The sequence below is a fragment of the Chiloscyllium punctatum genome, chromosome 29 (assembly GCF_047496795.1).
Source record: "Chiloscyllium punctatum isolate Juve2018m chromosome 29, sChiPun1.3, whole genome shotgun sequence".
Classification (NCBI taxonomy): Eukaryota; Metazoa; Chordata; class Chondrichthyes; order Orectolobiformes; family Hemiscylliidae; genus Chiloscyllium; species Chiloscyllium punctatum.
The window spans coordinates 68,356,948-68,478,843 of record NC_092767.1 but is presented as its reverse complement, the minus strand read 5'-3'; the positions used below and the strand labels follow the sequence as shown (position 1 = coordinate 68,478,843).

Here is a 121,896-nt window from a genome sequence, read left to right as displayed (position 1 = left end):
GGTTCCCTTTGGCTGCTCCAATTTCCTCCCACAGATTAGTTGGATTGACCATGGTGTCCAGAGTTTCACAAGTTAAGTGGATTAGCCATGGAAAATGCGGGGTTACAGGGAGAGAATAGAGGGGTGGGTGTGGATGGAATGCTCTTTGAAAGGTTGGGGTGGACTCGATGGGGTGAATGGATTGCTTCCACGATAGAGAAATTCTGTTCCAACTATGCTTCCATTGGTATAACTTTTGTCTCCAAGTCAGAATATTCCAGTGCTGTGGAAGCAGAAGTTTTTATTTGGTTTGAAAATGTTAAACCGAAGCACCCCACATGATATAAAAGGACAGGAGAGCTCTCCCTAATGTTCTGTCACTATCCCTCAATGAATTTCACAAAAACAGATAACCTGGTCATGTATTAATCACATTGCTGTTTGTGGGAGTTTGCTGCTCTCAAATTGGCTGTAGCATCTTGTATAATACCATACTTTTTTAAAAAAATGCATAATTGATTTTAAATCATTTAGAGTAGATTACCTACAGTGTGGAAACAGGCCCTTCAGCCCAAAACATTCACACTGACCCTCCAAAGAGCAACCCACCCAGACCCATTCTCCTCTGACTAATGCACCTAGCACTACAGGCAATTTAGCATGGCCAGTTCACCTAACCTACACATCTTTGGACTGTGGGAGGAAACCCACACAGACACAGGGAGAATGTGCAAACTCCACACAGACAGTTGCCTAAGGCAAGAATTGAACCCAGGTACCTGGTGCTGTGAGGTAGCAGTGCTAACCACTGAGCCACTGTGCTGCCCCTTTCAAGGTGCCATGAAGGTGCTACATAAATGCAAGCCCTAATATCTTAAAGCACAACTCGCTGAGCACAAGTCACTCAATGCAACTTGTCCAATGCAAATCATTTTATTCAAGGAATCCATCATAACTCATTCAACAGGGTCAGGCGGGTATAACTGAGCAAATATAAATTATCCAATATGATGCAACCAGTATAATCAATTCAATTAAACTTACTACAAACTGTCAAATAAAACTCACTCTATGAATTCATCCAAACTCATCATAAACATCTCACCAAAAACAACTCAAGTACAACTGACTCAACATAATATATTAAACTGCATTGACAATAACCTGAGGGTCATATTTTACTGGAGACTCAAGTGGAACAGCTATGTAGCTTTTCAGAGGCTGGAATTCTGCATCCAGACTCTCAAAGGCCTTTGCATCATCTACAAGGCACAGCTCAGGGATGTGATGGAAAGCTTGTCTGGATGGATACAGCTGCAATAATTCAAGAATGCTTGTGCCATGCAGGAGTAGCCCACTTGATTGGCAGCGCACAAACAACTTAAGTATTCATCTGGACAAGTTGCCCAGAGTATTAATGGGATGTGAGTGTTGCTGGCTGGACCAGCATTTATTGCCTAACCATAGTTGCCCTTGAGAAGGTGGTAGTGAGCTACCTTCTTGAACCATTGCATTCCATTTTCTGTAGGTAATCCCACAGCGCTGTTAGGGAGGGAGCTTTTTGATTGTTGTTAGAGCTGCACACCTCCAGACAAGTTTTCCATTGAGTTGTGTTTTGTAGATGGTACACAGGCTTTGGGGTGTTAGGAGGTGAGTTACTCACTGCAGGATTCCCAGTCTCTGACCTGCTATGTAAATGCATATTCATTCTTTTCCTTTTACTGTACGGCGTGTCTGCCTACCTATGCTGGCTCCTAGATAAGTGACACTTTGATTTTAAAATCGGGCTTTTGCCCTAAACGTCAACTCTCCTGCTACTCAGATGCTGCCTGATCTGTGCTTTTCCAGCGCCACACTTTTCGATTTTGAATTTAAAATGTCTGCTCTTGTATTCAAAGCTTTCGATGCCTTTGTAGTTCTTTAGCTATTGTGTACTGAAGAAGTATTGTGTACTGGCAGGCTAATGCAAAAACTACGGAGGTATGGCATTGAGGGTGCATTAGAGGTTTGGATTAGGAATTGGCTGGCTGGAAGGAGACAGAGGGTAGTAGTTGATGGTATAGGTTCATCTTGGAGCGCAGTTACTAGCGGTGTTCCACAAGGATCTGTTTTGGGACCATTGCTGTTTGTATGATGACCTGGAGGAGGGGCTTGAAGGCTGGGTGAGCAAGTTTGCGAATGACACGAAAGTCGGTGGAGTTGTGGACAGCGAAGAAGGATGTGGCAGGTTACAGCGCGATATAGATAAGTTGCAGAGCTGGGCAGTAAGGTGGCAAATGGAATTCAATGTAGCTAAGTGTGAAGTCATTCACTTTGGTAGGAGTAACAAGAAGATGGATTACTGGGCTAATGGTAGACTACTTGGTAGTGTGGATGAGCAGAGGGATCTTGGTGTCCATGTACACAGATCTTTGAAAGTTGCCACCCAGGTAAATAGTGCTGTGAAGAAGGCATATGGTGTACTGGGCTTTATTGGTAGAGGAATTGAGTTCCGGAGTCCTGAGGTCATGTTGCAGTTGTATAAGACTCTGGTGTGGCCTCATCTGGAGTATTGTGTGCAGTTTTGGTCGCCATACTATAGAAAGGATGTGGAGACATTGGAACGAGTGCAGAGGAGGTTTACCAGGATGTTGCCTGGCATGGTAGGAAGATCGTATGAGGAAAGGCTGAGGCACTTGGGACTTTTCTCATTGGAGAAAAGAAGGTTTAGGGGAGATTTGATAGATGTGTACAAGATGATTAGGGGTTTAGATAGGGTTGACAGTGAGAACCTTTTTCCGCGTATGGAGTCAGCTGTAACTAGGGGACACAGCTTTAAATTAAGGGGTGGTAGGTATAGGACAGATGTTAGGGGTAGATTTTTTACTCAGCGGGTTGTGAGTTCATGGAATGCCCTGCCAGTAGCAGTGGTGGACTCTCCCTCTTTATGGTCATTTAAGCGGGCATTGGACAAGCATATGGAGGTTATTGGGCTAGTGTAGGTTAGGTAGGCTTCGGTCGGCGCAACATCGAGGGCCAAAGGGCCTGTACTGCGCTGTATTTTTCTATGTTCTATGTTCTATGTAAGATGGGGAAGGATCTAATTCTTGTAGTCCATTTGCGGTCAACAATGTAGAAAAAAGTAGCCAAAAGGTTTTGCTTCTAGAGTTTCTAGCAGCAACTAGGAGTTATATTAAAGTATACAGGATTTCAAGATGATTCAGTGTTGGGATTATTGTCTGAGTCATATGTAAATTGATACTGGGGTAAATTTAAAAGGTATGAACACATGCTTGAAGACATGATGCAGTAAAGATGTCTTCCACTTGATGGTACACTGGTCCCGGAAATGGGACAAGAAGAAACTGTATTGTTTGATGGGCTCCTCCTGAACCAGGAACCAAGAACACGGCATGGTTGCCAAGTCATGGAATGTTAATCAAGCTATGGAATGCTTACTATGCTGTTGGGATGGTTGCTAGGGTATGGAAAGTTTACCAGGTTATGACATGTTTACCAGGTTATGGGATGGTAACTCAATAATAGGATATTTACCAAGCAATGGGATAGCAGCCAAGCTATAGAATGATTGCCAAGCCATAGGATAGTTGCTTGCCTATGGGGTGGTTATGAGGCCATGTGATAATTGCTAGGATATTGATTGCTAGGCTATGAGATGGTTACCAAGCTACATAGCTACACAAATAGGAAAGGTTTAGAGGGAAATGGGCCAAACACAAGCAAATGGGACTAGTTTAGTTTGGGAAACCCGGTCATCATGGTCGTTGTATCGAAGACTCTGTTTCTGTGCTGTATGACTCTATGGTATAGTTGCCAGGCTATGGTATGGATGGTTACCAGACTATGGGATGGCTGCTCTGCTATGGGATGGTTGCCGGGCTGTAGGATGATTGCTTGGGTCATATTGGTTCCACAGGTCAGCGCAACATCGAGGGCCGAAAGGCCTTTACTGCACTGTAATGTTCTATGTTCGGGATGGTTACCAAGCTATGGGTTAGTTGCCAGAACGTGGTATGGTTGCCAGGTTATCAGATGATTGCCAGGAAATGGTACCATTACCAAACTATGGTATGGTTACCAAGCTATGGGAATGGTTGTTTGGGTCAGGGATGGTTGCTAAGGTAAGGGATGGTTACCAAGCTATGGGAATGGTTGCTTGGGTCAGGGATGGTTGCTAAGGTATGAGATGTTTACTAGGATATGGGATGGTTACCAAGCTATGGGAATGGTTGCTTGGGTCAGGGATGGTTGCTAAGCTATGGGATGGTTACCAAGCTATGGGAATGGTTGCTAAGGTATGAGATGGTTATTAGGATAAGGGATGGTTACCAAGCTATGGGAATGGTTGCTTGGGTCAGGGATGGTTGCTTGGGTCAGGGATGGTTACCAAGCTATGGGAATGGTTGCTTGGGTCAGGGATGGTTGCTAAGGTATGAGATGGTTACTAGGATATGGGATGGTTACCAAGCTATGGGAATGGTTGCTTGGGTCAGGGATGATTGCTAAGGTATGAGATGGTTATTAGGATATGGGATGGTTACCAAGCTATGGGAATGGTTGCTTGGGTCAGCGATGATTGCTAAGGTATGAGATGGTTATTAGGATATGGGATGGTTACCAAGCTATGGGAATGGTTGCTTGGGTCAGGGATGGTTGCTTGGGTCAGGGATGGTTACCAAGCTATGGGAATGGTTGCTTGGGTCAGGGATGGTTGCTAAGGTATGAGATGGTTACTAGGATATGGGATGGTTACCAAGCTATGGGAATGGTTGCTTGGGTCAGGGATGATTGCTAAGGTATGAGATGGTTATTAGGATATGGGATGGTTACCAAGCTATGGGAATGGTTGCTTGGGTCAGGGATGGTTGCTAAACTATGGGATGGTTACTAGGATATAGGATGGTTACCAAGGTATGGGAATGGTTGCTTGGGTCAGGGATGGTTGCTAAGGTATGGGATGGTTATTAGGATATAGGATGGTTACCAAGCTATGGGAATGGTTGCTTGGGTCAGGAATGGTTGCTAAGGTATGGGATGGTTATTAGGATATAGGATGGTTACCAAGCTATGGGAATGGTTGCTTGGGTCAGGGATGGTTGCTAAGGTATGAGATAGTTATTAGGATATGGGATGGTTACCAACCTATGGGCATGGTTGCTTGGGTCAGGGATGGTTGCTAAGGTATGGGATGGTTACCAAGCTATGGGAATGGTTGCTTGGGTCAGGGATGGTTGCTAAGGTATGAGATGGTTATTAGGATATGGGATGGTTACCAAGCTATGGGAATGGTTGCTTGGGTCAGGGATGGTTGCTAAGGTATGGGATGGTTACCAAGCTATGGGAATGGTTGCTTGGGTCAGGGATGGTTGCTAAGGTATGAGATGGTTATTAGGATATGGGATGGTTACCAAGCTATGGGAATGGTTGCTTGGGTCAGGGATGGTTGCTAAGGTATGGGATGGTTACCAAGCTATGGGAATGGTTGCTTGGGTCAAGGATGGTTGCTAAGGTATGGGATGGTTATTAGGATATGGGATGGTTACCAAGCTATGGGAATGGTTGCTTGGGTCAGGGATGGTTGCTAAGGTATGGGATGGTTACCAAGCTATGGGAATGGTTGCTTGGGTCAGGGATGGTTACTAGGACATGGGATGGTTACCAAGCTATGGGAATGGTTGCTTGGGTCAGGGATGGTTGCTAAGGTATGGGATGGTTACCAAGCTATGGGAATGGTTGCTTGGGTCAGGGATGGTTACTAGGATATGGGATGGTTACCAAGCTATGGGAATGGTTGCTTGGGTCAGGGATGGTTGCTAAGGTATGGGATGGTTACTAGGATATGGGATGGTTACCAAGCTATGGGAATGGTTGTTAAGGTCCAGGAATATTACTGTGGTCCGCCACCTCACCTCAGCCTTACTCCTGATTGGCCTGTGTTTCCCGCTTGACGATTGGCTGCCGCCGCCACCCCGGAGCTGTGCGGGTCCTGATTGGCGGGAGCGGTTTTGGTACCCGTCATGCCCCGCGGCCCCACTACTTCCGGTAGCCTCCCGAGTCATGTCCGGGAGCCGGGCCTTCCCGCGGAGTCTGAGAGAGAGGAGCCTGGGAGGCAGAGACTGAGAGGCCGGAGCCCGGGGGCCCCGAGCCCAACGTACACACTGCCCCACAACCAGCCGCCAGGTACCGGGGGAGAGGGGTGGGCGACAGAGACCGTCTGCGAAGGCGGGGACCCCGCGCCTGGGGTAAGGGAGCGCGGCCTCCGGGGGAGGGGATCTGCCCCTTTTTCCTTTGGATCGGGATCTGCCCCTTTTTCCTTTGGATCGGGAGGATCTGCCCAATCCCCTTTGGACTAAAGGGGGTGGGGGGAGATCTGCCTGATCCCTTTGGACTGGTGGAGGAGATATTGGGGGGTGTGGGGAATCTGGTGGCTCAGTGGTCAACACTGCTCCTTCATAGCGACAGGGTCCCGGGTTCGATTCCAGCTTCAGGTGACTCTCTCTCTGTGTGTGGAGTTTGCACATCCTCCCTGTCTCTGCGAGGGTTTCCCTCCGGGTTGCTCCGGTTTCCTCCCGCGGTCCAAAGATGTGCAGGTCAGGGTGGATCGGCCATGGCAAATCGCCTATAGTGTTCAGGGATGTGTAGGTGCATTAGTCAGGGGGTAAATTTGGAATAATGGGGCCTGGGTGGGTTACTGTTTGGAGGGTCGGTGTGGACTTGTTGGGCCAAATGACCTGTTTTCACACTCTGGGGATTCTGTGATCTGTCTGATCCCTTTGGATGGGGAGATGGGTGAAGGATCTGCCTAATCCCATTGGATTTGGGGGTGTGTGGTCTGTCTATCGTATTGTATTTGGAGGGGGTTAGTCTGCTCAGTCCTATTGAACTGGAGGAGAAATTTGCTCCTCTTTTTGGATTGGAGGGAAGTATCTGTCCCCTCCCTTTGGACCAGTGAACATACTTTTCCTTTTCAATGAGAGGATCTGTCTCTTCACCTCAACTCCCTCCACTCATTTTAGACATGACAGATCTGAGACACTCCTCAACTCCCTTGATTAGATTAGATGGACAGTCTCAGCCCATATCTGATAAAAGTAATTTATTGGTGCATGCTGCTTTTAGGTTCACTTCTTTTACAATAAGATCTGTATTGTTGGTATTTGATTCCCAACCTGTCTACTTAAAGGCTAATAACTAGTCTTGATGGAGCTGGGGTTATAGCCTGTTGCTGAATGGCTACTAGTCATGTGCAGGTGGAGATGCTTGGGAAGGGGGCTCAACAAGCTGTGGGGTCTTGACTGAAGCATAAACCTGGCTGTGCTCTCACACTGATGCTTTGCAGACTCTGGTGTCTTTGCAACCTGTTCGCAGACAGGCTGGCTTGTTGACAGCAGAGCCTGTGTAAATTCACGCTAACGAGCACTTTTCCTGGGACCGGTTCCAGTTCACAATGAGTTATATTCCAAAAGGAGGAGGTAGTGATAGCAGGTTTGATGATGGTAGCGTTAAAGGAGATGACTACTGCAATATGCTGATAGAGTGGAGTCTGAGCATTAATCTCCAGATTTGATGTGGATTAGCTTCCAAGTATGCTCAACGCCTTGACTTTAAACAGTGAGCATTGAAACTTGAGTTGTCATTAGCTTTATGTTGTTGTCTGAGGAAGATCTCTCACTCAATGACACTTGCAGGTCTTCAGCTGGATTACTCCCACCACTGTTGTTCAGAAGCAACTGATGCTTTTGGAGTTAAGTTATCCCTTGTACTCCAATGTGACGGATAGGGAAGTGGCAAAATATGCTTGCTGCTGTCCATACTAGGAGGTTGCAAGTGATTGCTGTTTGCAGATCTGCTGTTGGCTCATTTGGAGAGGTGGCTAGTGTTAAACAAATAAGGTAGCTCTGCTCTGTGTTGCTTCAACACACAGCCTCCTTAGGGAGGGGTAAAATGAGGTGATGTTCCAAATAATATTGTTTTGTTTCTTATTAGTTGTTAAGGGCCAGATAAGTCAAATGTGAGTGGGGCCTCACCAAGATATCTCTGCACTTCCTGCTTCATATCAAAAAAGCCCAGGTGAAGGACCACTACCATACAGTGTAGGCTCCCATAGAGACCAGCACATGCATAGGTGGCAGCGTGAACCCAGGCCTGAGGGAAAAAACTGAACTTTTGGGTATTTAATAATCTGAACAGCAACAGGAATAGAGCAAAGAGCTCCAACACTGAGAATGTGGGATGGCTGGAGGTAGCTAAGGGAGGGGGTGAAACATGCAGAAGTGAGCTGATAGTGAAGGTTTGGGAGATTTTCTGGCTTGTTCCTTTTTGGGGAATGGGAAGAGGTGGAGAAGGAAGACTGAGAAGGTTGAAAAAGTCCTCCTTTTGATTGCCTATTGCACAGAGCCTGCAGTATCTTGTAGTTAACTGTTCAGGTATTTGAACAGTTTCAGTTATGGGAAGAAATGTTTTCACCCTTGGAACCAGGGATAAGAGATTGGCCATTTAGGACTGAGATGAGTTGGAGTATTTTAAGTGGTGATGAGTCTTTGGAATTCTCTGTTCTGGAAGCCTCCAGAGGCTTGGTTGTTGAGTATGTTCAAGACAGATTTATACATAATAAAGAGGTCAAGGGATACCTGAGTAGTTCAGGAAAATGGTGTTGAAGTCGATGATCAGCCACAATCTCATTGAATAGTGAGTGGTTTGGAAGTGCCAAATAGTCTTCTCCTGTTCCTACTTTATTAGATGTTTGTTGAGAAAGAGAGCAGGTTCCCTAGGTTGAAGAATGCAGTAGGGGTGAGGAGAGTTTTTTTCTCAGGAAATCAATTCTGGAGCTCATGCCTTAGCTGGGATAAAAGCAGAGAATGTTCCGATCCAATTCTGCTGTACTGAGACCTGTGTGAGGACTGTCAATTGTCCCCACTGGTGATGAGGCAGGTTCATAAATCCTTTGAAGGATTTTGAAAGGTGGGGGGACCTAAATGTGGAAGGACCATGCTTCCAGAAAGAACAGTACACATTGTGAGATGATCTTTTTGTGAACCTGCATCAGGTTCCACCCTTTCTCTACATTCTTTGCTCATCTAAGGTGACTGTTGGTGGCAGGTTCTGGGCTGCTTCCCATTTTGGACTTCCCGTTGTTGGCTCAGTTGGAACTAGATGTGGAGGAAGGCTTTCTGTGGCTTGCTTTGATCACTTGAGCATGCTTCCTCCATCTGCACTTGTGTCAGAGGCCTGTTTGAGATTCTCTCGGTCAACAGGGATGCTTGGCCTGAAACTGAAGCCTGGAGCCGGGGTGATGCTTTGGAGGTTCACTAGTATTTGTTTGCCTATTGGGCATCATGGATAGGAACTGCTTTGCATTTTTTGTTATCGTCAGGTATGATGTTGCCAAACATCATAGTGCTTTGCATTTTGGCAAGTGTTGTTCTGTGCTTCTCTGCACCACCTAAAGGTTCCAAGTTTGATGCTTTGGGCTGTTTCTAAAAAGAAAGCTTTTAGACTTAATTTGAACTTGAATTTTTAATGTAACTAATTGAACTTATCAAAATATGGAATTTAAATGAAACAGGGTTGGTGAGAAGGTCAGGGGAATAAGTGGATCAAAGTTGTCTCATTGGTTTGGACCCTGTGCGTTACCATTTATACAGAGGAGCCTCAATTATCCGAATATCAATTATTTGCATATTGGATTATCCGAAGGGGATCTGAAGGTCCTGATAGAAACATTACATCAAAGAGCAGTTTCAACCCTGATCGCGTCTTTTGTTTACAGGTATAATGATCAAAACCGAACTCTGCTCACTGAAACATAGCCGAGAACAATCCTGGATTGTCCAGGCACCGTCTCCAAATGACTGACCTCCTGCCCTCTTTCTCTCTAGCCACACTTTCCCTGGAGTTCTACACAGGGGTGAACCCTAAACCCCCCCATCCCCAGAAAATATTAACAATCTAGAGGAGTTACTGCAGAATGAGTGCAGCTCATTACTTCCTGATCTATGGAGCAGTAAACTCAACTTGAAGCAGTTTAACTTTCTCCTTTTTAATAATTGGCTGAATGAGTTTTATCTTGTATCCTCTGCAAAATACACCTTTTTTTTCTTTTGCTACTGATTCCATTCTAGCAACTCTGAGGCTGAACCAAACTGTTCACAACAGTGTTCTAAATAACCCCAAGATAAGCTTCCAACTGCATAGCTGCACCACTGCTGAGGCTGCTTATTTTCACTTCTTGAAAGGCACTCAAATCTGCCTCAGCTGATCAGCAGAAACACCTGTCCATACTTCTGTTAGTCTGGTCCCCTGATGCACTGCTGACTGATTTCTCCTGTTCTGCCTTTTATACTTGAAAGGGTTCAGAAAAGATTTGCAAGGATGTTGCCATGGCTGGACAGTTTGAGGTATACGGAGAGGCTGAATAGGTGGGGGCTGCTTTCCCGAGAGTGTCGGAGGCTGAAGGGTGACTTTATAGAAGTTTATTAAAATCTTGAGGGACATGGGTAGGGTAAATAGACAAGGTCTTTTCCGTGGGGTGGGGGAATCCAGATTAGAGGGCATAGGTTTAGGGTGAGAGGGGAAAGATTTAAAAGGGACCTAAGTGGCAACATTTTCTGTGCACAGGTGGTACGTGTATGGGATGAGCTGCCAGAGGAAGTGGTGGAGGCTGGTGCAATTACATTATTTAAAAGGCATCTGGGTGGGTATATGAATAGGAAGGGTGTAGAGGATATGGGGCAAGTGCTGGCAAATGGAACTAGATTAATTTAGGATATCTGGTTGGCATAGACAGTTTGACCAAAGGGTATGTTTCCGTGCTCTGCATGTCTATGACTCTGTGTTGTCCAAATCTGCTGCCTGTGCCAGAACATTCCATTAAAACATCGCCCCTATGGTTCTGGGTAGGCAGGGGAATTAGGATTATTGGAGATAGATGGGAAGGTTGAACTTGAACCACTACTAGATCTGAACATGATCTTGTTGAATGACGGAGCATGCTCGAGGGGCCAAATGAATGAGTTCTGCTCCTGTTTCTTGTGTTCGTATGACCTACATTGGGCCTTTGGTAAGCGATGCAACGTCTTTATATTTTCTGTCCTTGTTTGCAAATCCCATCCCCCATTCCTCCCTACCTGTAATCTCATCTAGCACCCATCTTTCCAAGACATCTTGCATCTTTGATTTCGGCCTTTTTAGATGACCGATTTTGTTTAATAGCTCTGTCTTTGGATCCCAAGGCCCTAAATTCAGAAGTTCTTCCTTTCTCTAAATTAACCAACATCTGTACATCTATTTATTCCTTTAAGACATGTCTGTGAAACCCATTTCTTTGACAGACATTGGGTCATTGTCTATGAGCATCTTGTTATATGGTTTGATGTCCGATCGTGAGAAATGCATAGAAATACATTTAAGAATATCAGAAGTAGGAGCAGAAAGAGGCCATTCAACCCATGCAGCCATTGTGAGGTCATGGCTGATTTTATTTTTCTTTCCTTCAGCACCCTCCCCGTATCTCTTTGCTAGATTTCTCGATATTAGAAACCATCTCTGTTGTGACCATACTGAATGACTGATCCTCCACAGCCATCTGAAGTAGAGAATTCCAATGGTTTGCCTTCCACTAAGTGATTAAAAATTCCTTCTCATTGCACCTACCTCTTATTCTGAGACTGTTTCCCAATCCCAGCTGGGGGATGGAGGGGGTGGTAACGTCCTTTCTGCACTGAAAACTGTCTTGATGCTAGATCAGTGTAGTTTGTTCGTCTTTCCCAGGATTGATTTGGTCATTAATGTTTTTATCTTCTGAGCTGGGATGGTTGAAGTTTCAATTGTCACCACTGGACTCGAGTGAGTAATTGAGGGTTTTATTTGGAGTATTGGGGGAATACTACTGTCACTAAGAAGCATGCACAAGGGAAGCAATGTAAATCCATCCACTTGGTTCTGCAGATCGGATGGATGTTGACGTAGATCAATGAGTTCTCCTGGTCTCTGGCCAACAACATTAGGACCTTAGTCGTCGCTTGTCCCATTGCTGTTCGTGAAATCCTGCTGAGCGCTCAATGACTGCCTCTGAAGTCTGACTAACCAGGAATGGGCCTTAATATTTGGTATTGTTCCCAGAGACAGTGGGCTGGACAAAGGTGGCTTTAGACTCTGCCTGCCACATCAAGACATTCCCAGCACTTGTCCCAGGGCCACAAACCAGTTAATTGCTTTGCTTTTCATGAGGATTTCAGTTGAAGGTGATTACCATAAGTGGTGGGTGGGACAGGTGTGAACGTTTTGTACACACACTTGAACTGTGAAAATAAAAACGCCCCCGCAGTGTAATTATAGATTGGGTCCCTCTAACACAACATTGCAGAGAGTGAGAGAGCATATGGAGTTCTGTAAGGTGAGGACTGGTGTTAGTTAGAGGATGTTGCTGATGGGACAGACTTGAAAAATCATAATCTTATCAGGCAAGGAATATATCCCTCAACGTTGAAGACAGTATGATTTTCCTCCGTGGTACTCATGTATTAGTCAGATAGTGACAACAACAATTTGCATTTATGTAGCTTCTTTAACCAGAATGAACCTGCTCCATAGGCGTGTTATAAAGCAAAATATGCTACCAAGGCTTTCAAATGTCTCATTAAAAGCATGTACCTGAAACAACAGCTTCAGAGTTCCCGATATTTAATTGGAGGAAATTCCTGCTCCTCCAGCACTGGATCGTGGATAAACAGCTTGACAATTTAACAACAGCAGAGGAATTGAGCCAGGTAGTGATTGGGTAGAGCTGGGTGCCACCACAGTAAATTAATGGAGTTAAAACACTTAATATTTTGGGCCTCCAGCACAGATTGGCAGCAGCCACTTTAATGGAAAGCTTATTATATGATAAATAGTTTGAGGGCCCTCTGAGATGCTATGTGGGAAGGTGAGATTCCTCTCACCTTTTGGTAAGACCTCTTGTGAGTGAGCCTGGAGGACCAAAATACAGTGAGCAGCAGGCTTGCTACAGTCATATGAGCCTCTGGTTAGATCACACTTGGAGTCACTGTGAGCAGTTTTAGATATCACACCTTGCAAGGGATATTGTATATGGCCTTGATGGCAGCACAGTGTAGGTTGACCTGGATTCCCAAGTGTTAAATTATAAACAGAAACTTATCAAACTACAGTTGTATTCCCTGAGATTTAGAATGCTAAGGGCAGATTTGATTCAAGTTTTCACTTGGTAACTGGGGATGCAAGAGGGATGCTGACCTTTGTTTTCCAGGTAATGGGATGTGAAAGTAAGGATGTTTTACAAAAACTGTGTAAGGCACTTGTCAGACTAAAGCTGGAATCCTGTGAACAATTTTGGGCCCCTTATTTATGGAAAGATATATATCAAAATAAGGCCAGGCACTTGTGGATGTTATACTTGTTTCCTGTTGTGTTGATGTGCCAGCAGTGCTCAGTCAGTGGTGTAGACAAAACATCTGGGATTTGGTGCTGGGTGTGCAGGTAGTTTGATTTGCTCCCAGCGTGAGTAACTGATCCTGACCATTTCTTTCCTCAAAAGGAATTTCTCTTTAACCTATCTGTCCCCTCTAGCTTGTGTGTATATATATCTGCAATCTTTTTATGCTTTCTCCGGTCTGTGAACATACCAACAGCTCGGAGTTTGCAGATTTCCTGTTGAAATCTTGTTTTTGAATCCATGCAGTCGAGCTTCTGTCCATCGCCTAGCATCAGCACCACCCAGGCTAAGATCCCTAACATGCTGTGTAATTGTTGACTGTGGAGTACTTTATCCCTAGTTGTGCCCAGGCTTTGTGGTCTGTGATGTTGTCCTCTTGTCCATACCTTTAAGTTGGCACTTGGTGATTCAGTTGCTACCAACTAAGTGTTCAAATGCAGGCATTTCCAGCAATTTCTTCTCTTCCCTTGGCAAGTCAGCTGCTGTGATATCTTAGTGCCCAATGGTGGTGACACTTGCAAAATATTTTATTAGTCACAGAATGAGCTTTGGGATGTCAAGAGGCAATGAATGGTGTTCAACAAATGGATATTTTGCGATGTTTAATTGCCATTCCAAACCTCTTACAAGTCAGGCATCTGTCATTAAGCCTTTGAGGTCCAGCTTCCTCTGGCTCAATGTCTGGTGACATTGGAGGAGCTAAGATGGTTCGATCTTGGATCGTAAGGGGGTGGCTTGGAAGCTAGGTTTTGGGGGAGGTAGGCTGTTATAAGACCACTGGGCGAGTTACTTCGAACATAGGTTGGAATCCCATCATAACAACTGTAAACATCTGAAGTGAATTAACAAATCTGGGATTGAAAGCTTATCTTTAGTTTCATGGTCAGCATCACTATCATTGATCGTGAATGTCTGATTTGGTTCATTGATGCCCTTTAGGACTCAAGACCCACAGCAATGGGTTGACTAGTAATTGCCCTCTGAAAAGGCTGTAGTTACTCAGTTCAAACCCAGTTAGGGAAGGTAGTACGTGTTATCCCTGTCATTGACGTCCACATACCATGAAAGGATAAAGAAAAGAATAGGGGGGTAATTTTTGATCTAATCTACTTTGTAAATCTCCTCTGCACCTCAAAGAGAAACCAGAACGAGATGCAGTCCTCCGTTTGGGGACTCAGTGTTGTCATTCCGTTTCCCTGTCCCCGCGTCAGTCGAAGCAAACACTCAGACACAGTATAGCTTTACCTCCTTCATCTTTATTCTGCGCCTTGGAGGACGAGTGGACGATCGCCTGTGTGCACAGAGACATGAGTTCTCAGTCTTTCGAACAGCAGATTCTTAAGAAATTATATAGTCACTTACAGGGAGCAGCATCCAAATAACACACCGATATTGATTGGGTGACCGTTTCAATCAATGAGCATCCACAGTAAAGATCAATTCATCTGATATTTCTCACCTCGTTAACTGGCATTACACAATGGATGTTCCTCGTCTTGTTAAACCACTACCTCATTGTTTACTGCAAGTTCTTATCTGGTCAAAGTCATGCTAGCTGACCCTTTGTCTCACAACCCAAAACCCAACATTGTTTTTTCCCTACCTGCTCATTCCTTATACACGTTCTCAGTTTGAGCTTTATAAGGACACAGAATAATGTCCTTGCTTCTCGGCTGGAAGGATGCATCTCGTGCTCAATCTCTCTGTTTATGAAGTACAATATCTGATATGTTTTGCTCACCGCTCCCTCGATATGCACGGCTGCCTTCAATAATAGATGCATATGCTCCCCAGCTTCCCCTGTTCCTAGATAAAGACTTTGTGACCACTACTTGCGGCACTGGTGCTGCCTTTGTGTGATCACTGTGTGGTAATTGGAGTTCTGTTCATGAAAGCTACAGTCTGGGTTTTCTGAATGCTGTAAATAGATGTAGGAAACACTACAGCTCATGTATGCAGAGTGAATGATTTTTGTTGAAGAATGGGTATAACGCAGGCCCAGTGGTGAAATTCCCCGGCTCTTCTCTGGGAATCTTTCATGCCTATCTGGGTGGCAAGTGGCTTTGTGTCCCTTTTTGAAAGGGACCATTGACACTACAGCTGTCCTGTAGTATTAAACAGAAGTGTCAGCTGAAAGTGTGTTTGAGTAACTAGACTGGGACATGTGCATGATTTTGATCTTGCAGACGTGTGATGTGGGCAGACTACTGGGTGCACACAGATGTATGGCCGCCTTTCATACCACTTTTCTCATACGTTTTGTGACATGGATTTTTTTTTTCTCAAGATATTACCCAGCAATGCAACCATGGCGATAGCTGTTTACATCTGCCGATTGTATCTTCGTGGGGTGAGCTGTTTTGATTACTGGTAGTCACCTGTAAACCACTGCAAACAAAATGAAGCAAAGAAGCAGCTCTGGACCAAATGAAACTTTGCTGCTTTTCAGTATTTTAGTCTTGTATGTAATTTAAATATTAGTACAGAAGGATGCTACGTGATCACTCTGCACATTTCAGGTAAGGTGGGGTTTGAGAGCTGGGGTTTATTGCACCAAGGCACGCAGAGCAATTTGGTTGCTATTTTTTTTAAAACTTTGCATCTTGTTGCTTTTGTAGTGGGAAGTGTCTATGTAAACTCGTCACATCATACATAAATCCACTCACCAGCAGTGAAGCTGCAGTACACAGAGCTCTCCTGTGATGTTTTCTGGGTGTGAACCTGCTTTCCCTACAAGGATATAGGAGGGACTGTGGTTTTGCCCAAAGGTCCCCATGCAGTCTGCACACAGGTTAAGCCTTTACATTTATGTGTGAAAAGGCCGCAAGGAACTGGGTTCTTAACCCGCTGATATAGTGAGGAATAGATACTGCAGGAAAGCCAGAGGAGCACCCTTGAGACCCTGTGCTTGAGCTGATGTCACAGCAGGAGACCTGACACAAGAGTGCCGGGTGATCCTGTGGATCAGCGTTGATCAGGGTTTGGTTCCAGCTCAGCTGGAATCTCCCTGTATGATCCTGTAAATTTCTGTCTTTGTTATGATAGGGCTATAGAATCCTTGCTGTTTTGAGCTTCAGGACACATGTGCACATCTTCCAACCAATACCTCACTGAGAAGACAAACGTACGCAGGGTCAGCTCAGAACTCAATAACATAGTGGCACTCAACTAGCAAGCTTGCTGAGGGAAAGGCCCCAGGTCCAGGTGTGAGAATTGTGGGTCTTGGGGTTCGACAGCATTGTTTACACAGTGTAGAGGAAGCTTTAGTCTGTATCTAACCTCCGTGTTGTACCTATCCAGGGAGTGTTTAATGGGGACCATGTCAATGAAGCTTTGTATCTAACTTGTGCTGACAATGTAGAGCTTTGTTTCAGTGTAACAGAGTAGAGAAAGCTTTACCCTGTATTTAATCCCATGCAGTACCTGTTCTTGGGGACAGTGTCTAGACAGCTTTATCTGTCTCCAACCTTGTGCAGCACCAGTTCTGCAAATGTTTGATGTTAAGTGTCAAGACAGATTTACTCTGTATTTAACCCCGTGCTGACCCTGTCCTGGGAGTGTTTGATGGGCCAGCACGGAGGGCCTTTTACTCTCTGTTTTAAGAGTAGAGGGAGCTTCACTCGATATCTGACCCCAAGCTGTACTTGACCAGAGAGTGTTTAATGGGGACAGTATGCAGAGTGCTTTACATTCAGTTCAAAAGGGGAGAGAGAACTTTACTTTTAAGAGTAGAGGGGCATTACTGTGGGCTGTCCCTATTCTGGGGGTATTTGATAAGGACAGGGAAGTGGGGGTTTTACTTTGTACCTAATCCCAAGCTGTGTGTGTTTAGGGACAGTGTGGTAGGAACTTTACTTTCAGTTTAAGAGTAGAGGGAGCTTTAGTTGAACTGCACTTAACTTGTGTTCTACCTCACTCGGGGACACTTTGGCCAGAATTGCAATTGGTTTGGTTTTCGCAAACCCCTCTCATTGAGGTTGTAAAAAAAAACTAGTCTGATGAAAAGAGAAGTGGAGTGCAACTATGAACATTCAGAGCAGTGACAGATGCTGTTTTTATGCAGAAGTTAATCTTGCAAATAAGAGCACTGAAGGGAAGTATACCCTTAATAGTAAAGTTCTTCCGAATGGTGGAACAGTGAGATCTGGGGCTGTGACTGTAATCTTTAATTCTGATAGTGCTCATAAAGTAAGTTTCTGGGCTGTACCCCTCCTCATAGCATTAGGAATGAAACCACGGAAGCAAAGCTGAATTAGTGCAAGACGTTGGTTAGACCACATTTGAGGTATTGCACGCAGGTCTGGGCATCTCAAAATAGGAAGGAGAAGGGTGAAGAAAAGGGACCAAAAACAGGTGAATACAAAGGAAACCTTTTGAGGAATTGGAGATTTCCTCAATGGAGTGGAAGTGGGAAAGAAGTGAACCTAAGGATCTGGGATGCAGCAATGGTGGATATGTGAGGTCACGAGGATATCTCCGATGTACTGAGCCAGCTTCCTTGCCTATAATAACTTTAAAAATCACAACACCAGGTTATAGTCCAATAGGTTTAATTGGAAGCACACTAGCTTTCGGAGTGCTGCTCCTTCACCAGGTGGTCCACAACCGAAAGCTAGTCTGCTTCCAATTAAACCTATTGGACTATAATCTGGTGTTGTGTGATTTTTAACTTTGTACACCCCAGTCCAACACTGGCATCTCTAAATTATAATGATTTTATAATCGTCTAATCACAGGAACCAGAGGCCATTCACCCTCTTGGCTGTCTTCTGCAATTTGATCAGATCATGGTTGATCTTTAATTGCATCCAAGGTTTCGTATTGTTTATACCCTTGTGTCTCAATTAAAATTATTAATCAAGACTTAATGGGGGGAGGGGGGGGGAGGGAAGCATGGTAATTGGTGAAAAATTGTTTCTCCTGGTAAATTGATAACAATGAGATCGGAGTTTAGTATTGGAAGAATTGTTTGGAATGTTGATTGCTTTGCTTTGTCATGTTTTGTTATGGAGGACAGAGACTATGAACGTTTTAAATAAGTGTCATTTACGGCAGCATGTAAACAGACGTAGGAGACTGATTTGAAGCAAACAGCTCCAGCGTGGAGAACAGTTACCAACACAGCCGAAAGAGGCAGAAGCACCTCCTAGACTAATATTCCATTAGGCCTCTGAGTTATATCAGGAATTCTCATCAATGAGACCATTTCGTAATTTTTGCAGGTACAATTTCTCAAAATTGGAGTTGTCTAGAAACTGGAGGTTTTTGGAATGTGCCTTGCGTACTACTTTAAGATTTTATTCAACGTATCCAGCGCCTTCCGGTAGGTGCTGGATGTATCCCCTTTGTCACTTCCACGTTGCTCTGTTCCCATGCTCTGAGCACCATTGACTCCCATCCATGAGCTTCCAATGGGCCTGACCTGATATTCAGCATGATTTCACTTCCTGAGGGTGCTGGTTTTGTGTTTTTTAATTTGTTTGCTGGATGTAGGTGACATTGTTAGCCCAGCATTAATTGTTCAGATGGTAATCAAGAGTCAACCACATGGGATGGCACAATGGCTCAGTGGTTAGCACTGCTGCCTCACAGTGCCAGGGACCCGGGTTCAATTCCAGCCTTTGGCGACAGTCTACATTCTCCCCCTGTGTCTGAGTGGGTTTCCACTGGTGCTCCAGTTTCCTCCCGCAGTCCAATGTTGTGCAGGTTAGGTTGAATTGGCCATGCTAAATTGCCCGTAGTGTTCAGGGATGTGTAGGTTAGGTGTATTAGTCAGGGGTAAATATTGGGTAGGGGGAATGGGTCTGGGTGGGTTATTCTTCAGAGAGTTGGTGTGGACTAGTTGGGCTGAATGGCCTTTTTCCACACTGTAGAGCTTCTATGATGATCATCGCTATGCGTCTGGAGTCACAGGTAGGGATTGTAGATTTTGCTGCCTAAGGGGCATCAGTAACAACATTTAAAAGACATTTGGACTGGTACATATTGAAAAAAGGTAGGTAATGGGACTAGTTCAGTTTAGGAAACCTGGTCGGCATGGATGAGTTAGACCAAAGGGCCTGTTTCCATGCTGTATGACTCTATTACTGAGTTTTTACAATAATCAGTAGTAATTTCATAGTTTCCATTAACTTTGTTTTTAATTGCAAGTTTTAAAAGAATGCAAATTTCACCATCTGCCATGGAAGGATAAACCCATTTTCTTAAAATATTTGTCTGGGAGTACTGGATTACTAGTCCAGTAACATTACCACTTCACTGCAGCTTCCCCTTGTAACTGTATCTGTAAATGCATGTTGCACTCAATATGTGCATGTAGCAAAGTGAATGTCTGCTTCAGACCAATCACAGTGAAGGACTGTAATACTCTCCTGTATGTCCAAGTTGATCCAAAGTCTGTACTGAATGCCAGCGGCTGTATCAACTATTTACTTAGCTGGCAGTATTCATATCATTTTGTGCTGTAAAGGGGTTCCACAGAGTTACATATGGGGTGCGTGTGACTTGGTGGGGTGCTGTGTGTGTGTGTGTAGCAGGGGGATGTGTGCTAGTATATATGTAGACATTACATCAGATTTTGGCAGGTTGAAACTAGCCTCAGCAGTTACCATATACATGTGCGTGCTGTGAAGTGTAGATGGTATCTGCTGTTTATACAGTGTTTCCTCTGCACTTTTTATTATTGGAAAGCAACAGCACTGAATGCTGTTTGTCAGACTTCTAGTCACAAAAGTAGTCATAGAGTCCAAAAATCTGTTCTGCACTCTGACCCGGTGGGGAATCTCTGTTAGTTTTAATTTCCCAGGGCTACACCAACAGGAATGTTTGTCATTTTTGTTTCACAACTGGTGGAAGACCAGCAGGTGAATTTAAGGGGAGAGCGACTTGCATTTCTGTTGAGTTTTTCACATTGTCAGGATTATCTGGGGGACATCAGTTATACGTGCACAGCAACAGTAGCTTACATTCATGTAGCACCTTTTTAAAGCAATAAACTGTAAACCGGGTCTTTACGGTGGCGCAAACTCTGACATAGAACCAGATCAGATGACCAAAAGCTTTAATGATCTGGTCGTGATAAAGGAGAAAAGTGGGGTGAAGATGCACAGAGAACAACGTACAGGGACTGAAGGTGTGGTCACCAGTGGTGATGCAATTAAAGTTGTGGGCATGCAAGACAGAGGGATGTATGTGGCTGCAGATTTTACGTTGGTTAAGCGATAATAGTTGGGTAAGATAGCAGGAGAATCTTTCACCTTGGAGTCAGGCTGTGAAGCTGCTTCTGCTCGCTGAAGATGCAGATGAGGTCTTTGTTCAACATCTCATCAAAAGGAAGATGCCTCTTAGCGAGTGCAGCACTCCCTTGTTGCTGTCAAGTCAGCCTAATTAATGTGCTTAAGGACTGCCGTGGGACTTGAACCGACAGCTGTCTGACTTAGAAGGCAGAATCTCGAGCTGATGAGAGCTGACAATAAATTTGTGTGTCTTACTTGCAAATGCTGATCTGTTTAATGGAACCTGAGTTTAGTCAGTTATCCAGTGCTGGCATTGGCTTGTATGAGCTGAGAGGGAAGGGATGGCAAGCCAATTTGTTGCCACGTGAGAGGGGCTGTGAAGAGATTTCTCTGGACCACTTCATTAAGTATGTGTATAATTTCATGCTAAGACTAAGTAATTGTCCTTCTTAGTTACGCACTTATTTCTAAGTTGGAGCGGCATGGTGACTTGGTGGTTAGCACTGCTGCCTTAGCTACAGGGTCCCAGGATCGATTCCAGTTTCTGGCAACTGACTGTGTGGAGTTTGCACATTCTCCCTGTGTCTTCATGGGTTTCCCCCAGGTGCTCTGGTTTCCTCCCACAGTCCAAAGATGTGCAGGTCAGGTGAATTGGCCATGCTAAATTGCCCATAGTGTTAGGTGCATTAGTCAGAGGGAAATGGGTCTGGGTGGGTTAGTGTTCGGATGGTCAGTGTGGGCTGGTTGGGCTGAAGGGCCTGTTTCCACACTGGAGGGAATCTAATCTAATCTAAGTTCTGTTTAGAGTCTAATGATGACTGTGAAACTGTTATCTATTATTGGAATAGCCCATCTAATTTCTTTTAAGGAAGAGTTCTGCTGTCTTTACCTGGTCTGGCCTACATTTGACTCCAGGCCCACCACAATGTGGTTTATTCTTAACTACCCTCTGGGCACTTAGAGTAGTATCTACATCCTGTGACTCAATAAAAGGGAAAAACACCTCTATCGAGGTGGGAGTTACAGAAATGCACTCAGAAAATTGCCTTTTTTTTTACAGTCAACAAAGTTTGTTTCATTAGCAAACTGTGTGCATAGTCTGTACCCACAACAGCAAACAAAACACAACGAGCTATAGCAACATCTCCTGATAGGAGAAGTTCTCCAGCAAAATGAAGAGAGTTAGATAATGCAAATGGTGTACCAAGTCAACTCCAGTCATTTATTGCAGTGCTTGGACATTACCAACCAGGGTTCTTCAAACTGAGCAGGAATATTCATGTCATTTCATGTAGACTCATTTGCTTGCAAAATTAATAGGGCAGTCAGAATAAAAGGAGAGAGAGAGAGAGAGAGAATCTAGCCATGTCACCCACTGTATCTGTACTATCTACAACTATCCCATTCTCAAGTCCCGTAATTTTTTATAGTTGACTTTGAGCTAACAAACCGTGAAATTCACAACTGATCTTGGGGGAACCTGTTTGGGAGAGGTCATAGCACAGAAACAGAAGTGCACAATTATTCTACAAAACTGAGTAGAATGGCTTCTTCCTTGATTCAATGTTTCATTGAGATCTGTCTCTTGTTTAAATTATTAAAATATAAGCCATAAGTATTAGGTTAGCCTGGAGCAGTGTTTTTTTTTAAGAGCAATAAGAAAGTGTGATTTTCTGGGTCTGGAGATTGTGAAGGAGCAAAAATGGCCTTGAGTAGAGTGATATGCTCTTCCTATCAGATGTGGGAGTTTAGGAGAGTTTACAAGTTACTGAGGATTACATCTGCAATAAATGCCGTTGGTTGTGAAACCAATCAGATCGAATGGGTCGGTTGGAGCGACAGTTAGAGGCAATGAGGAATTTACAAAAGCAAGGGGTGGGATAGAAGGCAGTTATAGGAAGGGAGAAAAGCAGCAGATATAGTCAGGTGGAAGGGTTGACTCCAGGAAAGGTAGGAGAGGGAGGCAGGTAGTACAGGAGTGTTCTGTGGCTATCCCCATTTCAAACAAGTATGCTGTTTTGGAAAATGTAGGGGGTAATGGACTCTCGGGAATGTAGTGAGTTTCTGGTATTGAGACAGGCTGTAATGTAATGAGGGGTACATCTGATACTAAGCGCTCGATTATGTTAGGGGACTCTCTAGTCAGAGGCACGGACAGATATTTCTGCATCCAGCAGCGAAAAATCAGAATAGCGTGTTACCTCCTTGGTGCCTGCATCAAGGATGTTTTAGAGAGGGTATACAGTATTCTCAAAACGGAGAGCGACCAGCAGGAAGTCATTGTACACATTGGAACCAATGACAGAGGAAGGGAAAAGGTTGAGATTCTGAAGGGCGAATATAGAAAGTTAGGCAGAAATTTAAAAAGGTGGTCCTCAAGGGTAGTAATATCTGGATTACTCTTGGTGCTACGAGGTAGTGAGGGTAGGAATAGGAGAATAGAGCAGATGAACCTGTGTGGCTGAATACTGACAGGGAGATTTGCTAGGGCTGCTCGGGAAGGTTAGTAAGCTGGGGGTTGGGACCCAGGGAGATAGTGAGGAAAGAGATCAATCTGAGACTGGTACAGTTGAGAAAAACAAGTCAAACAGTCAGGGCAGGCAGGGACAAAGCAGAGAACAAGGTAGGACTGATTAAATTAAACTGCATTCATTTCAATGCAAGAGAAGTAACAGGGAAGGCAGATGAACTCCGGGTATGGTTAGGAACATGGGACTGGGGATATCATAACGATTACAGAGATGTGGCTCAGGGATGGACAGGACTGGCAGCTTAATGTCCCAGGACACACACGCTCTAGGAAGGATAGAAAGGGAGGCAAGAGAGGAGGGGGAGTAACGTTTTTGATCAGGGATAGCGGTACAGCTGTACTGAGGGAGGATATTCCTAGCACTGAGAAGTAGGAAAGGGATGATCACCACCTTTATTGAGATTGTATTAGAGTCAGCAGGAAATAGAGAAACAAATTTGTAAGGAGGTTTCAGTTATGATTAGATTAGATTCCCTACAGTGTGGAAACAGGCCTTTCACCCCAACCAGTCCACACTGACCCTCAGAGTAACCCACCCTCCCTCTGGCTAATGCACCTAACACTATGGGTAATTTAGCATGGCCAATTCACCTGACCTGCACATCTTTGGACTGTGGGAGGAAACCAGAGCACCCAAAGGAAACCCACGCAGACACTGGGAGAATGTTCAAACTCCACACAGACAGTCACCCGAGGCTGGAATCGAACCTGGGACCCTGGTGCTGAGGCAGCAGTGCTGACCACTGAGTCACCTTGCTGCCCTTAAGAAATGCGGATTTAGATGGAGAGGTATTTATTAAGTGTGTACAAGAAAATTTTCTGATTCAGTATGTTGATGTACCTATTAGAGAAGGTGCAAAGCGTGGAAGGTATAGAATGTAGGGAAATAGATGGTGACATCTTGAAAAATGTCTGTATTACAGAGGAGGAGATGCTGAGTGTCTTGAAATGCATAAACGTGGATAAATCCCCAGGACCTGATCAGGCGTACCCTCAAACTCTGAGGGGGAACTCAGGAAGCGTTGCTGGGCCCCTTGCATTTTTATTATATCCTCCCTCAGTACAGCTGTAACGCTATCCCTGATCAAAAACGCTACTCCCCCTCCTCTCTCGCCTCCCTTTCTATCCTTCCTAGAGCGTGTGTCTCCAAGAACATTAAGCAGCCAGTCCTGTCCATCCCTGAGCCACATTTGTGTTTTTATTTATGATATTTGTATCATTGATAGTCAGAGGTGAGGTGCTGGAAGACTGGAGGTTGGCAAATGTGGTACCCACTGTTTAAGAAGGGTGGTAAGGACAAGCCAGGGAACTATAGACCGTTGAGCCTGTCATTGGTGATGGGCAAATAGTTGGAGGGAATCGTGAGGGTCGGGGTTTTTACGTATTTGGAAAGGCGAGGGATAGTCAACATGGCTTTGTGCGTGGGAAATCATGTCTCGCAAACTTAATTGAGTTTTTTGAAGAAGTAACAAAGAGGATTGATGAGGGCAGAGCGGTGGGCATGGTCTATAGGGGGCAGTTGAGAGTTGACACGTGCCATCTTCCTCCCTGAGATCAGATGTAACTGCTTCAAATCATTTTGCCGTCATCTGAATTTTTGTCAATTTCATATTTAATTAAAGATTGCAAAATGTTTCCGACCACAGATGTTGAGGAGAAAAATGTTGGTCTGTAATTACCTAGGTTAGTACTGTCTGCATCTGAAATTATTCTGCAGCTTGGGAAGTCTAGAATTTGTAAAACTTTTCTCCTAGAAGGTCTGTCTCTAATTTTTTTTCCAAGAACAAAATGATGTGTCCTCTTATTGTTTTGGATTTATGGGTCCACATGTACCATTAACCTTTGGAACATGCTGACCACTGTGCGCAGAACCTCCGAACGGCTGCCCAGAGTTGATGCTGGGTCAATTATTAATTTAATTCGGATATTTTTCTGTCACCCAAAGGTATTAAGATATATGGGGTAAAAGTGGACACATGGGTTCATGATTGACTGTGTGGCAGAACAGGCTTGAGGATTAAAATTTCATCCTCCAGTTCCTATAGATACCACATTTGCAATGCCGTGGTTCCCTCCATTGACACTAACATCCTGGGAGATCATTTTTGTGACCCCCTGCTATTTCGTAGTCTCGTAGAAAAGTTACACAGGAAGACCAATTCAATCTATCCTGTTCATGCTGGCTCTATGCAAGAACACTGCCATTAGTTCAAATCCCCTACCTTTTTTCCCCCGTAGTGCTGCAATTTTTTTTCTCTCTCTTGGATAATTGTCTGATTCTCTTTTGAAATCCCCGTTTGAACCTGCCTCCACTGCACTCTCAGGCAGTGCATTCCAGATCCTAACCACTTGCACATAATGTTTTCCTTCTGTTGTCTTTGTTTCTTTTGCCAATCGCCTTGAATTGGCTTCCTTTGGTTCTTTTCCCTTTTGACAAATGTAAGCGGTCTCGCCTATCTTCTCTCTAAATCCATCGCCTAAAGCTTTCAACCTTCTCCAATCTATTCACATAGGGGTCCCTCATCCTAGTAACGCTTTCATAAATGTTTTTTGTATATTCTCTGCCTTCACATCACTCCTAAAGTACAGTGCCCTGAATTAGACACTACATTCACTAGAAGCCAGATCTGTGCTTTGTAACAATTCAGCATGATAGCTTTCTTGCTTCTGTGCCCACACTACTGTTTATAACGTCCAGGATCCCATATGCCTTGTTTTCTCAACCTGTCTGGCTACCTTCAGTAATTTGTACAAGTACACCCAAATCCCTCTGCTCCTCCATGCGCTTTAGAATCGTATCTGTTATTTCTATTGTTTTCCTTGTTTCTTGGCTGCTTCCTGCATTGTTTTATCATTGGCACCTTGTCTTCCATTAACTTCTGAGGTTGTCCTTCCATATGAGCTAATTCTAGACAGAGTTCCATGCCAGACTGTGACTTATGTTTTATATTCTTGATCCACCAGAGGACCTTCCATTGATTAATTCGGTCCGATGAATATGGGCCTTCTGCCATTGATGAAGATGGAAAGATTGGGTGGGGCTGTGTACTTTCCCTGAAGGCATCATCTGTAAGTGTTGCAATGGGATGGCAAACACCCAGCCTGTGCTGTTAGGGAAGTGCAGAGATGCCACAGCAGGTTGGCTTCACCCAAATTCGAGATAAACTATATAGGACAGACCGAACCCTATTGCTTTTGATGATTCCCTGGAACCCACTGACAATGATGAAACATCACTGCTGTAATGGTTTTTGAGCTTGTGGTGAATTCTGCTTTTTTTTAAAAAGAGTATTCTTTGATGATATCTATCATAAGGTGACTTAGGATGTGTAGAACCTGACCAACAACAGCCATCTCTCTCCTGATTTCATCTAACCCAAACCAACGTAACTTTCGATTAGGAAAGAACGGCAGATGTTGTAAATCAGAGACACAAACCAAAGTTGCTGGAAAAGCTCAGCAGGGCGGAAGACTGGTCACATGACCCGAAACAGTAACTCTACTTTCTCTTCACAGTTGCTGCCAGACCTGCTGAGCTTTTCCAGCAGCTTATGATTTTTGTCTGTAATTTTCAATTCCTTTCTCCACTGTGTCTGTCCAACTTCCCATCAAGTTCATCTCTGCTCCTCACACCAACCACTCCCTTGGCAGCAAGTTTAACCACTCTATGGATACAGAAACATCTCCTGTGTTCCCTGTTACATTTGCTCGTGGATGTTCTAGAGGATCATAGGCTGCTCTCTCATTTAGAGTTTACCCTGAGGGCCACCAGGCCTTGGGCGAGGAGCGAGGTTGAGAACATGGAGTCTTGGTAGTTTAGATTAGATTACTTGCATTAGATTAGATTACTTAGTGTGGAAACAGGCCCTTCGGCCCAACAAGTCCACACCGCCCCGCCGAAGCGTAACCCTCCCATACCCCTACATCTACATCTACCCCTTACCTAACACTACGGGCAATTTAGCATGGCCAATTCACCTGACCTGCACATCTTTGGATTGTGGGAGGAAACCGGAGCACACGGGGAGAACGTGCAAACTCCACACAGTCAGTCGCCTGAGGCGGGAATTGAACCTGGGTCTCTGGCGCTGTGAGGCAGCAGTGCTAACCACTGTGCCTCCGTGCCGCCCACGGTGGTAGTGATCTCAGCTGGCATGTGGATTGAACCCACATCCCTCTGCAATGCATACCAACCATGCAGTCAATTGAGCTAAGCAACCCCTAATTATGTTTCTTTGCTATAGTCTCTGCATGGAAAAATGCTCCCAGAGTGACCTCTGCAAGTTGTGCAGCCACATAGTAATCTGGAAGGGCCCTTATAGGTTGAGCACGTGTGTGTGTATGTAAAAAAAAAAAAATTAAATGCTCATGCACATCAAGGAAGGAAAATAAGAAATATTGGTGGTGATGTCTCCCTGTGTAAAATAGGGAGCAGCACAACCCAATGGAGGATGTTGAGTGTGTCAGGAAACCCTTACGACTTAAGCCAAATGCGCTTTCTGGCAAAGTTCCTTTCAGTCAGACGTAGATTTCTGAGTGGCACTGTCAATAGGACAGGATTGGCCCCAAACAATGCAATCGGACATGGCTTATTGCCCAGTTAACTGGAGTCACGTGTCGCCAGGCTGGGTAAGGACAGCAGATTCAAACCAGAAATTGCTGGAAAAGCTCAGCAAGTCCAACAGCATCCATAGAGAGAAATCAGTGTTAGTGTTTCGGGTCAAGCGGCCCTTCCTCAGAACTGGCCAGCAGATTTCCTTCCTTAAAGGGTTTTGGTGAATCAGATGGGTTTTTTCACAATAATCAACAGTGGTTGCATGTTTACTATAAAGCTAACTTTTTTTTTCTTTTGCTAATCAGCCTGTTATTACACACTTCTGGAACAAGTGGGGGTGCTACCACTACATCACACGGGTGCCTAGGCTAGCTTCCTTTTCTCCCCCAGTTTTCTGTTGAATTCAAATTTCGCCATCTGTCCTGGTAGGATTTGAATCTATACCCCTAGTACTATAAGTTGGGTTATTGAAATTCTCAGTGCCATCTACCCGAGTAGCACCATCGCCTCTGGTGTCACAAGGTCGTGGGGTTCAAGCTCCACTCTGCGCAGCAAATCCATGCTGCTACCATGGTGAGATACTGAGGGAGTTAACAGCTTATCCTCCTTCAGGTGAGGTATTGTACTCTGACCACCTTCTATCTTCGGTAGATATGAAAACTCCCTTAGTGCATTTTTCCCCCGTGTCCTGGGCAATATTTATCACTCCACCCAAAGTCCTTGAAATCCATTTCCCATTGTCACATGGCTCTGTGGGGACCTCGTTGTGAATGTTGGTTGATTTGATTTTTGTGAAGCAGCAGTGATGCCATTTTGGCAAGTGCCTCAACAAATTCTGAGGGACTTCAGCTGCTTTGGATTTTGATGCTGAAAACCCTTGTTTGAAATCCTCGTTTTTGAAAGAAAAAACGTTATTGGGGCATTTTGGCTCGAAATTCATCAATGTGTTTCCTTTGTTTTTTCTGAGCTTTAACTACTTCAGAATTCAAAATTCTGCGGGGTTTTGATGAGGTATTTGGGGGCATTCTAGTCACCAATCCAATGAATATAGAACGTCCAATTGAAGCCATTGCTTGACATGGCAAAGGAGAAGTGGAAAGAACATTTTTTATATGCAAGAGGTTATTGGGAAAGGCTGTGTCTGATCACCAATAGTGGGAGGAAGATGGGATACATTTTAAACAGAAAAGATGTCTGTATTTGACCCGGATTTGTTGTAAAAGCTCCCGAGTGTGATCTAAGACATGGGGTTAGGCCGAGATTTCCTTCATGGAATTAGCAGGGGCCTGGTAGGTTGAGTGACCTCCCCAATGATTCAAAACCTCAACGCAAATCTCAGTTTCGCCAGTTGGATGGCGGGATTGTTCTGTGAAGGTAGAATTTGTAAACTGGGACTGTGTGTTTTCTAGAATTTCAAATGGCAAGAGGTGATCTCACTGAAACTTGCAAAATACTTAAAGGGGTAGACAGGGTAGATGCTGGCAGGATCTTTCCCCTGGTTGGGGAAGTTAGAACCAGAGATGCGATGTAAAAATTAGGGTGACACCTAGGGAAGGCAGTGGCCTGCTGATATTATTGCCAAGGGTACTAATCCAGAGACCAAAAGAAACCAGATTCAGACCCCACGATGGCAAATGTTGGAATTTTGAATTTGGTAAAATCAACTCTGGAATTAAGAAACTAATGGTGACCATAAAACCGTTGTCGTTTGTCACAAAAATCCCAACTGGTTCATTTAATGCCCTTTAGGGAAGGGAACTGCTATCCTTAGCTGGTCTGAGCTACATGTGATGAAGACCCACAGCAATATGCCAACTGCACAGTTTGGGGTAGGCAGTAAAGGTTGGCTTCAGGACTGATTTTTCCACATCCTATGAATGAATAAAAACAAAAATTACATTTGAGATGAGGAGACATTACGCAGAGGGTTGTGATCTTTTCTCTGAGCTGTGGAAGCTCAATCTTTGGTATGTTTTTAAGGCAGAGATTGAGCTTTAGGTAGGGGAAAAGGCATTAAAATGTCCAATTGGCCATGATTGCATTGGATAGAAGGGCATGCTTACTGGACTGAATGGACTAACTCTGTTCTAACCCATTGGCAGTAGAGTTGTGTCATTGGACTTGCTAAGTGCCAAGACTTGGAAGCTGCTCTTTACTCGAAGCCTTGACCTAGACTCAGTTAAAAGTTGACCTGTGAGTCAGCAGTTTGTGTCTGTTACATGGATGAGGCTGTTTGACCATTCCCAAATTTAAATATTTGCTCTGCTTTATCCCGTGTAGGTGAAGATTTAGCTTTTATTTTCCAGTCGAAGTGCACAGACGTTTGAGCAGTTGTCATAGTTTCTTGTGTGTTCAGTACAGTGATTAGCTTCGATTTGTACAGTCTGTCTCAGATAATTTGCAGATGCTTCTGAGACAGCTAATAAATGTGCATCTGGTTTACTTAAGTGACTGAAATGGGCTCCAATTGCCTTAGTTGGCCTGTAGTATGGTTTGAATGCAGCCTGAAACAGCCCATTCTAAGGTAAAAGATTCAGTGAAGCTGTGTTAGAATTGCATGCCTGTTGGAGAACAGCAAGCCAACTGGCACACAGCGATGTTTAAAGTCCATATCAGCCTTTTCCTGCCCTAATTTAATCTCGTCCAGATGCTAACAACAGGTTTAACATCGGGATTCTTCCCTTTTGTGAGAAATTTCGGTGAAAGTCCGAGGGATCGGTGAATCTAGGAGGTGTATAACAAGCGGATTCGGTTAGGTTTTAGAGTGAGTTGGGATTTATAAATTAATAGGTACTGGATGACAATCTGGGGTTTCCAAATTAGTGACTAGATGAGAGGAACTGTAAGCTTATAAATTATAATATGGTACACAGTACTTCAAGGCTTGATGTCATTGTAACTTGTCTACTTTTCAATTTGATTCCTCTAAAAGCACACCCTAGTTTTCGGTTTGCTATTTTATGACCAGACTGACTTGCATGATAAAAGCAAATTACTGCGGATGCTGGAATCTGAAACCAAAAAAGAGAAAATGCTAGAAAATCTCAGCAAGTCTGGCAGCATCTGTAAGGAGAGAAAAGAGCTGACGGTTCAAGTCTAACTGACCCTTTTTTAAAGCTTTGGCAAAGGGTCAGTTCGACTTGAAATGTCAGCTCTTTTCTCTCCTTACAGATGCTGCCAGACTTGCTGAGATTTTCCAGCATTTTCTCTGACTTGCATGATAAATTTGACTGATTTCGTGTATTTTTATTTCCCTTGTTCCTCAACGCATTTATATTCTTGTCTTCAAAGTAACATGCTGCCTTATTTTTCAAAACAAAATGTAAGAATTCATTGTTGGAATTATCAAGGTTGAAATTTATTTGCTAGTGCTATGCCCATTCTGCAATGTTTATCACTGATCTAGAATCATTCGTTTGTGGTCCTCCTGTGTGGTGCCAACCATATCTGTTCAATGTGTGGGTTCTTTAGGGGACTTACATTTGTGAGCGTAAGTACCTTCTTAGCTGACAAGAAAAGTCTTGTCGCGTAAACAGGATGTGTTTACTGCATCTCTGCAACTATATCCAGGTTACAAGACCAAGGCCTACATAGCTACAAAGACTTGCTTAGAATCTTGTGGGAGATAGTGACTTGACTCCCTGCACCCCTTCAAATCCTCGTGACCTCATCGCATTGGATGGTGCTTATGAGTTTCGAATAAATATTAACCTTTTCAGATTCTTCCAAGCCCAGAGACAGCACCCCTCAGTATTGCTAAAGCCAGTTTCGCAAGTTTGGTGTGGCCTTTATTTTTAGAAATAGGTTTTGTTTGTAAAGTTGAGTGACAGTGGCCAGGCACAGACTCTTATGAGAGCCCACTTCAGTTTTTCTGCCACTGAATCCCTCGCCTATTTTACCCACCAGAGATCTTTGCAGTTCTGTGGTGTTTTGGTAGTACACTTTCAAAGATATCTTGCACACGGGGGAAAGAGTGAAACTCTGGTCCATCAATCTCAGATAGTCACTAAGAAATCAAGTAAACAATTCAGGATTCCCACTCTAGGGCCTGAGCACAAAGTCAAAGCTGATGTTTCACTGTAGTACCGTGGGAGTGCTGCATTGTTGGAACTGTCATCTTTTGAATGAAACGTTAAATCTTGTTGGCCTGCGTGCATTGTTCTAAAGGATTGTATGGCATTCGAGACGTACAGCACGGAACCAGGTCCTTCAGTCCAACTCGTTCATGCTGACCTGATATCCTGGATTAATCAAGTCCCTTTGCCAGCATTTGGCCCTCATCCCTCGCAACCCTTCATATTCATGTATCCTTCCAGATACCTTTTAAATGTTGTAGTTGTATCAGCCTCCACCATTTCCTCTGGCAGTTCATTCCATACATGCACCATCCTCTGTGTGAAAAGGTTGCCCCATTGCTCCCTTTTTAAATCTACCCCTCTCACCTTAAAACTGTGCCCTCTAGTTTTGGACTTCCCTACGCTGGGGAAAAGACCTTGTCTGTTTATGCTATCCGTGCCCCTCGTGATTTTATAAACCTCTAGAAGGTTACCTGTCTGCCTCAAAGAAAAGCAGTTCTCCCTTGTGTCCCAATGAATATTCATCCTCCGATCAATATCTCAAAAATCTGACTGTTCTAGCATGGACTAGAGTGCTGCTGGAAAAGCACAGCAGGTCAGGCAGCATCTGATGCGCAGGAAAATCGGCGGTTCAGGCAAAAGCCCTTCATCAGGAATGCTTCTTACCTAGACTCTGCTCTCCAGCATCTGCAATTCTCTCTGTTGCCTGACTGACTATTGTAGCATGCTCTGTGCAATTAGCCACCATGCTCTCTACATTTCATCCACTTTAAAACGCCAGCACTTCATTGGCTATAAAATGTTTTGAGGTGTGAAAAGCAGAATCTTGTTTCTTAATGTAATGGCTTGTGTACTGTTTGTAAAATCCAAGCAGCCCATTGATTTTGTTCTTAAAACCACGTTCTCCGCTTGCGTTCCTACCTTCCTGCAGTCCTTCTGAAATCTACACCTTTTGCAATACTGTCCTCTGCTGAGTGTGACTGTGCCACGGGCTAGGACATGATGGCAAATCTTTTATCCCTTGTAGTTGAATCCCTGCTCCAGGCTGCTGCTGCTGCAGAAGCTGCTTGTGTTTATCCTGGAGGTGCCAAGAGATTCTAGGTGTGTCTTTGATGCCTGTTGTCTCTTTGGTACATATCTCTAAGAGAAAAACAAATCAAACACACTTCTGTTTGGAAACAAAACCTATCTTTTCTGTCATTGTTTAACTATAAATATTGTCAGGAGAACCTTTGTAGAGGTGCTGGCTAGGGAGGGTTCAGTCAACCTGACATTGCAGTAAATTAAATGTACATACATTTTGAAAAAAATAGTAGTTTGACAGCTTCCTCTTCCAGATAATTCCTTTTCCTGTCGCGTTCTCTATTCACCACAACACTGTGGACTCCTCAAAGCTGTTGATGTGTCCCCAGTAGAAGCGGAATTTGCACGCACGACGAGGAAGTTGTGTGCTGGCTGGGACTGTGTAAGACGGGCATAACCCGACTCTCGGGCCAACCTGCAAGAGCCCACCTCTCTCATAATGAACTCCAAACCCGTGGCTGTCTGGTGTGGTGCTGTTTCTGCTCAGTCCCGTTGTTCCAGTTGGAGCTGAACTCTCCTAACTGGTGCTGTGGGAGTTAGCAGGGTGTCAGGGTCATCACGTTACTCCTGCAGGTACTGTGAGCTATTTCCTAGTTCTTAAAAATGCTTTTTTTTTAAAAGCTCCTCCTGTTTACAGTAGCCAAAATGCTCATTTGTTAGAATCAGCGAATCCCTACACTGGAAAGAGGGTATTTGGCCTAATGAATCCACACTGACCCTCCAAAGAGTATCCTATTTAGACCCACCTCCCTACCCTATTCCTGTAAACCCTCCATATCACATCTAGCCTGGACATTAGGGGGCAATTTAGCATGGCCAATCCACCTAACCTGCACATCATTGGATTGTGAGAGGAGACCCACGCAGACATGGGGAGAATGTGCAAACCTCACATGGCATGGTGACTCAGTGGTTAGTGCTGCTGCCTCACGATGCCACGGTTGTGGGTTCAATTCCAGCCTTAGGCGACTCTGTCTGTCTGTGTGGAATTTGCACGTTCTCGCCATGTCTGCATGGAATTTCCTCCGGGTGCTCCGGTTTCCTCCCACAGTGCAAAGATGCGCAGGTTAGGGTGGATTGGCCATGGGAAATTGCCCCATAGTTTCTAGGGATGTGCAGACTAGGTGCATTAGCCTAGGGAAATGCAGGGTTACTGGGATGGCATGGCGGATGAGTCTGGGCAGGATGCTTTTCAGAGAATCAGTGTGGACTACATGAACTAAATGGCCTGCTTGCATGCTGTAGGGATTCTCAGATCTGAGACAGTTGCTCGAGGTCCGAATTGAACAGTGAGGCAGCCGTGCTAACTACTGAGTCACTGTACCGTCCTGTTTTTGTCCACTTGGGATTTAGACATGAAATTTGGAAGATGGTAAAGGGAAAAAAGTAAAAATGTACTTATAAAGGACCTTCCACATTCGCATTATGATGTCATTACTGCTGACAATTGTGTGCACAGCAAACCACCAAGAAGCGGGACCAAATACAGGTTTTATTGATGTTGGAGGGCTGCTTTTTAAGTATGACATAAGGAGGCGTTCCCCAGCACCCCTCCAAGTGGTGTCATGGCATTCCTTCCAGTTGAGATGGGTTGCTGGCCCTTGGTTTAATGTCTTCCTCCAAATGGGATGTGATTGACAGTGCTGCAGGACTGAGCAAGATCTTTGTGTTCAGCTCTGTGCACCGGGATTGGAACCTGGATGTAGGTTTGCTCGCTGAGCTGGAAGGTTCATTTCCAGACGTTTCATCACCCTACGAGGTAACCTCTTCAGTGGACCTCAGGTGAAGCAATGCTGAAAATTCCTGCTTTCTATTTATCATACACACACACACACACACACACACACACACAATAAATTTTCAGCAGTGCTTCACCTAAGGCCCACTGAAAGTGTTACCTCGTAGGGTGATGAAACATCTGGAAATGAACCTTCCAGTTCAGTGAGCAAACCGACATCCAAAACCTCAACCTGGGCTACAAATCTTCTCAAAACCCGCTAAGATGGGAACCTGCATGCCTGTGTCTCCAAGGCAAGAATGTATAGTGCTAGCGTGTCAATCTACTGTTAGATCAGCTGTTCATATCTGCTCTCTTGAAAACCCTCACTTTTTGTGCCTTTCTCATGCTCTGCTGGGTCCAAAAGTTTGCAAGGAGTCAGTCAGGTTGCATGTGGACTATAGGGCAGGCATTATTCCGGATGCAGGCCTGACAATTTGGATTTGGATGCCCAAACAGTATCTTATTCTGCCGACTGAAGCAACGAGCGGTTGGGATTGTTGTGCATTGCCTGGAAGCATGGTGGAGGCAGATTCAGTTGAGGCATTCAGGAGTTTCTATTGAAATAATCACCCAATGTGCAAGAGTTACAGGGAGAAGGCAGGGGATTGGAGCGAAGTCACTATGCTCATTTGGAGAGCAGCTGCAGACAAGACTGTAATACATCTGTGATTCTGTGCAGATATACTACCTTGGTTTAATACTGTTTACAATGAAACAGCAAGAGTTTTGGTTAGGATAGAGGCAATTCTTTGCATCCAGGCAGTAGGACTGGGAGGTGTGAAACTAAGGAAGACACCAGACCACCACTGCTATCACACTTCCTGCTAGGCTGCCTCTTCGTAACACCTTCTGTAGATACAAAGCCGGCTCCACTTCTCGATCACCTGCCTCCCTCCTCCCTACTGCCTTGTCTGACTCTGAATGGTAAATGAGCTGCAGTTTCCTCTGTGTAGGCAAGACTGGGTCCCATTGACAATTTTACCAGTTCCAAGGTCAGGTCCTCAGCAAATTGAACACACACTGAGTGAGCGAGCCTCTTTTAGATTTGGGGGGGGGGGGGGGGGGGGGGGGTGTGGGGAGGAGGGGGAGAGAGAGTAGGGAGGGAGGTGGGAGACAAGGTGTTTGGTGAACAGGTTTTCATCATGGGCCCAGGTATGTCGGCTGTACGTTTAGACAAGTGAGGGGCAGGTAGCCAGAAAAGTTCCCAATTTTCTATCTGGCTGGTTAGGAATCAGATGCCAATGTGTTTCTGTTTGAGTGTGTGATATTTTTGGATGTGAAGTGGTGACTGTTTAGTCATATACAAATGTGATTTACCTGTAATGCATGTCTACACATTAAATACACTCATCTGGCTGACATGAGTCAGGGTTTGTACCCAAAGGGACTGCAAATACTGCAGTGATGAGGAGTCTGTTGTTTCGGGGAGTTGGGGTGGGAGTTTGTGCCCGTTGGTGTTGAAGACGCAGTGCTGGTGTGTGGGTCATCATCTTGTCACATGTCACCCCTTGTCTCTATTGGACTTTACTATCTAGAGCGCAAGGGTTTCAGCAGAAGAGATACTGAACTAAAGGTGGAGGTGGACAATTTTCTGGAGGTGCAAATGAGTGCCCTGGTGACGGGCAGGATGTGGGACCAAGCATTTTGCACTATGGTTTACCCTGAGAGTGTGGCCAGGGTGGATTTTAGCAGTTTCCAGCCAGAGACCCTCAACATTTCTCCCCAGTGCATTTTGAATGGAGCCTTTGCCACTGTAAAGCCAGCGGACCCCTTCCAAGGGCAGGGGTGATTGGCGTAAAGTGAAACCTGCCATGGAAGAGAGTGCTGTCGGGTTTGCCCTTTGTCTGTAGGCGGTGGGGTTTACCTTGTGGGAGACAGTAGGTGTTGCAAACAGGAAATGGTTGTGTTGAAGACAGAAATGAGCAATCTGAGAAAGAAAGATTTGCATTTACATAGCACTTTTTACGATCCTGGGTGATTTTATAGTACCTTTCTTTTTAAAAATGTGGGCACTGTTGTAATGCACAAAACGCGGCAGCCACCGGGCACACAGCAAACTCTCTCAAGCAGCAACACAACGATAACGTTTTGGTTTCACGATGTCGATTGTGGATAATTATTGACCAGGGCACTGGGGATGACTCCACTACTCCTCTCTGAGATAGTGGCGTGAGCATTTTTCACATTGCATTTGAGAAGGACCTTCGTTTAATGGCCCATTTGGAAGCCAGTGCAGCACTCCCTCTGTCCTGCGCTGTGCTGTTTGCCTTTGTACCCCAAAGGGCAGCACGAGTCGGAAAGGAAGCCTGATGCTAAGATGAAGGTTGTCACAAATGTAAGGTTACAGTATCTGAGGAGAACCACTTATCAGTCAGGAACTCCTTCAATTTTAGGTGCTGTCTGATGGTTATTTGTGAATTTGACATTTTGGTCGCAGAGAAAAGTTTCAGGTTCCCACACCATTCAGGATTTTTAATTCAAAGTTTTTATCCACATTTTACACCACTGCCTACATTTCCCAGCTTCCTTGTATGGGTATGGTTGAAGCCAATTGCAAACAGTTTTAAGGTGGACAATTATTGACCAAGGCGCTGGTCCTCAGCACCACCACCTGACCACGTGTAACTGTAAGTAGGAACTGCCTATTCGACTGTGTGAGGCATAGATTCCCGGCAGAGTGGAAGCAGGCCATTCAACCACTGAGTCCACACCGAACCTCTGAAGAGCATCCCACCCAGACCCACACCCCTACCCTATCCCAATAACCTGGGATATTTCAAATGGCTAATCCACCTTGCCTGCGCATCCCTGGACGCTATGGGCAATCTAACGAGGCCAAACCACCCTAACCTGCACATCTTTGGACTGTGGGATGGAACCAAAGCACCTGGAGGATACCCACGCAGACATGGGGAGAATGTGTACACTCCACACACACGATTGTCAAGGTGGGATGGAATCCTGGCACTGAGGCAACAGTGCTAACCACTGAGCCACCGTACCATCTCCTTGGTGAGCGGAGTTATCTCTTAACCGCAGATTCAGTTTTTGGCGGGAGTGGGAGTGGAATTTGTTGTGCGAGTGCATTTCCCTACTGAAATGGCAAGTACAGCAGGGGGATTCTGCCAGAGAGGATGAGAGGGTTTGCAGGCTATACAGTGGGGAGAGGTAAGGAAGCTGTCTCATTCCTCTCCCTTCTCCTCTTGTCACTCAGCAATACAACCGCTGCTGTTTCCTCTCTCACTCAGCTTATTTTGAGTAACTGTTCTGTGTAAACAGTTCAGGCTGACACGTGACTCTGTGCGGTGTACCTTTCTGTTTCTCTTGTGGCTTATTTACCGGACTTGGTGTCAAGCTGTTAGCTCTTTTAGATGAAACCTGCACAAACATCTAACCAACCGCTTGCTATTCTATTCTTTCTCGGAATTGCGTGTCTGCCTGTGTGTTGTTTTTTCCCCCCCCCCCTTTTTTCGCTTGTTCTGGCTGTTCCACAAGCCACCAGCACTCTGCTGGCACCTCGCCCTGCCTGGCTGCTGCTCATCCTGTCAGTCCAGACAGTTGGTGCGTTGGCAGGCTCCATACCCATGGGATGCAGAGTGACTGACCCAAATTGAACCCTCACCTGATATCAGCACACAGTGCGCCCTTTACTGTTGGAGCTGAACCCTAGTGCAGCACCTGACTGCTGTCTTTGGCTGTGATCAGAACACATCAGGATTGGGGCTTGGGACTGCCTGACTTACTGGATAAGCTCATTCTCCCATCTGGAGAGTGTGAACTCTCTCTCTCTTTCGATTTTATTATTGCACTGATGTGGACGCTACTGGCAAGACCGGTCCTTAATTGCCCTTGAGAAAGTGGTGACTAGCCCCCCCTCTTCTGGAACTGCTGCAGTTCATGTTGTGTAGGGACCCCCACAGTGCTGTCAAGGAGGCAGTTCCTGGGCAGTGACAGTGAAGGGACAGCAGTACAATGTTCAGGATGGCGTGTGGCTCAGAGGGAAGTTTTATATGGGCACGCTGCCACCTGTATCTGCTGCCCTTGTCCTTCCAGATGGTAGAGGTCGCAGGTTTTGGAAGGTACTGTTGACCGAGCGTTGGTGAGTTACATATGGTACATGTTGCTTTGGAGATGGAGAGAGTGAATGTCAAAGGCGGTGGATGGAGTTCTGATCAAGTGGCCTACTTTGTCCGAATGGTGTTGAGCTTCTTGAGTGTTGTTGGATGGTTGCTGTGGGGAGCTAAACCCCTTCCTGCTAAGAGTGTATTCAGTGCAATGAGGTACAGCCCCCTCGCTGTCTGTCGACCTTGAACAGGCCGACTGTAACTATAAAGACAGGCTTGAATTTCAGTGACGCTTTTTGTATCCCACGTTATCCATTAAGACATTAGGGTGGCTTCTGTCATAAAAGGGGAAACAGCATGTAAGCAGAGCATTCCCACAAAGAATAATGCATGTTCATGGACTGTCGGGTTTTTTCTGTGATGTTGGGCGGTTTAAATATTGACCAGGAGACTGGGAGGAATCTCCTCGTACATTCTTAGAGGGGCAGGTGTGCACACATTTTTTGGGTGAAGCATCTTCCGTTATGGTGCCAAGCAAACTAGACCATCCACATGTAGTCTCTGCCAAGGTCAGTTTAGCTAATCACAACTGTTCCGTTGCCTGCTGCTTCCCTCACCCCCGCTACTCCCACCTCCATCCCACCGGAATCTTCAGTAAGAAAACAATTGGGTTTGCAGACTCGAATAGCCATTTGGCATTCACTGATCATAGTCATGCGTGGGTGTGTCGTCACTAGAGCTGCTCAAACAACCAGAGTCAATGCCCAAAGTTGGAGAGTGGCATATTAGTCCCAGGTTTGTAAACAAAGTTTCTTCTTTGCTCTCTAGGTTTGGCTGCATCAACCAGGTCTCCCTAACAGAAAGGGTGGACGAATGCTCCTAAGCTTGGCCCCGTGGAGGTAGGTGAGCAGCTCTTCTCCTCTCTCGTTTTTTTTTCAGCCAAGAGTTGGCACCCATTGCCTGTGCTGGACCTGGGATATGCCTCCATGTCCTGCAGGATGTACCTGCTTAGTTTTCAAGAGGTAACAGGAGCTTTCTTGCTTCACTTTGCACCAGGAAATGGCTGGACCATAGAAAATACTACTTTCTCCACAAAGCTGGGGGGGAGTTTGACAGATAATTGAGAAGGTGTGCAGGTTTGGTGAATTGGCCATGCTAAATTGCCCATAGTGTGAGGTGAAGGGGTAAATATAGGGGAATGGATCTGGATGGGTTGCTCTTCGGAGGGTCGGTGTGGACTTGTTGGGCTGAAGGGCCTGTTTCCATACTGTAAGTAATCTAATCTAATCTAATCTTAAAGATTGAAGGAGTTATGGAAAACATACAAAAGCTCTGAACCCAGAATTTGAGCGGTGTTATAGTTTCAGAACCTCAGTAGGGGAACTAATGGGAGGTTTGAACAGTTGTGTAGAAGGACTTTTGCCCGAAACATTGATTTTCCTGCTCCGCGGATGCTGCCTGTCCTGCTGAGCTTTTCCAGCACCACTCTAATCTTGACTCTGATCTCCAGCATCTGCAGTCCTCAATTTCACCTGGTTGTGTAGAAGACCTACCCCTGACCTTTTTCCTGGTGAGACCCTCGTTTAAACATCTGCAACATCGTGGGAAGCCAGAGTGAGAATTTGGGATGGTCTGAAAGTTCTGTTGAGGACTGGGGGGAGTGATGAAAAGGCAGGGTTTCTTTGAAGTAAAATGAACATCGACTGATTTGTGGGATTTGTTTTATAGCAGTAATCGGACCTCAGAAAGCTGTGCATTCCCATTCAAAAAAAAAGAGAAATGCACCCACTTCTAGGGCCCTCCGATCTCCGAAATCAATCTGAGCTTCTTGGTAACTGTGTTTAGAAGGTGTGGGTAACCCTTTTTTCCTGAAATATGTCAGTGCCTTTTATGTGAGCCTTTAGAATCTCTCAGGAGAGGAGTCTACAGCCAGCCTGTTGGCACATTAGCAACAAAGGATAGTTCTTTGCTTTGTGAACCTTGCATTTAGAGGCGAGGCAATGGACCAGACAAAAGGCACTTGCCTTTTTAAGTTTGCATCATCTCCGAGAAGGTGAGAAGCCAGGAGAGAAAACCACCATGTTTAATTTCAGGTGACCACTCCAGCTAGAAGCTGGAAAGTTACGAACAGAGATGAAAGATTTGTATTTATACAGGTCCTTTCTCAACCTCAGGACATCTCAAATGCAGCACAGCCATTGTTGTAAAATCAGAAAATCTAGTCCGCGACTTTCCACGCTGCGTGGTGATAGTTGAGGAATGTGTCAGCCCTGCTCTTCCTTCAAAGGTCGAGTGGAAAAGTTCACCCACAAGAGCACGTGGGGTCTTCTTTCAATGCCTCATTAGCGTCTCTGACTGTTCAGCACTTCCTCAGTACTGCACTTGGTGTATGGGCTTAGATTCTGTACTTGGCATCTCTGTAGTGGAATGTGAACTCATGACCTTCTAACTAAGGCGAGGTGGAATCCACGTGTCCATAGCCAAAACCACTGTAGGCCCCACTTGGGTTGGAAGAAGCCAAAATACCATAAAGGAAATCTTCTGAGCTGTTCCACATAGAAGTTCGCAGATGCGTGAGAACACCATCTACAAGTGTCCTGCAAGCCATATGCCATCCTGACTTGGAACTTTATTGGCAGTTCTTTCACTGTTGCTGGGTCAGATTCCTGGAGTTCCCTCTCTAACAGCGCCGCAGATGTAACACCACACGGACTGCAGCAGTTCAACACTGCTATCTTCTCGAAGACTGTTAGAGATGGACATAAATGCTATTGAGCTCTCCAGTGATGCCCTATGAAGGAATTTAAGAAAAAAAGAGAGGACAAGGGAAGGACATAATTATTTAGGTTGAGATCCTTTGAATCTTTGAGCTGGTAATCTGGTTTACTGTTGGACACTGTCTATGAAATCAAGTTCAGCTGTTCTCACTGTTTGCCCAGCAATGCTAGTGCACATCTGATTTTGAGCATATTTAATTTCAAAGTCACTTAGCACCAGGGTCCCAGGTTCGATTCCAGCCTCGGGCGACTGTCTGTGTGGAGTTTGCACGTTCTCCCCGTGTCTACGTGGGTTTCCTCCAGGTGCTTTGGTTTCCTCCCACAGTCCAAAGATGTGCAGGTCAGGTGAATTGGCCATGCTAAATTACCCATAGTCTTAGGTGCCTTAGTCAGAGAGAAATATGTCTCTGTGGGTTACTATTCAGAGGGTCGGTGTGGACTGGTTGGGGAGAAAGGCCTGTTTCCACACTGTAGGGAATCTAATCTTAAAGTGTCCCTTTAGACCCTTCTGAGTGCCAATAAACAAAAGATCAACACTTTACGGTGATTTCATTTGTGAAAGCAGTCGGAACCATTTCAAATTAAAACAACATTGCTGATGTTGATGATATGCTCCAGTCCCTTTGCCACCCACTGCTCACAGAATCCTCCAGTGGACTGTACCTCTTTGCACTCTCTCTTGACTAATTGACAACCCATTAAAGGGGCAGTTCCCCTGGTCTTTGTTACTCAACCTCATTTCTTGGTCTGCTTACTCCTTTTTATTGCTGGGTCGTAAGTTTACAGGGAATAAGCTCAATCCAGGATTCTCTGGATACTGTTGGACTTTCAAAGGCTGGAGATGACCCAGAAACTCTGGGAGGGTTAGTGCAGTATGACCACGTCTCGCAGGGATTTGTGACTTTGATTTGGGTCCTCTTGGTGCTATGGCAGCAGCGGGAACCTACTTAAAGGTGTTCAAATGTGAAGATGTCAGCCTGATAGGCAGGGGAGGTAGCATCATGTTTCAGGCTCTTGGGACCAGGTTTCATCCCAATTTACTGATTCTTGATGCCAACCGCAGGGATTTGTTTGGTAGCATAATCACATATCTCTTGGACTGCATCACGGTGGCGGTTAATCTTCCTGTGAGGTCTTAGTGACCGTGTTATTCCAATATCCTGAGTGCACTATCTGAGCAATAGTGTTGGTGTGAGCATTCATGCTGTGTTCCCTGCACATGATAACTCTGTGGCAGCAATGACGTGGAGATGCCGGTGTTGGACGGGGGGGAGACAAAATTAAAAATCTCTCGACAACAGGGTCTGTAACCTGGTGTTGTGATATTTTTAACTGTGACAGCAGTAATTGCAAGTGATACTTGGTATGTGTTTGTCAGTTTGTTAATTGGCTCTCCCTGCGCTCCTCCATATATCTATTAGTAGATTAATCTAGTCTCCTGTGCTTGTTCTCATCACTATTGCCACACTCCGCTACATCAACTCCCTTGGCCCCATTCCACCTTTCCCATACCCCCTCCTCTCTTTTCTGTCGACCCCTCCTCTCCCTCTTCTGTAGGTCCCTACCTCTTTCCTTTTCTCTTTTTTTCTTCTTTTTTTTTCCCCCCTCTCCCTCTTTCCTTTTTAGGTTAGATTACTTACAGTGTGGAAACAGGCCCTTCGGCCCAACAAGTCCACACCAACCCGCCGAAGTACAACCCACCCATACCCCTACATTTATCCCTTTTTACCTAACACTACGGGCAATTTAGCATGGCCAATTCATCTGACCTGCACATCTTTGGACTGTGGGAGGAAACCGTAGAATCCAGAGGAAACCCACGCAGACGCGGGGAGAATGTGCAAACTCCACACAGTCAGTCGCCTGAGGCGGGAAATGAACCCGGGTCTCTGGCGCTGTGAGGCAGCAGTGCTAACCACTGTGCCGCCACCACCCCTCTCTCTCTCTCTCTCAATCTCCCCTTTCCCTCAGCCCCTACCCCTGTTTATGTCCTACGCTCAAACAGTCCTCTCAAACATCCATCTCTTTGATTGGGACTTCAGCAATATTCTATGTTCACCGGGTCAAAATCGTGAAACTTCCTAACAGCACAGTCGCTGCAACCCAAGGACTGCAGCGGTTCACCACCATGTTCTCCAAGGTAGTTAGGGATAGACAATAAATTCTGGCCCAGCCAGTAACACCCACACCTCATGAAGTGCTTTAACAGAAAGCTGCTACTGCTGCGTTGTCCATTTCCTTGAATATTGATCTGCAGGAGAGGGGTAAAAGACACCTCTGGACTGTCCGTGCTCAGTAGCCTGTGATGAATTTACAGCAGCAGTGGTTGAGCTGTTGCTTTCATGCTGCACCTCCCTCATGATTTGTACAAGGAGTATTGAGGGGCAGAGGAAACTTTTGAAGGGGAAATTACTAAAAAGAGAAGGGAGTAGGTAAGGGTGAGTAGACATAAATCCCAGCATGAGCTAGTTGGGCCAATATCTGTGTGCCTTGAAATGCCTTAATGTGTTTTAAGGAGCATTTTGCACAGTAACTGACAGCAGAGCAGGGAAATCCCCTCTGTGTACAGCAGGATCTTTGGTTACATGACTGGGTCAAAGCACAGGGTAAGAAAATGTGAAGTCCCCCCTTCAGGGTATGCACCACTGAAATTGGCCTGGTTGATAGTAGAGTTTCCATGATTAAGTGTTGCAGTGCGGCCCCAGCTCATCCACACCCACACGCTGGCACCTTCCTCCTGAGTCCCATGGCTTTGTTTAAAATGAGGACCGTGATGCCAGGGGTGACACTGCTGTTGCTTTTAGGACCATTGACGTAACTTCCAACCCTCCAGCAGGAAGGAAAGGAGCGAGTGTTCATCCCCCTTCTGGGGAATGTTGGCTTGGATTTTGCGTTTGAGGTGGGGCTTCAAACCATGACTTTCTGTCTCTGGGGGGGATATGCTGTCCATTGAGAAGACACTCGGTCATCCTGCAACTCCACCCCTCCACGCCCCCCCCCCCCCCCCCCCCCCCCCCCCCGACCTCATCTGCTGGCTCAGCTGAGGTAAGGGTCCATCTGCACAATTGCACTGCAGAGCGTGACCTGTGATTCCAGTCCCAACAGGCCATGTAGGCCGAACATGGAAGGAGTGATGGAACAACTCCCCTGGCTGCATTGATTTTTCTTTCTGGCAGAGAGGTAAATATTTGAAAGCAGCAGCAGCAGCAGAGAACAGGACTTGGTCGGCTGTTTGTTGTCCTAAACGCCCTCTTGTTTGACCCGGTGTTTGCTTTGAGTGTCACTTGTTTGTCTGGCCAGAGGTCTGGCTCTGAGCATGCTCAGTGGGAGCCGCCAGCCTGTGCGGCTGCCCTCCTGAACCCAGCAGTCTCCCAGGATGAGGCCGAGAGAGGGCACCGATGTATGACTGCACCTCACTGTGTGTCTGGCTGATGGAGAAAGCGCAGGTTTGCAGTCGAGTCTTGCGTATTGTGTGACAGCGGAGTTGTGTTTCAATTCCCACCTTTGTATCTGTAGCCATCTCCCCTTCATCCCACTTTATTATGATGTGGCTGATTAATTTTCAACCAGTCACTCTGATGCAAATAGCTCATTTGGAGTGCTCAAAACTCTTTCCACTTTAATAAAAACAGATAAACTTTAATTCTTTATTCCTCAGTGGAGCACAGCAATCGGACAGCATTGGTTAGTGCAATCTAATATACTGTGTAAATAAGAGTGTGACAGAGAGAGATTGAGAGAATAGCATTGCACTGTCATTGTGTTTGTTTTTATGTAAACCAGGAAGTTGAGCCCGAACTTCTCTCTCCTGTACAGCATAGTCAGACACCGAGGTAAGTTGCCTCAAGTTGTTTACCAGCAGGATCAGCCCTTACCCTCAGTCACATAAAGGGGAAGAACACCTTCCGCCCTTCCTCAACTTCAGAAAGGAGGCTGTAGTCAGTTTCCCAGTTTCCTGCCTCATTCTCTGGGATATGGAGAGCCTATCCCTTCAGTCTTGCACTAACTCTTCACTTTCTTGTACTCTGTGTTTTCTGCACCACACTTGTTTCCCGGTTCCTCCACATCGCGACCATTTCAGTTCCTGCGTTTTCTGAGTTCCCGTTCTCCTCCCTCACGTGTGATTCTTTTCACCTGTGTTCATATTGAGGGACCTGTATCCTACTGGTTATCCACTGCTTTAGTCTGTCCCTCTGTGTTGCACCTGTTTCAACCAGCAACAGCAAGCGAGTCCTCTAGGAAAGTAAGCTGTGAACACAACGTGCCGAGGAAGTAGGGGACTTGGTGAGGTTAAGTGAGTTGGCAGAAATCTGACAGATGGATTATAATGTGGAAAAATGTGAAGATCTTCACGTTGGCAGGAAGAATGAAAAATCAAAGTCTTGCTTAAACCGTGAACAACTGAAACAGAATTCCGAACTAAAGGTGGGGGGGGAGGAGGATCTAGGTGTTCCAGTAGATGAACCACTAAAAGTTAATTTGCAGGTACAGCAAGCAATGGGATACAATCATTTAAGATGAAAGGGATTGAATTTTACTGTGTCATTTATATATTTCGTAGTGAGATCACAGAGTCATAAAGTCATACAGCATGGAAACAGACCCTTTTGGCTCAGCCAGTCCATGCTGGACATAATCCCAAACTAAACAAGTCCCACCTGCCTGTTCCTCACCCATATACTTCCAAACCTTTCTTATCCATTTTTCCATCCAAATGTCTTTTTAAAACAAAAACTACAATAAATCTTGAATGCTGTGTCCAGTTTTGCTCGTGCTTCCTTTTTTAAGTAATGTGAATGTGTTTGTGGTCGATCAGATAAGGTTTGATGGGATTGAAACCTGGAATGAGCAGGTTGTCTGGTGAATAAAGGTTGGACAGACTGAGCTGGAGAAGAGTGAGGGGCGACTTGATGGAAGTATACAAGATCCTAAATGGTCTTGACAAGATAAAGGTAAAAGGATGATGGATCAGAAATAGGGGACACTGTTTTAAGATTAAGGACTACCCCTTTAGAACAGAAGGGCAGAGAACTGTTTGCTCTGAGGGTTGTGACTACAGAGCTCTCTGACTCAGCAAGTGTTGGAGATGGGGGTGGGCGGGGAGGGGGGGTGGTCATAGGAGAGGTCGATTCCTTCTGTTGCCATGTAAGAGTAAACGGCAAAGCAGACTTGAGGGGCTGAATGGCCTACTTCTGTTCGTGATTCATGTGGCCATGTGTAGATTCCTCCCTTAGCTTTGAATGGCCATCCTAAGTCTATCCGTGCTGTTGGAGTGACTGGTTGGGAGAAAAGTGAGCTTTGTATTTCCCCTCCTTCTGTGTCTTTATGCTTGTGAAGACTCCAGGACCCAACCCAAGGTGGACACCCCCCAATTTGAACTCAGTCCATCTCCAACTAGTTTTATTCCCCCTTTCTGACTCTCTGACACCATGTAGACTGAAAATGGAATTGACACCTGAGGCCGGGTTGTAGAAACCATGGTGTGGTTGGGAGAGAGAGACACGTAAGCACCATACATCTTTGCACACTCTGTTTTGTTGGTCTCTCCCTCTCTCCCTCCCTCTTCCTCTCCCTCTCCCTCCACCCCCCCGTGCCACCCCGTCCCCCGCCCGCGCCACCTCGCCCGCCCCCCGCCCGTGCCACCTCATGCCACCCGCCCACGCCACCTCATGCCACCCGCCCCCACCCCCTCGCCTGGCCCCCGCCCCCCGCCCCCTCGCCCGGCCCCCCGCCACCTCGCCCGGCCCCCCGCCACCTCGCCCGGCCCCCCCGCCCCCCGCCACCTCGCCCGGCCCCCCGCCACCTCGCCCGGCCCCCCTGCCCCCGCCACCTCGCCCGGCCCCCCGCCACCTCGCCCGGCCCCCCCGGCCCCCCGCCACCTCGCCCGGCCCCCGGCCCCCCGCCCCCTCGCCCGCCCCCCCCGCCCCCTCGCCCGCCCCCCCGCCCCCTCGCCCGGCCCCCCGCCACCTCGCCCGGCCCCCGCCCCCCCGCCACCTCGCCCGGCCCCTCGCCCCGCCCCCCGGCCCCCCGCCATCTCGCCCGGCCCCCCGCCCCCCGCCACCTCGCCCGGCCCCCCGCCACCTCGCCCGGCCCCCCGCCACCTCGCCCGGCCCCCCGGCCCCCCGCCACCTCGCCCGGCGCCCGGCCCCCGGCCCCCGGCCCCCCGCCACCTCGCCCGGCCCCCGGCCCCCCGCCACCTCGCCCGGCGCCCGGCCCCCCGCCACCTCGCCCGGCCCCCCGCCACCCTCGCCCGGCCCCCGGCCCCCGCCACCTCGCCCGGCCCCCCCGCCCCCGCCACCTCGCCCGGCCCCCCCGCCCCCGCCACCTCGCCCGGCCCCCCGCCCCCCGCCACCTCGCCCGCCCCCGCCACCTCGCCCTCTCACGTTCATCCTATCTCGTGTGCCCTCGCTGTCTTGCTGTTGTGCACTCTTGCTCTCATTCGCTGATCTGTGAATAATCCAAACAGCTGGCCATACCTGAGTGGTGCAGCCTGTGACTTCCCCTCAAAACATGACTAATAGCTTAAATGGAAGAAAAATCAAATTTTACATTTTTAAAAGTTTTCATTTCTACAGTCTTCTCTTTGCGTTTTTAGATATCAGCTCATTGTTATTTTGAGTAGTTTCTCAATGCTGTCTGTCCGACAGTCACTAATGTGAAGGACTGTAGAGTTTAAAATCCTAGTCCCGCTAACCTTTTTCCCCCCCGATCAGTGTGACTAAGACAGTTGAGCTAGTCATTGCCTCAATGATGATTGTGGCACTCTGCACTTCACAAATGAGCTGTTATATTGCAGTAATGTTTACACGTCATAAAGGATTTCCGTGGCTGTAAAGTGTCTTTAGGAAATGCTGACAGAGTGAAAGCCTGTATAGAAATGTAATTCATTCATTTTTTTTCATTTATAGCTTATTTTAGATATTGCTTCTATGGATCTCGTTGGGAGATTTTACAAAGTTCAGGGTGCTAACTCTATGCAAGTTACGCCTTCTTGGGTCCTAAGCTCTGGAATTCTCTCCCTAAGTCTCTCTTCCCTCCATACCTCTCCTTTAAGAGGATGTTCAAAACCACAATCTTGCTCATCTGAATAACTCCTTTTTTAAGATTAGATTAGATTCCCATTGTGGAAACAGGCCCTTTGGCCCAACAAGTCCACACCGACCCTCCGAAGAGTAACCCACCCAGACCCATTTCCCTCTGACCAATGCACCTACCGCTACGGGCAATTTAACATGGCCAATTCACCTGACCTGCACACCATTGGATTGTGGGAGGAAACCGGAGCACCCGGAGGAAACCCATGCACACACCGGGAGAATATGCAAACTCCACAAAGACAGTTGCCAGAGGCTGGAATTGAACCTGGGTCCCTGGTGCTGTGAGGCAACAGTGCTAACCACTGAGCCATCTTGCTGACCCCTTACGTGGCTTAACGTAGAAGAATATCCAATCCCGCTCCCGTGAAAGCACCTTTGGAATGTTTTGCTAAATTAAAGCAGCAAAACATGTAAATGAGCTCAAAGATTGACAAGCTAGATGCTGGGAGTGTTTCAAACAGTGTTTCCCGAACTCTCTCTGCATCATATCTACTTCAGCAAGACACCAAAGTGAGGGGGCGGGGGTGATGCTTCACTTGTTAGGTGGGCCGTTTATAAACAAGTTGCCTAATGACAGGCTTTTCCAACAAAATAGTATGTAAAGATGTATGGTGAGTCTGTGTGTGTGTGTGTGTGTGTGTGTTCCCTCTTTCCCCCCACCCTTATCTCTCTCCACCCCCACCATGGTTTCTACAATACCGACCTCAGATGTCTGTTCCATTATCAGTCTATGTGGTATCAGGGAGTCAGAAAGGGGGAATAAAACTAGTTGGGGATGAACTGAGGTTGAAACAGGGTTGGAGGGGGTATCCACCTTGGGTTGGGGTTCTGGAGTCTTCACAAAGCATGAAGACACAGAGGGAGGGGAAATACAAACAGCACTTTTCTCCCAGCCCAGTGACTCCAGCAGCATGGATAAGTCTTAGGATAACCATTCAAACGTAAGGGAGGAATCTACACATGACCATGTGAATCAATAACTGAAGTAGGTCAGTGATGGGAATGTCCCGAACTCCGGGTCACAATGTATGATTAAGGGAGTTAAGCCATTCGGGATTGAGTTGAGGAAACATTTCTACACTGTGAGCCCGTGGAATTCTCTCCCGCAGAAAGCTGGCTGGGGGCCAGTTCATTAGGTAACACCATAAGACTATAAGACATAAGAGTGGAAGTAAGGCCATTCGGCCCATCGAGTCCACTCCGCCATTCAATCATGACTGATGCGCATTTCAGCTCCACTTACCAGCGTTCTCCCCGTAGCCCTTAATTCCTCTAGACAACAAGAACCTATCAATCTCGGCCTTGGAAGACATTTAGCGTCCCGGCTTCCACTGCACTCCGTGGCAATGAATTCCACAGGCCCACCACTCTCTGGCTGAAGAAATGTCTCCGCATTTCTGTTGAAATGACCCCCTCTAATTCTAAGGCTGTGTCCACGGGTCCTAGTCTCCTCGTCTAACGGAAACAATTTCCTAGCATCTACCTTTTCCAAGCCATGTATTATTTTGTACGTCTCTATTAAGTCTCCCCTTAATCTTCTGAACTCCAACGAATACAATCCCAGTATCCTCAGCCGTTCCTCATATGCTAGACCTGTCATTCCAGGGATCATCCGTGTGAATCTCCGCTGGACACGTTCCAAGTGCCAGTATGTCCTTCCTGAGGTGTGGGGACCAAAACTGGACACGGTACTCCAAATGGGGCCTAACCAGAGCTTTATAAAGTCTTAGTAGTACATCTCTGCTTTTATATTCCAACCCTCTTGAGATAAGAGACAACATTGCATTCGCTTTCTTAATCACGGACTCAACCTGCATGTTTACCTTTAGAGAATCCTCGACTAGCACTCCCAGATCCCTTTGTGCTTTGGCTTTATTAATTTTCTCATCATTTAGAAAGTAGTCCATGCTTTTATTCTTTTTGCCAAAGTGCAAGACCTCGCACTTGCTCACGTTAAATTCCATCAGCTATTTCCTGGACCACTCTCCCAACCTGTCTAGATCCTTCTGTAGCCTCCCCACTTCCTCAGTACTACCTGCCTGTCCACCTAACTTCGTATCATCGGCTAACTTCGTATCATCGGCAAACTTCGCTAGAATGCCCCCGGTTCCCTCATCCAAATCATTAATATATAATGCGAACAGCTGTGGCCCCAGCACCGAACCCTGCGGGACACCGCTCGTCACCGGCTGCCATTCTGAAAAAGAACCTTTTATCCCAACTCTCTGCCTTCTGTTAGACAGCCAATCCTCAATCCATCCCAGCAGCTCACCTCGAACACCATGGGCCCTCACCTTGCTCAGCAGCCTCCCGTGTGGCACCTTATCAAAGGCCTTTTGAAAGTCTAGATAGACCACATCCACTGGGTTTCCCTGGTCTAACCTCCTTTTTACCTCTTCAAAAAATTCCAGCAGGTTTGTCAGGCATGACCTCCCTTTACTAAATCCATGTTGACTTGTTCTAATCAGACTCTGCTCTTCCAAGAATTTAGAAACCTCATCCTTAATGATGGATTCTAGAATTTTACCAACAACCGAGGTTAAGCTGATTGGCCTATAATTTTCCATCTTAACACGAGGGAGCTGAATGTGGGCCTTGCGGCTAAAGAGATCGTGGGGTATGGAGAGGAAGCAGGAATGGGATAGTGAAATTTTATGATCAGCCATGAATGGCGGGGCAGGCTCAAAGGGCTGAATGGCCTACTCCTTCGTCTATTTTGTATACTTCTAGCCATTGGAGCTCAGAGACCCCGATTCATTAGAACAAGCCCACCAATGGTGACTTAAGGGGCCACACATGCTATCGGAAAGCAGTCTGATCTGTTGCCACCATTGCTACTTCCGAGCACGCGACCACATAATCATGTCTGCAGCCAGATGTGACCCATGGATTGGGAAGCCATCCTCTTGGAAGCAGGGGGTTTAGTCACAAGCTAAGGAGTTGGACATTTAGCACGGCAGTGAGAAAGTTATTCCCTCGCGGTGATGGGGGAAGTCTTGTTAGTCTTTAAAATTCTGCACATCGCAGGTCTGTAGAAACTCAGTCATGAATTATGTGCAGGACTAAGAAAAGTAGATTTTTGTTCCAAAGGGGAGATTAATGAGTTGCCAGAGAAACTACAATGGAGTGAGATGATCCGGTTTGATTTGTCCTGCCTTTATTTTTTATAAAAACGCTACTAGCGAGAGTAGGGCTTATCAAGGTCAGTAGTAATGAAGTATCAAGGCTTTTCAGTGTCTTGTGCATCAGCCGTGTGTCTTAGTTGACTCATTGCATTTTTGGGGCTGGGGTGTGCTGGCCTGACAAAGTTATAATTTTTAGTGGAATCTCTCTTCCCAGACGTGATCGCAGTTCTTGTTGTCGAAGTCTGATTGTGGAATGGGCTATATGTTGTGCAACGGGGGGAAAAAACCCCCAAAATATTATAGGTGCTGGAAAGTCGTAAACAAAACAAAGCAGGTTGGTAATGTTCCAGTCAGACAGGGTCCTTCACAAGAAGGGGAGCACAAGGCTCTTGGGCAGAACCCTTTGCTGGAGTTCAGTACCGATGTTAACCTGCTCTTTGTAGGTCAAAGCAGACCCAGTTGGAAATAGAAGAGTCCAGAGCTATAAAGTGGCTGGATGACATACAGGACTAATTGCCAGGGGTGCTTGTAGCAGAAGCCATTGTGTGTCTCAGTATCTAACTGGGATTAATTGGAAATCTTCCAAAGGGCCGCAACAAATGTGATGGGCCGCAGTGCTGCCTCCTCTGCAGGGTGACTAGAGGAAGTTAGAGGGCAAATACACAGCAAATAGAGGAAAGCTTGAAAAATGTGTGTATGGCCCAAGCAGTAGTTAGCACATTGGGAGAAGGGGAACATGAATTTATGATGTCATGGTGCAGGTTCCAGTAGAGTGAAGGAGGGGGCTAACATCGTTAGCACTGACTCCCTCCACCTCAGGCACACAGTTGCAGCAGTGTGTACCATCCACCAGATGCACTGTGCACTGCAGCGCCCAGACTCCATCCGCAACCTCTTTCAACACTCTGACTTCCACCACCTAGAAGGATAAGCGTATAGCAACACCAACACCTGCACGTTCTCATCAAATTCCACGCCATCCTGATTCGGGATTGTAACACCTTTCCTTCACTGTTACTGGGCCTCAATCCTGGAAGTCCCTTCCTGAAAACCCTGTGAGTGTCCCTACACCATATAGACTGCAGCAACACCAGAGTTATAATCACCTTCTCGAGGGCAATTAAGCAGGGACATATGGGCTGAGAAATAGCAGATGGAGTTTAATTTAGATAAATGTGTGGTGCTGCATTTTGAGAAAGCAAATCTTAGCAGGTCTTATACACTTAATGGTAAGGTCCAAGGGAGCGTTGCTGAACAAACAGACCTTGGAGTGCAGGTTCATAGCTCCTTGAAAATGGAGTCGCAGGTAGATAGGATAGTGAAGAAGGAGTTTGGTATGCTTTCCTTTATTGGTCAGAGTATTGAGTACAGGAGTTGTGAGGTCATGTTGCGGCTGTACAGGACATTGGTTAGGCCACTGTTGGAATATTGCATGCAATTTTGCTCTCCTTCCTATCAGAAAGATGTTGTGAAACGTGAAAGGGTTCAGAAAAGATTCACAAGGATGTTGCCACGGTTGGAGAATTTGAGCTGTAGGGAGAGGCTGATCAGGCTGGGGCTGTTGTTCCTGGAGCATCAGAGGCTGAGGGGTGACCTTAGAGGTTTACAAAATTATGAGGGGCATGGATAGGGTAAACAGACAGAGTCTTTTCCCTGGGGTCGGGGAGTCCAGAACTAGAGGGCATAGGTTTAGGGTGAGAGGGGAAAGATATAAAAGAGACCTAAGAGGCAACTTTTTCATGCAGAGGGTGGTACGTGTATGGAATGAGCAGCCAGAGGAAATGGTGGAGGCTGGTACAATTGCAACATTTAAAAGGCATCTGGGTGGGTATTTGAATAGGAAGGGTTTGGAGGGATGTGGGCCAGGTGTTGGCAAGTGGGACTAGATTGGGTTGGGATATCTGGTCGGCATGGACAGGTTGGACTGAAGGGTCTGTTTCCATGCTGTACATCTCTATGACTGTATAAATAAATGCTGCCCAAGCAAATAGCCCATAAATAAACTCGAAAAGATAACTCAGCTCTTCCTGCCCCAGCAGTCTGGAGGAAATAAGAAAGTGTGGTTACTGGTTGGGATTATTCTCCTTTTTTTGAGCTGAGAGGACTAAAGGGTAGGTTGAAGAGAAGTGCTCAGGAAGAGTAAGTTAGAGTAAATACACTGTTTCCACTAGCAAGAGGCTTGAGAGGACTCCGATTGAGAGCAACTAGCTGTTGAATGCCAGGAAAGAGATGTTTAAAAAAAAACATTCATCTGCTGAACACGAACATATGAGCTGAAAGCAAATTCAATAAAAATTGTCAAAAAGGCACTGGATAGACTCTTAAAAAGGAACTAAATGGTGATGGTTTGGGGAAGAAAGCAGGGCAGTGCAACCTTGTTTAAATTGTTTTGTGTGGGTGTTGCTGGGAAGGTTAGCATTTGTTGCCATCAGTATTTGCCCTTGAACTGAGTGGCTTGCTTGGCCATTTCAGAGGGTGTCAAGAGTCGGCCACAGTGTTGTGTGTCTGAATAAGGATGGGGAGCAGATTTCCGAGACATTAGTGAACCAAATGACTTTTTGCAACAGTCAGTGACGGTTTCATGATCACCACCGCTGAGACAAATGAGGGTCTTGCGGTAGAGTGCCTACCTCTGACTCAGGACATCTGGTTCCATTCCAACTGCACCAGAGAGGTGTGTTATGACGTGCCTTAGGTTAATTATGAATACTTTTGTTTTTCTATGAGTGGCTTTCAGATTCTGATTTTAATTAACTGAATTTAAATTCTACCCACTTCTGTGGCAGGATTCGATATGTCTGTGGAGTATTAGCCTGCATCTTCAGTTTACTAACTCGATGATATAAGCACTTGCCGTTGTGTGTCTCTCTCTATCTAACTGGGACTAATTGGAAATCTTCCAAACAGCCAGGCCATGTGTGATGGGCCCCATTGCTGCCTCCTATACAGTATGGTTTGAAGTAAAGGTTATGGGTTTTGCTGGCGTTTGGTCAGTTCCACCTAAGTTCAGGTCAAACTGTTTACCTGTCTCTGGTTACACTTCTGTTCTGAGACAAATGTCGTTTTTATCGTGTTTACACACTTGCTGGAAGGGAAGGTTCTGATTTTTTGCTGGGTTACTATTCTGTGACCATCTCTTATCCTCTGTTGCTTTCCCTGCCCAAGGAGGGACTGGCTGTTCAATAATGGGCGCATCATCAGTGTGCTCCAGCATAGTTTCACAAGAGTGGCTGCAGCACACGCAAATGTCATTTGACAGGCCAGGGCTCCGCCAATGGGATGGAGGTGACCAAGACCAACCAAAGAGGCTTGTACCTGAATCAAAAATGGAAGGCTCAATTATGTGCTGGCGGGGTTAGTCGGCCTGTACTCTGTCACAAAATTCCAGGCGAGTTAACTGCACAGATGATGGGTACCCTACGCAACACAACACAACATGGCACGGTGGCACAGTGGTTATCACTGCTGCCTCGCAGCGCCAGAGACCCAGGTTCAATTCCCACCTTGGGCGACTGTCTGGTGGAGTTTGCACATTCTCCCCGTGTCTGCGTGGGTTTCCTCCGGATGCTCCGGTTTCCTCCCACAGTCCAAAAGATGTGCAGCTTAGGTGAATTGGCCATGCTAAATTGCCCCTAGTGTTAAGTGTAGGGGAATGGGTCTGGGTGGATTGCTCTTCGGAGGGTCAGTGTGGACTTGTTGGGCCGAAGGGCCTGTTTCCACATTGTAAGTAATCTAATCTAATCAGTATTGCCATCGGTATTTACAGATGATTGGCCTTGTGTTGGGTTTGAGTTTGATTCTTCCTGTCTGGCAGTGAGTTATGAGCATTGAGCCAGAGACTGGATGCAGGTTAGAATTTTGGCGTTTGACGTCGCGATTTAGCAGAGAGGAAATGGAGGTTTTATAAATGTTAACGATGATGGAAGTTGGCCATTTGGGAAAAAGAAAGATGTTCCACTGAGAGATTTTAACTGTTATGCTTTCTGATTAGTTAGGTGGGGTGGAATCTATGGAGCTTGCTCTCTGTTAGAAGCTGTTGTGTTGTGTGTTTACGTGGACCACAGTGTGTTTGTCTGCTTTGTATTTAATAGTGCACCTTTTGTGCAGTGCTTGTTATAGTTAGCTTTGTTTGCAGTGCTTGATGCATTAAGTCCAGGAACTGCATAGGATGTGGTGACTTGTTAGAAAATGAAAACAGTGCATTTCCTCTTTTTTTTTTACGTGTGCAGAGAGCTGGAGCAACAAGACAGCTTGACTTCTCTTCATGTTGAAAACTCAGACCATGTTTGTGTTCTGATAGGGTGCGTCTGCCGCAACAAACCTTTTCCAGCTACTGATTGCTGAAGATTGCAGAGATGGTGTTTGCACTGAGAGCAGGCAAACTACGGAATTGCTTCCAGCTTTCTCAGTCACCTGAGAGAGTCTGTGGGACTCATGGATTGCGGGTGGATGAGGTTTCTCACTAAGGAGCAGGGTCTGCAGCCCTTAGAGAGGGTTGATGGTCTTCCTGTCTTCTGCTACTCTTCCCTTGTCGTTCCTGATATGACTTTAGGTGTATTTTGCTTCTAGGAAACTATCTTGGTCTCGTTGTGAATGTGTTGCCCGGGACTCGAATACAGGTTGGTCTGAATGGTTGTACTGTCTTTGGATTGGATTAGCCCCTCGATGCAGGTATTCTTGTTGTATCTGAGTCCCTCATTATGTCACTGCACTAGTTCAAGTGCAAGAACATTTGCTGTGCGTTGTTTAGGAGTGCTCCCCGTCTTCAGGGCCTAATTAAAGCAGTTCTCTGCTTCCAAAGGGAATGTTATTTTGAAGTTACTCTCTCCCTTCTGAGCCAACAGGCCCTGGGTTCATATTCTGCTCCAGAGAGTTGAGCACAAGATCTGGGTTGAAGCACCCAGTGTAGTACTGAGGGAGTCCTGCACTGCTCGGTGCTGCTTTTTGAGACGAGACTGTAAATCGAGGCCTGTTCACACTTTCAAGAAGGTGCAAAAGATGCATTGGCACTATTTTGGAGAGAAGCAGGAGAGTCCATCCTGGTGTCCATCCTTGACAAGGATTGCTTCTTAACACCGTGTTGATTGTGGGAGCTTGCTGTGTGCAAATTGGCAGCTATACTTCCTGGCTTCCAGCAGTGCCCTCTCTTTATTGGCTGTTAAGCAACTTGAATGCCAGAGATTGTGGAAGGTCTGTGTAAATGAAGTTTGACCTTCCACTGCTTCATTCCACATGGTCTCATCCTGTCCTGGGTCCCAGGGAGCAAGCGACCACTTTGCTGTCACTAAGAGATTTTTAATGGAGCAGATTGGGTCCAGTTGCGATGTGATACAATTGTCAAAGGTCCTTTGTGAGAAGAAGACTACTTTGTAAGTCTTGGGGGGGGGGGGATTATATTTCTCTATATTTTGTGTTTCCCTTTCAGGATTGTAAAAGAACAAAATGTGATCCTTTCAGAGAAAGTAAATTCTGAAAGTGCTTTCTGAAACCAGTGTGCTCTAATTCACTAAGTTTCAATCGTGCAGTGAAATCAGTTCTATCCTCTGGACCCACTTTCCAGATGAAGTTTTCTGGCTCTGTTTTGAAAGCGCTGATGACTCTGGACTCACTGCTTGTTCCAAATGTTCTGAGTTGGTGCTGGCTGTGGTTCTGCATGAGGTCTTTGGTCCAGCAAACAGCAGCAAGTGACCACTTACTATTCTGGTAACAATCCCAAATTAATTATGATTTGGAGATGCTGGTGTTGGACTGGGATGTACAAAGTTAAAAATCGCACAACACCAGGTTATGGTCCAACAGGTTTAATTGGAAGCACACTAGCTTTCGGAGTGACCCTCCTTCAGGTGATGAAGGAGCGTCACTCCGAAAGCTAGTGTGCTTCCAATTAAACCTGTTGGACTATAACCTGGTGTTGTGTGATTTCCAAATTAATTAACCAGCTTCATCATGTGCCTTAAATACATGAGTTGGGAGGTCATGTTGTGGTGTATATGACATTGGTTAGGCCACTTTTGGAATACTGCATACAGGAATACTGGTCTCCTTACTGTCGTAAAGATTTTAAATTTGAAAGAGTGCAGAAAAGATTTATAAGCATGTTGAAGAGTTTGAGTTACAGGGAGAGGCTGACTAGGCTGGGGCCATTTTCCCTGGACCGTCGGAGGCTGAAAGGTGACCTTTAGTTTACAAAATCATGAGGGGCATGGATAGAGTGAACAGCCAATGTCTTTTTCTGAGGGTAGGTGAATCCAAACTAGAGGGTGAGAGGGGAAAAATTTAAAAGGGACCTGAGAGGCAACTTTTTCAGAGGGTGCTGTGTGTATGGAATAAATTGCCAGAGGAAGTGGTGGAGGCTGGTACAATTGCAACATTTAAAAGGCGTCTGAATGGGTATATGAATAGGAAGGGTTTGGAGGGATATGGTCCAAATGCTGGCAAATGGGGCTAGATTAACATAGAATATCAGGTCAGCATTGACAAGATGGACTGAAGGTTCTGTTTCTGTGCTGTACAACATGATTCTATGACTGTGAGCAAAAATGGAGATTGGGGAATTTCCCAAGCTTCCATTTTAAAGAATTGTAATTCATGTACAATTATTAGAAGTTGTAGATGTTGAGTATCCAGCCACACATTGAAGTCAGTGATTAAACTTTGGAAAATGTGAGAGAGCCTGCTCATTGATTGAAAGGTGGGGATTGTCACTGAGGCACACTGCAGTCTGGTGTGTGGGCCTTTTGTTCTGTCCAACTTTCCTGAACAAATGAACAATTTTTTTGAAAAACAATTCTTGCAAGGGTCGCTGGCAAGTCCAATACTTTTTGTCCATCTTCTAATTGTTCTCAAATTGAGGCAGTTTCTAATAGCAATTAAGAGTCAACCACATCGCTGAGAGTCTGAAGTCATGTGTAAGCCAGACCAGGTAAAGACAACAGATTGCTCTCTTTAAAGGGGATTTGCAAACCCAGTTAGCTTTTGCAACGTTAGGTAGTGGCTGTCGTGTTTAACATTACCTAGACAACCATTCACTTCCAGAGTTTTATTCATCAAAACTAAATTCCACCAACTGCCCTGTCGGGATTTGAACCAATGTTCTCCACACCATTAGCCTGGGCCTCTGGATTATCAGGCCAGTGATATAATCACCATGCCCATCTCCTGGTACATTCAATCTCACGGAATAGACCTGAGCGCAGAGGTTTGAGCTGTTGAATGCAGCAGGTGGATATGGAGCAATAATTATAAAAGTTATTTTTATGGAATAGAGGCATGGCACTCATCCACAGACTCTATCAACAAACACATCGACCTGGACCCAATATACCGGCCACTACAGCGGACAGCTCGAACTGACAACTGGAAGCGGCAGAGACAGGCCACTATAAATGCCGGAGGAAACAGCACAGAAGCGCTTCACAGGAGGCTCCCAAGCACTGAGGATGTCACCTAGACAGGGGACGAAACGTCTGCAACACAAATTCCCAGCTCGGCGAACAGAACCACAACATATTTTTATGGAAGTCCCCCTCTTTTTAAAAAAAAAAATCAGATGCTCCTTCTAAATAACAATGCAACATTCTGATAGCAAGGGAAATTTCAGACCCTTAAGGCCTAAGATGCCACCCCATCCCACTTACCATCAGCACTTTCCCAGAAACTAGGGAACAGAGACCGATGGGATTGGCACTGAATCATTCCATCTGTTTTTCCTCCTTGTAACATTGTCCTTAAAACCTCTCTGGTCATCTTTTTGAATATCTGTATGTCTCCGCGTCCATTATTTCCTTTAGGCTGCTCCTGAGTCATCCTATTTGCAGCAAAGACGGATTGTTCTTGTCCAAAATCCCTCTGCTTCCTCTGGGAAATATTTTCCCGCAAAAGCCCAGCAGCAGCGCTCCTCGTTATTTCAGGAGCCCCAGTGTACACTCCGCTGTTTTGAAAGATCCTGCGACGCTGTTTTAAATAAGAGCAGGAGGTGATCTGATAGATGTCGTGGGAGATGTTTATTCTTCAATCCACTTTTTTATTTTGGGAAGAAAAAGTGTTGATCATCTGATGATCTCATTGCGTTTTTTTTTGGTTGATCTCACTGCTGCAAGCAATTCAATTACTGTGGTTCCTGCAGCTCACCAGGAACTACACTTCAAAAGTACTCCATTTGGCCTGCCTGTGTCCCCAACAGGCGCTACAGAAATGCAAGTGTTGTTGTGCTGTTCGAAAGCAATGCAATCGGAATTCTCGCGTTTTGAACTTCAGCTGGAAGCTCTGTGGTTGAATTCTGAGGAAGAAGAGTAAGTCACAGTGAAAGAATGAGTCATTGACAAAACAGAGAGAGGTGTTTGCATTTTTAGTATCTTGTTACTGCAGTCTGCATGAAGATCACAGCCGTGTTTTCCAAATCCCCAATTTGCTTATTGTGAATTTGTGCAGGGGGCCCACATGAAGTCTGCTAGGCCAAACCAAAATGATTCCACGCTCTGGGATTTTGGCGGTGCAGTTGTCCAAACAAGCAGTAACTTATTCAGAGTTGTTGCTCCCAATAACGGTGGGATCTTTGTGGTTAGGTTAATGCACTGAAATGTTTGGTGATAATTAGAAGTCATTGCCATTAAATACAGCAGTTTGCCCCCTTGAGCAGATATTGTAGCAAATGTAAACGCTGACCCTGACAGAATGCCTCTGGAGAGTCTGAGATGAGGGGGAAGGATCAAGAGTTTAAAACAAATACTGTGAAAGGACATTAGCACAGGGCTGTTAGAGCAGTGGTCACTCCCTCCCTCCTTTCTTAGTGGATTCATCTCCATGTCCCTCAGCCTCCTTCCATTTCCACTCCTTTCCCTTCACTACAACCTGGACAAGCCAGAGATTTCATAAACCAGTCACAAATTGCCCACTCTTGTCCCTCATGAGTACTCAGACAAACCACCTGATGGATAAGAAAGGAAATTCTACGTTTAATCCAGCAGCTATCACTGCATTGAGAGTAAATTAGTGCACACCAAGCTCCCATATAGACCAAGGGCTGAATGACTACTACTTGGGCTGTTAGCTGTGGTTCAGTGAGTGCTTTCAGTTTAATTGAGCTCAGTTTTAATTCACATGGCCATTGCTAACCCTCTGAGTGAAACCTTATCCACTGAATACACTTTCTGCTGTTCTATCACCTGCCAGTGCACGTAAACACATCCCCTGCATTTTTAAAATCTGGAATTTTGAGGCTGAGTGTGATTAGTGGCCTGGATCAGTCTGGGTCTCTGAGCTGTCCCGGCCCCCTCTGTATCTGCATATCTTAAATCATTGCATTATTTTGCTTCTGCTCTTCCAAGAACCTCGCGTTATTCAGTGAGCCATCTGAGCTCCCTGCTAATGCTGGTTCTTGCATCGAACTTACAGTTTGGGGCCCTGGAGCCTGGACCTTTTGACTCGCCAGCATTCGGAGTGTCGAGGAGGCGAGAGCTAGCTGAGGCTTGGCAAAGCAACAAGCAGCCTCTTTTAGCCAACTTGTAGCGGTTGCCAGTTTAGCATGAGGGTCTCTGATCACCTGTCGTTCCTTCCTCCCTCATCCAGCCCCTTTACTGAAGGTGGCGACATTTTCGCAGTTTTGAGGATCTGGAAAAGAAGGCACGTGTGACCATCAAACACAAGAACCATCGAATACTTGGAGCTTCGAGAAGCCAGCAGAGAGGTGAACAAATTATTTATGTAAAAGATCATTTCTAAGCATTGATACAGCATATGGTGGCTCAGTGGGTAACATTGCTGTCTCTCAGCGCCAGGGACCTGGGTTCAATTCCACCCTTGAGTGACTGTGTCTGTGGAATTTGCGTGTTCTCCAGATGCTCCAGTTTTCTCCCACAGTCTGAAAATGTGCAGGTTAGGGTGGATTGGCCATGCTAAACTGTCCATAGTGTTCAGGGATATGCAGGCTAAGCGGATTAACCATGGGCAATGCAGGGTTACAGGGACAGGGGGGGTCTGGGTGGGATGTTCTTCAGAGGGTCGGTGTGGACCCAATGGGCTGAATAATCTGCTCCCACATTCTGTGATTCTATAAAATAGCACAGAATGAGGCATCTGGTTTCCCAAAGTATCTAACGTCCAATCAAGAGTTGCCACAGTAGTTTAGGGAATGCAGCAGACCATTTGTGCATAGCAAGATCCCACAACCTACAGTATGGTGATGACCCGATCTTTTGTTTGTTTGTGATATTGGACAGGGCGGGGGTGGGAGGGGGGTGTTGGTGCTGGGCCAGGACACTCCAGCTGCTCTTTGAAATAGGTGTCGTGGGATCTTTCACAGCCTCCTTGTGTGGATGGTGTTTTTATTTTGAGCTTCTGATGAGTGCTGTCCAATCTTTCTCTTTTTGTGTAGCCTGACGGTTGTTCCCCGGTTACAGCTCCCCAGTGACCTGTGCTGTGATTCCTTTGGTAACACAGCCTTTCAGCGTATAGGTCGTTTCCCAGAGCTTTGGAGCCCGGCTTGAAAGCTGGTGTCTGTGTGCAGGGTCCCACCGAGACTGGGCTATCCTAGCGCAGTTATTGTGAGCTCCCCTTACACTGACGATCTCAAGGTGACCACAGCTATGGACAATGGAGCAACGGTCGTGTCTTGTGGTGGTCAGGGGGGTGTTTATCACTTACTGGCTGAGATTTATTATCTTAACCCCCACCTGACTTGAGAGCGAACCTGCTCACAGGCTGAGTGAGAGAGCTGGAGTGTTTATAGTTGTCGCTCATCATGTCATGAGGCAGGCTTGTTGAGCCAGTTGGCCTTAGTTCCCTTTGTTGCTGTGTTTCCTGGTAACGGCTCCCTCTAAGTTTCATGCACTCCCTGGTCTTGCAGTAACCACAAGCGCCACTGAAAAGTCACAACCTCTAAGATATCGCACATATGTCCATGCAAAAGAAATCTTCACAAAACCCTGCACTGAAATGAACAACCAAAAAAAAAACAGAGGTCACAGTTCTCTGGGTTTTGCTTCTGAGGTCGAGACTGAAGCTCAGACCTGGACTCCACTTCCTTGAGAGTCAAAGTTTAAAATACTCCCAAATACTCAGTTGGGAGGCGATCTAACAGGTCTGTCTTGCTGGGCTCTGCACCATAACTCGGGCGCAGTGGTGTTTTTACCCTCTCCAGCTAAGCTATTTTGAAGAAACTCAATAGCTTAATATTAGTAGAGTTGCTGCTTACCTTTTTTTTAAAAGTAAGGGAAGATGACTAGAGGCAAAGGACAGAATAAATTGCAACAGGCAGAACATCCCTCCCCCAGGCAGTGTCGGACATGCCCACAGCTGCAACTGTGGCCTCCCCCAAAATCCCAATGAACTCCCCTACTCAACAAGGCCTGGCTGCAGAGTTCATGAGACTCCGAGAGAAGATTGAGGCATCGATTGAAGAGAATCACGCCAGGCTTCAGCCGATCTTGGCCATGCTGCAGAAGCAGGAGCAGGAGCTGCAGAGTCTCGGGAAGCGAGTGGAGGAGGTCGAGCAGCGGACCATGATGTCAGAGACTGTGGTCGAGTCCTTGGCGAGACGTATCCAGGCCATGGAGAAGCAGGTACAGACCTTAGTAGAACAGGTCAATGACCTTGAGAATTGGGGTCGAAGAAAAAATATCGGGCAGTCGGGACGAGAGGAAGGCAAGCAGCCAGCCAGCTTTCTCAAAGAATGGCTGCTGCGATTTCTGGGCTGGGAGGCCAAGGCAGGACGGGTGTGGATTGAGAGAGCTCACCGGCTGGTGGTGTGCAGGCCCGGTTAGGACTAGTGCCCCCTGCCTGGTTCGGGCCAGTGCCGCCGCCTGGTCCTAGTGCGATTCCAGTCCTATAGGGACAAACAAAAGATAATGGAAGCCTCCAGATCCACAGGCCCTGCAGGACATTTCTGCAGCCGTGATCCGCAAGAGGAAGTCCTTTTGATGAGATGAAGAGACTGAGGGATCAGGATATTCAATATTTCATCAGGTACCTGGCTGTGCTCTATTTTAATCATGAAGGGTCTGTGCATGTATTTGACTCCTCAGAAAAAGCAAAGAACGTTTTGGACACTTTGAAATAGACCGGATGGTCCAAAGAGCATGGACAATAATGGTTCTCTATTTCCCTTTATTTGTTTCTTTACCTCGCGCACATCCCCTTTTTCTTTATTATTTTATTGCAGAAATTGTTGTTGGTTTTCTTTTATTGAGGTCAGTGTAGGGTTGGGGATGGGTAAAGTGCCCACTTTTAACTTCTTAGTCCATAATACTTATTGTTGTTGTTTATCCTTTGCCTGAGTTTGGGGCGCGGCTCAAGCAAGAAGGAGTTATGGAGGTATATGTGGGTAGTGTAAGCGCCCCCTGTGGGCAGGGGGAAGAGTCTCCCATCGAGTTTATTGTATGTTGTAATTGGTTTGGTTTAGTTGGTTTTTAGTAGAGGTAGTTTTTGCAAGTTTTGTTAATATAGTTTTAGTGTGTGTATTGTTTAGATTCTGAGTCTTCATTTACTTCCACGCGGCATGTTGTGAGTTGGGTTCTTCCTCTCAGGGGCTTAAGAGTTGTTATAGAGGGAGATGGCTAAATGTCTCCTCAAATGGTGCATCTGGAATATTAAGGGGAGTCACTCACCAGTCGAGTCTCAGGAAGGAGATGGTTGATATTGCCCTGTTGCAAGAGACTCATCTTGATGATAAGAAGCACCTAAAGTTAGAGCAGGGTAGGTTTGATCGGGTGTTTTCCTAAGAACAGGGGAATGGCTATACTTGTCCAGAAGAGTCTCCCATTTAAATAATTAGATCAAGTTAAAGATTAATATGGGTGGTTTATAATTCTTAAAGCTTTAATACATGGTGAAGAGTATGGCATCCTAAATGTCTACTGTCCCTTGACACACCCCCTCAGATTCCTGACTGATGCACTTTGGAGGCTGATTGCCTTTGGAAGGCGACACATTATCATAGAGGGAGACTTTAATTGCCTCATGGCCCCCACAGTGGATAGAATGCCCAAAGGTTCCCCAAATACCTCTCTGCAATCCAAGCAATTGGTTGACCTTTGTGTAGATTTGGGGGCTGGTGGATGTTTGGAGATGTCTCCACCCCACGGGTAGGGACTTCACCTTTTTCTCTAATCCACACAAGTGTCACATCAGGATTGACCTTTATCTAGCACCCTCGGTTTTTCTAGGTTTGGTGATGTCCTGTAAAATTGGAAACATAGCCATATTTGGAGGTGGAGATTAAGGGCCATGGAACAGGTTCCCGGCATTAGTGAATGGATCATTTCATTCTCGAGGACAGTAAGTTTGTTGAGGACTTCGAGTGAGTTTAAAGTGTTCTTGGCTGTCGGTTTGGGTACAGCTATACTCTAGGATATTGCTAAGGCCGATGCTAGGGGGATAGTTATCTCTTATTCAGCCAGCTGGAAGTGACAGAAGGGACAGCAGCAACATCTGCTTGAAGTACGGTTGAAGACAGCTGAGACAGCACATATTGATAGGCCATCGGTGACTAAATTGCAGTGAGTCACAGCTCTCCAGGTTTCTTTGAACTCCATGCTCACTCAGACAGCGAAGAAAGAACTCTCTTTCACGAAACAAAGGCTGTTTGAGCATGGGATAGGCTCGGCAAATACCTGGCATAACTGACCAGGAAAAAGAGCGCCCTCCAATCCATTACACCCATTAGAGATGACACTGGGATTCTTACTGGTGACTCTGAAAGGATCAATACAGCATTTTGTCATTTTTACTCTGAGCTATATTAGTCAGAATGCTGCAAAGATAGGTGGGCTAAGATGGAGACTTTTTTTAAGGATCTGAATGTTCCAGGTTTGACCTCGGAACAGGCGTCTCCTCTTAACGCCCCTTTGACAGTGCAAGAGAATCAGGAGGCAGTAAGACAGCTCCAAAGAGGGAAGGGAAGGCACCCGGCCCTGATGGTCTCTCAAGTGAGTTGGACAAAGAATTTATAAATATCATGTCAGGGCCAATGCTGGACATGTACAAATATTCATACAGTCATGACTGCCTCCCACCATCCCTGAGAGAGGGTAACATCTCTCCCATTCTCAAGAAAGGGAAGACCCCAGAGGACTGTGCTTTATATGGGCCCATTTTGCATACAGAAGTGGCTCAAAGGTAAAAGACAGAGGGTGGTGGTGGAGGGTTGTTTTTCAGACTTGGAGGCTTGTGGCCAGTGGAGTGCCACAAGGATTGCTGCTGGGTTTTCATCATTTGTATAAATGATTTGGATGCGAGCATAAGAGGTACAGTTAGTAAGTTTGCAGATGACACCAAAATTGGAGGTGTAGTGGACAGCGAAGAAGGTTACCTTCAATTACAATGGAATCTTGATCCAAGGGCCAATGGGCTGAGAAGTGGCAGATGAATTTTAATTTAGTGAGGTGCTGCATTTTGGGAAAGCAAATCTCAGGGATTATACACTTAAGAGTAAGGTTCTTGGGAGCGTTGCTGAACAAAGAGACCTTGGAGTGCAGGTTCATAGCTCCTTGAAAGTGGAGTCGCAGGTAGATAGGATAGTGAAGGAGGCATTTGGTATGTTTTCCTTTATTGGTCAGTGTATTGACTACAGGAGTTGGGAGGTCATGTTGCGGCTGTACAGGACATTAGTTAGGCCACTGTTGGAATATTGCGTGCAATTCTGGTCTCCTTCCTATTGAAAAGATGTTGTGAAACTTGTAAGGGTTCAGAAAAGATTTATAATGATGTTGCCAGCGTTGGAGGATTTGAGCTACAGGGAGAGGCTGAACAGGCTGGGGCTGTTTTTCCCTGGAGCGTCAGAGGATGAGGGGTGACCTTATAGAGGTTTACAAAATTGAGGGACATGGATAGGATAAATAGACAAATTCTTTTCCCTGGGGAGGGTGAGGCTAGAACTAGATGGCATAGGTTTAGGGTGAGAGAGGAAAAATATAAAAGGAACCTAAGGGACAACTTTTTCAGGCAGAAGGTGGTATGTGTATGGAATGAGCTGCCAGAGGAAGTGGTGGAGGCTGGTACAATTGCATCATTTAAGAGGCATTTGGATGGGTATATGAATAGGAAGGGTTTGGAGGGATATGGGCCGGGTGCTGGCAGGTGGGACTAGGTTGGGTTGGGATATCTGATCGGCATGGACAGGTTGGACTGAAGGGTCTGTTTCTGTGCTGTACATCTCTATGACTCTCTTCCGCTGTTAAATTTGGACTTGAAAATTTTATCCAAGACACTTGCATTGTGATTGGAGATGATGTTGCCCTATATTGTTAGAGAGGACCAGACTGGTTTTATAAAAGGCTGTCGGCCCTGCAATAATATGAGAAGATTACTGAATATAGTCCAAGTGTGTCAGCAAGGATTGGTTCAGGGTTTGGGGATCTCTTTAGAAGCAAAGAAAGCATTCAATTGGGTGGAGTAGCCATATCTTTTTATAGTCTGGAACGGTTTGGTCTTTGTCAGATGGGTGGAGGTCCTGTGTAGGGCCCCTCTGGCTGCAGTTCTCACCAATGGTGTAAGATCCAGTAAAGTCAGTAGTGGTAGGGGCAGTCGGCAAGGTTGTCTCCTTTCACCACTACTGTTTATATTGGTGATTGAGCTGCTGACAGAGGCTATCCGTGAAGACCCTAATACAGCTGCCCCGTAAGTGGGATCAAGGGCACCCAAGATTACGTTATATGTAGATGATGTTCTCCTCTTCTTACCAAACCAGGCAGTTTCTGTTTCCTGTTTAAAACAATGTATTAATTTATTTGACTCTTTTTTGGGGATATAAGATCAATTTTTCAAATTCAGAGGCTATGCCCATGGGAGAGGGAATCTTAAGGGAATACCTGATATTGAAGGTGAATTACAATTGCAGTTACCTCAAGGGTTGGGAGGAGTAGACTTCCCAGAAATTAAGAGATACCAACTAAGCTCTCTTCTGTCCTTTGCAAGTGACTGGGCTTGTGAGGACCCGAGATCAATATGGTTGGATATCAAGGCCTCCCAGGCAAAGTGCCCCCTTACTAGTCTGTTGTTTATGGGTAAGATGAGGACCATTATGGAAAACTTGTCAGGATCCAATCATTATTAATATAGTCAAAGCATGGAGAGCAATGCGTCAGAGTGAGGGCAATTTATCTAAAACCTTCTTTCTTACCCCTATAGTTGGTACACTGGGATTCTGGCCAGGGATGATGGACCCTGGACTCAAACTGTGGGCAACTAGGGGAGTCTCCTGTTTGGGAGACCTGTTTGAGGGGGTGGTCATGATGTCCTTCAGTCAAATGAACCACCAGTATGGATGCCCATGCAATTGAAGGTTCTTTATAGGGCCTATTTGGCTCCAGATCGTCCTGTGAAATTGAAAAAGGAAGCATCTCCAATGTGTCCTGAGTGCAAACTAAGCACAGGTACCTTCACTCATTGTTTGTGGCCACAAGCTTCATAGGTAACGGAGTGCTGTGACTGGAGTAATAGCAGGGGTTGGGGAGCGAAGTGAAGGTAGGCCCGGTATCTCCTCTTGGGCTTGTTGCATTTATCTTCCTTAGACACATGTGGGAAGAAGCTATTTAACATTCTCGCTTACTATGCAAGGAAGAACATTTTGATGTGCTGGGTGTCTGAGAACCCTCTGGGCCTGTTGGGGTGATGAAAGTTATTGAATTGAATTTATTGTCACGTGTACTGAGGCACAGTGAAAAGCTTTGTCTTGCGACCAGTACAGGCAGATCAGAGTTACGTAGTTATAAAAAACACAGGTACAGGCGAGTGCTAAGAGTTTGAGTCCATTCAGTATTCTAACAAAATAGCGTAGAAACTGTTTTGAAACCGGCTGATGCGTGTGTTCAGGCTTCTGTACCTTCTCCCCGATGGTAGAGGCTGGAGAAAAACATTGGGGTTAAAAACAATGACTGCAGAACATTGCCAGGGTGGGATGGATCTTTGAGTAATCTGGCGGCCTTTCCTTGATAGCGGGCCTGGTAGATGGGTTCTGTAGATGGGAGGTTGGCCTTTGTAATTGTCCGGGCCGAGTTCACCACTCTCTGTAACCATCTCTGATCTTAAATGGTACAATTGCCATACCAGGTAGTGATACATCCAGACAGAATGCTCTCGATGGTGCACCTATAAAAGTTGGCAAGGGTATTCACTATCATGCAAAGTTTCCTCAGCTGCCTGAGGAAGAAGAGACATTGTTGGGTCTTTATAGCCAGTGTCCACATGAAGAGTCCAAGAAAGATTGTTGTGGATGACCACTCCCAGGAGCTTGACACACATCACTTGTTCCACCTCTGTGCTGTTAATGTGTTGGGGGGGGGGGGGCATGAGTAACATCCTGCTGAAAGTCAACAATGAGTTCCTTGGTTTTGCCAGCATGGAGTGCTAGGTTGTTCTCAGTGCACCATTTTTCCAGATCTTCCACCTGTAGTCTGTTTCATCTCCATCTGAGATTCGACCAACTATGGTATTGTCATCAGCGAACTTGTAAATGATAATACTTTGGTATTTGGCGACGCAGTCATAGGTATACAGTGAGTACAGTAAGGGGCTGAGTACGCACCCCTGGGGGGTCCCAGTGTTGAGTGTTAGTGAGGATGAAATATTGTGTCCAATCTTCACTGATTGTGGCCTTTGGGTCAGCAAACTGAGGATGCACTTGCAGATAGTAGGGCTTAGTCTGAGATCACTAAGTTTAGTATTAGTCTCGAGGCGATAATAGTGTTGAAGGCTGAATTGTAGGCAATGAGTAGGATTCTTACGTAGCTGTTCTTGGTGTCAAGATATTCTAGGGAGGAGTGAAGGACAAGTGATATGGCATCTGACGTGGATCTGTTGGTCTGATAGACAAATTGGAGTAGGTCAAGAGTAGTGGGGAGGCTGGTGTTGATTAATGCCATGACCAGCCTTTCAAAGTACATCATGACCACTGAAGTTAGGGCCAGTGGGCGGTAGTCATTGAGAAGTGCTGCATGAGCCTTCTTAGGCACAGGGATGATGTTGGCCCTATTGAAACAGGCAGGGACAGTGACCTGCTGGAGGGAGAGTTTGAAGATGTCCGAGAAGACTTCTGCCAGTTGATCTGCACGTGCTTTGAGTGCATGACCTGGTACTCTGTCTGGTCCATCGCTTTCCTTGGATTCACACGAAGGAAAACTGATCTGACCTCTGATGAAGTGACTGTTGGGACAAGTTCATCAGGACTTGTTGGAATAGGTTTTACCTCTCTGCTGAAATTCTGCTCAAAGCGAACATAGAAGGTGTTGAGACAATCTGGGAAGTGAGGTCATTGTCCGCTATCTTGCACCGTCTCTTTTTAGAATCTGTGATGTCATTCAGTCCTTGCCATAGACACCGGGTGTCTCTCTGGGTCTCTAGTTTGAATCAGTATTGGTCCTTGGCTGTCTTAATGGCTCCGCGGAGGTCATACTTGGATTCCTTATATTTGAGTGGGTCCCCTGATCTGAAGGCCTCACGCCTGGTTTTTAGCAGGTTCTGTATGTCCTGATTCATCCAGGATTTCCTGTTGGGGAACACCCGGATTGACTTCCTCAGTATACAGTCCTCCACACACTTGCCGATAAAGTCTGGGACGGTGGTGACATACTTGTCTAAGGTACCTGTGGCTTGTTTGAACATGGCCCAATCAGCCAATTCCAGACAGCACTGGAGTTGATCCTCTGCCTCCTCCGACCAGCACTGGGCCTGTATCCGTGAGGGGGGGGGGGGGGGGGTCTCCTGCTTGAGCTTTTGCCTGTAAGCCAGGAGAAGAAACACGGCATTGTGGTCAGAGTTTCCGAAATGAGGGCTGGGGATGGAGCGGTAGGCATCTTTCACAGTGGTGTAGCAGTGGTCTAAAATGTTTGGGCCCCACGTGGGGCAGGTCATGTTCTAGTGGTACTTGGGCAACACCTTCCTTAATTATGGAACGCACTCTTGTGGATTTCCTCACAAACACTGTGCACTATAAAACAGAACTTTTTAATAAGACGTGGCTGCCCTTTTTGAGTTACCTGGATGCAGATTTGTCTGCTATTTTAATTGGGGCATTTGTTTAGCCACAATGATTAGGTTTGGTGAGCCTTGTGCCCTGGGAAGAATCCCGAATAAATACGGGTGTAATAATTAATGCTTCCGAAGATTGGGAGCTTCAGTGTGGTTACGCTGAGTGGTGTTATTTATTTACTCATAGATTTGTAATGAGTGTAGTTTTGATTTGTAGAGTATGGTAGTAGTTTGTCTGTTGTAATTGTTATAATTTTTATAGGGGCGGCACAGTGGTTCAGTGGTTAGTACTGCTGCCTTGATTCCAGCCTTGGGCAACTGTCTGTGTGGAGTTTGCACATTCTCCCCGAGTCTGCGTGGGTTTCCTCCCACAATCCAAACATGTGCAGGTTAAATGAGTTGGCCTTGCTGAAGTGCCCATAGCTTTAGGTGCATCAGTCAGAGGGAAATGGTTCTGGGTGGGTTACTCTTTGGAAGGTCGGTGTGGACTTGTTAGGCCGAAGGGCCTGTTTCCACACTGCAGGGAATTGAATCTAATTTTATAGTTTTGTAAAGAAAATATATTTCTTAATAAAAATATTTTAAAAACTATTTGAATATTTCTCACTATTGGGGAAATGATGGATGTAAAACTCAGTTTTGTTTGCAGTGAGGGATATGTTTGCGAGGGTCTGCATGCGCATGCTGTTCTCTACCAACTGTGGGTGTTCCTCCATTCACTAACACTTACCACTTCCTCTTCCACCAGAATCTGTGCTGTGTTTGGGAAGAAGGGTGCGTTGCTAAGGATCCTGTCATTGGGGTCAGGCTGGTGCCCCTCCAGTGTCTTTAAGTGAAACTGGGTTTTCCTCAGAATATTTTGGTACCAATATGAATGAAGTGTCAGTTGTCAAGGAAGGATGGCTTCAGAAAAGAGGTGAGTGTGATGTCTAGCCTCGGGGATGCCTCCACATAATTACAGAGTAAAATTGATGTTTCCCAACATCCCAGAAAGCTCTCAAGTTGGCATCTCTGATTCTTTTCCCCCTTCCACCCCCAAACCCCAAATACAAATGCTCTGTGATTGCTAGATGTAGATTCATCTGTCACCTGCTTACAAAATGCAGTATTCCTTGCAAAACCTGCACCCACATTGATGTGAACCTTAAAAGCTACAGCCTTTATGCTTTACAACTGGGTCTCAAGCTCTCACAAGGACCTTAACACTTGAAGTCAAGGCCCATGATTAAAATAAATTTAAGTCCTCACTGGTGCATGGCATTATCATTGAGAGGTTGACCATGTCTCAGTGTATGTAGAGTGTTGATGGCCACAATTGTGTTTTTGAACATTAGCAATTATTTAAATGAATGTGACGTAGTTTTAAGTTTGCAGCGCAAGACTGATGTTGCCAGTCTGACATAGTCAAAGAACCGGCTGTGGTCAGTCCCATGCTTAGTTAAATTGATTAATTGCTAGCATTTACCGGTCCCACACCATCCTAGTGCATTCAGGATATTGCAACCTTTACTGCAATAACCCATGATAAGAAGTTAAGGTTTCTTGAGCAGCCACCTTCCAAAGCTCTGTCCTCCATCACCTAGACATACAAGGGCAGCCGAATTTACTTACAAATCCTTCTACTTTTGAGCACCTTTAGACAGATCTCTGCTTGCTCTGCGTACTAATGAGAGTCCTCCTGGCTAAAGTTTCATATCACGGGTATCCCATCAATACTGTCTGCTTGTTTTGGTTTTCCTTTCTAAAAGAGTGCGTGCCCAGGGATCATGCTAAATATTTTAGTTGCTTTCATGTCAATGATTTATATCAGGTGCTCAGGAAAACTGGAGTACTGTATTTATATTTTTTAAAAACTGCTTGAGCAACTTGTCATTTTACTTTTACATGTCTGTTTATTGAACTTCACTTAAAGATTTTTTTTTGAGAACTCTGACCTCTTGTTTCCTTTACCCCATCATTGCTGATCCTTGATATTAGTCACCCAGGTGCTAAAGCTCTGGAATTCTCTTCCTAAACCCCTCCACTTGACTTTCCTCCTTTTTGAGATGCTCCTTAAAATCTACCTTTTTGACCAAACCTGGGGTCATTCGCCCTAATATCTTGTGTGGCTCGGTATCAGATTATGTGGGAATGCTTTAATGAAGGACCTTGGGATATTAAACCTTGATGGGATGAGGTAAAGGTGTTCATTGTTTTTGGTATGTCCTCTAGTTCTATTCAATTCCCTAATGTAACGTTAAATATTGGTGATTTGGAAGTTAGGGAGGTAGGCTGGTGGAAGTGGGGATCCATTTTTTTCTCCTCTTAATCTTTGATGGCACGTGGGGGTGAGGCCAGCATTGGTTCTCTATTCTTAATTGCCCCTTTAACTGAATGGCTTACTAGGCTATCTCAGAAGGCAGTAAGAGCCAACCACACTGGATCAGGACTCTTATAGACCAGACCATAAAGATGCCATAAGTTAAGGGTGGCAGATTTCCTTACCTAAAGGACATCAGTGAATCTGATTCATTTTTACAGTTGTCACTGATAATTTTATGGTTGCCATTGCTGCAACCACCTTTCAATTGCACATCTTTGAGCAGATGCATTAGACCAGGTCTCTGAATTAGCTATCTAGTGACGTGACCAGGATGCTGCCATCTCCCCACATGTTGGGGAGAGTAATGCCCAATGTGCACTGCCAACAGAGTGTGTGAGAACCACAAGATCTAAATCTCATACAATTGTCTGACGCTGACCTGGGTTGACTTGGGACCACTGCAGTGTCCTCGTCTGGCTGGCTGCGCAGCAAACCTATCCACAACCTTCCAGTTCTTGCTCCCTTTACACTCCAGCTCACAGTATTGTGTTCCGCTCCATCCCCTTGGTCAGTAGACCCCAGGCATAAGCTCCTTTATCCCTCTGAAATGAGGTTGCAGTATAATGCTCCAACCTAGACTGAACCAGTGATCTAGTATATAGCATAAATATTATTCTTCTAAAGCCCTTACTTTTGTATCATATGAGATGTAATCTTAAAGATGCCAAAATATATTAAACCCCTCTTTGCTGCTCTCTTGGGCGTTCGTTATCTAAGTCCTGAGCCTGCCCACTCTCTCCAAATAGGCTTATATCTTTGATTTTCAACAACACTGAGCAGCGATGATATTGAATTTGCTGGCTAAGCTCTTGGTGTGACTTATTATTTAAGACTGGCTCATTAGCTGTGCCCTATGAATGGCAACTGTGCTTTCACTGTGCCCACCTCTCTCCTTTTTAATTAAAAACTGACAATTCTTTGATCTTAGAAGGCTTGCTGGAAAATGGAGGTCTTCCGTTCAGTGGGAGCTTCTGGACCAGTCAGTGAATGTAGCTGCTTATCCAAATGGTTTACCAAAATGAGTTCTCTTAAACAGGCGTTACCCATTATCTAGTGATGCCGTGAGCATAAACCCATTTTCAGTTGTGTGAGGGCTGGCATGCAGTCCAATCTTTGCAAGTCTTAAAGTGCCATTTGCCCTAGGCGCACAGTGGTAAGGCCATTTGACGTATGGAGTGAAAGTTGATATAACCTTGCTCACCTCTTTCTCATTTGCAGGTGAATACATTAAAACCTGGAGGCCAAGGTACTTCCTGTTGAAATCAGATGGTTCTTTTATTGGCTACAAGGAGAAGCCTGAGAGCGCAGATCACTGTTTACCACCATTAAACAACTTCTCTGTAGCAGGTGAGCCTTTGTGGGCAGTGACATATTAGTTGAAGTGTCCACCTCTAGCACACAACTTCCCCTTCCACGTCATACAGTATCCTAGTGTGGTAACATGCTGTTGTTCCTTTTGTGGTTGCTGCATCAAAATTTTAGAACTCCCCGCATGAACAGAGTTGTGCAAGTGACTCGCTGATGTTTCTCATTCCTGGCAGGATCCCCCCCCCCCCAAAAAGTGTAACGTCTCTCATCTGGGTGACATCACCACCAATATCCACTCGAAGCCCCAGATCAGCCCAACTTCCCAGAGAAGTGCACTGGCAGGGTCCCTGAGTTTTACTCTAAGGCAGAGGTAGACAGGATCTTGTATGACAGGGGCAGTCAAATGATATCCAGGGTGGGCAGAAATGTGGAGTTGAGACTGTAATCAGGCCAGCTGTGATCTTATCAGAGATCCTCTGCCTGCTCCTAAATAGTCTCCTGTTATGACTTTAACATGGTGAAAGATCTTGGTTGTCGTCATTAACCTGGTTCACAATCCAAGATCTTTCACCATGTTACTGTACTGTGAGAGCACCTGCAATAGCACATTGCAGTGCTTCAAGAATTTGACTCGCCAGCATCCTCTTTAATGGAACTAAGAATGGCCAAGAGATACTGCCCTTGCCAGTAACATTTGTGCCTACCCCCTGACCATAATGTTTTCTGAAATGACGACGACTCCTATATTGGGTGCAATTCCATTTACCCATGCTGGGATTTTGTTAATAGTAGTCACATTGAAATGTCTTGAGCAAACTGTGTGGTTGTTTTTTGAGCAGGACAGGAGTGTCAGTAAAATTTCTCAGTGCATTTATAAAAAGGAATACAGACCCTTCGGCCCTCCGAGCCTGAACTGCCGCATTTTGCCCTTCCATTCTAAAACTGTCTGATGTTACAGGATCCGTATCCCTCTATTCCCTTTCTATTCATGTATTCATGCAGGTGCTTCTTGAACACTACTATTGTCTGCTTCCACCATCTTAACCAGCAGTTCATTCCAGGCACTGTTCATTATTCATGTGAAAAACCTGTTTTAAGCATTTCTTTTAAAGTTCCTGTACGAGGCAACATCCTGGTAGACCTTTTGTATACCCTCTCCAAAACATCCACATCCTTCTGGTAGTGTGGTGACTAGAACTGTACGCAGTATTCCAAGTCTGGCCTAACTAAAGTTCTACAAAGTTGCAGCATAACTTGTCTATTTCCAATGAAGCTAAGCATGCCATAAGCCTTTTTTTTTACCACCTTCTCTACCTGTGCTACCACCATCCATCTGTGGACCTGCACACCCAGATCCCTCTGCAAATCGATGCTCTTACAGGTTCTGCCATTTCTTCTTCTGTTGAGGACCAAATATGTTGTAGGGAGCGAAACTCCTCGAGATGCTGGGAATCGAGTTCACCTCTCAGGCAACGTGCCAGTTTCTTGCCAGAAATCAGACTTCTGAGAAAAGGTGTTAGCTTTTTGGCTAACTCTGGAACTGCTTGCTCTTTTTGTATTACAAGCTGACTGACAAAAGTCAAAGCTATACAGTAAGAAATAATTCAAACAAACTAGTAGTTTATCACGTGACTGGGTCTTCGGTTGGAGACACCGGCTAACCTGATGGTTTTGATGTTCCTTTGTCTGAAATCATTGTTTAATAGTAGACATCTGTGGAAGCATTTGCACTAAGTCAAACAGTATTGAGTTTTGATGGTCTCCTTTGTTCAGAGGTAGAGATCTTATCTCCTCATCATTTGTGTTGGCTTAGCTGGCATGCTCCCTACAAAAGGTGGCTGACTAGTTAGCACTGCTACCTCTCAGCACCAGAGACCCGGCTTCGATTCCACTGTTGGGAGGCTGTGCAAACTCCACACAGGCATTCTCCCCGTGTCTGCGTGGGTTTCCTCCAGGTGCCCTGGTTTCCGCCCACAATTCAAAGATGTGTAGATTAGGGTGGATTGGCCATGCTAAATTGCCCATAGTGTCCAGGGCGGTGTAGGCTAGGTGGGTTAGCCACAGGGGTAGAATAGGGGGCAGCTCTTTGGAGGGTCAGTGTGGACATGATGGGTGAAATGGCCTGCTTCGTAGGGATTCTATGAAGGAGTTTCGCATTGCAGGAGCATGGCATAAAGTTTTCTCCTCCTCTGGTTATTGTTGGCCAGGACTTTGTAGGAATTTATGGTCAGCTGGTATTTGGTTGGCATCTATGTCGTTAGTCCAGCAAATTATTCATTTTTAAGAAAAATTATGCAAGACATTAGAGTTTTGAACAAAACAATTTCTCTTCCTGTTCACTGGGCATTAGCAATCTCTGATTCTTTCAATAAGTGAGTGACCCAAGAAAAGTAGATAGATGTAGGATAGATTGAGAGTGCAGTTAACAAAGTAAACTGTATCCTCGATTTTATTGTAGAGACACCGATCACAAGAGTAAGGAGGGTATGCTAAATCATGAATAGGGCACTGGTTAAACTGAGTCTGAGCATTACATACAATTTTGGATGCCGCACTTTAAGGAGGATATAGACACTTTGGCACACATGCAGGGGTATGTTCCAGGGTTAAGAAACTTAAGCTGTGAAAATGGACTGGAGACGTTTGGTACTGCTCTCCTAGTAGAGGAGCAGATGAAGACGAGATTTGATGTAAGCTTTTAAAATTGTAAGCAGGCAGAAACTATTCCTAGTCACAAAAAAAAACTGTGAATGAGAGGGCACTATTTTTAAAGTCATTTGCAAAAGAAGCAAATGCAATGTGACAAAAAGCCTTTTCATACAGCGAGCAGTTAAATATCTGGAATGCACTGCCTGGAAGTGGTAGAGGCAGGTTCAGTTTAAACATTCAAAAGGCATTGGGCAGCTATTTGAATAGAAACAATGTGTGGTGTTTCAGGGAAAAGGCAGGAAAAAAACACCAAGATGTCATACCCACTTGGAAAGCCACAGTGGGCTTTCCAATTGGGCAACATACAATTCTGTGATTCAGTGAACAACAACAGATAAATCCACCATCCTGAATCGCATTGAATCACTCTGAGCAGGGAACATGCCAAGGATTTCAGTGAACAGATACCAGGAATACTAAAAAGCTGGGGCTCTTTTCCAAGAGTCACCTTCAAATTCAAAATTATTAAAGAATTTGATAAAGTAACGACAGAGAAGATGTTTCCACTTTCAACGCAAATTCTGTTCTGAAGAAGGGTCAGTCAACCCAAAGTGTTAACTGTGATTTCTCTCCACAAATGCTGCCAGATCTGCTGAGCTTTTCCTGCAATTTCTATTTTGTTTCTGATTTACAGCATCTGCAGTTCTTTTGGCTTTTATTTAAATGTTTCCACTTATTGGGTGAAACTAGCTGCCGTTGTGTTATAGTGGTACTACTGGACAGTGTGACAGGATTTTGTTTGGGTTACTTAGTTAATTTGGTTGTTAGTCATTGAGATATTTTCACACAAGGTTGCTGATTTTCTTTGAGGAGAAAGTGAGGATTGCAGATGCTGGAGATCAGGCAGCATCCTAGGAGCAGGAGAATCGATGTTTCGGGCATAGGCCCTTCACCCCAGGTGAAGGTGATAGGTCGGAGAGGAGGGTGGAGTGGATAGGTGAGAAGAAAGATGAACAACTAGGACAGATCATGAGGGGGGTCCCAAGTTGGAAGGTTTGATCTGGGATTTGGGGGGGTGGGGGGGGGGGGGGGGAAGGAAGGTGGAGGAGGTGGGAAGGTGGGGCAGGAATGAAACTGGTGAAATCCACATTGATCCCATGTGCTTGGAGGGTCTAAAAGTGGAAGATTAGGAGGTCCCTGAACCACCTCCATTGTCAAACCCTTCCCACCCTCCGCCTGGAGGAAGAACACCTTGTCTTCTGCCTTGGGACCCTCCAACCACATGGGATCCATGTGGATTTCACCAGTTCCTTATTTCCCTTCTCCCCACCTTATCCCAAACCCAACTTTCCAACGTGACACCATCTCTTGTCATGTACTACCCGTCTATCTTCCTTCCCACCTATCTACTCCTTCCTCCTCTCCGACCTATCACCTTCACCCCCATCTTCATCTACCTATCACATTCTCAGCTAAACCACACTTTCCCCTCTTTCCCCCTCCCCCCCAAATTTCTCTCTCAGCCCCCTTGGCCCACAAGCCTCATTCCTGATGAAGGGCTTATGCCCAAAATGTCGATTGTCCTGCTCCTTAGATGCTGCCTGCCTGACTGGCTGTGCTTTTCCAGCGCCACATTCTCAACTGCAGTAGAACCTCTCATGGGATGTGGGCATCACTGGCAAGACCAGCCTAATTGCCCTTGAGCTGTGTGGTTCGCTTGGCCATTGCTTGACACGGTTAAGATACCAGTTATGTTACTGTGGAGTTAACGGAAGGCCAGGCCAGATCAAAAGAGACGAATAAATTAGCTGGGTTTTTACAACAATCAATGATAGTTGTCATGGGTCACCATCACTGAGACTAGGTTTCTTTTCTAGAGTTATGAATTGAATTAAAATTCCACCTGTTGGTCTTTGAACAGCCTGCACCCCTGGGATAGCAATTCAGTTTTGTTACCATTATATCACGGTCTGCTCAATAATGGGAAAGACACAAACAGGGTATGTTATTAGTAGTGACATGAGCTGCAGTACCGAGCAGAAAAGCCAGCATCAATTAATTGAGTGGAATGGTCTGTTTCTGTGCTGTACATTCTATGGAATATTTAACCTTCCTTCAGACCTGTAATTTCTCGCTATCTCTCTCTGCTCGAATAGAATGCCAGCTAATGAAGACTGAACGGCCAAGACCCAACACGTTCATCATCCGGTGCTTACAGTGGACGACAGTAATTGAGAGGACCTTCCATGTTGACACACCAGACGAGCGGTGAGGCCAGGGCTGGGAAGATAAATTGGGGGAAGCATACTCCAATATTGATGGGGTGCAGCTTGCTATCTCTTGTGTTGATTGGCAGCTTCCATCACAGGGGACAATAGCATTGTGATAATTCGGAGGTTTAATTGTGATAATTCGGTGGTGTCAAGGACATTGGCTCAAATCCCAACACAACAGCTGGGGAAGTTTTAAAATACATTTGAAAAATAAATCTGTAACAAGATGCTGCTCTCATTCACCGTAAAGAAACCACTGGATTGTAGCAAAAAAAAAATTCGGTTCACTTATGTCCTTTGGAGATGGAAATTTGCAGTCTTTACCCAGTCCGGCCTACGTGTGACTCCAGACCCACAGTAATGTGGTTGGCTGTTAATTTAGCAAGATACTCAGTGACTGAGCAGCACTTGCTCCAGGGTCATTTCCGTGAAGTTTTGACATGGAGTGATCCACGGGATTAGGAGGCTCTTTGGCCTGTCAGGCTAGTTTTGCCATTCAGTTGGGTCACAGCATGTGTCTTGGCTCCAGTTGAGTGCCTTGGTTCCCCATCCCTTCGTACCCTCACCGAACAAAACTAAACAGGCTCAGTTTTTGACTTTTTCAATGGACCACCCCCTTCTGTAAGAACATGAGCAGGAGTAGGCCGCCTGCTCCACTGAGCCTGCTCAATAAGATCATGGCTGACCTTTCTGTGGGCTCAACTCCGCTTACCCGCCCGCTCACCATAACCTTAAATTCCTACACTGTTCGAAAATCTATCTATCTGTGCCTTAAAAATATCTGACAAGGTAGCCGTGACTGCTTCATTGGGCAGGGAATCCCACAGATTCGCAACCCTTTGGATGAAGAAATTCCTCCTCAGCTCAGTCTGCTTCTCCTTTATTTTGAGGCCATGCTCCCTAGTTTTTAGTGTCACCTGCCATTGAAAATGACCTCCCTGCTCCTATTTTACCTGTTCCATTCTTAATTCTATATGTTTCTGTAAGATCACTGTAAGGTCTTCTAAATTTCAGTAAGTATAATCCCAATTTACTCAATCTCTCCTCATAAGCCAACTCTGTCAACTCCAGAATCAAACTAGTGAACATCCACTGCACCCCCTCCAGTGCCTTTTTAGGTAAGACTGAAACTGTACACAGTAATTCCTCACAGCAGCCTATACAATTGCAGGACAGCTTCCCTGTTTTTAAACTCCATTATCACCTTGAGTTCCAGATACCCACTCTTCCTGGGCAATGGTACTGATTGAACTGTGCGAGGGAGAAAGTGTGGATGGCCAAACCTTGAGAAAATCTGGATCGATACTTGTTTTCAGTGAGGTAGCCATTCGAAATGGTTTCATTGTTTTACTAAAAGAAATATGAATGATCCAGCCATGAAATCTGTTCAGCACGACAATTGGGAATGTCGCACTACTTTTATAGGGGAGCTCTGTGCTGGGCATTCTGTGTGTTGCTTGTCGAGCCACGATCTGGTTGGTTGTCTGAGGACGAACAGCGTAATCTGCCCACTTGGGGAGTTTCCGGCTGCAGAGGGACAGCCATCGCTGACCACATACACACCACTGTGTTTTCTAGAGAGGAATGGACAAGAGCCATCCAGACTGTTGCAAACAGCTTGAAACATCAGGAGCCCGGAGACGATGCTATGGACGTCAAGTCTGGCTCACCCAGTGACAGCTCGGGGATGGAAGAGATGGAAGTGTCGATTTTGAAGTCCAGGAATAAAGTGGTTAGTACGTGGGTTCATTTGGCAGGGTGCACACTCAGAGGTGTCGGACATTTTGGCAAGTTCCCCAAGCCTTTCGATGTTTTTAATCAAAGTGCAGGCAAGTAATGTCCCAGGTCTGGGGCAGGAGAAACTTAGCCTTGGATCTTCACCCAGAGGTGACACACCACAGGAGCCCTAATGATGAACCTTTCACACTGTGAACCTGCATCCCTTCCACCCCTCCTCCAGATTGACATCCAGTTAGATTGGGTTGGTTCCCACCTGACTATTTGATTAGTTTTAAGATTAGCAAGTCTGAACAAGTAGGATTTTGCATGTTTAGCTGGTGCTACTGGGTTTGGGGGGCAGGATGATGTATAACCTTGGCTGAGCCAGGGCCATTGCTGTGCCTGCAATTCATTAGGCTCCAGTGCACCCATTGGGAGAGGAATAATCTGCACCTCTGTCTCTACTGAGTTCCACAGTGATTGCAGTGCAGCTTCTTTGAGTGATGGGAGGGGGTTTAATTTTATGGGTAAAACAAAGCATCAACAATTTGAGCTTTTTTAGTCCAGGCCTCCAATGATGTAACCTTTTAGTCTTCTTCCTGAACAGCCAAGCGGTATGACTAAATTTGGTGCCGTCCTTTCTCATTCCAGACAATGAACGATTTTGACTATTTGAAGTTACTGGGAAAGGGCACCTTCGGCAAAGTTATCCTTGTGAAAGAAAAGGCCACGGGCAGGTACTACGCCATGAAAATTCTACGGAAAGAAGTAATAATCGCGAAAGTAAGTGTTGACTTTGGGGATGCTTTAATGAAGAAAAGTTTGGCAGTTTCCATCTCCGTCTGTCAGAGTGATGCCGTCACCTCCACACGTAGCACAGTTCAGTATTTCCGTTAATCTCATTGATCTCTTTGTCCTTTTCCTTTCAATATGACCCCCCAAACCAGATCGCCAATCCTGGTTGGGTCCATATTCCTTGATGTCATTCCATGACTTTTTGGCCTTGCTCCCCATCCCCAAGACAGGCAGACAGACAGACACACCCCTCCCTAGCTACACCTCCACATGCTAATTGTGGAAAACGCACTATCTCTCCTGTACACAATCGCATGGTTCTTAACTGATGGTCAACTTGCTCTTTGCCTCTTCCAAGAACTTTGAAGAGCAAACCAAAGTGTTGTGTGACATTCAAGGATGAGTAGGTCTTTGACATTCAGCGATGTCTTCCTTCACTTATTGGTGCCTTGCCAATGCCATGGATTCTCTGTTCTGTGTAAGATCATGGACGATACTGCACAGAAACAACCTATTTGTCCTCCCGGCAGGACAACGATAGTTGAACTTGTGACCCAGGGACAACTACTGCCTGCGAAGATCATGCCCCAGGGACAGTCTGTACCTGTAAAACCTATCCCCCGGGGACAGTCTGTGCCTGTAAAACCTGTGCCCTGGGGGACGGTCTGTGCCTGTAAAACCTGTGCGCCGGAGAGGGGCTGTGCCTGTAAAACCTGTGCGCCGGAGAGGGGCTGTGCCTGTAAAACCTATGCCCCAGGGTGAAACCCCTGCCCCATTGAATTTGTTAAGTGGATAAAATTAAAATCACTAATGCTTGGTTTTGTCTCATTATAGGATGAAGTCGCTCACACTGTTACAGAGAGCAGGGTCTTACAGAACACAAGGCATCCATTTTTAACAGTGAGTATAGAAAGACGTGTTGAATTCAGTTTGACTTAGTCCATATTCTCTAGACTATAGATTTGTCCTGTGTAGCTGTCTGTTTATGTAAAAATATATATTTGGCACAGGGCATTGTATTTACAGTAAAAACAGCTCCCATGTGTTGGCAAGTTGTAGACTTTTCCTATTCCGTCCAGGTTGTTTCAGTAAGTCGGTGTTTATTTCATCACTATCAGTTAAGGGATTGCTATCTCCCACCGAGGCCCGGTTGAATTATGTAGCTGTTTGGAGCTGAGCTTCCCAGCAGTGCACACTCAGTCTGAGCTTAGTCGATGGTGTTTGGGGTAAAGCAAAAGGATGGTCAGGTTTCTGTGATGTATCCATGAGTTGAACTGCTTGTGGCACTCTCTGAATAAGCCAGTGGTGACCATAGAGGCATTGTCACTCATGACTCCATGGAAAGCAGTTTCCTGCCTCCTGATTTGGAAGATTTTGGGTTCAGTCTTTATTCTCGAGGCTTGATCAGGAAATACAGGCTGATACACCCTGTGCAGTACGGAGGCAGCGCTGCACTGTCAGAAGTACCCATTTATTTCAGATGAGACGTTAAGAGGTTCTGTCTACCCTGTCAAGTGGGTGTAGAAGATCCTATTTTAATAAATAACGTGGGAATTCAAGTCAGGCCATAAGTACCAGCATCCTTCATTCAACGTCACTTCAAATAAAAATGGAAGATTGGTGATCAGATTGGTGTCAGGACTTGATGTGTGAAAATCGGCTGCGTATTTTGTTACAACAACGATCACACTTCACAAAATAATTTGTCCGTCATGGGATGCTTTAGAATCTCTACCCTGTCTGTTGTAACCTTCAAAGTATTTAGCAAAGGTGCATCCATGACCCTCTTGAGCAAGTCCTAAAATTCAGAACCCTTTGGGTGAAGAAGTTTCTTCTGTCATCTCAGTCTGAAATGATTGGCCTTTTCTCCTGAGTCTCACATGTTCCAGATTTCCCAGCCTGTGGGGAAAACACCTTCTGTGTTCATCTTACTAAATCCCTTCCAACTGTGCGTATTTCTGTGAGATCACCACCTATAATTCTTTTCAAGTGAAGAGACTATAATCCAATTCACTCACCTGCTCATAAGACAATCCTGTCATCCCAGGGTCCAACCTAGTGAACCTTTGCTAAATGACCTCCAATATATCCATCCTTTAAATATAGAGAGCGAAACTTTGCATAGTATTCTAGATGTGGTCTCATCAAATACCCATAGAATTATACCAATACAGGGGAACCTCGATTATCCGAACTTGATAGGAGGGCACTATTTCGTTCGGATAATTGATTATTCAGTTAATTGATCAAACGCGTTTCTTCTGGGGCTTGGAGCTTTTAAAGTCTGCTCCCCATTCAGGAGACTGCAGCAGCACACAGCTGTTTGCACTTGTTATGCAAACTCTGTTCTGTACAGCCAAGTCTCCCTGAACATCATCTACAACTTTCACACCTTTTACAAAGTAGTCACCTTTTCCATTTGCACGCTTAACTGCAATCTACTCCGTCTGTCACCTTGTTCCAGGCTCACCTGTCTAATCACACTGCAGCTTCTTTGTGTCCTCCTCACAGCTTTGTATTGTCAACAAATATTAATTTTAAACTCTTTGTCTAAATTATTAATCTGGTTGTAAATAGCCGAGGTCCAAAGCTGTTCCTTGCTGCACTTCTTTAGTCATAGTCTGCCCAGCACTAAAAGTGAGTCCCAGAGAAACATTTACTCTCTTTCTCTCTCTCCACTTTGTTTTTTTATAACAGATTTCCAGCATCCACAAGACTTTGCTTTTAACTTTAAAAGTGCCTTGTTTATACCCGTTCTCTACTTCCTATCCTTTGACTAATTCTCTATGCATGCTCGTATTGTACCATGGCTCTTTGAGCCCAGAACTTATTGAAGATGCTCTAATCGTGCGGGTTTATATTTTCTCTACATTGCCTGTAGAGCAGAACTGCAACAAGAGTTAGTGCTTTTGGGAGCAAGCACACAGTCCCTGTTGCCGTTGCCAATCTGTCCTTTGTCTGTCACAGCCCTTTCTATGCAATGTGATTTTTCAGAGAAATGAAGAAGTCTTGACTTGACATCGCTTCCCAGATGGCCGTACCATGTGTGAAGCTCTTCAGCTTGTCTGATCTGCGTCAAAGGATCTTGCATCTCTTTCAACATGGCATTAAGTTACATATAATGTGATTCACACATTACCTTGGCCGTGCTGTTTGTGCAGGTGGATCTCCCCCAGTCAGAGAACATGTTTAGATTAGATTAGATTCCCTACAGTGTGGAACCAAGCCCTTCAGCCCAACAAGTCCACACCGACCCTCTTAAGAGTAACCCATCCAGACCCATTCCCTACATTTACCCCTGACTAATGCACCTAACACTATGGGCAATTTAGCATGGCCAATTCACTTAACCTGCACATCTTTGGACTGTAGGGAAAAAACTGGAGCACCTGGAAGAAACCCACGCAGACACGGGGAGAATGTGCAAACTCCACACAGATAGTCACCCGAGGCAGGAATTGAACCTGGGTCCCTGGTGCTGTGAGGCAGCAGCGTTAATCGCTGAGTCACGATGCCACCCCAATGTGGGATTTGTACTGGGTGATCGTACTAGAACAGGGTTAGCTGCCTTATATTTAGTAAAAATATATGGAATTCATAACACAGAAGTAGGCCATTTCCCCTACCCTTGGATCTCATAGAAACGTGTAAAATCTTGATGGGACTGGACAGGCTGGATGTGGAAAGAATGTTCCCAATGTTGGGGAAGTCCAGAACAAGGGGTCACAGTCTAAGAATAAGGGGTAAACTGTTCATGACTGAGATGAGGAAGAATTTCTTCACTGAGTTGTGATCCTGAGCCAGTTTGTTTGATATATTCAGTGAGGGAGCTCGATGTGGCCCTAGTGGCTAAAGGGTTCAAGGGGAATGGAGAGAGTGGGAGTGGAGTACTGAAATTGCAAGATCAACCATGATCACGCAGGTTTGAACAGCCAAATAGCGTACCTGCACCTGGTTTCTATATTTACTGGTAGGACGTCCGCTCAATTCTGATAATATCCTTATCTATCTTTTCTGCTGTTTTGTCAGTGGTTCAATATCCCTCATCTACACCAGAACCTGCACAAAGTGCAGTGCCCTAAATATGTTTCAATATATACCTTTTAATGCTTGCATCCAAAAGTTGTTTCTTTGGAAAATAACGTCCGCTTTATGTTGCACTGCTTTTGGTGATTTGTAATGAGCTAGAATTCACCGCTTCCAGGGTGGGGAGCTGGATGCAGAGACAGTGAATGATTTTGAAAGGAAATTGGGTGGGAACTCGAGGGAAATAAAGTTGCAGTATTCTTGAGATAGTGGAGTGTGGGGCTGATTAGATTGCTCTGGTGAGAATTGGCAGACTTAGTGGGCTTCCTCTTGGGCAGTAACTACTCTCTGACCTTTTATTCTCCAAACCCATGGCTCTTCTTATCCCATTTGATTTCTTGCCCTTCATGGAATTTGAGGCCTCCCCACTCTTCCTTCAAAGCTAAGTGCCCTCTAAATTCATGATATTAAATTTTATTTGTCATGTATCTGTTCACTTTGCAGGCCTGGTTGAACCTTGCTGTAATTTGGTGTAGATGTCCATATTATTGTCAGCTAGACTGCCAATTTTTTTTACCCTCAAAGTTTAAAGAAAAACCATACCCTGGGCCCCTTGCTGAGATGTTTGTATAATCAATAATCGCAAGTGAGGTGCCGAAAGACAGGAGGTTGGCTAAAGTCTTGCCACTATCTAAGAAAGGTGGTAAGGACAAGCCAGGGGACTATAGACCAGTGAGCCTGTCGTCTGTGGTGGGCACATTGTTGGAGGGAATCCTGAGGGACAGGATGTCCATGTATTTGGAAAGGCAAGGATTGATTTTGGGATAGTCAACATGGCTTTGTGTGTCTCTCAAAGTTTTTTTTTGAAGAAGTTTGATTGAGTTTTTTTTTGAAGAAGTAACAAAGTGGATTGATGAGGGCAGATCAGTAGACGTGACCTATATGGACTTCAGTAAGGCGTTCGACAAGGTATCCTATGGGACACTGGTTAGCAAGGTTAGATCTCACGGAATGCAGGGAGAACTAGCCATTTGGGTACAGAACTGGCTCAAAGGTGAAAGACAGAGCGTGATCGTGGAGGGTTGTTTTTCAGACTGGAGGCCTGTGACCAGTGGAGTGCTGAGTACACTACTTTTCGTCATTTATGTAAATGATTTGGATGTGAGCACAAGAGGTATAGTTAGTACGCTTGCAGATGACACCAAAATTGGAGGTGTAGTGGGCAGCGAAGAAGATTACCTCAGATGGGGCAGTGGGCTGAGAAGTGGCAGGTAGAGTTTAATTCACATAAATGTGAGGTGCTGCATTTTGGGAAAGCAAATCTTAGCAGGACTTGTACACAAAATGGTAAGATCCCAGAGAGTGTTGCTGAACAAAGAGACCTTGGAGTGCAGGTTCATAGCTCCTTGAAAGTAGAGTCGCAGGCAGATAGGTTAGTGAAGAAGGCGTTTGGTACATGTATGGAATGAGCTTCCAGAGGAAGTGGTGGAGGCTGGTACAATTGCACCATTTAAAAGGCATCTGGATGAATATATGAATAGGAAGTGTTTGTAGGGATATGGGCCGGGTGCTGGCAGATGGGACTAGATTGGGTTGGGATATCTGGTCGGCATGGATGGGTTGGACTGAACAGTCTATTTTTGAGCTGTACATCTCTTCGAAGATTGCGAGTTCGAGTCCCGCTCTCAGTTTAGAGCATAAGAATTTAGGCTGATGCTGAGCTACAGACTGAGGGAATGTGCCATAGAGGAGGCAGTGAACTAATGGTAATCTCACTCGGCTGGTATTTCAGAGCCCTAGGTTAATGTTTTGGTGGTGGGGCGGGCATGAGTTCCAATTGCGTAATGAAGGTGAAATTGAATAAAATCTGTATTTAAAAAAGCTGATCTTTTTTTTTAAAAAGTATGTAATCATTATTGATTGTTGCAAAGAAACCCATTTGGTTCACTCAAATCCTTCAGAGAAGTAAATCTGCTCTCCTTAACCGGTCTGGCCTACATGTGACTTCAGTTTCACCGATGTGGCTGACTCTCAAGGCCCTCTGAAATGGTTAAGAGAGCAGTCAGTGCAAGCACAGGATATTGCCAGTGATGTCACTTCCCATTTACAATAGACAAAGTTTCATCATTAAACATTAACAATGTTTTTTCCCCCTCTGGGTGGATGGAAAAAAATCTACCTTGAAGAGGGGCAAGTCGGTGTGCCGGATAATATTTATCCCTCAAGCCATACAACAAAAAATGGATAGTCGACATTATCACGTTGCTGCTTGTAGGAACTGCTGTGCACGGGTCAGCTACACCTCACACTTGCTGGAATTCTGGGACTTCCTGGTGTCATGAAAGGCACTAGATAAATGAAAGGCTGGGAGTGGTGCTGGAAAAGTACAGCAGGTCAGGCAGCATCCGAGAAGCAGGAGAGTCGATGTTTTGGTCATAAGCCCTTCAGGAATCGATACGCTCTACACTACATAAATACAAGTTTTTTTTTTATCTTTCTGCTTAAGTTGCTGGATATTAATGCATTGCAATGATTTCTCTTCCTCCTCCCTCTCTCTCACCGGCACAGACGTTGAAGTACGCGTTTCAAACCAGTGATCGGTTATGTTTTGTCATGGAGTATGCAAATGGCGGAGAGGTAAGTTTGTCACGTTCTTCCCTTTGCTCAGATGCTGATGGTCCCTGTCCTTGTCCGAAGCTGCTGGGTCAAGTTGAGACTGCCATCAGCAGTTTCCAATACCCGACCGGAGTGCCTGTTGTTCTTGTTCCCCTGCACCGCCTCCCCACCAAGACAACAAGTGCGTCAGTCGAGCCATCCATCAGGCAGCCCAGTCCTGACAGAGTTTACTAAGCATCCAGTCGAACCTTCCGGTTCCCTGCACAGTGATTTAGGGATGGGAACCTGGGCTCAATCAGGTGCAAACCACATCATGGTTTCACATCCCACAGTGTCAAGTTGTGAAAATTGCAAGAAGTAAGCCCAACGATCTGTGGCTGGCACCAACCTTATGTATTAAAAACCCAAACTGCTGCACAGTTTCCTCCCTGACCACTTGTGACTCCAGTCCAAAACCGTGGGTGATTGACTGAGAGGCCTCGCAGAAGCACCTGGCAGAGCCACTCCGTTGTCATGCCAACTGAGATCAGCTTTCTCCGTACTGAGGATGATTGAACCCACTGCCTCTAAATTTCTATTTAAATTTAGTTCTGTGGTGTGATTCCACCCTGCCCTTCCACAACCCAGAGAGCTCAGATCACATAACTTGGCACAGACTGGGACTCTAACCTGGGGCCTCCTCTGAGCAGCAGGGGGAAGGTTTTAGTTGGTACGTGTCCCTTCCTCGACCTGTATTGTTTCTCTGATTCTCTGAGAATTGCCTGCAGTTTTTATATTTGCACTGGGATGTGGGTGTCGTTGGCTGGGACAGCGTTCACTGCCGCTCCCCAGTTGTTCCGGAAAAGATTGGAATGCGCTGTCTTGAACCGCAGCAGCTCATGTGGCCTAAGGAGACAAAGTGGGCCTAGTGTGCCAAACTGCAAAAATTCACCAAAGCTCCTTTGACGGCATTTTCTAAACCCACAACTCTTTCCCCGCTCCCCCTCTCCCCCTCTCCCTCTTTTTCCCCCCCCCCCAACCACTGCCTCGAACGACCAGGAAAGCAGATACATGGGAACACCATCTTCAAGTTCCCCTCCAACCCGTTGACCATTCTGCCTTGGAAAAGTGTTGCCATTCCTTCGCTGTTGCTGGGTGAAAATCTTGTAACCACGCCCCCCCCCCCCCCCCCCACACCTTTAGCATTGTGGGTGTACCTACACAAAATGGACTACCAACAACAGTTCAAGAAGGGAGCTCACCATCAAGGGCACCTAGGGGAGGGTAATACATGCTGACCCTACCAGCAAATTCCGGATTCCATGAGTGAAAAGGCAAGTAGCCCAAGTGGGGGAGCAATTGGTTAAGAGTGTCATTTGTAAGATTTAGATTAGTAATGGGGGAAAGCCAGGAACAATCAAAGGTTGAACCTCTGCATTGGAAGAGGGTTAATTTCAGTGTGACAGAGTGGTTAGTCAGTGTAAAATGCAAGTAGACACTTGACGGGAGAGAAAAAGCAGAACAATCTTTTAAGAGGTAGTTACTTCAAGAATAGGAGTTGGGGTGTCATATTGAGGTTGTACAGGACATTGATGAGGCCTCTTCTGGAATACTGTGTCCAGTTCTGGTCGCCCTGTTGTAGGAAGGGTATTATTAAGCTGGACAGGGTTCAGAAGAGATTTATTAGGATGTTGCCGGGTATAGAAAGTTTCAGTTATAAAGGAAGATTGGATAGGCTGGGACTTTTTTTTTTCACTGGAGCATAGGAGGTTGAGGCGCGACCTGGTAGAAGTTTATACAATATTGAGAGGTACAGATAAAGTTAATGGTAGTTGTCTTTTCCCCAAGATGAGGGAATACTAAGACTAGGGGGCACATTTTTATGGTGAGAGGAGAGAGATCTTAAAGACACGAGGGGCAAATCTTTTACACAGAGTGGTTCACATGTGAAATGAACTTCCTGAGAGAGCGCTGGATGTGAATATAATTACACTGCTTCAAAGACATTGAGATGAATAGGAAATGTTTGGAGGGATATGAGCCAGGAGCAATTAGGTGGAACTTGTTTAGTTTGGGATTCTGTTCGGAATGGACTAGTTGGATTGAAGGGTGTGTTTCGGTGCTATATGACTCTATGGCTGGAAAGTATAATCTCATATGTTCTAATAAGGGTAATAGGAAAGGGAGCTAAATGCAGGGTTTCTTGGATGACAAGTGAGACAAGATTATGGTGGATTAAAAATGGAGGGTGTATGATTCAAGTTGATGAATCCTTTAAGTGGGAGCCAGGTCAAGTTCAATAGCTTGCGAAGAAAGGTGAAGAGGAAAGTGAGATTCACAAAGCAGGAATGACAGTGAACGTAAAGGGAAATCAAAATTTACCAGCAGGCAAATAGTAATATGTAGTAAGAAGTGGAGTAGGTTTTATTAGGGTGGGAGATGCTTTGAGGCATTGGGTCAGCCTGGAATAGTTAGAGTTCTTTGGATCAGTGCTTACTATGGAACACCAATCTGACAAAAACATCAGTATAGAGAGCGGAAATCGTGAAGGCAATGAGTAGTGTGAAAACTGAAAGGGAAGAGATACAGGAAAGACTAGCTATACTTAGAGTGAGTCAGTCACCAGATCTGGATGGCTTATGTCCAGGCTGCTCAAGGAAGTAGGGCTGGAGATAACTCAAGAGGCTGCCTTAACTTTACAATCTTTAATCGACATGCAGCAGAAATGCCAAGAGAGAATGGCAGATGTGAGACTCTTTCTTTCAAGAAAGAGTGGCCAGGGCAATCCCAGCAACCACAGGCCACTAGTGCCAAATCAGGGGGTGGGGGATGAGGTCTTGGAATCCACATTTGGGGGAGCAAAAGAATCATCAGGTGCTAGGAGAGGTTTGAATCAATGTCAGAGAGCCAGCATAGATTTGTGAAAGGAAGGTCGTGCTTGACGAATCAAAGAAGGTTGATAAAGGATAAGTGCTGTCTGCATCGATCTTTAATTTTTTTGACTTTGATAAAGGGCTGATTGACAGACATCTAGAATAATGAGGTTCAACTGGAAAACCAGAATAAAGGCAGACAGCAGCAGAGGGAAGATGATGTCGTGCTGGTATTATTGTTAAACTATTAATCCAGAGACTGGATAATGGTTTGCAGATCTGGGCAGGTGGCTAATTTGAATTCAATTTAAAAGCAAAGTCTGGAATTAAGCTAATAATGATCAATGCCAATTATTGTAAGGTCCCTTCTGATTCACTAACGCCCTTTATGGAAGGAAACTGCTGTCCTCACCTAACTGCGACTCCAGACCTGCAGCAATGTGGTTGACTCTTAAAGTGCCCTCTGGCAATTAGGGATGGTCAGTAAATGCTGGCCCAGGCAGTGAAGCCCATATCCCCTGGTTGACAGGTTTTTTTTGTAGATTGGACACAGTGGTGGTTCCAAGTGACCCGGATCTTTGGAATAAGAGTAAAATTTCAAAGTTTGCCAGACAAGTGCCAGAGGAATTAAAATCCAGAGGACTGTGAGGTGATGCGTTCTGGCAGAAGGGACAGGCAGAGGCACTACAGACCTAATGGCGGAGCTGTAAAGAGGCGGCATGAACTGAGGGACCAGACATTCATGTGTATCGATCTTTGAAGGAGGCAGGACATATTGGGAGAGTGACTTGAAGATGAAATGAACCTCTCCTGTTCATGTGTGTATATAAATATCCAATGTTTACTCTCCTTCCTTTGTCCCCCAGCTCTTCTTCCACCTCTCCAGAGAACGTGTTTTTACTGAGGATCGTGCGCGTTTTTACGGGGCGGAGATCGTGTCTGCCTTGGATTACCTCCATGATAAGAATGTCGTCTACAGAGATCTGAAGGTTGGTATTTGGCAGATCCACAAATATCCATCATGTGAAAGTAGCTGGAGATGTAGATGAGGGATGTATAGTGGCGAAGGATTGAGGTCACATTTTAAATGTAAGCAAAACTACGCCGGACAGATCTTTAATGTGGAAGCACTCAAACGCAATGTTGAAAAAAACTGGTTAGGACGTGTGAGTAAAGAGTTTCAGTCAAAGGGATGGTTTTTAAGAAATGGCACAAAGTGCATCTGGGTGGCAATCCCAGAACTTTGGCCCAACTGAAGGTATGACCATCGAAATCAGAATGATGACAATGTTAAACGGGCGGCACGCTGGTTCAGTGGTTAGCACTGTTGCCTCACAACACAGGCACCTGGGTTTAATTCCACTCTCGGGCGACTCTCTTGTGGGGAGTTTGTGCATTCTCCCTGCGGTCTGTGTGAGTCTCTTCCAGGTGCTCCGGTTTCCTCCCACAGTCCAAAGATGTGCAGGTTAGGTGGATTAGCGAAGGGTGACAGGGATAGGGTGGGGGAGGGTCATTGTAGACTCTGGTTGAATAGCCTGCTTCCACACTATAGGGATTCTATGAAATGTTACCATTTTGAATTCTGGAGCTTCATCTTTTTTGCGTTTCAGCTGGAAAATCTCATGTTGGATAAAGATGGGCATATCAAGATCACGGACTTTGGTCTCTGTAAAGAGGGGATAACGGATGGAGCCACCATGAAGACCTTCTGTGGAACCCCAGAGTATCTGGCACCCGAGGTGAGAGTCAGCCCAAGCTCGTGCTTCCCTTCACCGATAGATCTTGTAAAATGTAACAAAACCTGCCTCAAACTTGGCCCTCACTTTGTAAAAAAAAAATCGAGAGTTCATTCCTAATCTTTTGGTGGCTTACCTCTTGCCCCCTTCTTACAATTCACATGCCCAGGGAAGCCATTATATTCTGAGTCAAAAGATGTGTTGCTGGAAAAGCACAGCCGGTCGGGCAGCATCCGAGGAGCAGGAGAGTCGATGTTTCGAGCAAAAGCTCTTCATCAGGAATGAAGAGCTTATGCTCGAAATGTTGACTCTCCTGCTCCTCGGATGCTGCCCGACTGGCTGTGCTTTTCCAGCACCACACCTTTTGACTCTGATCGCCGGCATCTGCAGTCCTCACTTTCTCTTCGTTATATTCTGACATCATGCATAGCGGCCCCTTTTGCCAGCTTCAGCTGGCACAGTATGGAGGGTTGTGTTGGCACTGGGAATGGATCTCCAAGGGTGGGACTTCAGTCAGCGGGAGATACTCTGCCTTTGATGGACCACAGTCACTGTTTGAGCTGCTCATGTTCCACTTTGTGGAGAAATGGCAGCATCTTCCCCAGACCATCCTCTCTGGGCTTACTGAGGGTTTTGAAAACCCTTGTTCAAGAAGGGCAGTAGAGATGACCCAGGTAATTATAGACCAGTGAGCCTAGCGTCTGTTGTAGGAAAAGTTTTGGAAAGGATTATAAGAGAGAGGATGTAGCAACTGGTTTCGTCAAGGGCAGGTCGTGTCGTACAACCCTCATTGAGTTTTTTGAGAAGGTGACCATGTGGCAGAGGGTACGGCAGTTGGCGTGGTGTACATGGACTTCAGTAAAGCCTTTGATAAGGTTCCACATGGTAAGCTTTTGGAGAAAAAGAGGACATATGGGATTGAGGCTGATATAGCAGTTATAATTAGGAACTGGCTTTCTGTAAGAAGGCAGCAAGTAGTGGTTGAAGGAAAATATTCAGCCTGGAGTCCGGTTACTAGTGGTGTGCCAGAAGGATCTGTTTTGGGACTACTGCTGTTTGTCACTTTTATAAATGACTTAGACGCAGGCATAGATGAAGGGTTAGTAAATTTGCAGATGATACTAAAGGTGGTGGACAGTGTGGAAGAATGTTGCAGGGAGACTGGGATAACCTGCAGAACTGGGCTGAAAGGTTGCAAATGGAGTTCAATGCAGATAAATGTGAGGTGATTCATTTTGGGAAGAATAACAGGAAGGTAGAATACTGGGTCAATGGAAAGATTCTTGTTAGTGTGGGTGTGCAGAGGGATCTTGGTGTCCATGTACATAGATCCCTGAAAATTGCCACCCAGGTTGGTAGTGCTGTTAAGAAGGCATATGGTATGTTAGGTTTTATTGGTAGAGGGATTGAGTTCCGGAGCTGTGATGTCATGCTGCAACTGTACAAAATGCTAGTGCGGCCTCACTTGGAATATTGTGTACAGTTCTGGTCGCCCCATCATGGGAAGCATGTGGAAGCATTGGAAAAAGGGCAGAGGAGATTTACCAGGATATTGCCTGGTCTGGAGGGAAGGTCTTATGAGGAAAGGCTGAGGGACTTGGGTCTGTTCTCATTTGACAGAGACGTACAAGATGATCAGAGGATTAGATAGGGTGGACAGTGAGTCTTTTTCCTAGGATGATGATGTCAACTTGTATGAGGGGGCATAGCTGCAAATTGAGGGGTGATAAAAGACAGATGTCAGAGGCAGGTTCTTTACTCGGAGTGGTAAGGGTGCGGAATGCCCTGCCTGCAATGTTCTATGCTCTAAAAGCCAGACTCCACCTTTCGTCTCTGTGACCAGGTTGCACTCGATGTCCTATGCAGACAACCAGCAAGAGCACTGTTGGCGGGTAGGGTTGTTGTCAGTTTATAGGACGTGGTCTGTGTTTCCTTGGGCAGTGTGCAATTTCAGAAGTGTCTGTGGGCTTCCTTTGGAGGTCCTGAGTTCTTAGCTGACCCCACTGCCCCAGGGCAACCCTTGTGGAGAAGGGGAGCTGACTAGGTTAGATGACCCCATTTATTCTCTTCCTCCGCCCTTCCTACAGATTGGTAGCTAGGATGGAGCAGGCAGGTTTGAGCCGTTTTACGACAATGTGTTAGAATCCACTAGGCCTGGAGATGAAGTGGAGTTGCTCATTTTTAACCCGCGTTTCCCTGACGGTCACTCTCATCCCACACCAGGTACTGGAGGACAATGACTACGGTCGGGCTGTAGACTGGTGGGGGCTCGGCGTGGTGATGTACGAGATGATGTGCGGGCGACTGCCCTTCTACAACCAGGACCACGAGAAACTCTTTGAGCTGATCCTGATGGAAGAAATTCGGTTTCCCCGCACCTTGTCCCCTGAGGCCAAATCGCTCCTCTCCGGACTCTTAAAGAAAGACCCCAAACAAAGGTACGAGCCACAAAGCCTCCCTTGTGAAGGCCAGTCAGATCACAGTTCCCAGTAGTTTGTGCAGCAATTCGTGTCCATGTCAGTCAGACTGCCACTGCCAAGGGGCTCCTCGGTTGTCGTGGGCTGTTGCTTGTTTGTGGTTCTCGAAGCCTCCATTCTGTGCAGAATTGCATTGACAAAGGCAAACCTGGAGTAACCCTGCACATTAGCAGGAATGGCTAATGGAGAACTCGGGTCAGTACTGCAAACATTCCAGTATTGCGTGAATCATCTTTTTTTGTTTTGAAGGGGAGTTTACTCCCAATAGTGACTGTAATTAATTACATTGAGTGGCAGGCATTTCTTTTTGATGTTTTCTATCGACCTGTTCAGAGATGCTATGGCCCACTTCTAGAGCAGCTGGGACTTGAACATGGGGCCATGGGCTCAGAGATAGGGACACAATCACTAGACCACATGAACCCTTGATCTTACCTTTAATCTTCCACTTACTGCTCAGTACAGTTTGCTGTAGTACCAGATTATAGTTTCCAAGAATCTCTTGCACTTCCCTGACTTTCTTCGTTCCACTGTTGCTGGCTGTATCTTTAGATGATGTAGGGTGTGGAATTCCCTCCTTAAACCTTTCTTTGCTGCCTTATGATACTCCTGAATCAGTGATTCCTTCTTCGACCACATCTTATTGACTTGGTGTAAAATTTTGTCTGCTAACCTAGCCTGGCAAGTACTTTGTACTATATTAAACGAGCTATACAAGTTTAGTTAATGTGCTGACTTATCACATGCTGTGTGCCCGAGTAAGTGAATGGTGACTGCAAGAGATCCTTCAGGGCTGAGTTGTAGATCAAGAAGATCTCGGGTTGGATCTCCGGACTATGGTTAGTCTGGTGATCTGAGCAGGTCCCAGCAGAGGAGAAGTACACACATGACTTCCAGTCCTGATGACAATCTGGCCACTGCTGCAAAAACGATGAGTCTCCCACTACTGTGTCTAGACTCACTTCTGAAGAGTTGAGGGGTGGCTCTTACGTGTAGAATCTGGAGCCCAGAATCAGCCCAGAGCCTTCTGAGATGGAGCAGAAGAAATAGGAACGTGGAATAAAGGCACGACACCTAGCAGCAGCCACTGAGTCTGATCCAGGCAGACTGCTGCACAGTAGGAATGGTCACTCACCATTTAGCTGTACAAGAACACACCCTGAAACTCTTGGCCCCTAGCTCACTCAACATTCATCTCACTCTGCAAGGTGATAAAGCACGAGTTCATGGGATGAATTCTGGAATGAATTATACCCTGCCTCCACACCTGCCCAACCTCCCATCAGGAAACTCGGCAAGCCAGTGGAAGTAAGGGATAACTTTGAGGGAATAGTACTAAGGTCCAAAGTGCTAACCTATTATTGGATGGTCCCAAATTTGATTGCAGACAAATGGACACTTGCTGTTGGTGTTCCTGGTGTGTCAAGTTGGTGGGTGGACAGTGTTGATCGGGCATCTCTGGATGCAATAAAGCAGCCTCTTCTGTGCTAAGTTGTTGGTTAAAGTAGAGGAAGAGATGGCATAAACCAAGTTAATTTTCCCTGAAGTTTAGAAGCACAAGGGTTGATTTGATTCAAGCTTTCAGTATATCATGAGGACTGAGCAGGTAGATTCATAGAATCTCTGCAGTGTGGAAGCACACCATTCAGTTGATTCAGAGTCTATATTGACCCTCTGAAGACCATCCCACCCTTACTGGGTGGATGTACGTACAGGATGTACCTGGCAGCTGTTGGTTATCTGAAATTAAGTCAAATTAAAATCATGACCTACCTGGACAATTTGGCGAGGTGCTACATTGGTGTGATGCCACTTCAGGCTAGTGTCCAGCTTTGCTGCTTCATGATCCTGCATTCCAAGTGACCCTTGATCCCATCTGACTCAAAATCTGGCATGACCTTGGTTCAAAGGTTGCCGGTTTGAGGTATGGCATCTCTGTTGAGACATGGGGCCCACGTGGTGTTAAGAGATGGGATGTGTAATTCGATTCTAAATCCGCATGATTGCATTGAATGGCAGAACAGGTTCAATGGTGTAACTGATGTACCCTGACTGTGTTCTCCTGTTCGAATTCTTTCTCTCCCATGAGAAGAGGGGGAGTTATGCCTGGTTTCTGTGACTCCCAGATGATTGCACTTGACAATGGAGAAATCTGAACTGAGTCAATCTAATAGCAGCTGGTGGAATTAAAGCTTTTTAATAAATCTGGAATTAAAAGCCCATCTCCAGTGCTCATGGAATGATTATCATTTGTTGTAAAAATCCATCTGGTTCACTATTGTCCTTTAGGGAAGCAATCTTGCCATCCAGATCTCTGAAATTCTCCCAGCATGCCACTCAGTTCATTTGGTGAATAGGGATGGGTGACAAATGTTGGCCTTGTCAGTGACATCCATATTAGAGTGGGACCACGTGAATGTCAGGAGGAAAAAAAATGAGCCCCTACTTAATCTAACCTCTACCAGCTTGGTCCCTTCATGAACTGATGGTAACTGAGTTATTAATCAATCATTGGTAGCATTCACAGGAACGGTTCTGGGGTGAGCTATGAACATAGACAATAGACAATAGATGCAGGAGTAGGCCATTCAGCCCTTCGAGCCTGCACTGCCATTCAATATGATCATGGCTGATCATTCCCAATCAGTATCCTGTTCCAGCCTTATCTCCATACCCCTTGACTCCACTATCTTTAAGAGCTCTATCCAATTCTTTCTTAAATGAATCCAGAGACTGGGCCTCCACTGCCCTCTGGGGCAGAGCATTCCACACAGCCACCACTCTCTGGGTGAAGTAGTTTCTCCTCATCTCTGTCCTAAATTGTCTACCCCGTATTTTTAAGTTAAATTGGGAGAGGTTGGCACTGTTTACTTTGGAGTAGAAAGGGCTGAGGGAAGATCTGACAGTGTCTTCAAAATCATGAATGGTGTGGACAGGGTAGAGATGGAGAAGCTGTGCCTGCTGGTTAAAGGATGGAGAAGGAGATGGCACGGATGGAAAATAATTGGGTAAAGGTGCAAAAGCAGCACAAGGCGAAACTACCGGCAGCGAGTGGCTAATGTTTGGAATGCTCTGCCCAAGAGCGTGGCGGAGGCAGGTTCAGGCAAGAATTTCGAAATGGCATCAGCCTGTGAGGCGAAAGGGAAGAATGTGCAGAGTCACGGGGAGAAGATGGCAGATGGCACTAAGTAAATTGCTCATTTGAGAGCCAGGGCAGACACCATGGGCCGAATGGTCTTATGCTCTGCGATCATTTTCATATAATAGTTTACCATAGACTCGAATGTGAGACAAGGTTTACTCCCCCCACCCATACGGCCACCACTGGGGGGAAAGCTTTGGGAAGTAAAGGTCAAATGCCACCTGCCCCTCCCAAGCACCTGCATCACTCTGCTTTTGCCTTTTATCATGTCATGAAGTTTGGTAGCTATTGTCCTTGATGTTGACATAGTGTATGGTGGTTGCACATTGTACAATCATCTTCTCTGATAGAAAGCTGCTCATCAGCAATGGCAGCTTCACCGCCAGCATTGGTTTTCACTGTAACTGATCATCCGAGACCCTGGTGGAAATAACCAGATACAAAAATGGAGCTGGGTAGCGGATTCAAAGAGGTGGCCAAAAATGAGATGCATTGAAAAAGGCTTGTGAAGGAGCTGAGGGTGGCAAGGAGGGAGTTGGCTTCAGAAGGTGTGAATTCTGAGCTGTACAAGGTTAAAGTCCACGCGGAGGAGCAGGAGGCCACTCAGAAGAGTAGAGAATATAAAAATGAGGCTGAAGCAGGTTGCAGTGGTCAAGAGGAGTGATGAACAGTAAGGACGAGGATTCTAAACTGGCCTTGAGCGTTAGGGACCTGGCAAAGGCTAATGAGGATGGGGGCAGGCCGAGTTGAACAGTCAGTGTTTTATTCACTTCCACACTCTTTTTTTTTTCAGGTTGGGAGGTGGTCCTGAAGATGCGAAGGAAGTCATGCATCATAAATTCTTTGTCCCGGTTAACTGGCAGGATGTTGTAGAGAAGCGGGTAAGAGAACCAAAGCATTTGATTTCCCTCGTTTATCGCAAAAGAATTTCCCCGAATCAGACTGATCAGGAATCTATCCGAGCTGGATTGCTTTGACCCTTCAGGCAACTAACTTGTACGCTGTAACATTTTGCAAATAGCTCCAGGCATTGCTCTCCAGGATGTGGTATTGATGTTTCTCAGATTATGGTGGGGGCGTAATGGGGTACGGGGAAGTTGGAGACAGCGAGGTCTGCAGATGCTGGAGATCAGAGTTGTGTGTATTGCTGGAAAAGCACAGGTCAAGCAGCAGTTGGGGTTTGTGTGAAAGCGAAAGAACTGCAAATGCTGCAAGTCCAAAATAAAACTTTGGTTCGGAGGATGGGTCATATTCAACTCGAAGCGTAAACTCTGCTTCACTCTCCTCTAATGCTGCTGAATTTCTCCAGCACTTTGTTTTAGTTTTGGGTTTGGGTGTATGAGTAGGTGGCACCCAGGTTTATACTGTGTGTGTTGCATGGCAGAATGCAGAGGGGGAGAATGCTGGTTTAAGGTGAACACAGGGAATGGGGAATATGAATAGGGAGAAGGTGGTACAAGTAAACAGGATACTGCCTGGGGTGTGGGTAGCTACCAGCCGTGATGTTGGGGGTGATGGATAAGGTCTGTGTTGCTTCGATTAGTACCACATCCACTCCCTCCACCACCCGTGCTCTGTAGCTGCTGTGTGTACCATCTACAAGATACACTGCAGAAATTTACCGAAGATCCTTAGACAGCACTTTCTAAACCTACAACCACTTCCCTCTATAGGGACAAGGCTACCAGATACAAGGGTACACCAGCCTTGCAAGTTCCCCTCCAAGCCACCCAAAATCCTGACTTGGAAATATTGCAGTTTTACTGGGGCAAAATCTTGAGTCCTGCTCTAATGTTGTACCAACGTCAAATGGACTGCAGCGGTTCAAAAGGACAAACCGCCACCACCTTCTCAAGGTCAAGTAGGGTTGGGCAATACATTCTGGCCAGCCAGTGACACCCATATCCCACAACTGAATAAATAAAAAAGCCAAGCTGGATCTTTGTCCTGATCTCTTGCAGCTTTCGGCACAGCAGGAGTTTTGGAGTGATGCAGTTGTTTGTGCTTGCATTAAGCTAATTTCTCTTATCCATTGTTCACTTTCCAAACAACAGCTTGTGCCCCCATTCAAACCCCAAGTGTCCTCGGAAACAGACACACGATATTTTGATGATGAATTCACAGCAGAGACGATAACAGTCACCCCCCCAGATAAATGTGAGTATTGAAACCACATGCCGACCTGAGGAGTCAATTGGGACCTTTTGTTTGAGATTCCTTCTCCACATTTGCTGCTTTAGGGTGAAAGACAACCCTGAATTGGTTGACTGTTGTTTGTCAGCTAGGATGAGGATCAGGTTGTGGAGCCATTTTTTATCATCCTTTTACAAATGCTGTCAAATTTTTCATTTTCCTTCTAGGTAAATAGCCCCTGCATTGAATTTTTCAACTGAAATATAGTCTATTCTCAGTGATTATTCTCTGCATTGAGGGGCATGAAAGTCAAAGCTTCCACTCTCAGAAACATCGAATTGGTTGTTCTCTGGTGTTAATTTTAGATAAATGACACCATTTGCCTCAAAGAAAATTTGCCGAAATCCTGTTCTAGATTGTTTTGCAAGTTATTTGGAAGGAATGCCAAGGATCTTTCTCCACCCCCTGACCTTTTTTTAATGCAGATTACATGCTGTGACTGCAAAGGAATTGATGAAAGTAGATTTGAACAATCCTGGAGTAAAGATGGAAGCTTACGTTCTTGAGCAGAGAAATGTATTAAAAGTGTAACATTTTGAATGAAGGTATTCAGTGGGCAAATTAAATCGAGCAAATGAGAGATGTGGACATGTTTTAGCCTTTTTTTTTGTTTAAAAACTTTGTGCATTTGAAGAGTCAGTGCCTGAGAAGTCAGAAGCTGCCTGAAGAATGACAAGGTCACAATGAAACGTTGACCTGTTTAAGTGAAAGGTTCTAGTTTGAACTGTTTGGCTTTGATCTTTCCACTGAAGTACAAGGCGTTCACACAGTTGTGCAAGCTCTTCAGTCCATACGGGCATATCGAAAGCTCAGTTGGGCCGGAAGTTGTTAACATTTGTCCATTTAGAAGTCTTTGTCACTTCTTTAAAAAACTCACTCAAGTTAATGAGGCACAATTTCCCACACACACAGCCACATTGACTGTCTCTGATCAGTCCTTGCTTTCAAATGCATATAAATTCTTGTCCAATAACTTAACCACCACTGACGTTAGGCTCACTGCTCTATAGTTCCCTGGCTTTTCTTTAGTACTTTTAAAAAATAATGACACCATTCTAGTTAGTCGAATTGGCAGGTTGCCAGCTTGCAGAGAGGGTATCACAACTTTACCCCACCCCTCCACTTCGCTGGTTTATAGGTTTGTTAAGAAACCCCAATTGCCCCCTGGTAGCCCCCCAGACCTGGGGAAGTTGGCAGAAGATCCTGGCCATTTTCAGCTGTGCAGTCTGCTAGAGGGCCCAGAGTGATTCTTACCCTGGCTCTGCTCTTTCCTCTCATTGTGGATGTTTTTCTTTTGTCTCCCTACAGTCGACAATTTGGACCTGACGGAGAGTGATCAGAAAGCACACTTCCCCCAGTTCTCCTACTCAGCGAGCGTGCGAGAATAAATCCTCAGTTATACCAAAAAGCAAAACCACCCAGGACATTCTCTTCCAGATCTGGAGAAGGCAAAACTACATTATCCCAAAACTCCACACCATTTCCATTATCGGTCTTCAGCTCCCACCTTCGGAGTCCCAGGAACTGCAAGGCTCCACTGTATGGAAATTCACTACCAGTTCGTTTTCACTCTAGAAATTGTTTTTTTTTTAATATAGATGTACATAGTAAACAACAGCAAACTTGCAGTGATTGTTCCACTGCTGCAGGAGCCACAGTATGGGATGTTTGTGCATATTTTAAAGAGACATCTGTACAGCGAGGGTGATCCTCCCTCAACCAATGCCGGCTATGCACTCGCGCCACACCATGCCACTGTTCAAGCATTTCCCTTGTTTTCTTTTGTAAAAGCGACATTTCACAATATTTCAGTTATCAGCCCATTGGACACGAATGTAGAGACGTTCACACAGAAATCCAGCAGAAGGGCAGGTTTGCATGCAGGCATACACCTGGCATATGTGCACATTCGCCAGGCGTGTGCATGTGCGCTGAGGTATTTGCCAGGCGCATGCTTGTGATGCGCACAGGTCTCTTGTGGGTGGCGCCATGAAGGTGGGTAAGCGCACAAACAAAGCAGTTAGAACAAATTCATTGACTCATAATTTGGCTGGCACTACGTTGTCACTGAGAGTTGAAGGAGCAGTGCTGAAGGTGGGATGGGGTAGGCCTGGGTTGGACCTTTGGGGGGGGAGAAATCCTGGGCATTGCAGTTCATTTCAATATCAGCGGAGGATGGTAGAGATGATTTGGTTTAATGATCAAGATACCCCGCCTTGGTATTTCTGCCATTTTGTTCTCTCACTGTTACAGCCCACAGCCAATAGTGTTCACAGTTTTTTTGGGGGGGGTGGGGGGCGGATGTAGGTAGGTAGGTAGGTTCTGGTGTTTGATGTTACATGCTTCCAGTTCAATTGACGGGAAGCCTGACTGGATGCGCGCTCAATCCAGCTGTTACTGAGATGTTCAGGTCATTGGGTGAACTCCCCAGAGCAGAGGTCAGTGGTTCAACCCCAGGTTCAGTGCTGAACAAACCAGATCCGGGTTGTGGGGGGGAGGGAGGGGAGGGAAGGGTGAGGGGTAAGGGGGAGGAATTGGTCAGAAGGAGGGCTTCAAGGTGAACTTGGGATTTTCCCAAACGGTTGTAATTTTTTTTTGTTTTGTCAATATTCACAATGAGAGTGTAGACATGTTTGGTTGTGAGCAGTGTATCTGAATACATTCTCTTTAAAATGTCAGTGTTAATGTTCTGACAATCATGGAACCTCCTTTTAAACCTCCTGTAGGTTCTTGTTAGTCTGTAAACAGCATCATGCCTGTCTGACTAATGCATTAAGGGGGCTCAGTCCTGTTTGTGACCCAGTCCTGGTAGAGCACCAGTGACACTACCTTCTTACCAGGCACTCCCCTCCCTACCATCAAGACCTGATGTCAGCCTGAGCTGGTGTGCCAAGGCAGGCCAGTGAAACCGCCTCACCAACCTCTTCATCAGTACATGATGTGTCATGTCTCCTCTATGTGGCCTGTCCTGGCTGCAATGATGCCCATACGCTGGGTTCCCAGGGACCTGCCCATTGCAGCATTCAGTGAGCATGCTGCCCTCACCTCATGCAAAGCCACGTGTTAGACATCGAGCAGCCGAACCACTGTTACAAATTTCAGCTCTCCATGTGGATTAACTCAGCATGGCTTCTTTAATAGGAAAGTAGGCACACGCGCATACACACAGACACACACACACAGACACACACACACAGACACGCACACACAGACACACGCACACACAGACACACGCACGCACAGACACGCACGCACAGACACGCACGCACAGACACGCACGCACAGGCACGCACGCACAGGCACGCACGCACAGGCACGCACGCACAGGCGCGCACGCACGCGCACGCACGCACAGGCACGCACACGCACACGCACGCACTCAGAGACAGACACAGATACAGAAACACACACACACACACAGAGACACACACACACACAGAGAGACACACACACACACAGAGAGAGAGAGAGACACACACACACACACACAGAGACAGACACACACACACACACACCGAGACACACACACACAGAGACACCCTCTAACCTCAACAAAGCCTCACCAAAAGACCCGCGATTGCTGACTTGGCTAGTGGTCATTAACGCACCTTTTTCTGCCTAGCTGAATTTAACCTCTCTTTGCAACCAAATCTGACTTAGTAGCAACAGTTCTAACAAAAGTGTCATTCAGATGGTGAAACTGTTAGCTTGATAATGGGGTTTTAGTTATGACATTGCTTTATCACTATCACATACAGAGACTTATTGACCCATTGAAGTTTGGTCAGGAATGTCCAGCACCCTCTTCCACCACAGGTTTTTAATCGTGTCATTTCATAAATTTGGCTTGGATTTGAAAGATATGTTTATATGTAAACAAGCAAGTCAGTCCTTCAGAGAGAGTGCTGAGAGGGTGAACATTTTGTTTACTGATGTATAAAGGAGCACCATGACTCTACTCTTCAACACAGTCCTTGGCTTCTCTACACTTGTAAGCGTGGTTAACCTGATAATCAGGGTCCACATCTGTTTTCTAATACAGATGCTTTGTCAGTCAGAGGTGAAAGTCAGCTCTTTACAAGGACTTGATGCGGACTTTGTGGTCAGAACAAGCGGAGGGAGTGATTTTGCCAAGTTTTGAGATGAGGCATGGGGAGCCATTGGCTGAGTGTGGCTCTCGCAGACCCTTTGAGCAGTCTGTCACTATCCTTGAGCCAATTGGCCCAGTCCGATATCCGATTCCATTCCGAATTCCCAGCTCCCAAAATCACCTTTGGTTCCTGATTGGCGATGACGTTTTAGGGTGGGCTTGTTATTGGAAGGTTTGCTCTGCTGTAATGCTCAGCAGGTCAGTCCAGCGAGCACATGCTTGTGTACCTGAGGCAGAGAATTGGCTGTGTGCTGTACCCCTGGGAATCTTTGGCTGGGGAGAGGGTGGGTGGGGGGGGGGGGGGGGGGGAAGGAGGAGAGGGTGGGGAGCTATTATGTGAAAATATTAACTAGCAATTGGGTAGTACATGTGTGGGGATTGTTCAGTGTCATTGTTTTGTTCTGTGTTAGGTACGGAACAATATTTATTTAAGGTACTGTAGTGACATTTGAGAGTCAAGTCAACAGTGTTAATAAAAGGAGTTGGTACATACTAATAAACAAGTTGTTGTTGGGAGGTAGGAGGTCCTATGGAGATCTTTCTGCCACTTGTATTCACTTCTGACAATATGAAAGACTGTGAGGGCTTTGTCTTAAGTTCCTGAGCTTACAGATGTATGTTTAGAATATGCAAAAACTGCTAAAAATCCCAAGTCAAGCACTTGAGGAGAGAGGCGTCCTCCAAAGGTGGAAGGGCGCAAGAACTTTGATAACATGCGGGTGTGGGATGGCAGGTTTGTTTACCCAAACCACCACCTCCTTTCCCCTGCCTTGAGTTTTTAACATGTTTATGCAGTTTGTTAATCACCTCCTACTCTTGAGTCCAGAAACTGGCTAAAGCGCAGCCTCCTGGAGTTACCTGTCGGTGTATGGTCCCGGTCTGGTAACCAGATGACCAGGAGAGCAGGGACAGCTCTACCAAGACTGAGCCGAGTTGGGAGACATGAAGGAGAATCCAGGCCTGGTCGGGCCCTGTCACTGTTGGCTGGACATGCTGGAGGGGAGGCCATGTCGGTGCTGGAAGGAGTTGGGAGTGAGTTAGAGATGCCTTCAATTCTGGGATCTGTGCATGAAAGGCATATTCATGATCTGGTGCTTGCAAGATGCCATTTTACGGCTGGCAATTTATGGAAGGTGACTTTTTTTTAAACAAAAAAAAAAGTGTCATGCAATGGTGATTCTACAGTGCTTTCCGTTGAGGAATGTGGAGTCCGAGCTCCGGGAAGCAATAATTTTGTTTCCCTTTTTAATGCTGTTTGTTAAAAATTTGCTTTTCTCTTCCCTTTTCGGAGCACCCAACAAAATTCATTAGTAACTTTTAACTTAGGACATTTATAGACTGAAACGATATTTCTTTAAACAGAGTGTGATTCAGAAAAATTGAGTTGTGGAATGATGGTCACCCTGGGCCAGGAGCTGTCTGCCCAGAACAAAGGAAGCCTGGTGTCACTTCCTCCTGTACTTCAAAACCAACGCAATCGATTCACCTGCAGCTGCTTGTCTGGGTTTTCTTCGGCACTGCCTTTTGGTCACCACCACCGCCCTCCAAATCCCCAAAGCCATCCCTTTTGCATTTTGTTTTCCTCTGATGCTTCTTTCAGCCACAGAGAGAAAAAATATAACCCTTATCGTCACAGTGGGTATGGAGGCCTGGCCAGTCTTAGCCTCCCACCCCTTATCCCTACCAAGACCCTTTACCACTCACGGGTGCTATTGGTGCAACGTCTGGGCTGCATGCCCAAGAGGTGACCGTATTGAACGTGGATGGGATGTTACTGTTGTCAATGCTGCTTTTTATTTCTGTCTTTTTTTTTGGTCCCTTTAATTTTCCCTTGACATGCCTTCCACCTGAAGGAACTGGATGGTCACGCTCACCCCGTTCAGCACTGAGGTATGAGCTTGGACCAATGTTCCAACACCCCTTCTCCCCCTCATCCCAAACATCTCTCAAACTCCTACAGCAGCTGGTTGTTATGCTAACTCTGGTTGTTTTGAGGTGCAGTCAGTGTAGAATCCAACAAGGCTGAATTGTGTTTTTCTTGCATTGAAATATGTAGAGTTCAAATAATTCAACAGGAGGCTGCTCCTCTTGTCCACAGGTACACGAGACCTTTACAATAACAGCCTGCAGCTTCTTTGACTGTATTTATTGGTGAGGCATCTGGTTAATGTCGCGGTTCTCCCCTCGTGTCTTCTCGCCCTACTACCAATCCTAACACTGATTTGAGGGCTATTTATCTGGGGCCTTCATTGAATAAATGACCTTGTCCTTCACGATATAGAAGACACGTACACAAATGCCTATTACCTCTTCTGAAGTGTCCTTCACTGAACATGTGGAGATTGGAAATGATGTGAATGGGCTGTGGCTTTGAGGGGCCTGAGAACTGACCACATGTTGCCTTCCAGAGAACATACCAGGGTGCCTGGCACAGCTACACAGATATTTGTGCTACCAATATCACCAGTTAGACTCCTTTAATGTTTGCTTTAGGAAATAGCCCCCAAACTGGTATTCGTCATCATGGCTCCAGTCTTCAGTCACGGCATTCTCCCGTGGTTCCAGTCAGGTTGAGATGGGGTTTGATAGAATGGCAATAACAAGTCTTGGTTGTAACGTAGGCCAGTATCATGTTTGCCAGGCACCAGGTGCTAATTCGTAACGCAAACTGTCACCAAGACGATCAGCAAGTGTCTGGTCTGTTGCCCTTGTCTGTTCATAACCGTTCTCTGGTGCCGTCCCCAAATTACAAGCTTTGCCAGTTGCTCCTTCAGCTCTTTCTGGGGACTGTGCTTACTGAGCCCTGTGTCCTTGTCCCCATCCTCTGGTCTTCACCTGTTTCCCCCACGGGGCTAGGAGGGGCACTGTACTTGCTTCCTGTAATGATGACACCTCCCAGATGATGAAGAAACACCTTGCTGGGGCCAAACACAAGAGGTGAGGGGTGTGGAGGTAAGTGCATTGCTTGAAACCCTGTGCCAATTGGCAATGGCCTGGATTTTCCAGATGCTTGTTTGAGCAGAGTAGATGTGAAGTGGGCCCGTGCAGAATCCCAACTTCGAGGGAATTGCCTGGGAAATTGAAGATTCCGCTTGGCTATTTCCCTGATCCCCAGAAGTATCCATTTAAATCAGAGAGCAAGAACTCTGCGTTCCATTGCAGTGAAGTTAAATAGTTACTGAGGAAAAGGGGCTGTTAAATATCTGATTCCTAGTTAACTGACTATCCTCAGCTGCCCCACCCAAGCCGATCTCACTTCCTCAACTACACCAACCCTCACGCTCCCTCAGTATCCACCATCTGCACTGCCCCCAGAACTGACCATTTCTTGCCACCACCAACCCCCTTCCTCCAAACAGGCGCACACATCCACCCTTGCCACCAGATTCTATGTCTCCCTTGCACCCCTGCCCAAAACACTGTCACTTACCTTGACACTCTGTCCTTTGACTCTATCTCCTTGGCATCCTCACCCTTAGCCCCCCCCCCCCTCCCCGGCACCTTGACCTTACACTTCCACTGTCAAAGAGACCCGTCTGTGATTCTGGACTCTTAAATTACAGAATACTGCAGCTGACAGTAATGGGGGGAGAAGGTGTATTTTGCCTCCCCGCCCAACAGTCGGAATAAAAGCATGACTCCACATTTCAGGATCAGAAGCTCGATCTGTAAAAGAAGCAGAGTGGCGATCTACATGTGCCACTTCTGGAGAAAATCCGGTCGAAAGGCACACCGAAATTGGATCTACTGAAATAGAATGGTTAACCCAAACTTTATTTTCATGGGATTCAGATTCTTAATTAAAAAAAGCAATACTTTGGGGATTAACACCTGGAGGAGGAACTAAATCATTAAGGGAGGTCTTGTATTACTGTGTGACAGGCTCCCGCTTTAATTTAGTCCCTTTCACGTTATGAAAAGCAGGATTAATACAGGATAAAGTGCAGCAGACATGGGGAAAGTAAGGATTTGGTGTGCGATTTGTATAGAGGTGGGGGGATGGCGGTGAAGGAAGGCTGTACAAGATCTAGGGACTGAGTCCAGCCTCTTGTACCTTCACCTCATCACCTTCCAGAGATGGATGGGGTTTGGTTTTGGATCGTTACAACACTTGATTCTGGGCAGGTCGGTCTGATTTTAGTCCCCCTCCCAACCTTTTGCTTCCTTCCAACGTCCAACTCAGTCCCCATAACTTTCAGCTCTTCTAAACCTTGTGGAGGCAACCTGCTCCAGGCAATGCAATTGGAATCATGAACATGTAATTTTGAACAATGTGGATATGTAAAGTGCTTTTTCTTCGTTAACTTTTTAAAAAAATTTTGTTTTGATGTGCTCACTGCCCACCGTGTCTCAATTCTGTAGAGTATACTCCAGTTAGTTACCTGTTAGTTTTTTTTTCTAATGATGAAAACGTGGAGCCCCGATTTTTTTTTTTTTTGGTGAGGCTAACATTTTACTGAATGCAACTAGGTGAGAAAGCTTGTAGAGAACAATATCCCGTATTTGTTAGTGCATCTTTGCTGCGATTTGAGAGGAACGAGACTCTAAATATATGCCAATAGCATTCAGGGCAGAGAAACTGAGCAAGGTTGAACAGACTGGAGTTTCTTTCTCAAAACAGAGTGTCGTTTTTATCTCGAATTCCTGCTTTCCCTCCCTGCCTTCCCCTTTTACAGGAAATGTGTTTATTGGTAACACAAACATCATGACTATTTCTGTTGGAGAGCTCCTTCCTGAACATGTTTCTCAGCCAGGCAGCTCCTCTTAAATTATGTTTAAAATGTATAAAAAAAAAAGACACTCAATGTAAAATTTGTCTGAATGCAATGATTTTTAAATAAAGTGAATTTTAGTGAATCCCTGTTCCCAAATGTTCTTTCATCGCAATGTCCTCTGGTTACTTGAATCCAATGAAGTTGTAGCTCTCCATGAGTGCATCCATTTCTCGCTGAGTGAAAGTGGATTTTCACCAAGAACCAAGAGCATTGTCCAAGATCGAGTCGTGATTAGGTTGTGAAGTCTTGGTCTCTGTGCGTCAGCATTGGATCACACCGTTAGAAATCCCCAAAATGGTTGGGGTCAGAATTATTGAAGGAGCTTGTTTTTTTTTTTGTCTCTCGTATCTGTTCTTCAGGATGTTGGTCATGGTTGGGATTTCACAGAACTGTTAACAGTGCCGAAGGAGGCCATTTGACCTGCTGGATCTCCGTTTGAGCAATTACTTTAGTGTCATTCTCCCCCTGTAACCCTGCACGTTCTTCCTTTTCAGGAAACAGACTAGTTGTTTACCAACATCCTTGATTGAACCTGCCTCTGCCACACAGTGCATCCCAGACCCTGCCCACTGACTGTCTGGCAGGTTTTCCTGAAGTCACATAGTTGCTGTTCTTATCAATTATCGAACATAGAACAATACAGCGCAGAACAGGCCCTTCGGCCCTCGATGTTGCACTGACCTGTGAACTATTCTCAGCTCGTCCCCCTACACTATCCCAAAATCATCCATGTGTTTATCTAAGGATTATTTAAATCTCCCTAATGTGGCTGAGTTGACTACATTAGCAGATAGGGCATTCCACGCTCTTACCACACACTGTGTAAATAACCTCTCTCTGACATTTGTCTTCAATCTATCACTCCTCAATTTGTAGTTATGCCGTCTCATACAAGCTGACGTCATCATTCTAGGAAAAAGACTTTCACTGTCTACCCTACCTAATCCTTTGATCATCTTGTATGTCTCTATCAAATTCCCTCTTAGCTGCCTTCTTTCCAATGAGAACAGACCCAAGTCCTCTCAGCCTTTCCTCATAAGACCTTCCCTCCAGACCAGGCAACATCCTGGTAAATCTCCTCTGCACCTTTTCCAATGCTTCCACATCCTTCCTGTAATGGAGTGCCTCGAACTGTACACAATATTCCAAGTGTAAATTATTTTTTAATCTTTGCCTCCTCGTTCTCCATCCTTTATTGAATGAGAACATATTTGCACTATTTATCCCACCTAGATCCCTCCAGTTTTGGGAGATCTCTCTGATATGCAAAGAAGCAGGCCACTGAGTCCACACTAACTACTCCTAATTTCACCACTTTGTGCTTCTGTCTTTCTCACGGTACATGTTCTCTGACACATACAGCTCCCCACATTTTCTGTATCAGCTTTTAATCTTTTCACTGTTATCAAAACCCACCCAGCAGACACTTCCCTGGTCCTCATGCAGCTCCAGTGACAATTGCATGTTGCTTACTTTCACTTCGAAGGCACTCCACTTGCACCACTGCTGTACCTAAGCTGCTGTGTGTATTTACAACATACTGCGGTTAGTTCAAAGGCATCTTGCAAGCATTCAATCACCCACCACCCAGAAGGACCAGTGACTATAGCTGTGGAGGAGAGCTACCAACAAAATTTAACTTGGATTTTTTTTTCTTCACTTTTTTTCATAAGTTATTGGTGAAGCTATGGGCAAGGGCATCATTGCGGCCCATCCCTAATTGCTCTCAAACAGACTGGCTGGCTGTCTAGGCTATTTCAGAGGACAGGGAAATGTAGAGAATAGGTATAGGCCCTTAGAGCCTGCATCACCATTCAATATGATCAGAGCTGATCATGCAATTTCAGTATCCCATTCCCACCCTCTAATTCTTGATCCCTTTAGCCGCAAGGTTTCCGGTTCACTTCAATCTTAAATATAGCTAACAAAGCTGACCCGAACAACATCCTGTGGGAGCGAATTCCAAAAGCTCTCAACTGAGTGATGACATTCTTCCTCATCTCTGTCTTGAATGGCTTATCTTTTATTCTTAGACTGTGACCCCTAGTTCTGGACTTTCCCAACATTGGGAACATTCTTCCTGCATCTAGCCTGTCCATTCCCATTTAATTAAGTTTCTTCCCTAAAGGCCATTAATGGGGCCCAATGGGTTTTTACAACAATCGACGATAGTTTTCTGGTGATTAGTACTGATATTAGCTCTCAATTCCAGACTTGTTAACTAGCAGCTTGTGAACCTTTTGGAATGTTCTAGGCCAAAGGATTGAAGAAGTTCAATCTTTTGGGTATGTTTAAGGCAGAGATCGATCGATCTCTGATTTCCAGCGGTGTGTACAAGGACACAGGGTAGGCTGGAGGTATAGGGTATAAGTGTTTGATCTGCCATGATTGTATTGAAGAGACTAACAAATGCAGATGCTGGAATCCAAGGTGGACAGGTAGGAGGCTGGAAGAACACAGCAGGCCAGGCAGCATCAGGAGGTGGAGAAGTCGACATTTCAGGTGTAACCCTTCAGGACTGGGGATGGGTGTGGGTGAGTTGCAGATAAGGGGGGTGGTGAGGTGGGGATAGGTGAAGACCGATAGAGGGTCCTCCCACTGACCAACTAGATCGAAACCTCTACCTGTCTTCATCTATTCCCACGTCACCACCCTGCCCCTGCCACCCCCTTTATCTACATCTCTCCCCACACCCACCCCCAGCCCTGAAGAAGGATTACACCTGAAATGTCAACTTCTCCACCTCCTGATGCTGCCTGGCCTGCTGTGTTCTTCCAGCCCCCTGCGTGCCTATGATTGTATTAAAGGGCAGGTAATGCTGTCTCTAACCTGTGGAGCCACCTTTCACATGCCAATTGCAGTGCAGATGCATTGGTTTCTGCTGCCTGGATGGACTATGGAGTTCCACAGGTGACAGGAATAATGAAAAGGAACATAGAGCAGACTTGACAGGCCGAACAGCCAACTCCTATTCCTATACATTTACAATTCTGTCAGCTCGCTGGAGGCCTGTGACCAGTGGTGAACTTGTGGAATTCGCTCCCACAGGATGTTGTTCGGGTCAGCTTTGTTAGCTATATTCAAGATTGAGCTGAACCAGAAACCTTGCGGCTAAAGGGATCAAGAGTTAGAGGGTGGAAACGGAATACTGAAATTGCATGATCAGCTCTGATCATATTGAATGGTGATGCAGGCTCTTAAGGGCCTATACCTATTCTCTACATTTCCCTGTCCTCTGAAATAGCCTAGACAGCCAGCCAGTCTGTTTGAGAGCAATTAGGGATGGGCCGCAATGATGCCCTTGCCCATAGCTTCACCTATAACCTATGAAAAAAAGTGAAGGAAAAAATATCCAAGTTAAATTTTGTTGGTAGATCTCCTCCACAGCTATAGTCACTGGTCCTTCTGGGTGGTGGGTGACTGAATGCTTGCACACTTTGTCATTTGGATGTGAACATAGGAGGCACAGTAAGTTTGCAGATGACCCCAAAATTGGAGGTGTAGTGGACAGTGAAGAAGCTTACCTCAGAGTACGACAGAATTTTGATCAGATGGGTCAATGGGCTGAGAAATGGTAGATGGAGTTTAATTTAGATAAATGCGAGGTGCTGCATTTTGGGAAAGCAAATCTTATCAGGACTTATACACTTAATGGTAAGGTCCTAGTGAGTGTTGCTGAACAAAGAGACCTTGGAGTGCAGGTTCATAGCTCCTTGAAAGTGGAGCTGCAGGTAGATAGGATAGTGAAGGAGGCATTTGGTATGCTTTCCTTTATTGGTCAGAGTATTGAGTACAGGAGTTGGGAGGTCATGTTGTGGCTGTACAGGACATTGGTTAGGCCACTGTTGGAATATTGCATGCAATTCTGGTCTCCTTCCTATCAAAGGATGTTGTGAAATTTGAAAGGGTTCAGAAACGATTCACAAGGATGTTGCCAGGGTTTGAGGATGTGAGCTAAAGGGAGAGGCTGAATAGGCTATGGCTGTTTTTCCTGGAGTGTCGGAGGCTGAGGGGTGACCTTTATAGAGGTTTACAAAATCATGAGGGGCATGGATAGGATAAACAGACAAGATCTTTTCCCTGGGGTAGGGGGGTCCAGAACTAGAGGGCATAGGTTTCGTGTGAGAGGGGAAAGATATAAAAGGGACCTAAGGGCAACCTTTTCACTCAGAGGGTGGTACGTGTATGGAATGGGCTGCCAGAGGAAGTGGTGGAGGCTGGTACAATTACAACATTTAAAAGCCTTCTGGATGGGTATCTGAATAGGAAGGATTTAGAGGGATATCTGCCAAATGGGACTAGATTAGGTTAGGATATCTGATCGGCATGGACGAGTTGGACCGAAACATCTGTTTCTGTGCTGTACTTCTCTATGACAAGGTCTTGTACTGCAGCGAGTCCCTGCCTCTGGGTCTGAAGGTTTGGGTTCAACCTGCAATGGGGATGTATCTGATTTCTTAAAAAAAAAATCACTAGCTCCTGTGGCTCACATCCAGTGAAAGAATTATTACAAAAAAAAAGAACCACCCTTCCTTCTGGATTATCCCAATTGTAATTTGCAGTCTTAATGTTGGACTTTAAGATTGGAGTCCATGGATTGCAGCTTCTGTAGCGGGAGTGTTGGTGTTGGGGGATCAGTGCATTGGGTTCAACATTGACACCGCACTAATTGGCATGAGTTGGACCTGTGTGACTGAAACACAGAGGCTCTATGTGTGCTTAAACCTGCCCAGCCAGCAGCAATGCAGTTTTCTATTGATCCTAAGACTGGAATGTCACAGTGATGCTCTCTGTATGTCGGGATAGCAGGAAGCCACTCAGCTGACATGGCCACCTGATTTACTGAGGGCTGAAGTGTATGTCAATTCCATTTACCCTGCCATTGATCCATACCCCCTTTAATAAAAATATGACCTCAATCATGCAAACTGTAGTCAGCCAGAATTCTCTGGTTTGGGGAGCAAAGGGAGGCAATGGCCTAGAGCTATAATCACTAGACGAGTAAGCTGGAGACCCAGGTTTAAATCCCACTGTGGTAAATGGTGGAATCTGAGTTCAGTTAAAATTTTGAAATAAAGACTAATGATAAATATGACACAGTTATCCATAGGAAAGGAAACTTCCATGGCCTGCATGTGACTCCAGGCCTACAGCAATGGGATTGACTGTTAATTGCACTCTGGGTAATTAGGGATGGATAAGGGTCAGCGATGCCTACAGCCAGTGAATGAATGTTAAAGGTGAGGTGAGAGTGATTGCCATTGACAGCAAGACCACATTTGAACAAGTGTCATATGAAGGAACTGTGGGAATTGGGGGGAAGCTGTTGCTGGTTGGGGACATAGATGGTACGTAAGGAGGTCAGTCATCTCAGCTCCAGAACATCTCTGCAGGAATTCCTCAGGCTAGATATTTTCCAATTAACCTGCTCAGAGATGTTACTTCATTCTACTGGACTTGAACCTAGACCTCTTGCAACAAGAGCTCTAGTTCCTCAGGGTAGTGTCCTCGGTGCAACCCTCTTCAGCTATCTCACCAATGACTTTCCCTCTATCATAAGGTCAGAAATGGGGATGTTCACTGTATAATCATCAATGTTCAGCATCATTTATGAGGCCTAAGCTACTGAAGTGTTATCAAATGCAACAAGATCTGGACTATATCCTGGTTTGGACTGACAAGTGGCAAGTAACATTTGTGCCTCATAACTGCCACGCAATGACTGTTTACAACAAGAGACGATTTTAACAATCTAACCATCACCCCACGTCACTCAATTATACTATCAGTGCCTCGTATCAACATGCTGGGATTACTATTGACCAGCATAGGAATGGGACGAGCATGTAAATACTGTGGCTACAAAAGTGGGTCAGATTCTAGGAATTCTGTGGTGTGTAACTGACCTTCCATCTCCCCATCCACAAGGTGCAAATCAGGAGTGTGATGGAATATCTCCTAATTGCCTGGATGGGTGCAGCTCCAACAACACTCAAGAAGCTTGACGCCATCCAGGACACAGCAGCCTGGTTGATTTCCCTTTGTACAACTTTCCTTCCTTACCTGCTCAGTAACAGAGTGTGTACCATTTACGAGACGCACTGCAGCAATTCACCAAAGAGTCTTTGACAGCAGCTTCTCAAGCCACAACCTCTACTATCTGGAAGGACAAGGGGCAGCTGGTGTATCTTCTCTGGCTGGTGAGACTTGGATACCTACGGTTCTGATCCCATTGGGTAAATCCCCATACATCGGAACTCCACCACCTGCAAGTTCCCCTTCAAGCCATTTACCATCCTGTCTTGGAAATATATTGCTGTACCGTCAGTGTCAATGGGTCAGAATCCTGGAATTCCCTTCTCCCTTCTTATAGCATTGGAAAATGTGTTGCTGGAAAAGCGCAGCAGGTCAGGCAGCATCCAAGGAGCAGGAGAATCGATGTTTCGGGCATCAGCCCTTCTTCAGGAAACCTGCTGGAAATCTCCCTTCTTATCGCACTCTGGAAGCAGTTCAGAACAGCAGCCCATCATCATAACCACCACCTCAAGGGCAATGAGGGATGGGGCAGTAAATTCTGATCCAACCAGTGACTCCTGCATTCCCCTGAACAAATCCAAAATAATCGTGTGTCATGGAATTGTTATAGCCCATTCTGTCCTGCCTGGCTCTGAACGAACATCTCCCTGGTGCCACTCTCCTACCTTCTCCCCAGCTTATTCTTCCTTTTCAGGTAAGAGTTCAGACCTCAACACCTCACTGTAAAAACTCATGTCATCTTTGCCTCTTTTGCTAATTGCCTTTAAATGTGTTCCCTGGTTCTTGATCCTTCCAATTAAGTTGTTCCCTAACTGTCCAGACCCCTCAATCATCCTATCAACCCTCTCTAATACAAGAAAAGCAATCTCAATTTTTCCATAACAGAGAATGCCGAAGAAACTCAGCAGGTCTGGTAGCATCTGTGAAGAGAGAAGCTGAAATAACATTTTGTGTCCAGTCTGACTCCTCTTCAATCTGTTTTAGTAACTGACGTTCCTCAAACTTGGAACCATTCTGGTGTATCTTCTCTGGCTGGTGAGACTTGGATACCTACGGTTCTGAGGAGGTAAAAACAATGACTGCAGATGCTGGAAATCAGATTCTGGATTAGTGGTGCTGGAAGAGCACAGCAGTTCAGGCAGCATCCAAGGAGCTTCGAAATCGACGTTTCGGGCAAAAGCCCTTCATTACGGTTCTGATCCCATTGAGTAAATCCCCAAATCTGGAGCCTGTGGGGCCCCAATTAACCAAAGGTAAGATGTTGGAGTAGGTGTTGGCCATTCAGCTTATTAGGATTGTTCTGCCATTCATTATTTTGTGATTGTGGCTCAACACAGCCAAAAAGAGTCAATGTGACAGCTCAACAAGAACTTCCTCCTCCCAGTACACTAGCTGTGGCCAGCAAACTCAGAGCCACTGAAGTGAGGAGATTGTAATCTCCTGGTTATGTTCCACTATTCAATGAGATCATGGCTGATACGTTTAACCTCCATATTCTTGGAGATCAGATCAAGAAAACCCAAGTGTAAGGGATCTGTCCAGTCAATTGCCTGGACATTAAGGTCTCTAACACTGGGAGGGCACAGGTGACCTCATTAGTCACTTGAAAGCAATTAGGTTCTTAATGATGATTGGCTGGATTCTGATGATTATAAGTTGTCATTCCACCAGCTTTCTTCACCCCATTACCCCCACCAGCCCTGTTTGCTGTTTTTCAAACTATGTTTAATACAGACCTAGATGGATTCTAGATAAGCAACAGGATGCAAAGTTATCAGGAGTTGTCAAAAATCAGATTAGATCAGCCGTGAGCCTATTGAATGGCTGAGCAGGCATGAGGGGCCAAGTGGCCTATTTTTGTTCCTGCCTCCCCTTCATATTGAACATATTCACAAAACTGAAAAGGAATTCAACTTACTTAACACCCCAGCGACACCCTCTGGCTTTTGTTCGCTGCACCATGCCCTGGGGATTAATCACCAACTCTGGGGAGACTCCAGGGCTATTCCTCAAGGGTTAGCGACTGGAAAGTGGTAACAATGATGGGCCTGGATAAAGCTGTTGTCCTGGCTGCAGTTTCAGACCCTACCTTTTCCTCACGAGGAAAGTCAGACCTCGAGGAAAATTGGAGCTGAAAGGTTTGCTGTGGAGTGAGGCTCAAAACGTGTGGTGCTGGAAAAGCAGAGCAGGTCAGGCAGCATCTGAGCAGCAAGAAAGTCCATGTTTAGGGCATAAGCCCTTCACCAGGAAGGGCTCATCACTAAAATACACAAGACTCAGTAAATCTACTTACTGAGAGATGGGATCAGGGATATAGAACTAATAGCCACTAGATGTCCCCAAAGACTGCAATTTGCATGGTGGGTGCCTTGTCACCAGGGTTAAAAATCACACACCACCAGGTTATAGTCCCAGCAGTTTATTAGGAAGCACTAGTTTCTGGAGTCCTGCTCCTTCATCAGGTGGTATGCTCCGAAAGCTAGTGCTTCCAAATAACCCTTTCGACTATAACTTGGTGTTGTGTTGATTTGGAAATGCCAGTGTTGGACTGGGGTGGACAAAGTTAAAAATCACACAACACCAGGTTATAGTCCAACAGGTTTATTTTGAAGCACACTAGCTTTTGGAGCACTGCTCCTTCATCGGATGGTTGCTGATGAAGGAGCAACCCTCCGAAAGCTAGTGCTTGCAATTAAACCTGTTGGATTATAACCTGGTGTGTGATTATTAACTTTGAACACCCCAGTCCAACACCGATGTCTCCAAGTCATTGCCACCAGGGGGCAGTGCAGGCAAGTTGTTACAAGGCACTGTCATAAACTCCATTCACTTGCATGTAAGGTGCTTTAGAAATTTCTTCAAGATTCAGAAAACCAGAATAATAGAATCCTTCTATTGCAAGAAGCTAGCATTCAGCCCACTGAGACAACACCAACCCTCCGAACAGCATCCTATCCAAACCTGTCCCCCATAACCCTGCATTTTCCTTTGGCTAACCCACCTAGTCTGCACATCTCTGGAGACTATGGCCAATCCACCTAACCTGTGGCACATCTTTGTGACTGTGGGAGGAAACCCATGCAGACACGGGGAGAATGTGCAAACTCCATATAGTCACCCAAAGCTGGAATCAAACCCAGGTCCCTGGTGCTGTGAGTCAGCAGTGCTGACCACTGAGCCACTATGCCACTCAGAGTAGAAACAGCCCTTCGGCCCAACAAGTCTACACTGACCCTCCGAAGAGTAACCCACCCCCCCATTTCCCTCTGACTAATGCACCTAACCTATGGGCAATTTAGCATGGCCAATTCACCTGACTGTGGGAGGAAACCCACGCAGACACGGGGAGAATGTGCAAACTCCACACAGACAGTTGCCCGAGGCTGGAATCGAACCTGGGAGCCTGGTGCTTTGAGGCAGCGGTGCTAATTGCTGAGCCACCGTACTGCCCCAATCTATTGTCAAATTCTGTGGAAGCACAAATCGCTGTCCTTTCTCCCCTCCCACATTGCAGGTTATAAAGCAAAAATGAAAATACAAATTAAACAACATAAAATTAAACAATGAAAACAAAGCGCTGGAGAAACTCAGCAGATCTGGCTGTATCTGTAAAGAGAGAACAAAGTCTCCATATTGGTTCCAGCAACTTTTCGGCTTTCCCTCCACAGATGCCGCCAGACCTGCAGAGTTTTTCCAGCAATTTCTGCTTTTATTTCTGACTTCCAGCATCTGCAGTTCTTTTTGTTTTGTTTCGTTACAAAATTAAACTATGCTGTTAAGTAATACATATTTGTTATAAACTTATGGACTGTCAAATGGTAGCGTATCATTTCATTTCATTTGTCCACTTTTGAAGAAGTATATTTGGTACAATTTTCAAATGATCTGAATGCACGCAGGCCAAAATAAAGCAAAGGACTGCAGATGCTGGAGATGTCAAACAAGCAAACACAGAAATTGGTGGTAAGATTCAGCATCTGTGCAGAGAAAACAGAGTTCATGTGAATTATGGGCGAGAAGGTGAACTCTGCTTTCTCTCCACAGATTCTCTCCAAGACCTGCTGAATTTCTCCAGCAATTTCTATTTTTTGTTCGTTATGAATTAAGCTACTTGGTCCCTTGCTCTGCTCTGCCATTCAATAAGATTATATCTGATCTCATGACTCGAGATTTCTACCTGCTCTGATAACCTTTCACCCAACTCCTCTGTGCTCGTCAAAGATCTGTTGATGTCTGCCTTAAAAATATTCCTGATGTGTTGGATTGGAGTGGACAAAGTCAGAAATCACATGACACCAGGTGACTTCACCTGATGAAGAGGCTTTGCTCCAAAGGCTTGTGATTTCAAATAAACTTGTTGGACAATAACCTGGTGTCATGTGACTTCTGATTTTAAAAATATTCAAGGACTCCACTTCTGCTAAACTTTTGAGCAAAAGAGCTCCAAAACTTCAACCCTCTGCGACACAAAAATTCCTATCATTTCTGTTTTTAATGGGCAACCCTTTATTTCTGGAAAAGGGATCCTTGCTTCCATATTGTCTTACAAAAAGGAAAAATCTTTTCAGCATCCGCCCAGGCAAATCCCCTCATGATCTTACATGCTTCAATCTTTACTCGAGCAAACCCACACTGTCCAGCCTTCCTCATAAGACAACCAGCCTATTCCAGGTGTTAGTCTGGTAAACCGTCTCTGAACTGCTTACAGCTCCTTCCTAAAATCAGGAACACTGAAAATTATGCGGAATTCTTCAGGGAAGCCTCTGCATTTTCTGGGTTCTATTGAAGCTCAGTTGGAAATACTAATCTACACAAAGTAAAATCCTTGTTATCTTGCATTGTTGGGATAATGGGTGGTGCTGGCCATTCATAAATAGAGTCATAGAGATGTACAGCATGGAAACAGACCCTTCGGTCCAACCTGTCCCCGCCAACCAGATATCCCAACCCAATCTAGTCCCACCTACCAGCACCCGGCCCATATCCCTCCAAACCCTTCCTATTCATATACCCATCCAAATGCCTCTTAAATATTTCAATTGTACCAGCCTTCACCACTTCCTCTGGCAGTTCATTCCATACACGTACCACCCTCTGTGTGAAAAGGTTGCCCCTTAGGTCTCTTTTATATCTTTCCCCTCTCACCCTAAACCTATGCCATCTAGTTCTGGACTCCCTGATCCCAGGGAAAAGACCTTGCCTATTTACCCTATTCATGCCCCTCATGATTTTATAAACCTCTATAAGGTCACCCCTCAGCCTCCGACGCTCCAGGGAAAACAGCCCCAGCCTGTTCAGCCTCTCTCTATAGTTCAAATCCTCAAACCCTGGCAACATCCTTGTAAATCATTTCTGAACCCTTTCAAGTTTCACAACATCTTTCCGATAGGAAGGAGACCAGAATTGCACGCAATATTCCAACAGTGGCCTGACCAATGTCCTGTACAGCCGCAACATGACCTCCCAACCCCTGTACTCAATACTGTGACCAATAAAGGAAAGCATACCAAACTCCTTCTTCACTATCCTATCTACCTGCGACTCCACTTTCAAGGAGCTATGAATCTGCACTCCAAGGTCTCTTTGTTCAGCAACACTCCCTAGGACCTTACCATTAAGTGTATAAGTCCTGCTAAGATTTGCTTTCCCAAAATGCAGCACCTCACATTTATCTGAATTAAACTCCATCTGCCACTTCTCAGCCCATTACAGGGAGCTAGATCACTTTGGAGACAAAGTGAGTTGCTGCTGTGTCTCTCAGAGGTCAAAGGTAGAAGGGGAAGCTACTGTGGGCAGTTAAGGACTATGGCAGAACCTGGCATCACACTCAAACCACCACCCACTGAGACTAAGACCTTCAGATCCGGTTCAAAACTCAGGCCCTTCAGCCCAACTCGTCCATGCTGACCAGATATCCTAAATTAATCTTGTCCCATTTACCAGCATTTGGCCCACATCCCTCTCAACCCTTCCTATTCATGTGCCCATCCAGATAACTTTTAAATATTGCAATTGTACCAGCCTCCACCACTTCCTCTGGCAGCTCATTCCAGACACAAACCGCCCTCTGCAT

At 45.7% G+C, this 121,896-nt stretch overlaps 1 protein-coding gene across 6 annotated transcripts; it reads left to right on the top strand.

Moving 5' to 3' along the window:
- Window positions 1-6,004: 6,004 nt before the first annotated feature.
- Window positions 6,005-104,090, top strand: LOC140454515 (RAC-beta serine/threonine-protein kinase). Of its 6 annotated transcripts, none has more exons than XM_072549316.1 (16): window positions 6,005-6,159; window positions 39,584-39,654; window positions 61,322-61,439; window positions 71,463-71,630; window positions 74,295-74,423; window positions 79,190-79,301; window positions 80,885-81,038; window positions 81,677-81,808; window positions 82,655-82,720; window positions 88,415-88,483; window positions 92,181-92,303; window positions 92,925-93,053; window positions 95,274-95,488; window positions 99,463-99,550; window positions 100,724-100,826; window positions 102,171-104,090. In XM_072549316.1, the coding sequence occupies exons 4-16, from the start codon at window positions 71,585-71,587 to the stop codon at window positions 102,248-102,250; spliced, it is 1,446 nt and encodes a 481-aa protein (XP_072405417.1). In that variant the 5' UTR covers window positions 6,005-6,159; window positions 39,584-39,654; window positions 61,322-61,439; window positions 71,463-71,584; the 3' UTR covers window positions 102,251-104,090. The 6 variants fall into 6 exon arrangements, with proteins under 6 accessions (XP_072405417.1, XP_072405418.1, XP_072405419.1 ...); XM_072549317.1 differs by having other exon boundaries at window positions 39,584-39,658; XM_072549320.1 differs by lacking the exon at window positions 6,005-6,159 and adding an exon at window positions 6,203-6,221.
- The last annotated feature ends 17,806 nt before the right edge of the window (window positions 104,091-121,896 follow it).

What these genes read in the sequence shown, in the direction of transcription:
- LOC140454515 (XM_072549318.1), top strand. Translation starts at nt 71,585, where the DNA reads ATGAATGAAGTGTCAGTTGTCAAGGAAGGATGGCTTCAGAAAAGAG. An exon ending in AAACAACTTCTCTGTAGCAG is followed by an intron (nt 74,424 to 79,189) that starts GTGAGCCTTTGT and finishes CTGCTCGAATAG; the next exon opens with AATGCCAGCTAATGAAGACT. An exon ending in AGTATGCAAATGGCGGAGAG is followed by an intron (nt 88,484 to 92,180) that starts GTAAGTTTGTCA and finishes TTTGTCCCCCAG; the next exon opens with CTCTTCTTCCACCTCTCCAG.